Below are 135351 nucleotides of genomic sequence, written 5' to 3'. Positions count from 1 at the left end.
TTAAAAAGCATGGAATTGTATGGGAAACCCAGTTTTTGAAAATTTCACAAAAATCTCATGGCCTGCCAAGAAAATTTCATAACTGTTTTGTCACGAAAAACCGTGCCAACTAAACAGCACACATTCAACAGTCGAAGGGGGAATCGAAGTTCAACCAGTGAGCGCAGACGGTATATGAGATTGGAGTCAGTTCCTGCACCATAACGATTTCTGTAAAATTTCAGGATGGACATGGGTTCTGGATTAATCCCAGGATCGGTATGAATTTTGAATCAGTATTTTTCAATGCATCCCTTGGAACTAAATGTCACCTGGAATTTGCGTTGCCTAACATTTCCTATAGCTTTTACACTTAAACATGTCTAAAGATTGCTTTGCTATGAGTGTACTAAGCCTTATAGTTTTAACATGTATTTTGAAGATGCCTAACAGTCTTTAAAGTTGTTAAAACTTTAAAACGTTCTGAAAGCGATTATAAGACTGTCTGTAAAAACTATGATAGGAGCCACATAGATTTAACATGTCTTTTAAAGATGCTTAACAGTCTTCAAAGTTGTTAAGCCGTTAAAACGTTCTGAAGGCGATTATAAGACTGTCTTATAAGACTAAAAACATGCCTGGCTTTAACCATCCAGTAAACATATTCTTAAGCATGTTTTAAGACTCGTTATTTGAGGCTGGGACATCAAGATCAACTGATCTTATTAAATGCTCATTAATTCTTGGATGAAGGGAACTTGGAACAAACTATACAGGCTGTATCTGAGATACGCTATTAACGCAAATCGTGAAGCAGCGGTTTTCAGCCATTATACATTTAAGTGTCTTTTCCTTTTGCCTTCAGAAACTCACGATTGTGTAAATTTGCACATACTAGGATCCACGTATTGTTAATCTGCACAAGTGCTTACTAAAGCTCTGTGCTGTTTAAAACTATCTTAGCCATACATACATAACTCTACAAATCGACTGAGCTTGTGATCAAGAAAGTCCTCCAAAGCCAATCGAATTCATTGCAATGCATAATATTGTTGATTTGTGTATCCAAAATGTGTTGAAGCCATGTTGATGTGTAGATAAACCAATTTATAATTTACAAGGCAAATTAAAAAAAATGGCAATTTTCCAAAAGTTTTATTATGCCCGTATTTCCCGTCATGTTTATTGTGCCACAGCCTTGTATAAGCTTTTTGTGCAAATTGAGGGAGTTTCAATGTAAACTATATTTTTAAAATAATTTATTTTTTTTACTAAAAAGTTGCTTATTATTGAGGCTAAAATTGAGTGCAACAGTGAAATTTTCTTGGCATGGATTTCTGCGCATACGCGAGCGATTTCAGAATCAGAAAAAAAACATGAGGACAACATCATAGTTCTCAAATAATTATCAACCATTATTATGACTTCATACTCATTACTTCCGACGCAAGAACATATCCATAGCAATAAGCTGTAATTTTGATAATTTATTTCCGCCTCACATCTTAAGGGTCTAGAAATGGTTTTAACAAGTAGTCTTAACAGAGTAGATGGGCCCTATCAGTTTTATTATAGTCTTATTAGGTCATACAAGACATTCAAATGAAAAAGGTAGGCTTAATGGAATAACCGTAACAACAACGTTAAAACTATGATAAGATTTAAAATGTTACTTGGGCAGTGTGATCCGTTCCGGTGGCTTAATTTAATGCTGAAGACTCTTTCCAGTATAGTTTATGTGAAAATTAAAAAAAATGGTAAAAGAATCATAAATGTGTCTTTCCCAAGAATAAACAATTTCTATTGTTTTTCGCGCTTGACTTATATTTAGAGCCACAGGTTCGCCCAAATGATACTTGTGGAAAGAAGAGAAAACAATTTCAAAATACCGCATGCTGTAATTTGCTGCAAATGTGTTGTGCACAGGGAATAGTTGGTGATTTTGTTAGACATTTGTCAGCTGACTGATTGTCCTTTTTTCCTCTCAAAATAAGTCAGTTTCATAACATCAACCATACAACACCCCTGTACTCGTACGAAACTCCTGCCAGAGCCACCAATTGATTGGCGATGGTAAAGACAAACTCGTCAACATGTACCACAAACTTGTGCAAAATCATACGTCACTTTGCCGCTGGGGAATAGTTTTCTATCCAAGATTTTCAGTATCAAAACTCTTCTTTCAACGTGAACTGTTCAAAATAAAAGAAATGCTCACTGTTACCAATTAGCAATAGTCCGGATGACCTATCGAGAGCCTCTGCAAATGCCCCAAGGTAGTTGTAGCTCTTGTATTTGCACTATTGCGAGGTATTATGATTTACTTTTTTTTTTTATTTTACCCATAATCATAGCCATAACACTTGAACTACACGCCTTAGTAAGCTTCAACCGAGGCGCTACAATAGAGCAAATGGGGAAAAATATTACCTTTTGCTCAACCTGGCTCAACTTGGGGTTTCTGTACGTTTTAAAAACAGCAAACCATTGTCCAAAGTCGTTCCTTTTTATGCTACCTCCCCCCCTCCTTCTCCCCTCTCCTGTCCTACGGAAGCGCCCACCTGTTATGCAACGTTCCTGCGAGCAAAGAGCCTGTGCCGGCGGGGCGATCTTGATCGAAGCGGAATAAATTCTAATTCCAAGCGATTATTCGAACGGCCCATTAAATTGAACCCAGTCCCATTCCCCGGCAATAGATCATCATTGAGCGGCAAACGAAACCACAACGGCACCGCACACTTAAATGCCGTTTAATAGCTTCGCCTTACCTACCGTGAGGAGAGCGAGAAAACGGATTTTATCACACCAACTCCCCCCCCACCGAAACCCGTACGGTGGCAAACGGGCCAACTTTGGCCGTCTACTGCTCGCTACCGTGCGCACAACCACTGAAATTGCCCCCATTTTTCCCCCTCTTGAAACATACTCTCCTTCCCACCCCCACCCCCACCGTACCCACCAACGCAGGCGACAATTGCAACACACACACACACACACACACGGTCTCACGGTTTACAGGTGTGCAAAGATTGGGTCGCCTGGCATTGGCATTTAAATTGCCGCCATCGGTTTAGCTCCCAGGGGGGGGGGGGGGGGGAGTTTCGCCCTTCTTCGCCCTGCTGCCGGCTCCCACAAGCGGCTGGCCGCTGGCCACGAAAAGCTGCTGCCAGCAAAAGCGGCGCGAAAGGCATTCGGCAAACAGCTACCCACGAGCACGCGAAAGCGCGAAACAAAGCGTGACAAATTTTCCACCGCCCCCCGGTGGCGCGAGTAGAGGGCAGAGGGCCCGCCAAGGTGTGGCGAAAGTATTTGAGCAAAAGGAGGGGGGGGGGAGGGGGGGGGTACGCGGAAAATACCACCCTCTTACGGTGGGTATTTTTATTGTTGCGCGGGCGGGCTACGGCGTGGCAACTTTCCCACCGTGGCGCCGACGGGTGGATATTAGATGGGCTGAGCGCTGGGCAAGGAGGGGAGGGAGGAGATGAAAGTATAATTTTGTAGAATATTTTTGCCCCGGCCCGCTCAGGGTGGACGAGCAGCAAACGAAGCTAGAGAGAAAAATTAAAACCCCTCAAAGATAAGCAACCGAAAAAGGACATTAAAATACAATCCGTTCGCTGCCCAAAACGGGGTTGATGGTCGATAAAGCAGCCAATTGCCAAATGAGATAATTGTGGGTAAACAAGGGCGAGGAAATGGACTCTCAGCGGGGAGGTTTTGTGTTTTTTTTTTCTTCCTGCTTTTGATTTCATTTTCCTTTTCGGCCGTGGATTGCATCAAACCGTTTGGGGCGACAAATTAGAGGTGATGAAATGAGGGAAAATCCAATTTAAAGCACCCACCGAATGTACCATCCACCCAAACGGGGAGTGAGCTTTTCTTTTCGTGATGGTAAGGGGAGGGTTGAGATTTTGTGGCAAAGAGAGAACGAGAAAGAGAGCGAGAGAGAGCACACGAGAACCACAAATTATCGCAAAATTGAACACACAGCAAAGGGGTAGCAGGTAGCAATGGGAACCGCAATGTCTCTCTCTCTCTCTCTCTCTCTCTATCTTTCTGACTTTTCTACCGGCACACGTACAGCAGGACAATGATTACGGCAACGCGTCTAGGGTGGAAAATGTACGACTAATTGCTCCGGGATGCCCGGGAGTGCGGGAAAACTCCACCAACCACCCAGGGGCGGCGCCCGAAAATGTCTGCCCTTATTTGCACCTTATTATCCATTAAACTCTTTGCGCTTCGTGTGTGTGTGAGAGAGTTTGTATGTGACTGCGGTTGGTTTCTTTTCCCGCACATTCAAACCCCCGTTCCCGTCTCGAAAAATGTCTCGCAAAAGGGGGGGGGAAAAACGCACTTCCCCACTCGCCATATTACACGAAACGGCACAAATGCCCTCAGCATAATGTTAGATGCTGAACCCCGTTTAGCAGCGGGTTTTTCATTTGTCATCGTTGTCGCCATCTTTTACTTCTTCCCCATGCACTTCCCTTCCTCACCAGTCGCGCACAGCCCGGGCAGGGTTTGCTCCTGGGAGTGGGTTTTCATCCACTGCTCACTGCTATTCCCTGGCGGCCAGTTGTCCTCTTCTCCGTTCACTAGCCCTTTCCCGCCTCCACACGACCCCCCCCCCCTCGCCACCCCGCTGCATAAAAACCACTCATCGGAAAGCAACGTTTATGCTGATGGTTTTGCCCGCGGGTGCGAATAGTGCCGCACATGGGAGGAAAACTGCATTTCATCATTTTCCCCCCCGTCAGCCTGGGTACGGGACTTGTTTCTGTTCTCAGCTATGTGTGTGTGTGATGCAACCGCAATACAAAAAAAAACTGTGGAACCGGGTAATAATCATCATTACCATTAGGTTTCGGGAGGGTCCTTGGAAAAAAAGACCGTGGGTCCGTGAAAGGAATTGTGCAGAGAAATAGTGTGCCACGCAGCGCGTGTGCCTTCCCCGCGGGCGAGCAGTATCTTTAATTATGTGGCAAGATTTAAATTTAAAAACGGCTTTAAAAAAAAAAAAGCTTGTGTGTTGTGTGAGAGTGAAAAAACAGCGCAAATACTAAACGCTTGAAAGTATGCAATGCAGCAATTTTTTAATGTAATCAACACATGCAAGCTATACATGCAGGCGCAAATTTGGACTAACTTGTTCACTTAGCTCGGCTAAAGTGGTACGCAATGACATTTCCTGTGCTGAGAGGACTGCTCCGAAATAATTGGCTTCCAAGCCCAATTCAAATCATTCTGGTGACCAATTTCGAAACTAAACCCATACTGTTCCTGGAACTGACACTGAGCCCATGCCGGTTCTGGAACCGTTACTGAAATCATGCTAGTCCCGGAGCTGATGCTCAACTCATTCCGGTCCTGGAATCGATGATGAACCCATACGGGTCCTGGAACTGATACTGAACTCATATCGGTCTTGGAATCTGGAACCGAACCTATACCAGTCCCGGAACTAATATTGAACCTACCCCGGTCCTGGAACTGATACTGAATCCATATCGGTTTCGGAACCTGGAACCAAACCTATACCAGTCCCGTAACTAATATTGAACCTACCAAGGTCCTGGAACTGGTACTGAATCCATATCGGTTTCGGAACCTGGAACCGAACCTATACCAGTCCCGGAACTAATAATGAACCTACACCGATCCTGGAACTGATACTGAACCCATACCGGTCTCGGAACCTGGAACCGAACCTACACCAGTCCCGGAACTAATAATGAACCTACACCGGTCCTGGAGCGGATCGTAAATCCATACCAATTCTGGAATCCAAGATGAACCTATACCGGTCCTGAAATAGATCATGAACCCATACCGATTCTGGAATCGATCATAAACACATACCAGTCCTGGAACCGAGCACGTACCCAGACCGGTCCTAGAACTACTAATGAAACCATATCGGTCCCGGGACTTATAATGAACCCATACCGGTCCTGGAATCGATCAAGAAACCATAATGGTCCTAAAATTGAAGATGAAACTACACAGGTCCTGGAACCGAGCATGAACCCATGCCAATACTGGAATCGATCAAGTACCCATATCAGTCCTGAAATCGAGGATGAACCTGCACAAGTCCTGGGATCTATCATGAACCCATACTGGTCGTGGAATGGATCCTCAACTTCCACCAGTCCTGGAATCCTTGATGAACCCATACGGATTCCGGAATCGATCATAAACACATACCATGCCTGGAACCGAGCACGTATCCATACCGGTCCTAGAACTAATAATAAAACCATACCGGCTCCGGAACTTATTATACCGATCCGTGAACCGATCAAGAAATCATACCGGCCCTGATATTGAAGATGGAATCGATCAAGAAACTATACCAGCCCTTAAATTGAAGAAGAACCTACACAGGTCCTGGAGCATGAACCCATACCGATTCTGGAATCGATCATAAACACATACCAGTCCTGGAATCGATCAAGTACTCATACCAGTCCTGAAATCGGAGATGAACCTACACAAGTCCTGGAACCGAGTATGAGCCCATACCTGCCCTGGAATCGATCATTAACCTACACCGGTCTCGGAACCGAGCATGAACCCATACCGGTCCTAGAATTGATCATGAACCCATACCGGTCCTACAACTAATAATGACCCCCTACTAATCCAGGAACCTCAGCATGAGCCTATATCAGGTCTAAAATAGCAGCTCTATTTGGGCGACAAAAGTACATTGCATATTTTAAGGCGCTTGCTAAAATAACCCTTAAGCAGAATAATAGTCGAATTGGAATTTTATTGCTTACATTACGTTGTTTTGTTTCACGCTTTATTTAAGCAACCGATTAAAACACATTTCACCCGGCACATATTATTTCCCCGCCCCGCGACGTTTCGTATTTGCCCTTCTTGCTACGGTTCCCTTGTTGGTGAGCTTTTTTTTTTTTTCATTTCACACTATCAAACAGCACGACATGCATGAAATCCTGTGTGGCGTATAATTATAGTGCGCAATGTAATGTAATGCCGTTATCGCACTGTTGACGCTTCACAGTTGGTTTTCACCCGCTGGGCAGGGATTTATTTAATTCGTTCTTCCCTCCCCCCCCCCCCTCCCCAGACCCGAACTAACGGACGCTTCGATGGAAGCGTTTTAAAAATTGCCCCGCATTTGATTGATTTGAGTTTTCATAAGAATTTGTTTTTGCTTGTTGGAAATTGTGTTCTCATTGAGAAGTTAGGCAAAACCCAATTCGATGACACTCTCAGTTGGAATTTGGACACGTTAGAGGCTACAGAAGAGTCAATTGTTAGCAATTAGCACCTAAAAGTAAGGTTAGTTTAAAGTTGATCTGTTATTTTATGGCTTTTTATTAAAATTGTCAATAAATTATCAGTGTGAACATCTCAATCAAAATCAAATAATAACGCAAAACATCAAGAAAGGTTCGAGCGAACGCGCTGCTAATACATATAGTAGTTTTGATGCGCCTTTACGGTATGCAATACTCATAACAAAACTATCGCATTCAACAACCAAACGCACCAACAGCGATACAATTGCATACTGTAAGGCGCTAACAGCATATAGGACCCCAGCTGAATGGTTTTGGTTTTCAATTTTACAACGCTCTGGCCTGTTTTCACTGCCGCATCTAGATAACATTTAATTTGAGCGTGTGCATTGAACCCTCTTCCCGCGCTGGGCGGTGATTGTCACCCGTTTTTTTTGGTTCACACAACCAATTCACGGTCGGACAGTGTGGCACGATAAATTACAGTGTACGATACGGGATGTCGCGCACCGTCACATTTACAGTAACGTTCGCGATCCGTCCGGCTGTTGGGGCCCTTGTTCGGCACGGGCATTGTTCCGTGCGTAATGCTAGCAGTGGTGCACGATACACGGACCGGCTTTGATGGCCCAACGCCTAGCACATTTGATCATCGTGCATTCGGTGCATGCAGCCCACAGCCGGAGCATGTCGCCGAGCAAACAACGCTACATCGCAAGTAACATCTACCGAGGTACCGAGGCGAATTCCAGCACGAGCTGAGAGTGTTTAATCGATCGATTGTTTACCGAACCGAGGGCGTTTGACAAGCGCAAAGCGGTCTCCCGGCCCTGGCTGCTCACTTGCCAATGACAACTTTTCTTTCCCTTCGCTTGTCGTGTTTTTTTTCTACATCAACAGCATTACGGATACGGAAGGCAAAAGGTTCGAGCCCTCGGAAAACCACTCGCAATGGCTGCTAATTTGTTTTAGGACATCGTTGGGTTGGGATGCGCCAACAAAATAAAACCCAAATGACTGGCGTCGATTAATGCATCGATACATGGTGTTGGAGGAGTGAAGTTAAAAAAAAAAAACAACCACCATCACCACTCAGCACACGGGTGGACGTGTCCGGTGTGCAGCTTTTGGCGACACACCATTACCCCGCGGCCCGCCCAATACTGCCCGGCACGTGCTCCGGCCCGCTGAAACGGACCAGGCGCCTCCATCGCCACCAACACGCCCGATACGTGCCACGGCACAAACGGGACAAAGATGGATGCTCTTTTGCTCGTGTTCACATTGTCTGCTACCGCTGCCCGCTTCCCATTCGTTGCCAGCACGAAGCGGCACGGCACAAAACGAATCGCAAACGGCCGGAGCCGTAGCCCGCTGACGGGCGCGTATTGTTATTTAAAATAATGGAAATGTTCGCGGCGTGGTAATGATCTTATTTTACGCTCGAGTTTTACATGCCCCGGGCACTGCCTCCTGCCACCGTTCGGGCCGCATTCCGCACAAGCGCGGCTGGACCGCGCTTCGGTATTGTTTTATTTTCCTCTTTTTTTTTTGGCGGGGCGCAGGTTCTTCCTTTTGTTTTCCCTCCGGCGGGGGGCTCGCTACCGATGTTTGGCTTTCCAACTGCTCTTAATGTGCGCGGCGAGTGAAGGAGGAGGAAAAATGGGAGGGTATGTGTGTGGGTGTGTGTGTGTGTGTGTTGAAGGGCGCGCACACTGTACGCTCAACGGCTTACTCGCGAGGCGAAATTTGCTAAAGGGACATCATAATAGCGACGAGGCGAACTGGTTCCTTCACCCCCCCCCCCCCCCCCTGCGTTCACTGCTCCTGCCTGGTGCGGGGTGGTTGCGGCCAGTAAAATGACACACGTGAAACACACGTCGGGCGGGGCGTCGGTGCAAGGGTCATGCCGGTCCCCGGGGCTCGAGTGCTGTCCCGACCCGCCCGCTAATGAGATTCCAGCGCTCAGTTTCACAGAGCCGAAAAGAGGGCCAAGCCGTGTGGTGATTAGGTGGGAAGGTGGAAGGCGAAGCGGGAAGCATCAGCACAGGGTCTAGGGCGGTCAGGAGTGCTTTCGGTTCGCTCACGGCATCACGGCGTGGCTGGCGTGGATGGCGTTTTTCGACGCTCAAGAGAGTTGGCCGGGGGTAAAAAAGGGGGAAAGAGTGGGTGCCCGGCTGCCGGCTTTTCCCACCCAGCTGCAACCGCCGGTAGGAAAACATTATACGACTTAATTTCCCCACCGAACCGAAAGCGAATGCCAAAGCGACAGCATAGAAGAAGAAGAAAAAAATACGTTAAACAACACCAGAACGGCACATGCACGGATCGGTGCCGTGACCAGGATACCGATGCGCAAGCACACCGCTAGCGCGTCCCGCATCGCTGTGGACGCGCTTTCCGCGGATTGGTAAAAACGGTCCGAAACCACTTTGCCACTTCGAGAGCGTGGAGCGAGCCAGCCAGACAGACAGACAGAGCGTGTGTCAGTTTGCGTGGCTTGCGTTTATACGGAGCAAATTGAACAACGGTGCACCGCTCGCCATGCACGCTGGGCACCGCCATTCCGCACCGGGAAAGCATTATTTAACCAACCAAGCCCGCCAGCGCGCGCGTTGTTCCGTCCGGAGCCGCAGAGACCAGGAAACCAGACAAGCAGACGGCGTTTTTCGGGAAACACACACGCTCATACACATTGCACAGCGTTAATCTAGCGTTAAGATTTCGGGCCGCTTACGCTAGCTAGCCCACTTTGCGGGTTTTGCGCCATCCTCGCCCATCCAGGTGCTAACATTGAGCGCGTGGATTTGGTTTGCCTTTGATGCATCAAGCATTCGCGGTGGTTCAATCGGTGCGAACAGTGCGAACCTAATTGAGCGCAAAGCAATGCAATGAAAATGCTTGTTTTTTTTTCGTTCGTTGCTGTGGGAAAGCGATATAACCGCAAAGAAAAATAGCAAATTTAGAATTGTCACCGCAAGTGGAAATGCTGCTTTAATTAGTAGTGGACAAGGAGCTCGAAAGCTATTCAAGCGGATTTTTTAAAGGTTCGATGACGTTTAAAAAGAGTATTGGAAGCATTCTAGTGTAACACCAATTTGCATACTCACTAGGCGCTCTGCAAATGATCCCTGTTTATTTTAGCGTCGTTGCAAAACTTTTCGTCATTAGCCGACAATTTATTTGCAAATGTTTAAACTATTTTTCAACGTGTATATAATTTTCCACACAAAACACCCGCAATCTGCAATCCATCGCAATGGCGCTGTACTACTGAGCTAACTTTATAGCAATAAAAAAAAAAATAAAACAGCCCTCTTTTCTTCACTGTAAGCGTTCTATCTCATTAATTTATTTCACCGAAGCATTCACCAGGAAACGAACGATAGAGCGAGACAAGCGAGCGGCCCAGCCCTGACAGGCCTCATACGTTACGGCATCAAATTGAATCTTTCCCCCTTCCCTGTGCTCCCAGTGGAAAACTTTTGCTACGGCAAACGTGCAGTACACACAGCCTAACTTTCGGGCGCCGTCTCAGCACTCAGCGGCACTAGTCGTCTGGCGAAGCGCAGATAACAAGCATCCGGACCGGTAGTTGGTGTGTCTGTTTTCTTGTTTCCCGACCCTCGCCGCCTCCCCCTGCACTACGCGCTCCCGGGTAGTTAATTTTGTGCTTCCGCGTGCTGCCCAGCGCAGGAACCAGCGTTGGTAGCGCTGTGGTGCGGTTTTTGCGCTAAAGTGGCAGCAACTGATAATGATGCGTTTCGGTTTGGTTGGGTTCGGTGTGCATCGCGGCACTGCCGTACTCGTGCTCGTTGTGCTTGGTGTCTTTCCCCCACCCCCAGCTTTGGTGCAACTCTGCCCCGGCAAGCCGTGGCTTTCTTTCATTGTTATCTAAGAAACTGCTTTTCGCTTTTTCTTTGTGTGCGCTTCGGGCGTGTGTGTGTGTGCTACGGCTTTCTTTCATTGCTTTCGCTTACCTGTGCAGCGTTATGCTACGATCACCACCACCTGTGGACCATTGTATGGGAGAGAAAGAGAGAGAGAGAGAGAGAGAGAGAGAGAGAGAGAGAGAGAAAGAGAGAGAGAGAGGACGATGATTCATTCGCCTTGGTGCGCGCGAAAGTATTCCATGTTCAACTTCGGCCTTCTACCGTCAGGCCGGGAGAGGGGGGAGGGGGGGTTTCCACTGCCCTGACTGTGGAAATCTACCTGCAAAGTGCGTCGCTCTAGCGTGCAGCTTAAAATATGTTTTTATTAGCAAAACCTTATTGCTTAACTTAAAAAAGCTGCCTAAGTAAGACACATTGCATACATGCAGGCGAGCATTGATTTTACAAAACTAATCCATTACTTGTTTGGCGTGCGCTTCTTCGTACTGCTGTACAAACCAGCCGTTCCCAATTTACATTCATCCACCTTCAGCAGAGTGGAAGCGAGTGGAGGAAGAAGAAAAGAAAAACAACAAACGTCCACAAGAGGCGTGCAAGTGAAATCCGTTTACCCTCTTCAGCGAGCGTCTTGGTGTGATTACAAGACCTTCATCATACTATCGTACTACCAAGCAAAAACCTACCACCACCCTTCACCCCATCTCACCGACCAATTACACTTAAGCTTCGTCTGCTTCTTGCGCCCCCCCCCTCTCTCTCTCTCTCTCTCGCTCTCCCAACCCAGTGCTTGTTTGTGTCAGCACCAGTGCCATGTTGTTTTTGAAACGAATCAATTAAAAGCTTACCAACGGCTTCATTCATCATCGTCTGGTTCCGGTTCGTCGCTTAGCCCCGTGTGCGCCTCGCCACCGTTTGCCACAAGGCGGTGTAGTGTTGTTTTTTTTTGTTGCCTTCTCTTCACATTGTTATTCTTCCATGTCTAGCAGCTTAGCGGCAACAGAAAGAGTGGAAGAAAGAGGCATCCCCTTTCCATTGCGGGTGAAAGGTTACATTGTGGTCCGGCCGGCGCAATGCCTGCCAACTGAGCGTCCGGGCACGTCGGAAGAAAATGGTGAAACATTGCTTTTTAATTAAAATTCACCGAAATCATCCCGGCGCGATGGGGGCGGAGGACTGTCTAGGGAAGTGGCTGGAAGTGTTTGATTTTCATACGGCTCAACGCGCCGCTTGATTGTGGACCCCCGGGAGATGGCTGTACCGAGGGTCTAGTTGCGCTACGGGAAATGCTTTCCCTCTTGTACGGCTTGCGCCTTCCGCATCTGAACTTAGTAAAAGCTGTTAAAGAGTCGTGTAGAGTGGGCAGTCTGAAATTATAGAAATACATTCAAAAAAACATTCCCCCCCAGCATGCTTTTAAGCGGAGCTTTGCTACACGGAATGCATACATTTAGGCGCGTTTGAACTGCACGACCCATTTTCGGATGCCAAAATCGTTTGCTAGTTGGCCTGTGTTAACTTTCCGGTTTATCAATTTTTATTGTATCTTAGGATCATCTTCGGTTTCACCTGCTCCGTCACCACGCAAACCACCCGCTCTACACCCTGCCCGGGTTATCTGGCTGCTCAGAACTCTGCCCATTTCGGTTACTCTGTTGGGTTACTTTCTTCAACGTCACTGACTACTTACGATCGAGTTTTAAATTCTTAATACTTTCGTTAATTGCTCATCGGCCCCACCTGTACGCACGTCACGATGATACACACTCACGCGCACACTCACTCAAACATTCAAACAACCTCACGTACACACACACACACACACACATAGTTTCGCTTTTGACGCTTTTTTCGTTGTTTTGCTGAGCAGCAGTGGTACTGCCATTGATGTTTAATCTTTTTTTTTCTTTCCGGTTACAGCCTGCCCCTTTCATACATCTTTCCAAACATACACACACAAACAAACACACATGCTCACACAGAAAAAAATGGGGCTCACCAACACCATTCCCTTGCCCTTGCTGATAACCTGACTCAGTTAAAACACAAAGTTTGAATAAATACAATTTTATTTGCTAACTTGTTTTTTAATGTTCCGATGTATTATCGAGTTTTCTTTCTGCTCTTTCGTTCTCTCTCTTCCTTTATCTCTCTCTCTTTCTCTTTCTCTCTTTTTCTATTTCTTTCGTTCTCTTTCTATTTTTTCTTTTAACTTCAATTGGTTTTTTTCTCATTCTCATTCCATACTTCTCCTTTCATTAGTTTCTGTTCTCACTCTCTACTTCCTCATTTCTTTGCTCGTTTTTTTTCTCTATCTCGTTTGGGATGCTGGGATGGAATGGATTTTCTAAATTTTAGTTTTGTTTTTTTTTCTCATTTCAGTATCATTGTTGCCCTACGCAAGCTGCTGTGTCGACTGGAAGCTTCCTTCCATATTCAAATCTACTCAACAATACGGTCCTACCGAACACGGCCACTGTGTAGCAGTGTTTTAGTTTCTGATTCGCTCGCTGCGTGGTTGCCATGAAGTGTCCATGGCGTCTAGTGGGTGTACCATTAGGATTCTTGTTAGTTTGATTTGTTTTCTGCTTTCAGATCAGACATGCTAAAAACATCGAAACATCGTCTCCGACTTACTCCGCGTGACACCTTTGCTCGTGTACTCACGTGTACCTGTGCAGATACACCGCATGTTGCAGCATCGGACCGATCTGCACGGGCTACTATTTTTCAACATAAATAAAACGACCCTTCCATATGCTTGCTTCGTGTGTCTAGCATAGTTTTAAGCGCTCCGCTTCTAATTCGTTTGTTTCTCTTATTTACAACTCTTGAAGTGTTTTGTTTTCGGGTAGTATTTTGACTTGTTTTGATTTATCGATGAACTTGTTTTGTTTGAGTTTTGCTCGTGTTTTTTTTTTTTTTTTTTTGCAAAGATACAGCTTTTACATTTTACACGTCACGCGTCATTTATTATGTTCCTGTTTCATTCCCTTCCTTAGCTGCCCGCTCCGTTTCATTGACATTAAGCGAATGGGGCAGTAACATTTCACTTGCAGCGGGCCCTAAACACGTTCAATCTTGCGCGGCTATCACGTGCTTTAGACTATACAGTTGTGATTCCTCGCGCTTAGGAGTTGTGTATTTGTTTTTTTTTATTTTATGTTCTTTTTTTCAATTTACCTGTTTCACGTTCACACCTTCTTTTAATCGCTCTCGAAAACCAATGCACCAAGGTAAGGCTGTCACACTGTCAACTGCCGACGAAGAAAAAAAACAAACAATCTACTGAAGCAATTAAGCAAACAGACGATTTTATGTTTCATTAAAAAATCCACCAAAAAACCTTCGCCTTTTGTTGCGCCTCCACTTTCTTGCTGCCTGACGGTGCATTGTTGAATGACATTGCAGCGGTTCTTCAATTTTAGGTTCTCTTCTCTTGCAAGTAACTATACATCCAATGAAACAACTCTATCATAATGCCCTGTTTTTTTTCCTCACTTATTTCAGCACATCCAAAAGAAAGAGAAAAAATAATAAAACTGCAATCAATCCTTCCACCAACTAGCTAGCACCAAAATTTCTTTCGCTTACAATCTAATGATTTTCCCAATTAGCAACATTCTGTAGCGCACACGCTATCTTAAATCAACATTATAACGATTTCATGCATGCAGTAATTGAGTATTTTAAATTGAGTAAAAAAAAACCCCCCTTATATAGTATAAATTAACATGAACACTTTGTTATATATTCTTAACTACAAAATGAAAAAAAAAAATAAACATCGCGCAGGGTGCGCCTAGCAGTAGCTTCAATAAAATAACGCACAGTGCTGCCTACATTTAGGCGCGAACGTAAAATACGCAACAAGAGAAGCTAGTGCCATAAAACAAAAATGTTTCAATTAAGATCATTATTTCCATTTCACTTCACCCTTACCCTTAAGCTTTGGTGCGAAAAAGCAAACAGTTTTCATTTGTTTTGTTTTGTTTTTTGTATAACCATCCTTATAAAGAATAAAGCATGGAAATGAACACTCACGCGCTCATTCATTCTAAGCTCAACCGACAGTGAGCTTTCACGGGAAAGCATCAGCCACCAAAACAGGCAAACAAAAGTACGAATAACACGTGTTTACAACTCAATAAAAAGCATACATAGCTGCGTCACAAACACACTGCGCACTGCAGCAAACGGTTCTGCTTTGCACGACAGCACTGTGGATTGTTTTGTTAGAAGCATTAATGATCCTTCCTTCCATAGCTGATTCCACATCAAACCAAAAAAAAACACACACACACACACATACACACTTTCAATAGCAATCAATTGTGGATGGTTATAGAAAATGGAGAGGGAGAAAAAAGCCCTGCTGGTACGTGAAAATTGTTCCCAGCAGCGTCCAAACGGTTGCGTTGAGAGAAAATTAGAAAAAAAAAAACGAAAACAACGCTCTTGGTGATGCTTTCCGTATGAAAGATAAAGAAAAATAAATAAATATCAAATTACTATGGTATAAACAAAAAAACAACGGACTAACTACACCCGAAGCATCTTGTACAGCGCTCGCGGAATTCAGCATAAAAACATAAACGAACCTCAAACTGTCCGAGGCAGCTAGAAAAAAAAAAGATGTAGACACGAAACCGATGCGCCTCTATTTCAATCAGCTCGCCTCAGAGTGGTTCATATTTGTTGCTTCGTGCCACACTATACACCCTAAAAAAACCCCCCGGACCAGTGCTTGGCAAACCGGGAAGACAACATCCTCCCACTGCCACAAACCGCTCATGGAAGGGGGAGAGAGCGCATTATCTCGCATTTATTCTTCACACACAGCACGATTGCTCGCATAACTTAGTGTGAGTGTGTGTTTGGCCAAGCAGAAGAAGCTCCAATGTAGATAGAATAATTAAAAAAAACATTAAACTGAAAAAGCCAATACAAAAGAATGACAAAAAAGCGAAATAATGGAAACTGCCTGGCAGGATTGCTTTCAGGTGAAAAACATTCCAACCACTTCGTTACTACCACCACCACACAAAAGCCGGGCGTCACTGAAGTGCCACCGAGCGCAGCACTGCCAGATAATAGAGCCGCTTCTGCGACGTTGCATTTGCTTCATCATTTGCCGTTTCCTATCGTTAATCCTTTATGTCAATCAGCCCGGTTTCAAATCGGTTCGATGTACGAAAAGGATGATCCCGGCAAAAGGAGAGCGCAACTTTACTCACCGTGGGAGGGGTTTTTTGTCCCTTGCACTGCGGGACACAACTGTCGTAAAGCCAAGTTAAACAGCAAACAGCGAGCCGAAACGAAACGAAAAGCAAATAACATCGTCTCCTTTCACCCGCTGTTTCTGACACTTCACATTCCTCACTGCAGCCGTTCCTTCATTTGTGGATGTGTGTGTGTGTGTTTTTTTTGCCTACATTTTTTTCTCCTGTGTTTTCCCTTTCCTTTCCCCGAGGTTGAACCAGTCATAATTTTCCTAAGTGATTATTTATAAAGAAAACCCGATTTCAGCCTCGTGCAATCGAACCTACCAACGGTATGTGTTTTTTTTTTTTTTGCAGTTTCATGCACAACACGGTAAAGCTCAATAATCTTGTCTCTACAAAATATTTACAAACATCTCTGTATTGGCTTTTACGGGTTTTCGTTTTTGCCAATTTACCTCCTCATTTGATTTTTGTTCTGCCGCTTTATCCGACCTTCAGCGTGATGGGGTGAAATGGGGTGTTTGGTCAGCACGCTGCTTTCATGTTACAGGGTTTTCCAGGAGTTCTCATAGCTGTGGGAGACTTTATTGACTCTTTCTTCTGCGAAATGAACCTAATGTAAAGGGGAATTGGACTCTATAGCATCCTTGTTGGACAATTCCGATAGGAATTTCCATAAAGGGTGCCATAGAGTCCAATTTCCAACATATGAAGTTCACTTCCCATAAGAAAGAATCAAGGAAGTGTCCCACAGCTATGATAACCCCTGGAAAACCCTGTAATATATGTATGTTTTCCTTTGTTTTTGCCCCCTGTTTGCTATCAGCAGCACGACAAACGTGGTGATTGAAATCAAACAACTGTGTTTACTGCAGTGTGTGTGTGTGTGTGTGTGATGCAACAGAGTAAACAGGCCAATCAGCCAATAATTGAGCCGAGTTGGTACGGGCTGGGCAAAAAAATAAGGGAAACTCGTCTATTAAAATCCAATATCGCACTCCCGATTGCATAGCTGCAGGCGCTTGAAAAGGATCGCGCGCTTCGCTATAATTTCGTTGCCGTTACGCCTAAATGTATGCAAAACGCCCGTCACGCAGCGTTAAAGGAAGCTGTATAAGGCCGATTATTCCATCTTTTGTCATAGCCATGGAAATTTTTTGCTTGAGCTGAGTAGTGAAACATAATAAATAAATCTACCGAGACAACACTTTGATATTTAAAACGAACAAGATAAAATGTAAAATTATGTAACCCGGCATCCTCTTCGCTTGCGCTCTCTTTTGAGGGTGTTTCTTTCATTTAGCCTAATCGTTTTTGGTATGAATCTACGCCGGTTGCAGATGGGCGCTTAAATTTGAAGGCGCCGGAGTGCGCCAAATCCAGTCTCACACTTGTGTGCTCTGCCCGTTAAAATCGTTCCACTTGCCCTGGGAGCTTTTTGATACTGCTCACGAGTACTAATTTTTTTTTTTGCATACCCTACGTCAACTCCTTTTCCATCCATGCACTCCCTCGGCAACGCTTATCCACAAGTAACATTAGCTATGCTGTTTGATTATTACTAGTTCGTTTGTTTTCTTTGCTCGCTTCCACGCGCGCTTCGTTTCTGCTTTGCGGGCTGTGAGTGATTTGCCGCTTGGTTTGTGGGGTGTAGAAAAAAGAGAGGGAGAGCACCTTCCCTCCCCCCCCCCCGCCCCCTCCCACCGTCCTTGGGTCCACCCTGCAACCTACCGCTTCAGCCGTAATTGACCAGATCGAGCGTTGCGAGGGAAGCGTTGACGGGCAGCCGTACCGTGCCCGGCCCGTTTCAACTGTCGGTCAGGAACAGCTTCTTGTGCTCGTCCGGTCCGCCCCCGTTCATAGTCGTGGTGGTGCCGAGCACCGCACCGGAGATGAACGACGGATGCCCATCGAGCAGGGCGACCCCACCACCGCCGCCTCCACCACCGCCGCCCACGACGGCGCCCATCGCGCCGGCCACGCCGTCCCGGCCGTGCTCGTCGTTCGGGATGGAAAAGTGCCGGTAGGAGATGAACTCGGGCTGGTGCGGCTGCTGCTGGCGCTTGGCCGCCTCCAGCCGCTGCTTCTTGATCTTCAGCCAGCCGAGCACGGAGACGAGCACGATGAACACGACGATGCCGAGACAGCAGCCCACGATCAGCCCGAGCCGGCGCGTCAGTATCGAGTGGATGATGCTGCGCCCGGACATGCCGTCCGCCTCGGCCAGCGGGTTCGGCCCGATCGCGTCAAGCGTGCGCACCTCGGTGCAGCGCGACGTCGGCGTGTCCATCATCAGCGACAGCAGCGTGTTCGACAGGGACGCGTCCAGATCGCCCGCCGCGTACCCGCTGTGCACGGCCGAGCCACTGTTCAGGATCTGGTTCTGCAGCTGGTTCGACTGGTTCAGCAGGCTGTTGATGTCGCTGTGGTACGTCAGCCAGCTGCCGAGCCCGAGCACGCAGATCAGGTAGCGCGTGTTGGACGACAGCCGATTCAGCTTGGCCGAGTTGGAGGACCGGTTCATCGTCTTACCGCGTATCTGTGGGAGAGGATAAAGGCACAGGATTGTTTCTTATTTCCTTAATTTATTTTCATTTGATTTGATTTAAGAATAAATGAAGAAAAATAATTCTATAAGTCGTTTGATTTTTATGGCAACTTCGAATAACAATTTCTTTTAAATAACTTATCTAAACCAGCTATAATGGACAATTATTTTCTTAGAATTTTTGGGATTGAATTTCATTATCCTGCTTGCACGCATAACCTTAAGGATTGTTGCTTATTTCCTTAATTTATTTTCATTTGATTTGATCAAAGAAGAAGTTAAGAAAAATGATTGTATAAATCGTTTGATTTTTATGGCAAACAAAAGGAAAATTAATCATTTTTGAATTTAGTTTTAGCTGGCGATTTTGAAGGGAACAAAAACGAACATGTATAATAGCCTAATTGTTCGTTTGTTTAATGTACAGCATGTAGGATGGCCTACATGTAGGCGTTTAATTTTTTTTATGGCAACTCTAATGTCCCATCCAATTCGAATTCTAATCGCAACTTTATTATTTTCGATTGCATAACTTCAGGAGTAAGTGTGTTTTGTTATGGCAAATTATGGCAGACACGCAAAACGTTTATTTGCTGTAGAAGTAATGAGTAAGGGACTATAAACACAGAAGCAATCTAGTGAATTTTAACGCTAGCCTTTTTGGCAGCACCCCGTTTACAGGCACATTAAGCCCCTACAGGCAACGCCGGTTGCATAGCGAAAGGCGCGCTTTACTTTTCAAACTCAAAATTCAAACGAGAGCGATTACGAATTCTCAACCACGCAGGGCACGAAAACGAAAGGAAAACAACGAAAAAAAAAAAACAAGCCAATGTTTTTCAATTTGAACTTTCCACTCAACCTACGGTGATGATAATTATTCCCTACAATCCAACCGCTCGAAAACTGCCCCAAATGAGCACCATAAGCAGTCAGGGCACGCGGGACACATCAAGAGCACTCCGAGAAGCGCTGCTACGGAACTACTCTACCGGCTTCTTCCGTCAAACTTTGCTCGCTCGGCACTTGAGCAAAATCAAAGCAAACTCTTTCTCATACCCCCTCCCCTTCCCTCCCACCCTCCCTCCATCCCATCCCCTGCTACTTACGTCCTCGACCGTGTCCAGCGAGTGGTAGATGATGTGGTACCCGTGCAGCCCGGAGTGCTCCCGGCTCTGCCACGACACCAGCACCGAGTACGGCTGGATGTCCTGGATGGCGATCTTCAGGATGAGCGGCACGTCGCAAAACTCCTGCGGTTCCATCGTCAGCAGCAGCTTGCCCTGCACCTCGGCCGGCTGCTCGCACCGCACGTTGTCGTAACCGCGGGCCCACTTCCGGTGGTCGCTCAGCCACTCCCACAGCTCCTGCGTATCGCACGAGCAGACGAGCGGATTATCTGCAAACATACACACACACACATGCACAAAGAAAGAGAGAGAGAGTGAGAAGAGACGATGATTACGGAAAGAGCTTTCCTGGATGCTTCCATTAAGCGGTGTGGGTAAAAAGAATGGCTGTGCGAAATGTTTCCAGCGCACGAGCGGGCAGCAGCTTTCCGATCGGCAGTAAAAGTGTCATTGGCGGTGCAAGGGAGGTTGGTACAAACTTTCTCCAACTTTTGGAGCCAGCGTCTTGGGGGTTGATTGCACCACCGGAGCCCCGGCCCCGGTTCCGCGCCCCAAAGCTAATGAACGGCTCATAATCGTAATCGTTAGCAGAAATCGAAAAATCAAAATGTCCAACAGCATTAGCGTCAGCTGGGCAGCCCGGTTCCTGCTCTTCTGGTGCGTGGTGCGAACACTCGCAACTCGCAAAACTTTGCGCCCCACCCCCGGGGCAGCCAAGCGGGCAGCGGTGGATGAAGTGGACGATAAATATTTATGATAAACCATCAATTCATTTATCTTGCCTCGCTCCGATCGCTGCCGATTTCTGCAAGCAGTGCCACTGAGGGAGGGGTGGGGGGGGGAGGTTACGGGGAAAGATGGAGTGTGCGTTTAAACAAGGCCGAAAGCAAATCGACGACCGAACACCACCACCCCTTAGCAGCGCGGGCGGAGAAAACTATTTCGACAAGCTTTTGTTGTGGTTTTTTCCCCACAGTGGCACAACAACAGGTCCAATGACCAGATTGGTGAAGGGCGGGGGAGTGGGGGGACTTTCCGACTAAAGATACTTCTTCTTCCTGTTCTGGGAAGAAGAAAATCAATCTAAGTGTGTGTGTGTGCTGTGGGAAAGGGTACGGAAAAAGAGCAAAACTTTTTCCTTTTGCAATAACACGTTTTGCCTTGGCCCGATTGTACATTGACTTGTTGCGTCACACACACACACACACACACCCACACGCACACACACACACCCGTGCTTAAGTGCGGTCGGGGAGATGGGGAAGAGGAGACTCGCTGGGGCAAATCGAGACGAATCGATTTACTAAGCATCCGATGAAGGCAAGTGGTGACTGCGTCAGAGACCCACGGCCCAGAAGTGCATCAGCAAAAGGAGAAAGTTTTCCCTCCCACCCCCCCTTCCTCTTCTGCATCCTCCCTTCCCCCTCGCAACCGTGCCCACCAGGAAGATGATTCTCGATCAGGGGGAGGGGGGGGGGGCTGCTCGATACGGTTTGCAATCGGTTGGACAGGTCACGCTGGGTCGGCGCTCAGGGCGTGCTGTGCCGTTGGCAAGTGGTTGTGACGTACACTATCACACACACACACACACACACACACACACACACACACACACACACACACACACACACACACACACACACACACACACACACACACACACACACACACACACCACTATATCCAAAGGAGCTAGGCGTCCGTTTTCAGTGGTTTTAACCTGATCTTTAGTTACTGGTTTAGTTGCACGCAGCATGATGAGCGCTAGGGAACTGTTCCATCACAGTAAAGTCCCGCGGCTAGCGGTTGTGTGTAATCAAACGTGGCTTCGGGGGAAAGGGATGTGGAGATTCTTTGATACTGCAATTGTAAGGTTTCATCCATCGATTGCATTGCATCGCTTAACGTACTGCATACTGCGTTGACATCCAGTTTTTTTACATTTAATACACTGCCTACTGTAAGTATATGGGAAGTTTTTTTTTAATTTTCCAAACATTTGTAAAAAATAGATAAAAATCACAAGTGCGCAGGATACTATTTAACATCCTTGTGTATTTTTTTAAATTTTAAAATCCATTTTAAATGACTTAATACAAAAAGAACGAAATTAAGTTTGTTACATTTCTACAAATACACTTTGAAAAATTTGTTTTTTTTCTAATAACTAATGCAATTAGAAATTCTCTACAAAGACTAGTATAGAAAATTAGGTGAATTAGTATTATTGAAAAAAATTAACTGATTTCAAAAAGTATTTTCATACATTTTGATATGGTTCAATTAGTTTTATATATTTTAAATTTATACCTGTAATTATTTTTTTTAATAGCATTTTGCACTAGTGATACATTTATTGTTTTAATCTATTTCTTCCAGATTTTACGCCAATCGAGAAAAAACGACTGTCCATATAGTTATGGTAGGCAGTGTAAAATTTTGTTTGAATTGGATTGATAACTGGCTCCGGTTATATTTTAAGCCAGAAAAGCTGCAATGACAGCATTCGTTATCCAAATTGTACTCAGCTGACAATTACGTTCCTCCCTATTGCATTTCCCATCAGTTGCAGAGGAACAACGATGCATTTTAACATCATTTCAGTTTTCTTGTTCCTATTTAAAATGGATTTTACAGGGTTTTTCCGGGTCGATTTACAAATGTTAATTTAAAACATTTTTCATCAATTGCGAGACGTTTTTCAACGGCTGTTCAATGGTCTATTGGCATCATAATAATGTTTCAGTTCTTCCACATGATTTTCAGCACGTCTAATGCTAGATTAAGTTTAACAGTTCTTTGTGGTGTGCTGAAAGTCATGTGTAAAATATGAATTTTTTTTATGATGCCTCTACACCATTTGACAGCTGTTGAAAAACATCTTGCACGTTAATCGACATCGATATGTGTTTTTTTAAAGAAAAAATATAAATTAATAAATAGTTAAATAAATAAATTTCTTTTCCATCATAATAACTTTCTTTTCCATAGAAAATTATTATAACAATTGTAATTCACCACGTGCAAAAAGTTATTCCACATCGATCTGACATTTCATTTCCATCATAATAGTTTATAATTTCTTCAGCATGATTTTCAACACGACTCAAGCTGGATTGAGTTCGACAGTTCTTTGTTATGTGATGAAAATCATGTGTTGAAACTGAAATTTCATTTTGAAGTAAATACACCATTTGGCAGCTGTTGAAAAACATCTTGGATGCGGTGAATAATTATGTGCACATTCGAAAGTGACTTGGAAAACCCTGTAATACATTTTCAATTATCAAATCAAACCGCGGGCAAAAAGTAATACCAGATGGTTCGGCGAAAAAACAATGGCAGTAACCCGTTGAAGTGTTGAAAATCATGCTGAAAAAATTAAAAAGCATTGTGATGGAAATGAAATGCCAGATCAATGTAGAATAACTTTCTTGCAAGCAGGTTAATAACAATGTTTACATTCGAAAGTGACTTGGAAAACCCTGTACAATTTTCAACGCGATGAAAAACAATGTTTACATTTGAAAGTGACTTGGAAACCCCTGTAAAAGTTCTCAGTTTCAGCCTCCAAATTTTTATCATGCATAAGCAAACCTGATCAAACTTGTGGCGAATCAGCGTCGGTTTACATTTGTTTTTAGGCTTATCTAATTTCTGCCGCCAACTGTCAAACTCCATATAAAAAAATGCTTATCGTAAAACTTTCCAATAATAGAAATGCTGTTCAGGTTTTCTGTTGTACTTTATCCATTTTCTTATTAGCTAATTGGCTAAATAGCTATTTTCAAATTATTTCCTGATGCTGTCATCCGTCGCATCCAGGCCAGGCGTGATATTTGCCAAATAAAGTCAAATCTAACACAGCCAGGACCAGCCTAAAAAGCAAAAATTATTCCATTAAAAACTCGTTATTAAGGTGGTTTTGAGCCGTTTTAGCACATACTCATCAGTTTTGCAGGATTCCAATTGGTTTGAGCAACTGGATTCGAATGTCCCACAGAAGGAATTTTCACGTTCACGTTTGTCATAAAGTTATACTTTTTTCATATGAATTATCGGTTTTCAGTATGAACTTGTTTTACGGACGGAAGTCGTTCCGTCAGTCTACTCTTATCTGCTGCACTGCTCGTCACAAAACCGCATCATCAAACCCTCATTGAAGCTCCTGTACGAAGGCTCAGTGCAAAAAGCTAAACCATGAACAGTGCCTTTGCAGCGTTGCAAGTGAGAAGTTCGGCACAATCCCCGCAACAAGTCAACCCTTACCTTCAAGCCGCAGCTGCTGCAGATGAGTTTCGAGCGGCTTGAGCGCCCGCAGCGGCACGTACTCGAAGTAGTTCTTGCGCAGATCGAGCCGGGTCAGGGCGCGCAGCGTCCGGAACGCGTCCGACGCCACCGTGATCAGCCGGTTGCCGTTCAGGTACAGCTCCTGCAGCGCCCCCAGATGGCGCAGCGCGTTCTTGTGGATGCGCTCGAGCTGGTTGGCGGACGCGTCGAGCACGCGCAGCTTCTGCAGGTCCTGCGCAAACTCGTCCAGCTCGCGGATGCTGTTGGTGGACAGGTTGAGCGTCTCGAGCAGCCGCAGCCCCTGCAGCCGCTCCTTCGGCAGCAGCTCCAGCTCGTTCACGCTCAGATCGAGCAGCTGCAGGCTGGCGAGGGCCACGAACGCGCCGGGCGAGATGCGGTTGATGCGGTTGTGCGCCAGGTGCAGCCGCTGCACCGCCGGGTACAGCTCGAAGTCTTTGCTGGTCACGATCGACAGGTTGGTGCGGCTGATGACGAGCTCGCGCAGATGCGGGAAGCGCTGCTGGTCGGCGTCGGCCGAGATGCGCTGCAGCGGGTTGCCGGTAAGGTTGAGCCAGGCCAGCCGGGCCAGCGACGCCTCCGAGAGGGCCAGGTTGGGGATGCGCCCGAACCGGTTCGCCGACAGATCGACGCGCTGCAGGCTGACCGAGTGCTTGAAGAAGTTCTCCGGCAGCGCCAGCAGCAGGTTGCCGCTGAGATCGAGCGTGTCGAGATGGGGCAGCGTGTCGGCGGTGAACCCGCCCAGCGTCGTGATGCTGTTCGCGTGCAGGTCGAGCGTGCGCAGGTTCGGCAGCCCGCTCAGCTTGTAGAAATCGATCGCCGTCAGCTGGTTGCGGGACAGCGTCAGCACCTCGAGCGTGGACACGTTCAGCAGGGCGAGGTGCGGGAAGTCCGCCAGCCGGTTGCCGTGCAGCCGCAGCTCCTTGAACACGTGCAGCCCGGCGAAGGAGCCGCGGCGCAGCACGCGCAGCTCGTTCTCGCTCAGATCCAGCCGGACGAGGTTCACGTTGCGCTGGAGCAGGGCGGTGGGCAGGTCACCGATGGCGCAGCGCGCCAACTCCAGCACCTGCAGCGAGACCAGCCGATCGAGCAGCCCCTCGCGCACGGCCGTAAAGTTGTTCGCGGCGAGGCGCAGCGTACGCACCGGGCTCGCGTCGAGATGGCGCAGCTCGCCCGCCGGCAGCCGGTTCTCCTCCAGCGTCAGCTCGGCCAGATTGAGCAGCCCGCGGAAGGCGCCCGGCTCGAGCCGCGTCAGGTTGCAGCCGCGCAGGTTCACGCTCGCCACCGGCAGGCCCGGCTGCAGTGCGTCCGCACCGAGCGTCTGCAGGTTGTTGTAGCTGAGGTCGAGCGTGCGGAGGCCGTGCAGCGCCCCGAACACGTTGGCCCGCAGCGCCCCGAGCAGGTTGTGCGCGAGCAGCAGCTCCTCCAGCTCGGCCAGCCGGCGGAACAGCTCCGGCTGCAGGTCGCTCAGCCGGTTGCGCGACAGATCGAGCAGCTTGAGCCGCCCGAGCGCATCGAACGTGCCGGGCTCGAGCGCGATCAGCGAGTTGTTGCGCAGGTACAGCTTCTCCAGGTGGACCGTCTCGGCGAACAGGGCGCGGTCGAGCGAGCGCAGCTGGTTGTGCTCCAGCCACACCATCTGCACGCTCGTCTGGCCGCGAAACGCTTGCGCGTGCAGATGGCGCAGCGCGTTGCCACTGAGCTGGATCGAGAGCAGCGCCGACTCGGCCGGCTGGCCGGCCAGCTCGCCGTCCAGCACCGCCGGCTCGCCCTTCGTGCTGATCAGCTTCCCGTGCGTCGTCACCGCCATCAGCGGCGAGTGGGCGGGCGTGTGCGGCCCGGGCCCACCGGCAAACACCGCGTCCAGCTCCTCCAGCGCGTTGTCCTGCAGGTTGACGTACTGCAGCTGCGGGCAGCCGCTGAGCGCGCCGCGCTCCACCACCCGCAGCTCGTTGTTCTGCAGATGCAGCTCCATCAGGTCGGCGGCGGGCGCGAACAGCGCCGCCCGGATCTGCCGCAACCGATTGCCATTGAGGCGCAGCTCGCGCAGCTTCCCCTGCCGCTGGAACAGCCGCTCGTCCAGCTCGAGCAGCGCGTTCCCGTCGAGCGCTAGCGAGGTCAGCTCGGGCGTCGGCTCGAAAAAGCGCACCGGTATCTTTTCGAGCAGATTGTGGCTGAGGAACAGCTGCTCGAGGCTAGCGAGCGAGGCGAGCGCCTCCCCGTCCAGCCGCTGCAGCGCGTTGTGCTCCATGTACAGCACCTTCACGCCGGTCGAGTTGGCGAAGCAGTCGTCCGTCAGCTCGAGCAGGTTGTTCTCGCTGAGGAAGACCTCGCGCAGCACGGGCAGGTTGGCGAACACGCCGCTCACGTAGTGCACGTGGTTGCGGCTCAGGTCGACCGTGTGCAGCCGCCGGTTCGCCGCGAACACGTCCGGGTCGAGGTAGACGATCCGGTTGTGGCTGAGGTCGAGCGACTGCAGCTCGTGCAGCGACACGAACGCGTCCCGGTGCACCTGCTCGATGAAGTTGTTGTAGAGCGAGAGCGTCTTCAGGGCGGGAAAGGCGCCGAAGATGTCGCCGTACAGCTCGGCGAAGTTGTTCAGGCTGAGGTCGAGGAAGGAGAGCGCCCCGAACCGGGTGTAGCTGTCGTCCGGCTCGAGCGAGGCGATCTCGTTCATCGAGAGGCGCACCAGGCGGAGGTGCTCCAGCTGGCGAAGCGCCAGCGTCGGGAACTGGCGCAACCGGTTCTCGGACAGGTCGAGCTCGGCCAGCGACTCCTCCAGCCCGGCCAGCGCGTTCGTGGGGACGCGCTCGATCTGGTTGCTTTTCAGGTTGAGCTTCACCAGGTGGAGCCCATGGAAGGCGTAGTCCTCCAGCGTGCCGATCTCGTTCGCGTCCAGATCGAGCACCATCAGCTTCTTCAGACCGACGATCGCTTTCGAGGGCACCTGGGGGTGTGATGCATTTTAAAAGCGTAAGAATCAGTCCGAAACGTTAAAATCATGTTAAAATGACAGTTAATGAAGGCGGACTGCATACCTTCAGGCGGATTGCTTCACAAACTGCATAAATTCAACGACGCCCCCCTGAAAGGTATGCAATTTGCTCCACAAACACCAGGCTTTTGGCATCCCTTACCCCTCGGCACACCTACCTGCGTCAGCTTCCCGTTGATAATGCTCAGGCTCTCGAGATGGGACCGCAGGGGCAGCAAACTGTTCGGCTTGAGCTGCTGCAGGCTCGAGTGGGAGAACTGCAGGTGCCGGATGCTCACGTTACCGGCGGGCGCCGAGTCCAAGCCGAGCCCTACACCACCACCACTGCCGCCGGCAGTGGAGAATGCCGCCCCCTGGAACAGATCCACCGTCAGCGTCTTCACCGACCGGTCAAAGTCGTACACCGAGAGCGACTGGATGGGCGACGAGATGACCTGCAGGGTCGAGCGGAGGGCCGCCAGCGTGATGCCGGGACACTCGAGAAAGATGCCTAAATGAGGAGGGAGGAGGAGGAGGAGCGTTGGGGTGGCGGATAATGAAACGAAACCGACGGGAATGATAAGAACGTACTGCATTAAGTGAAATTTTTCGGGCCTTAAGAACCCGTTCCATGCCGGGCCGATGTAAACTAGCCGAAGGGAAAGAGGAACTCAGATAATGATACGGGGGGGGGGGGGGAGGGAGGGGAGCAGGCAACGGGGAAGCCATTATACCGCCTTGCCACAGCTGGCGATTATGTGCGATTATGGCGAAGGGTTTCGGTTTTATCGGTACGCCTGAATCTATGCAACCAGCACCACACGCACCACGGGTCTGTTAGGCGCGCCTGCAAGGTATGCAAGCGGTACGACATGGAGGATGGAACGGGAAATTGAGTAATAAAAAACACACACACACACACACTACACGCACACAACCAAGCTGCTATGTTACCAAGCGTGTGAGATCTTTCCCTTGCCCTCGCCAGGTTCTCGCCGAAATGAAATTATTACGTGACGGTATGTGCAAACGCACACCAGGGGAAAAGGGGGCAGCCGTGCCCGGGCTCGTGTTACGCAACCGGGACGATAGCAAAACGCAGGCAAGCGCCTCGAGCGGCAAGATTTCAGCAAACGTTTTGCGCACGAAGGCATCGGCCCCGGCAAATCAGTCAGGGATGAACTATGACATACAGCAGACCGCATGTCCGGGAGGATGGAGCGTGCGAAGAGGGACTGGAAGGAGCAAGGAAGGAGGGGTAAAACATCAACATCACACACCCATTACCGGGCGAGTTTTGTTCGCCACACACTCATAATCTCCGGTCCTCTTGCGTGCGATGAAGCGATTGCGATTGGGCTTGGGAAGCGGTAGCGGCAAGATGGAGCGGGATTTTCCGGTCAACACACAACCGAATGTGGTAGATACGATACGTGTCGGTGTGTGTGTGTGTTTGAGAGTGTTGCTTTTTGAAAATTGAAACAAGCAACGAACGAATAATCCTGGAATTGTTGTGCTTCCTGCTGCAGGAATCGTGTTGAACTAGCTCTCGGGTTTGCTTGTCCCGCTCCTGTTCTCTCCGTCCTGCAACGGAATAACGAGCCACAACGGGTCGAGAAGGGAAGCTTTCGCCCAAGGCGAAGAGTAATTTGCTCGCGTCAATGTTCATCTTGTATCTTCGTTCGCTTGTCCACAGACGCCGGCTCCAGCGGGGGCTGACGCATCGATCATAGCCAGGTTTTTCGGTCCTCGAGCTGTCCTGAAATAACAAGACTAGCTTGCCATCGATTCAGGCTGAGGGTTGCCGATTGACAAGGGAGGGGAAGGGAGGGTGATAGAGGAGTGCGAAAGGATTTTGCAGAATTTTCCGAATGCTTCCTCTAGCCAACCCTGACGCGAGCGAGACAAACCCGATGGTTTTGCGGTGCTGGTTGCATAATTTTAGGGGAATTTCAAACTGCTCGAATTTTTTCTTCAATTTATGTTAATACATTTTTGCATAAAACCAAACAAGCCATGAGGATTGGAGTACTTACCATCTTCAAATTTGTAGCACGGGCAGGCGGAATTTTCCGCAAAGCTCGGACACTCGATATCGTTCACCGCGTACATCGGTGCGGGGCCCGCCTGCCCGCGGCCCTTGCCGGGCGTGTCGGCCGCCCCGGTCCGGTACCGTGTCGTGCCGGAGCCGCCCCCGCCCGTACCGGAGCGCAGCTGCAGCTCCTCCATCTGGCCGCTGTCGACGAGCTGGACGAGCAGCACGAAGGCCACCGCCACCATCCGGCACCGAGCGACCGCCCGCACACGCATCGCTTTGTAAACAGTGTACACACACACACACACACTCACGCGTTGGCTGACGGCAGTAGGTCGGCCCGTTCCTCACCGCTAACCGTGCACAAATGAACCGGGTGGATAGGCAGGCGGGTGGCGGAACTACGATTGCCGGGCATTCCGGGCCAACTGCTTGCTTGGTGGGGGGGGCGAGGGCGCGCGAGAGGGAATTGTGTGAGGAAAGGGAACGCACCACTGAGACACAGCACACAAACTCACGCACACACACACACAAAGTACGACACTGGACACTACTGCAACGGGCAACGGTTGAAAGCTCGTGACGGCATTAAATCTAAACACATTTTTCTTTTGCAGGCTTCACACGATTTCTACGATCTGCAAAGAGAAGGAAAGAGGAAAAATGGCTTTCAATTAATCAGTCGAGCAGTTGATGTTTTTTTTTAAGGTAGGCGCCCCCAAAAGTATGCAATACAGTTGCGAAACCGCTTTAACTGGCATCAAATTGCATATCTGCAGGCGTAGCACAATAGTCGAGCAGTGTGTACACTTTTTACACTACAATTGTCTACATTTAGGCGCAAAACTACACGAAAAGACAAACAACGCCTAAAACTATGCAAAATAAATCTTTTTTATTACTTCCCAGCGATAAAACATGCATTTAAATGCTGCTAGATGATTAATTTTTGAAGTTCTTTTACGTTTTGCTTACTGCACCAGGTCGAAATTGTGCTTCAATTATTACGATCGTAGGATGGCATTCAGCATTCAACAACCATACTATCCAACAGCTCTGCATCCGACCATTCTGCCTGTCATCAGTGTTGAGTGTTGCGTTTGTCGATGCAGCCACCATGAATTCCGACAAATTAGTTCCTCCCGTCTGGCGGTAGGTGATAAAAAGCTAAAGCCACTTGCACCATTTGAAGCGCCCTGGTCCTTCCTCCCCTCCCCATTCCAGCAACCGTACCAGCCTCATCATCATCGTGATCGCATGGGAAACAGCACGCCACATTACACCGGCAAACCGACGTTCGTTCTGGCGTTCTCGTCAAACCTGCCCCACCGTGACAAGGGGGCAGAGCTATGACCGACCGATTTTCCGCACCGTTGCGTGTTGCGCTTCCGCTGCAAACCGGCGAACGGGCGACCCGACCCGAATGCCACCGCTCCATTACCTTTTGCTGGTTTATGCTGCTGCATTTTCTTACCACCGCTGGGAAAGTCTACGCGCCCTCGTGTGTGTACCGTTGTGCACTGTAGCTATTGTTTTATGTCAACGGAAAATAATGATTTTTCCTGCTTTCTTTTTCGATTTAGTTTTTATGTTGAAAGTACAGCAAAAACTATATGCAACGCAAGAGTTTTTACATTGTGCGTTGCTTGCCGTACGGTTCCGTGCGACGCCAACTATCACCGGACCCGCCGGGTGACGGTGTCTTAAAGCACACAGCCACCCGGGCACGCTGGTCGCTCCTAGGTTTCAGAAGTTTTGCTCGCGAAAACAATTTTCATTTTAATGCATCTTTTATGCACTCACTCGTCGAAAGTTCGTTCCAATTTGCTGCCGTTTAAAAAACGCTCCGCCCGGTCGTTCGCTTTCGACGCTCTCCCTCCCGGTAAGCGTTAATTTAAATGCAAGGGGCAACAGCAAAACAGGCAGCAAAAAAAAGAAAGGAAAAGTCACTCACAAAAAACCAGTTGCGAAACAACAAGCATTCCTGCTTCCTGACCCGAACCGAACGCGGACGACGAATTTCCTTCCGTGTTCTTTTTGGTGTGTAGCTATCTGAGCGGGCTTTTTCCCCTGCCTTCTTCTTTCTTAACTGACCATCTCTGCCCATCCGTGCCGCTGTGTGTGTTTGTGGGGGTGTGTTGGTGCGTGTTTAATGAAGACGAGCTGCTAACTTTATTTTCACCTTTTGCCGCTCACCGGTTACTCTTCATCAAAGCAAACGAAAAAAACAAAAAAGGTAGGCAACAAGTGAACGGCCACGTGTTAATTTCTGGCCGTGCAGAGGCGCGTGGAAAGCAGACGAGGTTGGCGCGGTCGGCAAAGCAGTTATCCCAAGCAGCCGAAGAAAACAACGCTTATTGCCCAGCGGACATTGATGGAACGAAGCAAAAAAAAAAACAGCGAGGAAAAAATTAAGATCCGGATGAAAGACAAGCTTCATGCTTGATACAACCAGTAAACTTCAATTTGAGCTCGTCCAAACAGCAACAAAAACATTGCTGAAAGACGGATAGAACTTTAAGGGAAACAAAAACATATTTTCAGCAGCGCAATGAAGTGCGATGTTTTTCTTTTGCTAAGTTTCTTACTAAACTTGTGTGGGACTTTTCTGCAAGCTTACCTCCTAAAGGTATGCAATTGCAAGACATTAAGCAAAATTTTGGGCCAATCGCGCCTAAAGTTAGGCAATTCTCACTTCAAATGGTTTAGCGGATGATTTTGAACCGAAATGTATTTTTTTATTTTAAATAAAATTAATTTAAATAAAAACAATGGCCTGGCAGTGGGTAAAAATGTGATTGATGCAGCAAAAAAAGCTCAAACACAGAAAGTATTGGAGGAATTTGCTTTTTTTTCATGCACCACGGTTGTTAGCAGACGAACAAAATCTTTATCCCACCAGCAGCATACATCACTAGATCTATATTTTGAAGGATTCCTTCTCAAGTGGGTTTAAATCAAAATTAAATCGCTGTACATTGTTTCCATCCCCATATAAAGTTTTCCGTTTAACACCTGTCTAGCGGTTTAACACATTGCATACTGTCGGGCGTTTAAATTCCAATATTGTGCGCTGGACCAGTTAAACACTGTTTGCTCGCACGTTGCTTCTGCGAATTATAATACCTTCTTCATTCATTCGTACTATCAGCTTACTGCACCTGCTAGCCAGCACCGGGTCGGCAGCGCGTGGTAACAAAGTTTTCAAACAATTATGCCAATTTCAATGAATGACATCCGCTGCACGCGGCAACTCCCCATTCTCGCCTTTGGGCGTTTTAATTCTCTTCTAGGCTGCATTATGGTGTTCTTTTTTTGCTCTCTCTCTCTCTCTCTCTCTCTCTCTCTCTCTCTCTCTCTCTCTCTCTTTTCTCTGTCACCTCCCATCACTGCTTCTTCCCGCCTGCTCCCACGCAAGAAATAAAAGCATCCGCGTAATTGAAGCGAGCAGCGGAACGGGCACACAAGTTCGCTCAACTTTTCGCTAACCTGCGACGGACCGGACGGGCGAACTGACTGAAGAAGAAGAAGAAGAAGCATAGGAAGAAAAAACAACGCACACACACACACACAGAATAGAAGGTAAGTCAACGCGCGTCGGGTCGTGTGGGTTGCGGGCCACTAAATTAGGGCAGGCCCTTCGGGATGAAGGAGCTGGCCTGGTTCATCGCTGCGCGCGGCTAGCAAGAACGCTTGATTGGTGTGCTGTTTGCTTTGCATGGGTAGTTGTGTATGTATGTATGTGTGTGTGTGTGTGTCATGGCAAACGGGAGCTGCACGGGTTTCATTTTGATATATTTTTACTCTATTCCCTGGTGCTTTTTTTATTCTTGCCTTGTTAAGGTACCCCGCGCTGCACGCCCGGTGCTTTTGTGCGGCAATTCAATGGCAAGAGCTGCGATCACGGGTGATGCCCCTGATGAGATCCTGTCTCCGGCACGAGCCCGAGACCTTTCAAACGCTCCCCAAAGTGGGCGTCCCCGTGCACTCTCTCTCTCTCTCTCTCTTTCTGCTTCGCCCACTCTATCGTTACATTTATTGCGAAGTGAACCACTCGACTGTTGCCAATGAACAAAACCCTGCACACTGTGAAGCCAAATCAGACACAAGCGAAAGTGAACGAAATCAACCGAAGCCCCAGTTTTGCGTATGTATGGGTAGAGTTTACTGCTACGTTACGGGGCAAGGAAAGAAATTTGTGCCCGTCCCAGCACCATCCCACCATCCCGTGAGGGTTTTTTTTTTTTTTTTTTTGAACGCACTTGCAGCTGATTTCTCTTTGCAGGCTCCGGGCGCGCAACGGTGCCCTCCCTGCGAACAGGGTCACCAGGGCTCAGCGATGGAGTATCGATTTTTGCTCCGCCAAATGCTTCACCCTGCTTGCCAGTGGGATACACTACACTTGGAAAGATAGCACGGCGGCGGCGGCAACAGCCTGTCGCGCCTGTCGTTCATCATGGCCCAGGGAAGTGTTTGCCAGCGCACACGCAGCGAAAAAGATACCGCCACTGCATTGCTTCGATGGCATTTCGAGGACCTTTCACTACCGCACGTTACTGCTTTATGCGCTACCGCTTTTCACATCCGTACCGACCGCCACATTCATCTCGCCCGTGTCGGCTCTACCGCTGGCCAGCAAATCTTTGCCCGCCGAGTCGGTAAATAAATAAACAGCACCTTCCGCACACATTACTGCATCCTGGTCACGGCACCAGCCGAGCAAAAACCCACATTTCATCAAATATGCATATCATTTCCAGCAGCAGCAGCGAGCGCACACAAAACTTATCACGCATCCCTCCCACTCCCCTGCAGGCTCCAGCTCCAACAATGAGCTAGAAGATACAACAAGGGAGCAAAACAGGGGGAGAGAGAGAGAGAGAGGTAGAGCGAAAAGTCACACGCTAGCAAGACGGCACGGAAAATGAAGCCATCTTCTGCGCGCGCGAGCAAAGGAAACCCCCGCCACGCCCAAGGGGAAGCAGAGGCCCAACCGGCTCCAGCAACAGGAAAGGACGCACTTAAGACGTTGTAAATTTTAATAAAACCCATTTGTCTAGCAAAACACGCACCCCTTCCCTCGTTTTGTAACGGGTCCGGCTCCGGAAAGGCTTTTCGCTTGGCCCCTTTTCCAGCGCGAACCCACGCTCAAGGCAGCGGTGATGGTCGCGCCACGTCCGTTTTCAAGAAATTTTGTGTGTTTTTTTTTTGGGCTTTACAATTTTCGACCAAGTGAGCTTCGGTTGCTTCGGCGAGCTTTGTAACGAATGACACACTGCACAGCAACATGGCGGACGGAGCGCCGGCATGGGATGGTCCACCGGGAGCGATATTTTAGCGTGCCGCGCTGGTCGCACCATTCTGACCGTCGCTTTAGTTTGATTTGTTTTTGTTCCCTTTACCATTTCCTTGCCTGATGATTGTAGTGCGATGCGTGAAGCCTAACTTTTAGGCGTCATCTAACTGCAGCACTCGAACATTACTGTGTGACGTCACGAGCTTCGTTTTACAACACCGGGTTGGTTTCTATGTGCTAAAATGAAAAGGGAATGCTTCTTTTTTCCAGGGCGAAACTAATAAAAAGTAACTTCAGAGCGCAAAAGCTTCGAACATGATCGAAAAACGCTTCAAAACTAGTCGCTAGGATATATTTTATTGCACATCAAACGTTTTAAAAATAAACTGTATCATAAAACAGCAAACAGAGAGTGAATAAAACACAAATTCTGAACGACCCGTTGCTCTCTCTCTCTCTTTCTCTTCCCTTTTTTTTCGTTTTTTGTACAAAGCAAAGTTGGCCCTGTTGAAAGGATGGTACAAAAATAACCATTCTCCTCCCTGCCCCTTCAGCCCCATGCACGTCCTCTCATTAGATCAATAGAAACTCATTAAAGAAAGCATTCTTATCTGAGTTGTGGGCGACAAGCAAAGGAAAGCAAACATTTTAAGCAGTGCAGTAGCGCAACCCAGCACTCGAATTCGTCCTTCTGCCTTCTTCCCCTTTCACAGCCACTGTGTGTGTGTGTGTGTGCGGGGGAATGCGAACGAAATTCGATTTGCCTGAGCCCTTTTTTGGCACGAGGCACGATTTCGGCAAAACAGATTACCGGTGGGTTTGGCGAAACAAAGACGCGCGGTTTCTCGGGCCCACGTTCCCCCACTGCCAATAACGCTCTTTGTTCCTGGTCCCACTTAGTGTGGGTGTGTGTGTGTGTGTTTGTGTGAGTGGCACTCTAGCGCAAAGTGCCGGCCGCAAATCATTAATTAATGTAATTGATGATAATCCGAAACCGAAATCCGCCGGCAAGGGTCCGAAAGCCCCACCGCATTAGTAAATGCGTTCCCTTTTTTTTTGTGTCGTTGTCTTCACTTCAACCCTTAGTCCCCTTAGTAGCAAGAGTACGGGACGGGGAACCAATGCTGGCCTTCGGTAGGTGCCTACCGCAACTGAGCCCCCTTTTGCAGCCTTCGGTCCATCAATCTTTACCATCCGGCAGCGGCAAACTGAAGCCCAATCGCCCATCGCCAACACCGAGCGCTAATCAGGGCGAGCGAATTTATTCACTCAACTTTTACCTTCACTGTTTGTTTGTATCTCTATTTTTCTTACTTGCTTTTGTTGCTTTAATAGGGTTGCGGAGGGGGAAAAACCCTCCACCAGTAAATGGGACGGGGAGCAACGGTGACAGCGGCAACAAACGAATTCCCGATGATGCTGCTAATCTATCACACCGATCCCTCGAGGAGTAAAGCAAAGCAAAATAAAAAACAAGACAGCAAACTTTGGAACCCAACCTGTCCAAAACTGTCACCCTCTCGCCGGGAATGGTAACGTTTGCTGGCACACGCGCCACACAATCAATCAACGGATGCGACCCACTTTGGGCGGAATGAAGTGATCCGCAGCTGGTGCACGGGAGCTCGCTTTCACCGCGATGCGAGTTGCGAATGGCAGCGAACCGAAGGATGGAAAAGGCGTTTTTTGTGTTACTACAATCACTTGACACTGTTGCCTGCTTTACTGTGCTCACTCATCGACATTTGAATAGACGATGGTGCTTGAGAGGCAAATGTTTGAACAACAATTACAAATTCATGATAATGTATGCTTCGTGTGTAACAGCAGTCCATCATTATTTCATTACTGCCTCGCGCAGTGTGGATTACTGAAGAGCTACTTTAAAGCTGGAATGCACAAGGTAGGTAGCTTAGCAAATTCATCTTGTCTTGAAACAATCTTTCAAATACAAAATTTGTACAACAAAAATAGCCCAAACCACTCGTAACGGACGTTCCAGTAGCAATTCATTCTGATTGAAAATTTGCTGCACGCCTGAAAGGTATACTCTTTGCATCACACCATACTATTTGTAAGCGTTTTATTAGGCGGCGCTCTGGCACCGATCGAACACGACATCCGACTCGTGCAAACCCATCCCAAGGAACATTTGTTCTAGATTTGTAATCATGAACTGCACGAATGGTGCTCAAAATAGTAAAAATTCTAGATTTTTGCGTGATAAACCGCGTTGAAAGCGTTAAAGTTTCGTTTGTGCGTGTATGCGACCTTCTTCTACTGGAGGATTTCATGCGGCGTTAGTTCGTGAAAATTCGGTGGTTTTCGGTATTATTTATTGAAGATGTATTGCGTGGCGCGCGCAGGGGCCTTTGCTATATTAAAAATAAAATAAAACTCAAGATAACCTTACTTGCTATAAATTTTAAAACAGACATAAACATTCAGTGCGTGGTCAGGAGCGTACAAATTGATGTTAAGAAGAAGCTTGGAAGCATCATTTTCGCCTTTTATTAACTTTGCTACAAAAACGGCTCGTACTACCTCCCTACGTGTCTCGCCAAAGTCCAAAGCACAGAGAAGAAAGTAACGAAAAAGCCACATCTCAGTCGATTTTAAAGGGCTTGTTCTAAAAGTCCCTTAGACTGGTGCAGTTTTAGGGGAAGTTTAAGGTGCCAGTTTAAGGGAAATAGAGCGAAAGCCCGATTTTCGAGCCCGACAATGTCAATTGAGATGTAATCATTAGGAGGAGCACTGTCAGATACAAACAAACAAACACAGACAAACATCAAGTCGAATATGGCTGTTGATTCTGTCTGTTATGTTCGATACCCGCCTGTGCTGAGAGTACCTTGGCTGTCAAACACAGTGGATAGAATTCAATTCGGGACATTTTCAAGTTTGTTTACGTACTTTGTCTCCTTTTCTTCTTAAAATTGCGTGCAAAATATTTAAAATAGCCATCAATAATGATTGCAATGCTGCACCTGCAATTGTAACACGAAATGTACAATTTTGAAAGGTATAAAACTATTAAATGTACATAATGCGTCTGTGTGCGCTGTATATGTTTTGGCAGGCAAGTTTGTTTACATTTTTCAATATGAAATTTGAATGATTTTTATATTATTATTGATTTGAATTACTAGTAAATTATTCGTTGAAGCTTCCCCCTGTGGATGGATATTCATTTCATTTTCATTCAGTTCATTTAAACTATGAAAATGTTTCATAGTAGTGATGAGAAAAATGAAGTTTTTGTCGGAATCGATTCCGGCTACCTCCGCAGTTTTCTGGAATCGATTCCGAAAAGTAGGTCCGGAATTAGTTTTCCGGAATCGGCTCCAGAATCGGAATCGACTCCGGAATTGACTCCGGAATCGACTCCAGAATCGGAATCGGCTCCGGAATCGGAATCAGTTCCGCAATCGACTCCGGAGTCGATTCCGGAATCGAAGTCTGCTCTCGAATCTGAAATGGCTCATAAATTACCTACCAAACGGAGTCAGTTTCGGCATCGCCATAAAAATAGGCGTTTGGGTCCAATCATACTACGTATTGAAAACCGCTAAAATCCAAATTTACTTGTAAAATCCATTCTCATGGAAATTCCCGCACTGATTACGCTCCGGAACCAACTCCGGAATCAGCTCCGGAACCGGCACCGGAATCAGTTCCAGAATCGGCTTCGGAGCCAACTCCGGAATCGGCTCCGAAATCGGCATCGATTCCAGCATCGGAATCGGCTCCGTAATTGATTCCGACCACGGAATCGGAATCGAGTAGGTCCGATTCCGAGCTCCCACCACTACTTCATAGGCGTATTGCAGTGCATCATGACACGTCTATAAGACATCGCACATGTGGCAGAGCGCCTTTCGAACAAAGTCGTGTTTGTTTGTCTTGTTCGATTGGTGGCAGAGTCGTGCCTTATTATTTTTAACGATCCAAGATAATTTTAGTGATAAATAAAGAATTTAATTATTGTTTCTCCAACGAAACGAAATAATATAAATTGAACTAGTGTTCAGTTTTAAAAAAGAATACGCTCAGTTTCTCCATGTTTCTACTACAACCGCCATTACACTGTACTTTGTAATCATGTGGCTTTCCTTCAGACAATAAAGCGAGGAATTGAAAAAAAATGTCCAACCAACAAGCGTGTAAGCGTGTAAGCGTATTATCATGTATTTTGCAAGGGTATAGAATGCATTCTTCAACACAGCACGACTGATACTTGTTGCGTCAAACTCATCTCTATCGACAATGCTGAAAATTCTTCGTAATTAATCAAACACTTGCCCTCCCAAAACTATGCAACTCGCATCGCTTACAAGCCTCTCCTTACAAACAAGCGACAGCTGCACAGCCTGTAAATGGATATTGAACCTTGAAGCGGGTCTTCATTAGAAGGCACTAGAGCGGAAGAAAGGTTTGCCCTTTCATATTCTCAAGCTCCGATCCAGCTTACGCCAAGCAAACTACCTCCGCCTGCTAGATGCTATAAGGTAGCCTTACCCTTGAACGAACAGTTAAGGCTAGATGAAGAAGAAAGAAGAAAGCAAAAAACACAGCAAAAATAAAGAAAATCGAACAAATAAAAGCGAAACCATTGCAAGCATTGCGTTAAACACACCAGCACAAACGCGAATAGGCATGCGAATAAAAAGAGGAAGAAAGCGCGCTCCCGAATCTACCCCCCCCCCCCTCCCCTCTCCCGCACCACACTTTTGCACCAACAGCCCCCGGTTCGGTTGAATGGATCGTGCAAGCAGCATCCAATCCCCGTTGCCGATGGCGCTCTATCCTTGCTTTCTTGCCGCCCCTCCTTTAATCCGTGGGGTTAGCGCATCAGCTACAACCACTAATGAAAAATCCTGGCCCGCTGCTTCTCACCCGTGCGATGAGCGGGGATGAGAGGGAGAGGGGGAGCTGGACGGCACGAGTCACCTTTTCCATACCTGGATTGAACGGTGAGAAATGCTGCCTCCCCCGATTCGATAGATAATCGCATGCTGCAAAAGGTATGCGCCTCATTGCACATCCCAATCCACACCTACAAACACACACACACACATACAGGATTTTCCCAGAAGCAATAGAAGAACGAATGGAATGGAAATTATCCCATCCCAGGGAAACAGGAAAAATTTATAAACGGATCCGGAACGGAGAGCGATCCAATGGCAGTGTGACCATCGCTTCGTTCCCCGTGCTACGATTGGAAGGGTATAAAACTTCATCACCGTATATTTGCAAGCCAACTTCAAAAGGATGAGCTGGGCATGCCGAACGGGCATGCTGGAAAAGAACAAACGGAATGAATAAAAAGGCAGCAGCGGTGGCGGAGGCGGCCGGGCTACCATCGACCGTGTTTCATGCTGGCGAGAGCGAGCTGCTGATTATTCAACGCCTTTTTTCGCCCCCGTTCCCGGTGCGTGTGAAGAGAAAAAAGAGAGGAAGAAAAAAAACACACAAACACACACAGAGCACGAGCGAACGAGCGAAAGAATTCCAACGCTCGGGGGGGTGGTTCACCGCTTCACCCCGCAAGCGCTACCGTAAAGCGATACTGCATCTCTACAAGTGGCAAGGGACAGAGGAGGAGGGAATGGGGATGGAAGAGGTGTATGAGGTGAACCAGCGCGGGGAAAGCAGAACGACAACCACCCGCTAGATGCTGGACAAATGGAACCTGGATAAATAAATTATGTTTTCATTTTCCTTCCTTTGACAAACGGTACCTGGCTGGCGGAAGCTGTGGGCCGGCAGACGGGAGCGGGGTAGGAGTTAACCGGGGCGGTGAAACAAAGCACCGATGAAGCTTGAAGCACCCAGGCATTACACCCCCCCACCCCCCCACCCCCCTGGGAGAACAAAGCACCACAACAGAAGCGTTCCGGGAAGCACGGGGAGACATTTCGAAACACACAATCCTGGTCACGGCACCACGGCGGCGTAATGAACAGTGCACTGCCGGTCGCCGGTGGGCGATAGAATTACTCATATTTCTTTCGCTTCGGATCTCGGGTTCGATGAAGATTTTTCTTCTTTCCAATCAAGTTCGTTCCCTCCGGTTGTACCACACACACACACACACACACGCACACAAACAAAAAGAAATGTCCGCAGCCTGAGTTTAAGGGGTGGAAAGCGAGCACGACTGCTAGGGCTGGAGTGTTATATTGAAATATTTCAACAACCGCCGTTGCTGCGCCAATGCCGGAATACCGAACCGAAAGAGGAATGTGGCAGGTGAGGCGGTGAAGCCCTTTTTTTTTGCAAGAGCCTTAATCTTACGATTGCATAGCGATTGCAGCGAGCACGTAAATTGAACTCCGGTCCTCGGTCGGACCTTTTTCCGCAAAGCCAGCGCAGCAACGTCCCCCAAGGTCCGGGCGGGTGCGATTATCTACTCAAAAGCCCGCCTCACTGCAAATAAATTGGTCAAAACCCCGGGCATACGGGCATCGGGGACGCACGGCGGTGAACCCCACCGCAGCAGCAGCAAAACTCTCACACCAAGATGTATCCTTCCCGACAGGCGGCCAAACTCGCCGGAATGCAACGACTGCTGAGACGCTGTAGAGCACGCTACCCGGACTGCATCCTTTGGCGCGTGCCAGGCGACATTCCAGTCCCGAGGGGAGTATGTAAGTGTGTGTGTGTTTGTATGTTGCTCTGTTGCGCTGTTTGCGGTTTGCTTCAATAAATTGTACCCGGTCGACATTTATCAAACCCCGGCGCCCCGCGGCCCCAAGAGGGGGGGGGGGGTTCGCAAACGGCAGCAAAAGCTATTTTCCATTTCCTCGAGCCCGACCCACTGGCCATTTCTCTTCCTCTCTTTTCCCCACTCCGCGCCTCACACGTGGCATCGGCAGCGCGCTGCAGTAATGCAGCCGAGCCAAGCCGAACGAAACTTCTTTCTTCCTTTACCCAGCGCGCACAGCGCAGTGTGGGTGGTGGTTTTGGCAAAACAAAAGCACACCACTCTTCAAGACGTTTGATCCTTGCAGTAACGCGCTTTAATGAGTGTGTGTGTGTGTGCTGCCTTTAATGGTCATAAAACGGTTGTGTTTGTGTTCGGGTCTAGGCAACAGCAGCAGCTAGTGCGCCTGCTGAAACGAACCAGTGTTAAGGACACTGTTGTGCCCGCGCCCGTGACGCTGGCTGACGGGTAATGGGTTTGCTGTCATTTAAAGCACACAACTCACACGCATACCACAATGTAAGCGAGCGGTTTCATCTTTTCTACGGGAAGTTGGAATTTGAAAGACAATATTTTAAAGGATTTTTTCCACCAAATAATAAACAAACGCACACACACAGAGCTACCCTTGGGGGGGGGGGGGGGGGGGGGGGGGGGGGTGAGCTGAGATTTTTCCCACCAAACCATGGAGCGGTGGAATTTATAATCTCACGCGAGTTTCGGGGGGAGAGTGAAACTCCCGAATCTCATTACGCGGCTGCGGTGAGGTGAAGCAAATGTGTTATGCCGCAACCTTATGCCACACAAATTACCACACCGGTGCCCCACCCTTTCCAGCCTGTTATGCCTGTTGCGGCTGGGGCGAGTCTCATCCACACTTTATCTGTTTTTTTTAGTGATTTTTCTTCGGCTGGAGGGGTTTCTCGCTTAAGCAACAGAAAATCCCTAAGACATCTTTATTTATTTCCCCTTTAAGACGAACATTTTAAGACACTTTTGCTTGTCCCTGAGCAAATGGTGGAATTGGTTTTTTGTTTTTTTTTTTGTTTTGCTCAGTTCTACTTTTTAACTGTGTTAGCTGGTTCTATTTTCTGCTGTTGCTTCTTTTTTTTTGCTCTCATTGCTCATTTCGTTTCGTACTTGCCCCAGCTTAATTTGTATTGTACTGTTCGCACCATTTTTCCTACTTTCGTTTTCCTTCTCTCTCTCTCTCTCTCTCTCTCTCTCTCTCTCTCTCTCTCTCTCTCTCTCTCTCTCTCTCTCTCTCTCTCTCTCTCTCTCTCTGTGTAGCTCCAAAATTAACGTCCTCTTTGCTGTTCATTTCCGCGAGCCAAAAAGAAGCCAGTAAAAGGCAAAGAGAGTGTGTGTGTGTGTGTTATAATGTCTCCGAGCAAAAACTCTGCCGTGTGCGTCTGCCGTATTTTCGAAAGATGTTTTCCACTCCCTTCCCGTCGTCCCAGTTATTTTCTTTTCAAATTCTTTTTCCTCCTTCGTTCTTTTACCCTTAATGAGAACTTTTCATTTCAAGTAGCACACACACACACACACACACACACACTGGTGAGGAGGAAGAGACGCTTTAGGCGTCTCCGGACGCCCAAGGTTGCTGGCGAACGTTAATATCGGGCGCCCTCGCTTCCCCACAACCAAACCGGCCGCGAGTGGTGGAATGCTATTACGAATGAAAATTTAATCCTCATTTAATGAAACGTGCTACACGCGCGTGTGTGTGTGTGTGTGTGAGCGTGTTCGCAGAAGCTTCCCGCACGTACACAGCGAGCCGCGAACGTATCAGCCCTTTTTCGTTTCTTGTTTTTTTCCGCGCCCGAAACGCGGGATTGTGATGCACGACACGGACAAATGACACCAATTCCAATTTGCTCGCTCGGTGCTCGCGATCTCGCCCGGTGATGAAGGGGAGAGGAGGGGGGGGGGAGGAGGAGGAGAAGTAGATATGCGAGCGAAGGATTTGTAAAAGATGGGACGGAAGCGCGAATGCAGCCATTTTGGGAGGCTAAATATAGCAACGGGCGCAGTTGCGTGTATTTGTAGCCTGCTGCAGCGATTACCGGCGCATTAGGAAACTAATCGACCCGAGCGGATGATCCGGTTGTTTCGTGTTTTATTCTCGCACACACACACACACACACACACACAAATACTGTGTGCACTGTATTAGCGTTTTTATTTTATGTTTTTTTAGCCTGTTTTAAGGATGCATGTCAGCTGGTTACTGCAATAAAGGGTAAAATAAACAACATATTGCATAACTTCAGGCGCCGCGTTACATACGTTCGCCTCCAAGTATGCAATGCGCATTACAAAGCTAAGCTTCTACGGTTCACTGTGCTCTTTTATTGCGCCGTTCGGTAGCGACAAAACGTGCCAGCTCGATACGCATTGCCTCGCAACTAGTCAAACCATTGTCCCTGAACGAGCTAATAAGCTACTCGCTTACGTCCTTAAATGTGTCTTTTTTTTTTTGTTCTTTGCCTGATTTTCATCACACCCGGCACAGCAAAGCAAAGGCGTCTCGGGAAAGCACCTTCTAGCTGTCGTGCGGCCGCTATCACCCAAATCTCTCAGCAAGTCAGCACGACCTTGCCTTCATCTTCAAGACCCCATCTACCCTTTGCACGGGAATGAAATGGGATACTCGGGCAGGGCCCGAGCACCGTACTCGATCGCCTACACGGTTCCATTGGCAGCGTGCCGATGCTTGCCACCCGGGAACCGGCCTTTCCCCGCACGACTAATTTAATTCGCCCGAACCAACAAAACCCCCAAAAATACAGCTCCAGTCGACATGGGCCTTTTGCCCAGCATCCGGATCCAATCAGCTCGCAAAACAATGCCCAATTGCTCACTCTCAATGGCTGGAAGGGCAACAACAACAACAAAACACACCAACGAAAGCAAAACTCACACATTCACAAGCGCCACAGTCAAGCAACAGCAAAAAATGGAGAAAAGGACCTTTCTGCTAAAAAAAAAAAACTAGACAAAACAGAAAATTCGGCTCCATTTCAAGATTTCCGTGCTGCCGTGGCGTGAGAGAGGCGAGTGGTGGAGGAAGCCGTCATCCAACCCCCAACCAAAAAAAAAAAAAAAGGGACAATCGAAAGAGCAGCCCAATATTCGTTTACATCGGTTCCAGCCACGTCATCCGGTCGAGGGTTTTAACGGGTTCCGCTCGCAAGCCGTACAACTGTCACCCAAAATCCAAAACAACACACACACACACACCAGAGGACGAGACTGGAGGGAGACGGGAGGGAGCAAAAACAAAGGTAGAAAAAAATACCCCTCCCACACTGGACAGGACGCAAAAGTTGCGTCAAATAACTGCCGGAACTGGTGTTTCGGGCTTTGGATAGTTTTCACCATCGCTTCGAACACAAGAAAAGCTGTCAGGTTCGAAAATTCACACCCACAAACACACACTGCACGGCCGTGAAGGGTCGAGCCTGACACCTCCAGCCCTTCCGGAAGAAAAAAAGGACACGCGAGCATGTTTTGTTTTTTTTTTGTTTTTTGCCTTCGAGTGGAAGTTTATTTGGAGGTGCTGCCCTGTCTGCCCATGTCCTGTGCTTTCTAGGCTCTAGGTCACCCCACCCACCCTTGCGCTTTGTTTGCTGCCCAGTTTGTACACTTCATTTCATTTTCTCGGGCGAGCTCCATCGCCCACACACACACACACACATTCCTTTCCGGTGCGTCCGATACGTGCTTTGTTTAGTAAATGCTTCATTGAAAATCGGTCAAGAAAATGGGGTTCGGGTTTAGGTTTGGGTCTCAGAGGGGGGTGGGGAAGGGGGGGGGGGGGTTTCACATTTCTGTAATGTGTATGACACCTTTTGCTGCCCCCCCCCCCCCTGGAACGGTTCGTTTGATTTCGTTTCGGTAGAGGCGGGGATAGAGTGTTCTTTTGTATATATTTGTCTTAAAAATGCAAAAAACACACACACACACACACACAGCAAACAAGCAGCAAGCTTTCCGGTTTTATGTTCACCCTTCATTAGGTTCAATTTTCGAACACGGGTTTTTCGTGTTTTTGGGATTTTTTGTTTATTCCTTTTTTTAATTCAATCCAAGCCGAAAACATCCAATAACGGAACCTTTTTCTTGTGCTCAAAAGAATCGCATTCAGTTCCGTTCATTCCAAACAAGTCCCAAACATTGCTGCTCGCTTAATCCGTCCAGCGTGTGAGCGGAAAGCATGTAGCCAGCGCCACTACGTGGAAATTGCACCGATTGACCGGCTCGCCACGTGCGCTGCTGTGCGTGTAGCATACCTTGCAGGCGCACACAAAAAAAAAAGAAACCCCTTTATCTATGCAATCTGTACAGCGTGCTTAGCATTAAAATTGATTTCTGTTTCTACTCCCAACAATTGATTATCAATCTGACCAGCACAAAAGGCGCGATAACGCCGAACCTGGTGTCCCATTTTCGAAACCCCCCCCCCCCGTTTTGCTTCGTTCGATGGGTTTCTTTTGTGCCGCATCGCTCCCGGGTCGGGCACGCGGAATTGCAAAGCAGCACGACAGCCGGCCCCAGGGCCATTTTCCCACTTTACGACCGATTATCGGATCGGGTTCGCCATCTTATCGCTGGTGGGGCGATGAGCCCGTTGCTCGGCGAGCGCGCTCAATTACCCTCAATTGCTGCCACGGAGTTGAGGGGGGGGGGGAGGGGGGGAAGGAACAGGAGGGGGGGGGGGGGCAGAATAAACCCTTTTTGTTTGTTTGCATTTCACCATGTTCAGCGTCGTCGGAATTCATCGGCAGGAATAAATTGGTGCGCACACAAACAAACAAAACAACACGAAACTCGAAACAACAGCACCAAACAATGGCTCTCGCTTACAAAACACTTTCTCGGGAACAGTTTCAAAAACCTCCCCCCAAAAACGCACTCCTCTTCCGCCCGAACTACGGGCGATAATTTCCTGTTCCGAGTGGCGGAGCATGGAGCATGGAGGTGAAACGGAGATTGAAGAGGGAAGAGATTGACGCTTTGTGTGTGTGTGTGTGTGTGCGGACACAGCCAACCACCGGACACGACCTTTTCCGGATGGTCTTTTCCAATCATAATCATCATCATCATCTTCATCATCGCCGTCGTCGTCCTCGACAACGCCGTCGTCCTGACAAAGTCGTCGTAAAACCAAATGGCCACGTTTACGGACATTGACAACAACGGTCGGGATGGGCGTGAGGGATTGAGCGAAGGGATAATAATCACACCAACATGCTTCGCCCGAAACCACCTCACGCGCACCGCAACCGGACGAAGCGCTCGGCCGTTGCTAGCTGAGCATCAACCGGCGTCCGTCCGTCCGGACGGGGCGCGACGAGTGTGAGGAGGTGAAATCGGAGCATTACCGGTCCGAGGTTACTCTTGCAAAACCTCCCCCCCTCCCCCCCACCCGCTGGGCGGACGTACAAGACAAGACAGAGGCCATGGAGCCGAAACCTTTGCGAAACCGAGGCTGTCAGCGCTGTGGCGGCTTCTGCAGTAAATGACTCATTTCCGCTTTTTCTTTCCCTTTTGAGATACTGTCACACACACACACGCACACACACACACATTTGCTTCATAGCGGATGCAGGACGGAACGGAGTAATGCAGCGAAAGCCCGAACGAAACTTGTCCATTATCAAACCGAAACCCGCATCCCTGCTCGACACATTTTTGGCAGTCGTTCGACGTTTGCTGAGAGGGGGGCATGGGGCCACAGACCGTTTGTCACGGTGGGGCCGAACGATGACGCTTTATGGTCAAACTGTCAACATGTTTTTAATTATTATAGATTTATTTCGTCGATTAGGGCTGAAACAATGCTGCGACGGGCTCGGTTGGATTGCGCTTACGCAGGGGATTTTTTAATTATCGAAGGGAAATTTGCAATCCCCGGTGCCGTGACCGGGATACAACGGAAAGGTTGTTAAAAGTGATACATGTTTGCTAACCGTTGGTTATTGTAAGGCACTTTCAAGCAAGCAGAAACTATAACCAAAATCATAATGTTTCACAACACTCGTTTGCGCCTGTAACGGGCTGTTTCCTGGGAAATCCTTTCCGGAGGAACTTTGGCTTTCCCCCACACCAGCCGCCCGGCTCACTTTGGGCAGTATAATTGGACACGAACCACCGAGCACGTTGTTTCGCTTGCCGGGGCGTATCTCCCCGGGGAAGAATAGGCAGAGAAATGGGGAGCTGGGCAAAGCCGGGACCTAATAAAACGGAACGGATGCTCTGGCACGTGACCGTTGCCTAACGATCCCTCAGCCACTCGGGCTCGGGCCTTTCTGACGGATTGGGCGGCGTTTAGTATACCTACTTCGGGCCACCAATGCAACACGGGATTAAAGCTACGACTTCGTCTTAACTTTCCGGCCAGGGACGCCAAGCAGCAAACCGGAATGTAACAGTGCTGCCCCGGAAAGTGCTTCCCTGCTCTGCCCGCAATTGGTTGGCAATTAGCTCGCTGGCCACTCTTAAAAAGTGGGCCAATCGACGGGAGAAAGCCCCACTAGCCCAATGATGCCGGACGGTGATAATGTCTGCGTATCCAAATTAAAACCCTGGCTTCCTGGTAGGTAGGCCGCTCGTCGCGGGGAAATCCAAACGTACTGCCGCAGTAAATCGCTTCCAGGGCCGTGCAAGCAGCAAAGCAACACAAACGAAGAAACGGGACCAACCCTGAAAAACACCGAACGACACCGGTCGCGCCGGTTTGACCTCGGTGTCTCCCGCAGCGGGAGCCATTTAGCCCCTTTTTTTTGGCATTGGTTCTAGCGCTTCGGTATCGGAACAGAAATACCGCTGCAAATTGCTGGCCGCTTGCCCATTCGGGAAGGGACAGGTTACGGGTCGCGTTTATGTGTGTGTGTGTGTGTGTGTGTGTGTGTGGTTGTTTCCACTGCCAGCTAAACCTCAGCGGCTAAGGCTCATCCTCAGAGCGGGCAAGGACGCGTTAACGCGCCTGGATGTATGCCAACAGCGGGCTGAGCTTTTTTTTTTCTTTTCGTTTTGAAGGTAGGCCACCGTTTTCCGGCACGACCGGAAGAACGACATCTTGCACTCGCCCGTTTAGCCCCAGACTAACACACACACACACACACAAGGCTGCACCACATGTATGCTTGCAACTGTTGAAACTGGCTTTCCTCGATCTCGTGAGCGGCGCTTTGTGGCGAAATGTTCGATATATTTAGCTTCACAAATAGCTCATTGCTTGTTTTCTTTTGTATTTTCGAAATTCATTTACTGAGAGGAAGATGTCACAAAATGTTCAGCTACAATTGCATACATGTAGGTGCTTCCACTCGCGAATGTATTCACTTTCGAGCCCAATCAACAAACCGCCTGCGTGTATGCAATTCGTACTACTTAATCGGTTGCTGCTGTATAAATTACACCGCGAGCGAGTTAAAATCAACAGCTACACAGCCCAAACTACACCAAAGCATCTCTAATTATTCCACAACATTTAGGGCTGTCGCGGCTCGAAACCAAACAAAAGCGTTAATATCAAAACTGCTTAGCACAATCCGTAATCAAGAAAGCGGCAGAAGCGACCGTTTCTTACCAGTCCGTGTTTGCGCAGTCCCGAGCCCGAGCTATTTTGCTCATGTTTTTCCCACCCGCTCACCCGCAAGCCGTGTTCCAGTTTCAGCCGCCCACCACCAACAAAAAGGAAACGGTTTCGTAACACACAATACGTTACAAATCGACACGTAATCGAAAAACAGTTTCCAAAACCGCTCCGCCTTACAAGCCCCGGCTTGAGTAAATAAACAGTAGCAGCTGAAAATTGAGTCGCTTCATGCCGTGAACTTTAGCGATCCGCTTTTCCTGCCACCACCTTCTTCCCTTTGCACCCACCCTTCCCCCCCCCCCCATTCACCCCGAGCGCGTAGTATGCTGGAATCGCTAGCCCCGATTCTCGCTGGGGCGTATTTATTTCCTGCTCGCTTTGTGCCGTTCACCGAAGCTTTTGCCTCGCTCGCGGGCAAAGTACGAGAGCGCACCGCGTGCGGCAGCAGGTTCGGTACGGGCAGGCCGACACGGGAAGCAGAAAAGCCCGCGTTCATACCCGATTATCGCTTGTACCTTTTTATTCTTCCGTTTTTTTTTTGTTTTTTTTTTTTGTACGTCAATTGTGAACTCGAGTTACAGTGGAGTGTTTTGTTCTCCCATTCTTTCCGTCCGTTTGACGCTTTGTCGATGCTGGTAAATCGATTGACATCGTTTTAAAATGCCCATTCTCTTACGGTGACCTAGAGCGCTAGGTTCAATTGACTTTTCTGTTCGCCGCGCCTAAAGGTATGCAATGTAACAACCGCAATGGTTAAAGCGGCAGAGAGCAAGTTATTATATTAGCAAAGATTCTATTATACAATCGAAATGAAAAATAAATCATCACATTCGAAAGATTCTTGTACATAAAAGCCCGCTGCATTACTAGATTGCATACCTTTAGGCGCTCTAAAATTCATCCATGTTTACAGGTTACCGGTTTGCTATTTTCATACCTCATTTCCCATGTACGATTGCAATATTTCAACGTGTGATCACATCCGTATTGTTATTCGATGCAAGCAAACGCAGTACAGCCGTGTCGCGGCAATGGCGTCGGGCCGTAAATGTTACATTTCAGGAAACAAAGTAAAGATAAAACTCAAGATTTGTGGTCCTTTTTGTATGTATGTGTGTGTGCTTCACCACTAATAACTCAAAATATGACATTAAACTGTGTGACGACGCAATTTCGGCGACCGTTCCGTGGATCGAACGAAACCTGCCCGAGCAAGAAATGACCAACCGCAGCAAATAAAAAAATAAAACAAAAAAGCTAAAGAAGGTGTGCAAGATATCCTTCCCAGCGCAAACAACCATTCCTTCGGCGCAGGCATAAATCCTGCACCAAAGCAGGAAGAAAAGCAAACAACCAGTTTCACACGAAAACACAAACACACACACACACACACTCAGGCGAGCAGAAATCGGGAACTTCTTTTTCCGGCCGCCTGCCAAATATCCATCATCGCTGAACCCGAAGAAAGGGGCAGCGCATTAAACGGCCATTACGGTTGATGTATAACATCGTTTGCGGCGGCTCGGTGGCTTGCTGTCCGCGTCGCAATGGTAAAATAAATTCATCGTCCGGAAAAAAATAAACACACACACACACACACGCCGCGCGCACAGCCCAATCGTCCGAAAGAAAGCTGGAGGAGAAGCCATCAAGGGAACATGGGATGCACAACAACACCGCACAAAACGCACCGGACGCGGCAACACAAAACAACGTTTTGCCGAATCGGAGGCTGAAACCGTAACAAGACAGACAGCGTCCTTGCCGACATGCGTTTATGTGTGTGTGTGTGTGTGTGTAGTAGGTTCGGTTTTTATGGCCCTTTCACGTCATCAAACACTAACTGTCTCCTTGGAGAGGTTTTTTTTTTCCTTCATCTTTTCTGTGGCTTTCTTTCGCTTCCGAAAACTGCTCGACTAGCCGGTGCTCGACCACATAATTTGCGCCGTCCGAAACGTGACAAATGTGGCAGGGTGACGGCAGCGAACGAGCAGCGGAAGTCCGGCTGCCAAATTATCTATTCCGAACGCATTCTGTCTGCGATCGAAGCGGTTCGGGTAAACAGTGCTTGCACAGACAGCACAAACAAAAAAAACAAAAACTAGATATTAAAAACAAAACTAAAGTAAAAGGGTGGGATAGCCTAGGAAGTGGAATAGCCTAAGATGTGGGACAGCCAGCAAATCGACCCAAAGAAATGGCCTGTAAATTGTTTAGTGGAACAACAAAAAAATGGAACAATACGCTTGCCTGCTTAAGAACGCGCCTAAAAGTATGCAATGGATGCCGATTGGTTTGGATTATGTATGCAATTTCTTATTTCCTATCGTTATCGTTGGTAATCTAGCCAAGTTATACTTAAATAATACCGATTTTTATTAAAAATAACGTCACACAAAAATTGCTTACGTTTTTCATCAAAAACCAAAGCTAAGAATGTAAAATGAGCTTGACGGCATCGTCCATCTATGGATGAAAGTTTTATTTACGAACACACCAAATCTTGGCGCTTTCAACACACAAATCCACAATTTCAGGCGTATTGAGTACAAATCGAGCAGATATGGAAAAAAAAAATCGAGCAAATGTCACTTGGGAACTGCCGGCAAGGCTACTGCTCGAATTGTGTCAATTGTATTGGCTAAAAACGCCTAAAAGTAGGCAACAATAGTTTTTTAGGTCCTTAGATTAGCCATAAAAAGCTAAATTTGTCTGTTATGCATAGCAGAGTGAACGATACAAAAGCGATTTCCCAAGAAGTGATTTTAATGAAGCTTAGAAAACATTACTTATTTAATACCTCACTTTTAGAATGCAACAAAAAAAGCGCTAACAAAACAAATCGCAAAACTCAAATGAATGCTTTTCCCAGGCACTGAATCATTTGGCTTTTTATGTCTTTCTCCTGCTGAAATCTGAAACACTACGGCAATAGTGGACGGTAATAATAGTGTGACGAGCATGAAAATATCTCTCAACCATGTTCGCCCCAGCAAGAAAGTGTCCTACAGGAAACATGTAATGAAGCAATAAAAAGGGGCCAGCAAAAACTGACGGACAACCACCCGAAACCGGAAACTGGTGAACAACGAAAAAAAAATCAACCAACGAAAAGCAACTGTCCTCAGCATCGCAGCATTGCAACTGATGAACGGGAACAGGCTGGCAAGGAGAAGATAAAAAAAAACGAGCAGTTTTCCCCCGACGAAACGCAAATGGCGCAAAAAGGGATGGGGATACATAAAAAAATGAATTATGTAGCGTACTGACAATCGCATCTCGTCAAACGGTGCCCGGCCCGGATCGAACTAGTGCGGGCCGGCGGGAAGGCAAACGGAAGGTCAGATGACCCCCCCCCTCCCCCGCTTCCTTATGCCTGTCTCGCTCCCAGCTCGCTGGTTTTTTTTTTGTTTTCCCCCGGCACCCAGGAAATCGGTGGCCATGGACAACTCGAGCCGAAACAATTCCATCCATCACCGGGCATCGCATCGCAAATCTGTCTTGGCAACCGTGTTTTGACGCACAAGGGGGCCTTGGGGCATGAGGATTCCGCGAAGCAGATCAATTTTTCGATGCACAGAAAATGTTATCATCAAGCAAATAAAAACACCAATCAGCCGGGAGACACTGCCGGGAGGGTGGGCAGCGTGCAGCAGCATAAAAATAAAAGCTACGGTGGAATATAAATGCAAAAATCGAAAACAATTCTCGCTGAAAGTGGTGGAAAAAGTTGATCGGGAAAGAGAAGGAAGAAAACGTTAATTTATCACGAACACAGCAATAAAGGCAGAACAGAACAGATACAATGCAAAAAATTTACATCATGAAAACGGGAAAAAAGGTTAAGCACAAGAAAATAATAAAGTGAAGGGGAAAAAAGAACAACACTAGAAAAAGGACACTTAAGACGAAGAAGATATCGCCTGCACAACAACAGTAAAACACGAGAAAAAAAATAGTGAAAGAGAGAGAGAGAGAAAAAGCAAGGGAGAGAGAGAAAAGGGAAAAAGAATGACAACAACAAAAAAAGATTACGATAGCAAAGCGTATAAACAATAAAACATCATTGATTGAATTTCTATCTTATTATTCGGTTCGATTGCTCGATCCGAATTCCATCGAACCCTCTGTCGGTTTTTTTTTTTTTTTTTGCTTGCTTTTCTCACCACCCCGAAAATGGAAAACGGGGAAAATAAATGTCAACCCTCCCACGGTTCGCGTGCATCACACACACACACACACACACACCTAAAATGAATGTCATTTTCTGTCAACTTCTAGCGCACAGCACCGAGGAGCCGTGGTGCCGAATCCTTCCAAATGCCCGCGTCACGGTTTTGACGGTGGGGTTTGAAGAGAGGGGAAGGAGTGCAGGGGGCGGTTACCCTTTTGCTTATCTTTCAGTTTTGTGTGTGTGTGTGTGTGTTTTTTTTTATTTTGATATTGTATTGTTGCTGCTGCTGGTTCTCCGTTTGTTGGTCTGTTTATAAGTGGAGCAGCTCACGAAAAGCTCACTCCCCTTTCACCACCCGCCCACCCCCTTTCGCGTGAGTGCTTTTCTTGGTCCGCTCGTGCCAATAGATGGATTTCTTTTGTTTTGCTTCTTTCTTCGCCTTCCCCCCCCCCGCCCCTCCACTTTTTTTTTTGGGCCGGGGGTTTGCTGCTGCTGTTCATCATCCAACCCCTTATCTGTCCCCGAAAACAAAACAAAAAAAAACGCGCCGTATCGTTTCGATGGGTTTCCTCCGAGTTAAGTGTACACAACAAGCGGACAACACGAAGGGGATGGGTAGAAAGAGAAATAGGGAGAGTGGAAGAGAGCGAAAAAAAAACAACACACTTTAGCTTAAATTATACCGAAGGGGCTTTGAGGCTTTTGAATATTCATCAAGTTCAATTCGCTCGAAGCGCCTCGCTGCCAAGGACGGTGCTGCTCGTGCGGAATCACCCTTTCCTTGCCTCCATCGTGCAAACCCCCCCCCCCCCTCCCCCTTTTTCCATGCCCTCGCTTGCCACCGTCAACAAAAACCTGTCCCCGCTTCCGTCCCATTCGCAGCTTGCGTTGATAGTCTAGCAACGTTTTCTCTCCGGGACCTCCGGGCTCTTCGGGGCCGGGAAAACGGGAACCAGCAGGGCACTGTTTCTGACAGCCGATAAGTCAAGGTTAATGGCAACGCCGACACGGGGCGGGGGCTTTTAATTCACCGCCGCACCGTGATTGTTCCCGACTGCCGCCGCCGCCACCGACGACGACGCAGTGGCTCAGACACTGCTAAGAATCAGATTACGAATAATCAGCGTTCGTGATGTAACGTAATCCACTGCTTAATTTTTGCGCGCCCCCCCCCCCCCCCCCACTCGAGCGCCACTCCTAATCAATTATCACCTCGGCGTATGGCCGGTTGGAGCCGGTGGTTTGCGTGAAATTTTAAGATTTAATTTCGCAACTGAGTTCAATAGCCAGTTAAACCACCGTAAATCACTTTTATCTTAGTGCTTAGTGGACTTTAAGCTTGTTTCGAGCAGATTGTGCTCGAAATGTACTCGAAAATTGCTCGAACAATGCTTCGCTACTATTTTAAACAGTAAATACTAGTGCAAGATCTAGTTAAGACACCCTTTCAAAACGAAATGTCTCTCAAACATTAAGCAAACCAAAAGAGCAAACTCAAGAGCGCAATAGACATTGCAACATTTGCTTCCATTTTTTGCCACTTCAAACGATACGGGCCGGGCCGCTCTTAAGTGAGGAAACCGACCAAACAAACTGCGTTAAGGAGCGTGGTCGGCTGGCAAAACAAAACACACGACAGAAAGCAACACACACAAAAAAAACCCCAAGAATAGACACGAAACAGTACACCATATTGGCGGCACCGTACACGGGGCACCGAAAGTGTCATTTAAATAAGTCTCATCTCCTTTCGAACCGGTGTCGCTGCCTGTCTGTCCACTGCACGGGCGTCCTAAACGAATCAGTCAGTGGGTAGGCAAAGGTATTAAAAAAAACAACGAATCTGCACACCAAAACCCCATAGCGAGCAAGGCTTGCCCCGATGGCGAAACATTAAATTTATCCTCGTTAGCTTTAATCCTGCACTCGAGCGGTTTTCACTTTCCCTGCACCGGCCACATTCGGCTGTCGGCTGTCGGCTGTCGGCTGTACTGTGAGCAAACTGGGAGGATGGAAATGATGAGAAAGTGACAAGATAAATCAGTATTCCGGTTCGGTTTCGCCCGGAGGACGGATGAACTGAGTGGCGTTGGTGTGGCTGGGCATCCAGTGTGTTCGTAATAAAAAATTTGCATATCTTTTTGCTTTTCTCTCTCTCTCTCTCTCTCTCTCTCTCTCTCTCTCTCACTCTCTCTCTCTCTCTCTCTCTCTCTGCGTCCTGTTAAATTGCTTCACCTCACGTACCCGTCACGTATCCGTCGTGGTGCTCAGTGGACGTGACTTCGACCCTTTTTGACACCTCGCTCTTTTAATTGCTTCCCCTAGCCGCCTACCGCCTGCCCACACTGCCCAAAAAGTGCTCACCTGGATGGTGCGGGAAGGGCCGCACAAATTTCAATTAATTATCGCCTTCACGTGTCGTGCAGCAGAACCCTCCACCCAACCACAGTATCCCGCCAGAGGTTTACACCAGCCCGGGACGGGAAATTGAGCGGAAGCTCGAACTTTAGCGCAGCGAACACATTTCCCCCTCTCAAAAAAGTCTGCTAATGCAATCCTAACACATCATTTCCCGCCGGAGTCGCACCGGACGTGACATGCACTGGGGGGACCGTCGTGATGACGAATCCGACAGGTTGCGCCGCAAGTGTGAAGTTGGAAAGTAGTAGGAAGAAAAAACAATGCACTGAGAATATTCTTTAGACATTTGTGTGCCAAACCGTTTTCTAGCACGGAAGTAATCAAGCACCTAACGGTAGATTAAAATCACAGCTATTATTACATTTTGTACATAGTATTCGAGTTTTTCAGCATTTATTTTCATTTTCGAGCAGTTTTCGAGCAGTTTATAAAAATCTGAAATCATTACAAAATATGTTTAAAGTGTTGTTTTGCCCGTTTAACGTGCCCAAAACTACTCGAGCAGTTAGTCGAGCACTTTTCGAGCAGTTAGTCGAAACATCAAAAACATATTTTAAAACATATGAGACCACTTTAGAAATTCCAATTTCCTTCAGCTTGTTTTCCACAAGCTCACCGCAATTGAAAAGAGTGTGTGTGTGTGTGTGTGTGTGTGTGTGTGTGTGTGTGTGTGTGTGTGTGTGTGTGTGTGTGTGTGTGTGTGTGTGTGTGTGTATGTGTTTGAATATTTATTTTACCGTGTTTTTTCCCAACTCCGGCCACAAGCTTCACCGTAAAAGACTTTTCGTCCTTCGCACGGTTAACTTCCTGCCACTGCTGGGTCGTAAACTCAATCACTCAATGTGTTTATGTGTTTGTGTTTGTATGTGTGTGTTTCAGTCGCAGGTTTGGAAACACTGCTAAAGCAGCCCTTCCCCCGCCGGTGCTCTAAATTGCGTTGACCTGAAGCTGTCGTCACCCGAAAGTGAAACGCCTGGAAACTCAAACTGCAAAAGCGGATGGCTCAAACCTCAAACCAACCCCACAAAGTACCTTTTCTTTCCATTTTTTGTTTGCTTCGTTTGTTTTTTTCCGTCGACAATATCCCGTCTAGTCGGATGACGCCGGTTCCAGGTCCCGCCACCACCGGCGGCACAACCGTCCCAAGCGGGTACATCTGTCAAAAAGCTGTCATATTTCAAACCCCACCGTTCTATATGTATGTGTCCGTGTGCGTGTGTGTGTGATTGGTGGTGCTGAAGCTGTCATAACGTGTGGCAGGAATGTGAACACGTACTCTTCACCCGCACCCCCGTCACAGGGCCGAGCAAAAGGGCCGAATCGTTTCACCAATGAAGGAAATTGCTCTCCCGACCTTTTGCAACTCTCCCCCCCCCCTCCCTTCCCCCCCTCCTCACCACACACAATTTTGAAAATGTTTAACTAAACTTTTTTTGTTCAACACTGAATGAGGGGGGAGAAAAAGAGAAAAAAAAACAAAAAACGCATCGGCCGACTGCAGCAAGCATCCAAACACACAGCAGTCGCCCCCCTGCTGCCCACCCACAGAACATCCGCTCGACCTGCGGTTTCTTTGGACTGCGGGGGGGGGGGGGGCGGCAATTTTCGGGCAACCACGGGAAGGCCGTTAGGGGAAGGCCAGCTGGAAAAGTGCAGACACGTCACACGAGTTGAGCGTTAAATCGAATCATTCTGCCCTCTGTGTGTGTGTATGTGTGTGTGTGTGTGAAAAGGAAAGAGAAATGAGAAGAATACAACAACAACAAAAAAAACAACCAGGAGGTTGAATGTGCGCCGGGCACAATCTTTCATCACATTTATTGACAGTTTTAGCCAACCGTCCACTGTGCCGTGTGCATCGTGCTTTTCATCATGAAAATGTTGAATGTGTCTGTTTGTGTGTGTGTGAGAGAGAGAGAGGGGGGAGGGGGGCAAAATTATGAGTGCAACATGACCGGAGGGAATGGAAGCAACATAAACTTCTCGGGCCCAGAGTCGTCCACCGGATGACTTGTGCCAGGAGAGCGGAAAGCGGCAACGAGGATCTTGCAAATCAACAAATTGGGAACGACCCTGGGTCGGGGAAGTGCAGCAGCATGGAACGGAAAGTGTGAAAACGCAAGATATGAAAGCATAAAATTGCCCCCGAGCCCGGATAAATCCCGCCAGCCGTGCCACAATGGTCGATTGCAGCGGATAAAACCGTCAAATTTGCCGGCTTCGGTAGGGTCTGAAGTACCACCAAAACTATGCATTTTAGCCGTTTGGTATGGAAAATCAGGTTCAAGCGTACCACACCAAACCTACCAAGTAGAGGTGAAAAAATAAATTCCGAAACTAAATGAACGTTAGAGGAGATTATTTGGAGTACTTTTACCCTAATTTCCAGATGAATCTTGACAATTCAACAAAACAAAATCAAACATTAGCCGGCATTGCGAATAAATGAACACATTTTAACAGTCGTTTAAAGTTCATTTTGGTTTAACCGAGTTCATTTGTTGTTCATTCTTGTTAAAATAAACGATCGTCAAAACAGTTAACGACTGCTCGAAATGGCATATAGGCAAACACGGGGAACAAATTCGAGCAGTACAATTAAACGACTGTAAATTTGTATCGCATACGCTCTTGACAGTCGTTTGTTTAACGATGGCATAGGATCAGTCGTTAAAATTAACAAATGAACTCCATGCGTTCGCGAAGCCAAATTCTAGCAATTTCAAACGACTCTGGTTAATTTTTAACGACTGTTAATTTTAAACCATTACTTTCGCGATGCCAGCTATTAGGACAAGAAACTGCAAACATTATCAATCTTGTTTTTTTAATCAAATCCTTTCCAACCTTTTTTTTTTTAAATTTGCATTAGTTTGTTTTGGCACCTTTTTTAGCAGATTTTTGCGAAGTATGCAGCAGCTCTTTTAGCATAGCTCAACCAGTTAAGCCATTTAAACCCCTTTTTTCATTGCCTCGCATCACTCCAGTCGGGCTGCATGTGCACTGTACGGCAGTCCAGCAGCCTGAAACTCCTAAGCTGACTTGAAGGTGTTTTCGTCCCGAAACTCCCGAACCGGCGCTGCCTGCGAAAAGCGAAAAGAAAAGACACTAAAAAGCTGACTAAGTAATTTCGACAAAAAGGGCAAAACTGCAACAAACACGCGGGATGGTTGAGCAGCCCTGAACAACCCATAGCCGGCATCGCGAATAAATGAACTCTTTTTAACAGTCGTTTAAAGTTCATTTTGGTTTAACCGAGTTCATTTGTTGTTCATTCCTGTTAAAATAAACGACCGTCAAAACAGTTAACGACTGCTCGATATCGCATATAGGCAAACACGGGGAAAAAATTCGAGCAGTATAATTAAACGACTGTTAATTTGTATCGCATACGCTCTTGACAGTCGTTTGTTTAACGACGGCATAGGACCAGTCGTTAAAATTAACAAATGAACTCAATGCGTTCGCGATGCCATATTCTAGCAATTTTTAACGACTCTGGTTAATTTTTAACGACTGTTAATTTTAAACCAATTCTTTCGCGATACCAGCTCATATGTGGGTATGTGTGTGTGTGAGTGGGGTTTTTTTTCTATTTCTTGTATTAGAAGATGTTGCAAAACCTCACACTCGTCACAAACGCTTTGCTTAAGTGGCCGAAATGTTCCACTCGGCCCGGTGCCGAACACGGTGTGCCACGGTGTGTCGTCTAACAAGATCTTTAGATTGTTTTCCCCCACACCACCCCACCCCACCGACACACAAACCCTCCCTCCTCCCGCCCGAGAGTGACCGAATGGGGAGTGTTCACCACTTCGTTTAGAGCATTTGCTGGTACGTGTTGTTTTCTGGCTGCCGACTCCACACTGTCCACGCTCAGCTTGTTTTTCTTGAGCTCCATGGCGCACACACACACACATGTTCCAAATTGACAATTGCAAGTGGCAGTGCTAGTAGAATACCAAAAAAAAGGAGGGATTGGACGACAGTAGGTGGGAAAAGAGTGAGAGAGAAAAGTAAAAGAAAGCAAGGCATAATAATAAAGTGCAAAAGTTGCCCAAAACTTCATCCTTGCGACACACCCTCCCCTGCTCTATTGTTCCTTAACATACACATGCACACACTGCTGCAATTGAGTTAACGAACAAAATACGGACGACAGCAGACACACGTTTTTTTTGGGGGTTTTTCTTGGTTTCGTCGGGCAGTCACGAGGGGCCAGACAAAACACGAGGCCGTGGCAAACGGCACAGGACGGCAGGCAAACGGGGCAAAAGTTATGGTGTGCCCGGGCGACGACAATTTAAAGCGACTCGGGCTCGGGGTTTGGAACGATGCAGCGGGAGGTCAATGTTTCGCCTGCCAAGTATGCAATCCATTTGCATTCGGTTCGGTTACGGCTTGCAGGGAGGGACGGGCATGCAGACGTCCCCAAAAGCCAATGCAACGCGCCCGCTGTGCCAGCTCTCCACCGTTTCGGGACGGTGCTGCTTTCGGTCCGTTACTGGCACAGCGTTGTCGAACAAGCCAAACCAATCGAGAAGCTTCAAACACCGTATAGTTAACGGGCGAAGCCGTCCCATCCCTTCTCTGACTTCTCTGAGAGCACGGTTGCCACCCAAGCTTCCAGATTTTGGCGCAATAAACATAAACAAATATATTAAAACTAGCACCACGCTCCAGTGACGTCTCTCAATCTTTCCCTGGTCACACTTCTTCTGCTGAGGGCCGACACACACACACCGACACACACACATCCAGTGGGTTTAATCCATCCCCTCCCAAAGCTGGGCCAAAACTTTGCCGTCTCGGCGTTCGCGCACTGGAGAAATTGGATAAATCAGTCACATGCACATGCACACAGGGACAGCCTCAACAAAGGACTTTGACCACGCGTGGCGTTTGCATCGTGTGACGGAGAAGTTTTTCATCCCCCGCTTCTCAGGCTGGTGGCCCCTGGTGGTACGGGGGAGCCCTGCAGCAGCATCAAAAGTCCGAAGATCCTTCCCCGGTCGATGCTACTGCCGCCAGGGACACAGACAACAGAGGCAGTCCGTCACATGCTGGTGTTATTGTTTTTCTCCTCCCTGCAAATCTCACCCGCAGCATCGCAGGAATGCTCATGTATTCTGTATGCATCGCTCCACCTGCTCCCGATCTCGTTATGGAGATGTGTTTCCCTCCTACCACCCCCACCCCCCCCCCCCCCTGAAACCATAGTTTCGGCGAAGATGGCAGGCCCCGAACGTTGCGACACAGACGCTTCCTCGCAGCTTGAGAGGCAATCAGATTAGTCTCCAGCTCTGTTCGCTCTCTCCCTTTCTCTCTTTCTCTCTCTCTTTCGGCCCCCAAGTCCCCCATCCCCCCTGCCATCCGCTGCCCCCGAAAATCCGTGCCTGTCCCAAAAGCGTCCACAGGAAGCAAATTTGCATACCACAATTGATTGCGACTGGTACGTACGGAAGCCTCCGGCACGGCTTGCTTTTGCCTCCTTGTTGTCCTTAAGACACACACACACACACCCACGCACAAAAGCCAACGGACGACACATGCCAAAGTCGTCAACGAAAGGCCCCGATCTTTTTGCTGTGCTTTGCCCGGTTTCAGTGTGTGTGTGTGTGTGTAGTTGAAGTGTTTAGTGTTAATGCTGCCGAGAGGGGGCCACCCCCTCCGGGACCAAAAAGTCACCAACCTTTCCAACGGTATTGATGGCCGTGGTGCATCTTTCTCACAATTATCCCGGGCGTGTGTGTCTGTGTGTCTGTTGGGTTTGGGACAAGATGTCTCATATGGGTCCATGTCTGGTCCCTCTAGAAGGAGCAGAAAGTAGGCAAAAAACTGGATGTTTGATTTATGAACTGCTGACGTGACCGGTGACGTCCCTCCTGTGGGACCTACACACACACAGGACACTCTTGGACAGTTCGTACACCATGAAGCATGAAATCAAATTCCTAACAATCTTCCACACTCCAACCGCCCACCCCGTTCTGAGACGTCCCACTACTCCGGACAAACATCTTTTGCCTGACTGCGGCCTACGACTCCTACTCTTTTCGCTTCTACTCCTCCTCCACTTCCCGGGCCACACAATAACTGCTCCAGGAGGTCCAGGGTGGATTGGTGATAAATGATAGAATTTATAATGGACCTTTGGGTTCTTCACCCCCCCCTCATCCTATCCCGCACTGCAACCTGGATAGTGATGGGTTAAGTCCGGCAAAAAACTGGCGTCGACTCCGATCCGATTCGGAAAATTTCGGAGCCAACTCCGCAAGGAAGGTCCACCTAGCATTTTTCGGAACCGTTTAGAATCGTCTGGAGTCGTCTGGAGTCGTCCGGAGTCGTCCAAAGACATCCGGAGTTAACCAGAGTCATCCTGAGTCATGCGGAGTTCTCCGTAGTCGACCGGAGTCAGAGTCGTCTGGAGTCCTCCGGAGTTATCCAGAGTCTTCCAGAATTATCCAGAGTCGTCCAGAGTTGGAGACATCCAGAGTCTTCCAAAGTAATCCGGAGTCATCCGAAGTCCTCCAGAGTCCTCCGGAGTTATCCAGAGTTGTCCAGAGTTGGAGTCATCCGTAGTCTTCCGAAGTTATCCGGAGTCGTCTACAGTCATCCAGAGTCTTCCAAAGTAACCCGGAGTCTTTCGAAGTCTTCCAGAGTCCTCCGGAGTTATCCGGAGTCGTCCGGAGTTGGAGTCATCCGTAGTCTTTCGAAGTCACCCGGAGTCGTCTACAGTCATCCAGAGTCTTCCAAAGTAATCCGGAGTCTTCCAAAGTCTTCCAGAGCCCTCCGGAGTTATCCGGAGTCGTCCGGAGTTGGAGTCATCCGTAGTCTTGCGAAGTCACCCGGAGTCGTCTACAGTCATCCAGAGACTTCCAAAGTATTCCGGAGTCTTCCAAAGTCTTCCAGAGTCCTCCGGAGTTGGAGTCATCCGTAGTCTTTCGAAGTTATCCAGAGTCTTCCAAAGTTATCCGGAGTCATCCGAAGTCTTCCAGAGTCCTCCGAAGTTGGAGTCATCCGTAGTCTTTCGAAGTTATCCAGAGTCGTCTAGTGTTATCCAGAATCTTCCAGAGTGATCCGGAGTCATCTGAAGTCTTCTAGAGTCATCCGGAGTTATCTAGAGTCGTCCAGAGTTATCCAGAGTCGTCCAGAGTTGGAGTCATCCGTAATCTTCCGAAGTCATCCGGAGTCGTCTACAGTCATCCAGAGTCTTCCAAAGTCTTCCAAAGTTCCGGGCTTCCGAAGTCTTCCAAAGTCCTCCGGAGTTATCCAGAGTCCTCCGGAGGTGGAGTCATCCGTAGTCATCCGAAGTCACCCGGAGTCGTCTACAGTCATCCAGAGTCTTCCAAAGTCTTCCAGAGTCCACCGAAGTTCTCCAGAGTCATCCGGAGTTCGAGTCTTCAGTAGTTTTCTAAAGTCATCCGGAGTAATCCGGAGTCATCCAGAGTTGTCCGGAGTCGGAGTAGTCCGGAGACGTCCGGTGTCGTCTCCAAATCCAGCCGAACCCGTATGACTCTGGACAACTCTGGACGGCTTCGGATGAGTGATTCCGATTTTGCCAGAGTCAGAATCGAACTAACAATAGCCGGAGTTGAATCAGAGTCGTGGGTGCGCTCCAGAGAGCACACCACTAGCCCTGGGCGGTCAGCAATTCCTTTCCTGGTAACCCAAGCACGCGCACCGATCAGTTGGAACCGATCAATGAATTTGCACCTCCCCATGTCACCCCCCTCCGCCCCCGCACTTGGGATGCGATCACGTGCAGTTTGACGTTTCGATTGCTCTGGGACAAACACACCCACTGTCACCCTGCCCACAAAACCAGTGTCGTCAAACCAGTGTCGAAAGAAGGAGCGAAGGACGCACAGGTAATTCTGCCGTGCCGTTGCGTGCCTGGGTTGCAGGATCAGGCTTCTGGCTGTGGGACAGGCACGTGACACTGCCGAGGGTTTTATTTCTCTTTCCCTTTCTGTCATCTCTCTCTCTCTCTCTCTTTCTCTTCAGGGTAGATAAATAAAATCGATTCGGTTGAGGAATTTAAGTGGTTTTCGATTTCGCGATAAATCAAATCTGCAGCCCCTCCTCGCCGTCCCATTTGCGCCGCCCACCCACCGTACCATCGGTCACCCCGCTCGAAACCTAATTCACTTCATCGAAGGTGGGAGGAAAATCACGACCCAACAGCAACATCAAACATGCACCACATTGGCCTGCGCGCCGCACGCCGAAGACGAGAACGGCAAACAAACCTTCCCGCAACCTCGCCCGCAGTGGCATGTGGGCTGCTGCTTCAGCAAAACCTCTCTCTCTCACACACACACACAGCCACAGCAGAAGCGCAGAGAAAGATGGTGCCACTGGGGAGAGGAGATTTTTTCGATTTTCGGGAGTAATTGCTTCAATATTGGGTGTAATCGCATCAGCAGCGTCCCTTCTTTTTCCCCCTTCTTTCTCGTTTTTCATTCGCTCCCGTTCAAAAACCAGCCTCCTCTTTGCCGTCCCTCTTCCTTCCACGCAAACAAAAAATGCCCAACCGAAAACCGGCTCCCCTCGCCCGCTACCCACCTCCGTTGCACCGGGGGTGAAAATTGTATCTCAAGTAATGAAATTAGATGATGCTCACGATACGGTCTGACATCTGGGCCCTCCCGAGTTCGGTGGTTGTAAAAGAGATAGAGTGAGAGAAAGAGAAAGATGGAGAGAATTTTTGTTTCCACTTTTCTGCACACTTCACTGCTTCTCGCGCGAGCCCTCGTGGAACGTGAAAATTGCGTACAAATCACCAGGCGCCCGCTTTGCGACGCCTCGCCAAAACCACCGCGGCATCGGCCGTCGCCGAGCCCAGTTACCGAGCCCGATCGGGAACGTGCGTTAGTTGGCCACCCTGCCCCCCCCCCCCCCCTTCCACCTCCCTTCATCTTCATTCCGTGCGGAGACACTACTGCAGGATGCTAATGCTCGTAAGCAGTTACCAATCTTGTTTACAGATTACTCGCTTTAAGTGCATCCAAGTTGTCAGCCACTGTGTGTGTGTGTGTGTGTCACTCTCAAGCTAAAGATCGTCGATTATCGGACTCACATAAAAGCGAAATGGCGGGGGGGGGGGGGTGTACCATCGAGAGGATTAGATGGAGCTTTCCAGCAATATAACGAGGCTGCCTCGTGTGTGTGTGTTGAAGCGTTTGGCCCAATGCACACGTCGCTTGCCGTAAAACTCCGTGTAACGAACCCAGGCAGAGTACAGTGGGTGCTGGAGGGTGGTGGGGGGGGGGGGGGGGGGGGTGCAGGTTTCCCCGTCGAGCAAGGAGAAGGTGTGGTAAAAGCGAACGTTGTACCACGGGCTCAGCGCCGACCCCGCCAGCACCTTGCGAAACGAACGCGTGCAGCTTCGCTGCTCTACATCTCGCTTTCTGTTCTCCTCCACTGTGCATAGGAAAGCTCAGACACCCTTAAGCACTCCACCAAGATCCTCCGAAACTCCTCCCACACCCCTCACAAACACACACACATACGCACGTGACAACATCTTTCGCTCAGCTCGTTTGTCGTAATTGAAGCTCGAAAACAAATATATCGTATTTATCCTTGCTAACAGGATCAAGAAAGTTAGTCCTTCCACTTTTTGCACCACACTGCCACTGAATTGCCGAACACGCTGTACGGGAGCATGTACAGCCAGCCTAACTGCCCCCTTCCCATTTTTCCCCCCATGTCGGCCCCCGAACCGTAATCATCCGAACCGTTGTGGGGCGTGTGTGAGTGTTTAGTCTTGAAATTTCTTTCCCCGCCCAGCACAGGGTGTGTGTGTGTGCCGCAGTTCCTGCCTGTGACAGGGTGTGTGTGTGTGGGTGCGTTGTGCATTTGTGCCTGGGTACGGTTGGTGATGCTTTTCGACCCGCAAATCCATTTATTGCGCACTAACACCTCCCCGTGACCGGGGTTTTTCTTAAAGCTGGGCTGGAAACAAAGCGCACCGTCTTTAATGCTGATCCTGCCTCTGCCCTGAGCCCACGCAAGGCATAAGGGTAGGTAGGGTGAGAGAGGGAGAGAGAGAGAGAGCGAGAGAATGGTTTGTGTGGGGGAACGGTAGTCGCTGTCTTGAACCGCTTAATCCAACAAACTTCTTTCCCGTCGCTCGTTGAGCCATCGCCATATGTAATCGCTGCACCTCCGCTGTTTTAATGCTTGACAGAATTTTCAGCCCTGCCTTCCCTTCCGAAAACTCGCCTAATTTACCTACGCTCCTGTCCCTCTACCTCCTTTGTTTTTTTTTTTCTTGGGGGGGACCAGTTAATCCACCTTTGCCGTACCGCCACCCAACTTGGCGCTGGCAATTTGCACGTCCCGCGTCACGGTGAAGATGAAACAACGTCACACTCCCAAACACACACACACACGTATTAGCATTGGATTTAGTCGGATCAATGAAGGTAGTACTCACGCGCGCTTTAGTGCCCTCCCCCCCCCCGCCCCCTCCCCACTCACCCCGCACCGATAAGCAGCCCTTTTCGCCCCGCTCCGTTAATCGGCCGATGCGAAGCCAGCCGGAGTACGAAATTTGATCGCTGCTCGGTGCCTTGTTGGTACGTACTTGGTTTGATTGTTGCTCGCGTACGGTGTCGAGTAGTGTTCCTGCAACAACAACAAAAAAAATGGATCAGAAAAGAAGAAGCAGATTAAGGGTAAGCGTTCGGTAATTATGCAAACAACCAAGTACGGAAACACGCCCGCAAACTGCCACCACATGTAGACACAGTCGCACTGGGTGGATTTGATGGTGTTTGGGTAGTGGGTTTGCTTAAGTGTGATTTTTGTTTATTTTTTCTGCTGTACCACGTTTTGTAAGCGAATTGCAACAGAGTGATCGAGCTGATACGTCTTTACGCTGAACTGTTTTACACGAAATAATATTCAATTAAATATACATACTAGTCGATTTTCGACACGATTAGAAATGAAGAGCGCCTAAATGTATGCATTGCATCACTAGAAACCAGTACTGTAAAATGTCATGAGCATCACGGGATGTTCACCAACGAAACTCGATGCTCATTTCTGATACTCTCACTGACAAGCTGAGCTTAATGTCGGCGCAATTACAATCATGACGTTTTCTGGCTGTGCTGCCAAATGCCACTGTTTCAGTTACGAACTATCATGACTGAAACGAAGCTCAAGTCAGATCACGTACACAGCTGAGATGATCAGAGGTGAGACTCAAACAGTTGGTGGTCCAATCACATGCTTGGTGACATTTTGTTTAGCACCCTACTCTTGGTCAGTCACTAGGCCAGTAGATCTCGTGACGCTGACATGATTTTGTTTCAGCCGGAATTTGTCATGATTATGTCAGTGATATTTTGCAGAACTAATCATAGTAAAAAAAAAGTCATGACACAGTGACTGACCAAGCGTTGGTCGCAAAAATGTCCCAAAGCATGCATTGATCACACTGAGTATCACCTCTGATTATCACTATTGAGTACGTGACGCTCACATGGATTTTGTTTCAGTCAGATTTTTTCTTATGACATTGACAGTGACATTTTGCAGCACTGCAAGAAACAATGCAAACAAGCAATTGAATTTCTGAATAAACTTCCATCGATCCCGCTAAACTTTGCATGGGTTTCGAATAGTATCTCCTGCTCAAAATCTTATTGAACGTTTGTTAATCTTCAAAATTTAATAATACATAACAAAACTTCTTTATTCATCGTCCAAATGGTGAGTTAGTGGATTTTTGTTATTTTTGTCACAAAGAAATGTGAAAAAAAACTTATTTTTAGCTAACCAAAATGTGTGCTGATAGCTGTTCGTCTAGTGTTATAATTATAAGTACAAAACCTAGGAGGGAAAAACTGCTTGTCCCCACAAGCTGCTTATATCCCGCAATGCAATCGACAGCGATTTGCGAGGGCGCGCGAGGGCTCGCACGCCATACAAGTTCACAGCCTCAGAGCCCTCGCATTAAAGAGCTTGCGAGCCTAGGCAGTTTTTTCGACCCTGGTTTTAGCAGTTATAATTATAGCACCGCGAGATCATGTTTAACAGCGCCATTTTTAGCACACAAAACACCTCAATTTTGACAGATTATTTTGCAAAAATTCACAAAAATTTAAATAGTAATCTTTTCGACACATAACACTGCAAAAAAAAATATTTTTAAATAAAAAATAAAGAATATTTAAAATACTCAAAGATTTCGAGCAGATGATACTACTCACCACCCTCGCAATGTTTGACGGGTAAAGGCGCTGGGGCTATGAAGTTGTATGAAGTGCGAAGCCTCATGCGAGCTCGCAGACTGCTCGAATTTGTTTTATGGGTTGAAAGAATTATAGAGGCGCTCATTTAGATCGGACACTGGGATCCTCAATTTAATTTCACTGACTTATGTGAACGCCTGCAGGTATGTAACACTATGTTGTACAGCAAATAATTTGTTTACATTAGTGTGAAACAACAAATGTAAACAAATTATGTATGAAAACTATTGAGAAGTTCATCAGGAGTGAGTATTAGTTTTATAAATCATACAAATTGATTGAATTTAATAATAATAAGCATTGATTTGCTAAAACGAATAAGAAAAAGAAGAAGAAACCTTGAACCAAAATGAAGTAAGAATTGAAACATTGGACAGTGGAAGCAAAGCACTAAAAGCAATGCACAAATCTATCCTGAGCACCAGTTGAAAACGCCTAAATGTATGCAAATTACTAAATCGTAGTAGATCGTCAACAAAACACTGTAACAATAAATCTATTTTTTTTGCCATACGCCCTAATACATGCAAAATCATGAATTCTACAGGTTTAGTAAAGCAATAACGAAAAGACTGATTTATTTATAAAACATTTAATATTATCCACCCTTAGAAGCTGAAAACACACGATGAAACTTTAACACAACAGGTTTAAAAAACGTGCTTATTAATACAAATTGCATACATTCAGGTGCATTATGCCGAAAAATAATAACAACGGTTACTGTAAGATATCGACAGCAGGCAGAATATTAGCCCAGAGCTAGACAGCTACACGCTCCCAACTTTGCCGCGAGTTTATCGACGTGGCGAAGTTTCGAAATGAAACAGAAAAAGTCGATTATCCCAGCAAACGCATCGTGGCAGAAATTAACTGTCGGTTGGAGGGGGGCGAAAGTTCCTCCACGCAACTACGAAAATACAAAGTTACTACTTTTCCGTCCCTCGCCGGAGCAATCTTCCCTAGAGCAGTACCCGCAGTATTTGTGTTCGACAGTTTATTTTATAAAACCTTCTGGATCCGCCAGCTCTTGGCTGCGATTTTTATCACGCTGCGAAGAGTTTCGCTGCTAGTTGCTTTTTTATTTTTCGCAGTCTATCTCCACCATTCGTTCATCTATTTCTCTTTGCTTTGTTTTTCTTGTTGTTCTGTCGTCATCATCATGCGTTGTGTGCTGTTTCACCACTCGAACGACGAAATTAAAATTCCCCGTCATCCGTGAGTCAGCCCTTTCCCCCTTTCCGAGGGATGTAAAACGTGTCCTGTGACGCAGCAGGGAAAGTGGCAAGCATAACGCCGCCGAACCGGTTACGCTGAGCAATATTGAGAAAGTACAGCCGAGCAGGCGTGCGTCTCCCTAAACAGTAGTTGAATATCGATTATTGTGTTACCGTGGTCCGACGCCCCACCGCCAAGCGAAATAAACGCCCCACTTCTTCAAAAAAAAAAACAAAAAAAAATTAAAAAAAAAAAACAAACAAACACGAGCAAAACAGATTGAAGAAATAATTGACTAAAAAATGTCTGCGCGCGGGAAAGTAAGGGAGCGCACAACTTTCATGCACATCTCGCTGACGGGTTGAAATTAGTGGAATTTGTTTTGAAAATTAAATTCTGTTTCCAGCGCTAGTCGCAGGCAGAGCGTTTGCCGCGCCACGGATGAGGCAACGCCCTACCCTACACGCCGCGCCAGAAGCCGTCCGAAGAAGTCGAACGGCGAAATGATTAGTTACGTTCGATCAATTCCGGCAACTCACGGTGGCTTCATTTGTTACGATTAAAGTTTCGTAACGACATTCCCCGGGCCGGTTGGGGAGGGGGGGGGGGGGGGGGTAGACTGCCGAAAAACAACAAGCAAACAAAAAGTCTTCCAGCAGAAACCTATAGAGCGATGGGATGAACTAAGGGAGGACGGTGGAAAGCCGGTACAGCAATTAGTAAATGAGCGTAAACAGTTCATTAAGCGTTTGGGAGGGGTTGTTTTTTTTAATTTTTAATTTTTTGTAAATGCTTCAGATTGCGTTGCAAATTTTTAAAGGATTTTTCCCCCAAATACACAACCATTTGCTAGACTCGCTTTGATTAATGCTTATTAGTTTGCGGTAGAAAAAAAACATTTCTGTTTTTACTGGGTGCCAAATTTTTCAGCCTGAAAGTAGGCAAACTAATGGTCCCTCGTAGAATAAAAAATTATAAGTTAACCTACCATAACGTCCAGCCCTAGACGAATCATATGATCCTGGTCACGGCACCAGTGACTGTCAATATTTACAAAACTTTCTTTTTACCTTTTATTCGTGGTGTCTTGTAAATTGTTTGTCCACTAACTGGGTCCTTCACGATTCTAGTCAGTTTTTTTTTTGTATGCAGTTTGACAGTTGGGGGCTGCAATCATGTAAACAATCCATACAAAACCACACAAAAAACTAGCCTGCAATTTTCAGTCTAGATTATTCTAGCCACAAAGCTAGAATTAGATTCGAGTACCTGCTCGAAAACACGGTGTTGTTTACATTTACCCCAAGGTGCATTAAAGAGATCACGTGGTGGAATCTAGAATCAAAGTGTATGTAGTCCAGAATGTCTCATAGCATGTTTTTATAACCAAATAGGAACATCACTTTTCTGACAGAAAGGATGAAAACTTTTGCTCAAACGAGCTTTCTGGAGGCTTGACGAATACTCAAAACTCTCTTAAAATCTTCATTCAGAAGCAGAAGCGATAAAAATCAGCCTTCTAAATTCATACACCTTGCGATAAGCCCACCTGTATATTATACCCACTTAGATAGCTGCTCGAAAACTGCTATACAATGCAAACTGCTGACATTTCAGCCTACGAACTTAAAACGGAAAGGGCCCGAATGTCAGTAAATGTACCTTTATTTCATTTACTCGTTCTAGTGCCCCAATAACGTTCGCATATTGCATTTCTGACCAGTCTCTACCCCGATCTGAGACAGTAAAGGATTTAGGCGTCTTGCTTGACAACAAACTTTGTATCGACAAACATGATGACTAGGAAATGTTACCAAATGTTTGCGACGCTTAAAAGAATATATAGCAGTAGATCACAGGAACGTTTAGTAAAAGATCCCTTAGTATTTATAGCGATGTATGTAGTAGTGATGGGAAAAATAAAGATTTCGTCGGAATCGATTCCGACTAGCTACGAAGTTTTCTGGCATCGATTCCGGATAGTAGGTCCGGAATCAGTTTCCGGAATCGATTTTGGAATCGGCTTCGGAATCGCTTCCGGAATCGCTTCCGGAATCGGTTCCGGAATTGGTTCCGGAATCGGCTCCGGTATCGGAATTGGCTCCAGAATTGGTTCCGGAATCGACTCCGGAATCGGCTCCAGAATCGGCTCCAGAATCAAAATTGGCTTCGGAATTGGCTCCGGAATCAAAATCGACTCCGACATCTGAATTGACTCCGAAATCAGAATTGGCTCCAAAACGGAGTCGGTTTCGGCATCTTCGTAGAAATAGGCGTTTGGGTCCAATGATGCTACGTGTTGATAGCGGCAAAGAATCAAAATCTACTTGTAAAAGATCTATTCACATGGAGATTCCCGAACTTATTTCGCTTCCCACACTTCTTTTTTCAATTCAAAAACTAATTCTCATTCCAAAGCTAACTCCATTTCTGGAGTCAAGCCTGATTACGTTACCGGAGTAAATTGCGATTACCAGGTCGATTCCAATTCCGGAAACGATTCTGATTTCGGAGCCGATTCTGATCCTGGAATCGATTCCGGAGTTAAAACCGGAGCCGATTCCGGATTCAACTCCGGGTTCGGTTCCGGAACCAACTCCGGAATCGATTCTGGATTCAACTCCGGATTCGGTTCCGGAACCAACTCCGGAATCGATTCCGGATTCAACTCCGGATTCGGTTCCGGAACCAACTCCGGAATCGGCTCCAGAACCAACTCTGGAATCGGTTCCGGATTCAACTCTTGATTCGGTTCCGGAACCAACTCCGGAATCGGCTCCAGAACCAACGCTGGAATCGGTTCCGGAATCGAAATCGATTCCAGTATCGGAATCGGTTCCGGAATTGATTCCGAACACGGAATCGGAATCGGGTATGTCCGATTCCGAGCTCCCACTACTAGTATGTAGGCCACGGAGGCCAGATGCTTTATCCAGAAATCAATAAATATTGCTTTTTTCTTCATTTCCGGAGGAACGAAGATGCATTTTAAAATCGTTTTGTTTTCTTTCATCTTTTTCGTATATAGTTTATTACTTTTAATACGTTTAAAAGCATCAAACCAAACGGATTCTGACCTTTCCTGAAACAACGTTGAAAATCTGGAACCAGACTGTTGGCATCATTTCAGCCGCCAACTATCAAACTCCAAGCAAGCAAAGGCTGGCTAAGATTCGGGACCTTTTCCATTAAAGTGCTCAAATCAAGGGAATAACACCGACAAACTTTTAATTATTGTAAAAATAACAGAAAACATGTCTGTATTTCAACCAGTTACCAACTACATTGCTGCAAAACCAGTCCTGCTGTACGGGAGCTCTGCAAACAATCAACAGTATTCAACATCGCCAGATAAACCTCTAACCGTCCCCGTAGCGTATGCAATGCGCTTAACAAAAACAACCGCTCAGTAAATAAGCGGGCGAAGCAAATTCGATCGATTTTCATTACACGCCCAAGCGCAACTTGCGCCTACTTGCGAGGGCCCGAATCGTAAACACGCGCGCGTGATTGACGTACCGAAGCAGCCGGCCCCGGCGGAAACTAATCAGTCTCAACGTCCAGCGCAGCGAGAGACGGGGCTGTGGAAATGAAAAAGAAAACAGCAGCAACAACAGCAACAACAGCAACTTTTCCCATCACCTGAGCAACAAACTAATCCCATCATTTCGGCAAACCCGATGTGGCCCGCTGCCCCAGCACGTGGACAAGCGGTAAACAGTGAACTTTCGGACCCGCAAACCGCTAAACCTGCCCCCCTCCCCCCCCCCCGCACACCCAACCAAAGCCTATCCGTGGCTACGGTAAAAGTGCACTCCCCGACAACGACAACAACAGACAGGCCGTGAAAAAGGCTCTGGTTCCTCATCCCAACCCCCCCCCCCCTCCCCCCCAATGCGCTTGGGAACATAAATTAGATTTTCCAGCCCACCGTGAGACCCTCGCCCCCCCCGGGTTGCATTTTGAAAGCGCGAGCCGAGTGTTGCGGCCCCGTCTGCCCGGGCCGTGTCTCGTTGTCCAAATGTTGCCATTTTATCGGGCTACTTATCGCCCGGCTGGAGTGCGAACCATTTTCCGGGCGCACCGAAAAAGACCAATATTCGGACCCCCTCCACACACACAAAGCGGGTTCGGGCATCGTATGCATCTCACCGATACCGGGAGGATTCCCTTTCTGCCAGAATCCGCATCTGCGGACGAAAATGGGACGTTTAGGAGTTGCTCCTCGATTTCGTCCCCTCTCCACGCTCCATGCTCCGGACGCTCCTTTGTGGACGGGGAAGATATGGTACCGACTCTGCCATACACCACACACACACACACACGTACAGATGAACGTACGTGGCTGATGCTCGTCATCGAAATTAATCAGCAGGACAGCACGAAACCGGTGCCACCGCAAGTCCTTCGTGTCCTGCTTCGTGTCCGGTGTCGTCGCGCGGCGCTGCAGCATATAGCCGTGTCCTGTGCACAGCACACTGCACGTACACGAACCATTTGCCTGGCCTATTCGGCTGCCCCCCCCCCCCCCCCCCCCCTTCACCGCCAGCACCGGTCCCGGTGACGCGCTCGTTGGCCCCACAGCGTCAAAAGTCAAAAACAAACTCCTGGCCTGCGAAAACAGAGCCGAAACCGAACAGCCGAAATTGGCAATGGCAAGCGCCCAGCTTTTGGGTGCAATGGCGAAGAGGGGAGGAGGGGGAGGGGTGGTGGTTGGACAGGAGGAAGCAGAGAAGTGGCGAGAAAAGCAAAAACACGTAGCAGAGAGTGCCGTTGCCTGTTTTGTCGAGCTTTCAGTTTGGCTTCGGTCTTGGCCTTTTTTTTTGTATTTTTTGTTCCTTTCTGTGCGGTAAACCGCTACCATTTTTCGGGAAGCCAATTTCGTCTCGAGCGAGTGTCTACTGTGTCATCGTGCCGTGGACAGGGGGGGGAAGCGGGAAGCGGGCACATGGTGGGGCTAAAATCGAATCCTTCGTGAAGAATAAATTCTCAACACATGGAGTAGACTGTCACCATCACTTGCACCACTGGCTCGAAATCATATGAGTGTTTGTGTGTGTGTGTGTGTGTGTGTGTGTGTATGTGTGTGTGTGTGTGTGTGTGTGTGTGTGTGTGTGTGTGTGTGTGTGTGGCTGTGTAATTGGGGGAAGTGGAACTGAAATAATAAAATCATCCTTGCCGGTTTTTGAGGCAGGGAGCGGCGTCCGGGCGTGGTAAGCTTTATGCTAATAATCTGAAACGATAACGTTTGGCAAAACCGCTTCCAACCAGCAAGCGATCGACGGCGACATGTTTTTGCATCGAATGGTGGCAAATTGCGATAGGGAGAGAGAAAAAGAGAGAAATAGAGAGAGAAAAAGACCTCCTGGCTGACATTCGAATGAAGGTGTCTCCCCGTCAAGGATGCGTGCTGCAGCGAAAAGGAGAACAAAAACACCACACAAACAAAACCTAACCGACAGAAAGTGCAAAGCTTCAAGCAAAGGAAGCATGCGCACAAATTCGAACGATTATTTGTACAAACAATGCTGCTCGAACGTTTAGGCGCATCTTTTTCTTTCTACTGAGTAAAGAAACAAACTAACTTAGTACTATAAAATATGCGATCTTCTTGCTAAACGGCTCGCTGTCTGTACGCTTGTTGCTGTCTTTTATCAGTTGTGTTTTTTTAATTTAATTATCAACTTTATTTTTCTTATGTTTATGTTTACATTTTTTGTTCATATCCTGCCAAACATTAGCTGGTATCGCGAAAGAATTGGTTTAAAATTAACAGTCGTTAAAAATTAACCAGAGTCGTTAAAAATTGCTAGAATATGGCATCGCGAACGCATTGAGTTCATTTGTTAATTTTAACGACTGGTCCTATGCCGTCGTTAAACAAACGACTGTCAAGAGCGTATGCGATACAAATTAACAGTCGTTTAATTATACTGCTCGAATTTTTTCCCCGTGTTTACCTATATGCGATATCGAGCAGTCGTTAACTGTTTTGACGGTCGTTTATTTTAACAGGAATGAACAACAAATGAACTCGGTTAAACCAAAATGAACTTTAAACGACTGTTAAAAAGAGTTCATTTATTCGCGATGCCGGCTATTGTGAGGGTTTCGAGTAGTATCGTTTTGTTTGAAATCTTTTGAATTTTTCTATGATCTTTATGTTTTATTCATCTTTTGTGTTGCTCGTTGAAATAATCACTGAATGTATTTTTGTGCGTTTTTTTTAATACATATAGGGTAAACGTACCTATAGTGGTGCTAGTACCAATAGTGGTGGTATTGCACTAAAATGCGTCTCATACGATAAATTAACAGTAGTTAAGTTATTTATGATAGTGTGAAATGTTCTCTAGCCTTTTACGAAGGATTTAAAAATGAAATGGGGCCATTCCGTTTCTTAGTGACCGAAAAATCCATTATTTTGTGAAAGGTATCAACATTTTTCCAAAATCCTTAGGATTTCATAACGATACTCATATTCTTGTTACCGTTCTAAATGACCACATAACAACGCAATTATTAGTTTTTTAGCATAATTGTTATCAAATGATATTGTTTTATTCAAATTCATTCGCTTTTGACCATATTTACGTATTTTTAAATGTTTTTTTACGATAGTGCCATTATAGGTACACCAAACAGGCATGTTCCTATAGTGGTCCTAGTTCTAAAATCAATAAAAACAGCTAATTTTAGATTTTTTTTTCGACGACATTTTTGACATGTCGTACTGTTTTCATTAAAATAAGCAACAAAAATTAGTTTTCTGTAAGTAATTTGTGAAACAAAGGCCAAAATTCGCTTATCTGGCTGAGTGAAAAATCGACTTCAAATCGAGCAAACTCTTCTGAGTATACGTTGACGACAGGTGTTATTCAGTACTTCAGTCAATATTTTCATCAACCAAATTCATACATTTTTTACGATCAAATTACGAAAGATATCATTATTATGGCAGTAATCCATGCTATTCATACGAAAACAGCCTCAAAACTAAGTTATATTGATATTATACACTGTTTTGAGGCATCTTTGTTTACCACCACTATAGGAACACAATACGACGACTATAGGAACCATACCACCATTATAGGTACAACGAAGCAATCACAAAAATATGTATTTTTTCGTAGATTCGATGTGTTTTATGGTAAAAATGGTTTTGATTGCGAAGATAAAACATATTCCAACTGTTATGTGTTGAAATATCCAGAAATTGTCGTTTCTGACACTTAAAATCCATTAAAATACATCTGTACCACCACAAATTGCACCACTATTGGTACATTTACCCTATTACACTACATTGCAAGCCTTTAGCAAGCCACCCAAATAGTCAAAATTAGCTTAAGCAGCTCTTTTTGGCAAGCTAAAGATCGCTGATCGAATTCACCTTTTTTGCAGTAGTTACAGGGTTTTCCAGGAGTGCTCATAGCTGTGGGACACTTTATTGACTCTAGAACCCTTGATGGACAAATCCAGCAGGAAAAAAAGTCGTTACAAATTCATTTCTGATAAATCGTGTTCATTTGTTGCTCACTTCTGTTTGATTAAACTATCGTCAAATCAGCGAATGACTGCTCGATGTCGCATAAAGGCAAGTAATTGGGTAAGGAAATCGAGCAGTACAATACCGCGGATTGTTGGATAGTTGGAATATCGACGTCAAATTTGAGTACATTTTGTTTTGAATGTAATTTGAAGCTGTTAACATTTTGATTAAATTTCTTTACTCGAATGGAGCCAAAATAGGATTTGAACTGCCTGGAACCGGTGCAATATACCTAATACCACCAAAAGCACATTTTGCATACTTTCGGGGCGCTTTTAGCATCGTAGTCGAGCCGCAACAAAAAATGGCGCTCTTACGCGATACGTGTCGGCAATCTGTTTAATCTTCCAAACTCATTGTGTATGATTCTCATTAGCGTAAGCCTCGGTTCGCGGTAAAGCTCGTTACTTACCCCGTTCCCATTGCATTCGCCACCTTACCGACACAATTCATAACATCAAACCCACACACCACGAAGCAAAGTAACACTTTTGCCAACCGCCAAACCGATATGTACACACCCCGATTGAGCGTCTCGACCGAAGCCGCGGAGGCTTACACTATGCGGTTTCTTCAACTGTAAACAAATCACTCTCTTCCTGCTTTCCCTAAAGTAAAGCCGCCACCATCCGACCGGGGAGTGGAAATTTTCACACCCCAAATCCAACCACCTGACGAGTGCCGATGCGGTCCGCGGCACGAAAGAACCACTTCGGAAGGTTCGGCTCCGGCGTTGCGGGAAAACAATTAGCTATCATTTGATTTGAGCTAGCAGCGGCAGCAGCACGTTTTGCACACCAAATCCCAACAAAAGAGTGTGTACACTTTGCCCCTTTCTTTGGAAACCGAACCCCCCCCCCCCCCCCTCCATTTACCGATTGGGTAGGCAAATTTATGCTGCTTGAGTTTGGAAGAAGGCTGCCCGATACGGTCCACTTGCTGCTGCCATTTAAATATTGCACTCGCCCGGTTTCGAGTGCTGCACGTCCAGCTGGGCGGCCACTTGATGCGAGGTCCTGCAGCTGCAGCCGGCAGCAGCCCGATGGCAAAGAAAGGCCCCACTTTAAGAAGGGTTTTGCCCCGTTGTCGGGGAGGTTATGTTTATGAATTGCAATACATTATTCGCTTGCCCGCCGCCGAGCGAGCAAACTTATCGTGCCATTGTACTGTTGCCGTACATTGGCCTGCCTGGCCACTGCAACCGACCTACAATTTATATATATACCGAGCTTCGAGGCTGAACAAACTGAAGCTGCTGCGGTTGCACTGTTTTTCCCACCACGAAGCGACACATACACTTAACCGGACACTTAAAGTCCCCCGGATGCTGTACTCCTGATTTGATTTTGCCTTCCCCACACACACACACACACACACACACTCGGTTTGCAAAACAATCGATCCGGCGAGCGTTTCGTCTTGAGCGCCTGAAAGGTAGGCAAACGGCCGCACAGCAAGCGCTTCCGTTGCGATGCGAAAGCGAGCAAAACTCACTCGAGCAAATGATATTGCCGTAGGGGCACACCGTGGCGGTGGTGGTGGTGGTGGTGGTGGTGGTGGTCGCCTTTTGTCGCTCAACTTTTTCCACCAGCCGTGGGGGGATATCGGGGAGGTGTTGAAAAGCAAAAGTCATTGATTCGGTGAAGCGAACAACTTTCTGCGATGGCTTTTCTTTGGCTGCCTACTTTCGGGCGTTGTTCTTGTGTGTCTTTTTTTTTTTTTTTGTTTCCTTGCTTTTTCCTGCTGTCGCCCGGTTGGTCATTTAGGAAGGCAAAACTCGGTTAGAGACTCTTTTTTTGTTTTTTTTTTGCTTTTTTTTTTGTTGGTTTGGGTTTTGTGTGTTCAGGACAGCCCTCGAGGCAAGCGTACCAGAGTCAGGTGCTCATTCATGACAAAATTTCCCCTCACGGTTCAGTGTGCAGAGCAGGGGTCCGAAAAAAGTTGGTCCTTCGAGCCGGATCTCTAAGCCACGTGTAGGTTTGTGTGTGCGGAGTCGATTTTAGACATTTCTTTTTTTTGCCCCCCTGTCTGCACCATTCACCTGTGACGACGATCATCGATGCTTCGTTTCCGGAGCAGCAGTTAGAAGCAGTAATGTACTCCACGTGCTTTTTTTATTCATAAATATTGGAATTTGTCACAAGAGCAAGAGAGAGAGCGAGAAAGAGTGGATAAAATCGAAGCAAAACCGAGCAGCATATGGCATGCAGTGTCCGGTCGGAAAATGATCGCCGTTCATTGCTTGGCAGTTGATTAGCTGCTGGAGTGGAAAGAGAACTTTGCTCAACTTTTTACCCTCCGCCCCAATCCAGTACCGTCCCACTGCTCTGCCCGGTACGCTCTAGAACACATTCAAACTCCCCCACGCAAAGGACCACACGATTCATTGAGAGGAGGTCATGCACTCTCTTGCTCGCTCTCACACCCACACACACACACATACACGCGGCCGATCGAAAAATGGATTCCCTCCCCTATCCCCACCTGAGCCCCGCTGTCCCCGCGCTCCTCCCGTTGAGTGGCAGTGAACAAAAACCCATCATTAACCGAAACGGCCTTTCCAATTTTCCTGAAAGGCCCCACCGCGGGCTGGCCAAAGTTGGGCTGTATTTCTTTCTAGCCCACCGCCCCCCCCCCCCCGCCCTCTTTATCCCATCCTTTAAAAGGTAAAATTTTCTCTCACCCAACCCGCACACGCACGCACACACTCGTACAATAAACGCGCGAAGCGTCGGGCGCAGGCAGTTTAAGCCGCGCCTGCCGCTGACGCGGATGAACTTTTTCACTTTTTTCGTTTTTCCCAACACTTCTGCCCTTTTGAATATGAGCCATTTTATTCATCTTTGTACGCTTTTATTATGTCCGCGCTTACCTGCGCTGAGGGGGGGAGGGGTTTGAGGGGTGCAACAACTTCTCCGGCAGTCATAAATAAGCTTCCCGTTCATTTATTTAGAACCGATTGCTTTCGGGATGGGGCGGGGGGCGAAAGTGCGGTGGCATGTAAAGGCGTGTATGATTTTTCCTGAGTTGGTTTACTCTTCTTCTTCTTCTTCTTCTTTTTCCACCCAGAGAGTTTCATCGTGGCCTCCGCGCAGCGCCCAATTTCAATAAATTTGGACCATCCACGAGCATGGAAAACGACAGGGAGAAAGAAACAAAAACCCCTCAAGCGCGTAACTGCTTCTTTCTTTTTTCTTCTTCACTTTCTTTCACTACATTTCACACTCCCTACCGTACCTGTCAAAGGTTCTACTCCACTCCGTGCGTGGGTTTATATTTTTGTGTGAAATTATTACCTTTTTCCCAAATACGCTTCTCCACTTTGCGGTGCGCGTGAGGAAAGCGAAAAGCATGCTTTACCTTTCAGAACTGCCGAGCTGCTCGTGCACCATATTCCAACCGAAATCTAGCACTGTAAAAGCAAAACCAAATGGTTTAAATTTGAGCAGTGCTATAATTTTTCGCCCCCCCCCCCCCCCCCCCCCCTCCCGTCCCGACCCGAAAGCTGCGTTTGCGGTGGTTTATTAGCAAACTTGTGCGGGGCCACTTTCGATCGATACATCGAAAACAAAACCCAAGCCCCATGCTCCCACTCCTGGCGGCACAATTTATTGCACTCGCACTCGAAATCAATTTCGATAGATTCCCCCCCCCCCCCCCCCAACACGCGTGCTGCCAAACGAGCACATAAACAAATCCGCTATACAGTGACACTCGTCGCGTCGTACGCGCCCGCTGAACCGCGGCTTTTGACATTTGACATTCGCTTCCATGCCTTTTTGTACGGCCACAAAAAAAAGAAAATAGTGTTGCTTAGGTTGGAGCTATTTTTTCTACTGGGTTTGTTTGCACCTCTATCACGCTATCACGCACACGAGAACGAGAAGCGTAAGTAACGGCGAAACTATAGCGCATAAAGGGAAACCCAAAACAAAACCAAACAAATAGCAAGGAGAGAAAAAAAAAACGGATCCATTACGCTGGCAGAATTGTGCTCATTCAATTTTAATTGTTATATTTGCACATTTTTTTTTATGTACGCAATACTAGGCGCGGTCTATTGCAAATGCTTAGAGGGCGTCCGAAAATGCTGCCCCGATTAATTAAAAACCATTCTGCACTGGCAGCGAGCGAGCGAGCGAATCGGATGCACCACTCAACCAATAGCTAGCAACAAAACGCACTCGATGGGGGCATTCAAAAAAAAAAAAAAACAAAAAAGCACACACATTCCGCAGCAAATAAATTCCTGAATTGCAGTGCAAAAAAAAAATGCTGTGAAACTGTGTCAACTGTGCTCCGTTTAAATAAGAAAAAAAAAAGACGAACTCACCGGTGCGGCTTTCGGCTCGCTGCGCCGGTCAAACAGCAAGCCGTTAAACGTTAAATAAAGCAGCAGGTCCCAAATTGAAACCCGAGCCGGGATCGATGGCTGGCGATGCATACTGCATCAACGGCGCCAGCAAAACAAATAGAAGAAGTAACAGCAACAGCAGCAGCAAAAAAAACTCGCCCCAAAACGGATATATTTGTGTTGCTGGTTTTGTTTTGCCCCCCCCCCCCCCCCCCCCTGTGCAACACTACTAACACGCAGGGCGGACAGAGGCTGAGGAAGCGTCCTTCCATGCGTCCCGTGCCATAAAAAAAAACGAAACCTGCCACCTGTCCGCCCGCCCCGGGAGTTGACAAATCAAATTAAAGCTAGCCGGTCTGCGCGCCCGAAAGGTAGGCAACACCGCATCGCACCGCAAACAGCGCCCGAAAAGGTATCGGTGCGGCGCCGCGACGAGCTAACTTACTGTTGATTTAATTCGCTCCGTACACGCACACATTCGTCATCCTCACTTATTACCCCCGGCGTGCGTGTGTGTGTGTGTGTGTGTTTGATTCACCGAAGATGCTCTTCCCGGTCCGGTGCTGGAACGTGCTGGAGAGCTTATTTTCGGTGTGCAAACTAGATTCCGCTCCGTGTGCGCTTTGTATCCGATTTCCGAACAATCTTCCCCCTTTCACCGGTCACTCTCCCCCCCCCCCCCCCCCCCGTGCATTGGTCGGTAAAGGATACGGTTACAGATTACGGACTAACCGGATGAGAGTTAATTAGCAGGTAAAGGGGGCAGCGACGGGGGGGGGGGGGGCAAAAGCAAAGCAGTCGTATCTTCCTACCCGCCCTGTGAAGCTGGCCGCTGGCCTTCTGCTGGGTCCTGGCTGGGAGGGAAAACGGGGGAGCCAGAACGGAGCCCGAGCATGTACCGACGCGAACCAAACCGGGCAAACTTTAAAACGAGCTGCTGCTTCGAATTAACATAATTTAAAAGTACGACACGGGCACGATACTTTCGCAGCGCACCGTTTCTGCTTGCCGTTGCGGAAGGGCTCGCAAACCGTGCCGTCCGATGAAATGCCGTAAATGATGTTCCGCATTTGCCTTGCTGAGGTGAGCAGGCTTCAATTTCTACAACGGGTCTTTCGTACTGCTTCCCAATCCGAGGGGATGGTATTGGAGCATTATTTGATGTGATTTTCTGCTGCTAAAGCCTTTTCAAGTGAATCACTTTGATATTCAACTGACATTTTATGACGATATTTTTGCGCTCAGCTTCGTTTAGTGTTTTCAAGAAAATCGTATTGTTCAAAAGCAGGATTGTCTCATCAGGTGATCTTTCCTTTTTCCATCGCTTGAGATGAAGTAAAACGCTTGAGATGTTTATTAGAAAGAAAGATATTTTTTTCAATTCTAGTTGGTCTCATCAAATTAATTCCATTGCTTTTTCGACTGAATTACTTACATATATTTTTTGAATTAGTTTTGCTTTACAGGGTTTCCCACGATTTATTGGTTGGTTCCCATCAATTTTTGGTGGGTTCCCATATTTCTTTGGTGCGTTCCCACGATTTTTCGGCTGTTTCCCAGAATGTTTTGGTCCAATTGTGTTGATATCCAATCGGAAAATACCAATAAAATATGGGAACCCACCAAAAATTGATGGGAACCAACCAATAAATCGTGGGAACGCACCAACAAATCATGGGAACTGACCAATAAATTGTGGGAAAACCTGTATCGTACTATCTATTTCCTTTTGCCATGCCAATTGAATATTTTGCTACTAAAAGATTTTTTTTTTTCAATTCTAGTTTTGCATAATCAGACTTTTGTCTACTTTCTTTTGTCTTTTTAAGCGATTTACTTGTTTCTTGTGACATTTAGTTGTTTGTTTTTATTTTAGTTTTGCTTCATCAGATGATCTATTTCCTTTTGCCTTGCCAATTGTATCCTTTGGCACGTTAGATTATGTTTTTTCGAGGACCGTTTTGTTTCATCAGGTGATCTTCTTCCTGTTACCATGTCCACTGAACGCTTAGAAATGTTTAAAGTTTTTTTTAAATAATTGTAGTGATAGTTTCATCAAGTGAGCTGCTGTTTTATATGAAGTTTGAAAATGTGAAATGGTGAAATGTGAACAAACTCCGTATCGTCGCAGGTTTGATCAGATTAGCTCATCAAGGATTATTATTACAGTGGAGCGCCGTTTATCCTCGCCTCGCCCGGATCTGCGAATAACACGGATATTGAGTGAAATGATGTATTTTATCACCAATTCCCGATCAATTTTTGGAAAAATTTTCTCATTTCTGATAAAAATAATCCAGTTTTTATTAACTGCATGGTTTTCCTATAAGAATATTTCAAATTTGTTTGAATTATCATGTCTTATGTTATGACAATGTGCTCTTTTAACCGCTTTTTCAAATATCCTGCTCATAACGCAATGTCGCCATTGTATTGAACTGTCGTTTCTCAACAGCACGGATATACGGACAGCCGGATAAAACGGACCCGGATAAATGGCGCTCTACTGTATTATTATTATTTTTTGCTAAAGCATATGATTTGGTTAAAACTGGTTCTAAACCGTTTGTTTATTAATGTTTTACAAGCATTAAACCCCATTCAAACAGAAAAGAAGGAAATAAAAAGGTTTCTAAAATGCACCTTTGTTCCTCCGCATATGATGCAATCCAATATGGCGGACCGTAATTGTCACATAGATACAACACGGGTAATGAATACTGTGTTTCATTGACAGGCTGAAAATGGCAACTTGCTGGCATTAAAATATAGAAGGGGCCAATTACAATTTTGCTGCCCTTTTGCCATTATCCAATGAATCTCTAGAATTTAGCACATGCATAGGTCCATCACAACGTTTTCGATCATACTACTGGCATGTTCAGCGGGTTGTTGATTTGCTCGGAAGCGGACATGGTCGGCGATACTATTGAGCTGTCATTCTTAGATGTCCTAAAACTACCAAACAGTCATTCCTCAAGCTTTTTAGTACATGAAATAGTTAAAACAAACAATTTTTTTCGAGAACGGAATGTGACACCTCATTTGTATCGCCCAACATGTCAACAATTCAATATCTCACTGAAAGAGTCAATGATATGCTCGAACGAATCGCAACAGCTCGCAGAACATGTCAATAATATCATCGGAAACCCTGTATATGGAGCTGCTTGAAACTTGAAACGTCATGTAAAACAGTACCTGCAAGGCATACAAAAGCTAGGCAAAAAAAGCAATATACCATACTTCACGATTGCCCGAATGGGATGTTCCAATTTCGAATACTGACTTCAACGCATAACGCTTTCTTTTACAGTTTTCACACGCTGTAGAGATCTTCTTTTTGCATTCTCCTGTGAACACAATTGAAACCGTTTTGCTTTAGGAGGGTTTTAGAAATAGTTTACTATGATCCTACCCCCTTTACCTTTAGTGCCCATAGAGCACAACTCATGCCCAACATTTCCAACCCAAGTCGAGCCCACAATTGACTCCATTTGCCCACTGGGCATGGGACTACCGGCTGTCCTACAAATCGGTTACAATTTCATTCTCCCCCCGCAAACCGAACAGAGTATTTCAAACCAAACGCAAGGGAAGTTGCCTGCGTCCCGCTATTCTGTCGGAAGCGGATCGAAGCTGCCCACGGCATGTCAGCGATGTTGAGAGACGTTCTCGCGAGCAGCAAGGGACGCAAGGGGCGATGGGGAGGGGCTAAAACACAAACCATCCGACAGCATCATCCCATCATGCCGGTGTTCGACACGCCGAAACTCCAACGCCCTGACACTGACAGGTATCGGTGCATGGGGCAAAACACATTTTCCACCCGATTTAACGGCCGCGGTGCGTCCGCAGCAGTCCTACCCCCCCGGGCCCCAATAACCGCAGTCGAGCGCGGGCACGCGAATCGATCCCAATAACTGAATAGCGACAAAACGCACAGCCGGCAGCTCGGGCAATGGTTTCCTGGCGAATATTAGCCCTAGCTCTTTCGCTCTCTCTCTCTCTCTCTCTCTCTCTCTCTCTCTCTCTCTCTCTCTCTCTCTCTCTCTCTCTCGGCACGGCACGGCAACGAAATTGGCAAAGTGTCCGTATTTTCCGAAACTATTTAACCGATTCGAGCTGGAGAGGGAGCCTGGGGGGGGGGGGGGGGAGACCGGGTGATCCCTTTCGCATCTCGCAATCGCGTAAGCCACGGCTGTTTGTTTGATAAACATGATTAACGATGATGTGCGTGGTTAAGAACAAAGTGCTACGGTTACGGGCCGCCCATTAATGAGCAGCGAGCAAATACCGCCCGTGTCCTCCCTCCCCCCCCCCCCCCCACAGCCCTGGCAGGTACGGTAATCGATATCGGAAAATTGCACCACCGGGCGCTCGCGGGAAGCGGTGTGCCGTGTAAAAGCTGTTTTTCGGTTTTGGCATTACGAGGCTAATAATAATTACCGCGCAAATGGTTGGCCCCTCAGCTGGGTGAGCAGCGTATCTGGAGGCTGATAAAATAAATTAGACTTCATCCGATTCATGCTAAACCCACACACACACACACACCCCAATTCAACTGTTTAGCTAATCGTACCGAGACTAATAGGTCTGCCCGAACCGTTTGCCCCCACTGCTTTAGTTCATAAAAATTAAAGCAAACAACAAAAAACGTTCCTGGTACTCGGGCGAATTGGAAACTGGTCAGTCCAGCGTCTGACAGCTCATCCACGAGCGCGTACCAATGCCGATGCCTGGACGTTCGTTGCTCGCCCATCAAAAAGTAATATCCCAAAGTTTGTTGTGTGTGTGAGTGTGTTTTTTTTTATCGTTTGCTTTTGTTTCGCCTCCTTCCCCATTCGGAAGATTACTCCTGACAGGCTGCGGCGGAAGAGGGAGCGAACTGATAGGATCTGACGCGATGCCCGGGGCACTTGAAGCTTGCTCGAGGGATTTGCTGGAACCGATTCGCCCGCCGGACGGTACGGCTACGGCTACGTTAGGGCAGCTCTCGCGCGAAGCAGCAGGGGGGAGATTAGTAGCGGGTCGAAAATAAAGTCCTGGAAATAGTTACTTCATTTCGCCGACATAATCACCAACTTTGCGGAACGGTGGACGGTGGGTCCACTGGCCGATGGCTTCCCGATTGCTGACGGCAATTACTCACGCTGGCAGTTGGCGGGAAGTGCGCGCATTAGGGCTATCAAATGTTCCACTGCTTGGTGGTACAATTCTAGCTGCTCTAAATCTCTCTTCCCGGGGGTGTATACACAGTTGGCGTGTACAGCTGGAACTGCTGGAATCGAAGGTTATGGATGTCCCAACGGCAATAGTTTACAGTTTTTAATGCTACACACTGTCGAAAGTTGCTGCAAAAACTATGCATTCATCTGTTTATGGAGCTCCTGTGAGAGCTGTTGCAAATTTGATACAAGAACGTGAACTTCCTTTAGCTCCAACTCCAATTTTCTGCGAAATTCTTGTCTTCTACCAGTGTTTGACAATCATACACTTGTCTGCCTCTGATTGATTGGTTTCATCCATCGTTTGCTAGAAATTCCTAACGGAGCTGATCAATTCACCGTCTGAAACAATGTCAGGTCTGTTGTTAGGCCCAAACACCTCAATGCCCAGACAAACATCCAATTTATTTGAACACACTATTCTCAACCTCTTTCTGGAAGAATATGTGGTCCTGTGAATGTAATTCTATTCTTAAAATCGATTCAAGAGTTATCATGTTCTACCCCACAGATACGTATCCATTGCTCAATTTCAGGGGAAAAGCTTACGAATTGTTACATGTACATCCAATTCCAAGGACCAACAAGCGCGACTTTTGATAAAAGATGGTTTCCAGGTGTTTGAGTTCAATGACTGACGTTTCCAATGTGTTATTAGGATTTTTTTCTCTCAACGTGATGCTTTACAGTACGTTGGAATGCTCAAACACCTGCAAGATGACATCCAGAATTGCTGATGACTCGGTGCTCCTTGTGCATCTCCAAGCATTCTGAGGTATATACATTACAAATTGAAGACTTCATTCAATTCTAGGACATTAGATCAGCACCGACGATTCTTCTCAAAATCCCATTAGGATTTACTAAAATCTAGCTCCAATCACAACACCCCATAATACCTACCTTTGCGTTACCTCGCTAACGCGACGCAAAAACGCTGCTAAAGCGATAATCCTAGATGAAAGCCCTGCCCTCACTTCCGCTTTTCCAGTGTTGCACTGCTCCCGCAGCCACAACAAAGGCTTCCAACCGCGTACCGGTACCGCACACCCATGTCACGGGGTGTTAATTATCTACGAAACAACACCTTTATTAACTTCAGCGCTCCATTGAAGCGACGTCAAGCCGGGGGGGGATGCTGCATGACTGCCGCATCCATGCGGTGAAAAGGTTGTAGCGCGGCGGTGCCATTCTTCTGCGGTTTGGTAATTTGTACGACTAATTTTCGTGCCACGGTTACGGTGTGCCTGCTCCCCCGATAGGCCACCGAACTGCAAGTGTGCACTGATGGACGGAACCGGGTCAAAAAACAGCGTGACATGCAACCGTGTGCCTCCCGCCGGTTCGTTATTAATCCGGCTGCAGCTTCTTCGGTGACGGATGGAGGTGCGCAACAAACACAGCAAAGAGAAGTATGAGAGAGAGAGAGAGAGAGAGAGAGAGAGAGAGAAAAACACACAATCCCAATCCCCGTTTGGGAAAACACAGCGGCACCGCGTGTACACCGTAAACAATGTGTGTACAACAAATAAACAAACCGATCGGCACGCACGGGGCATCCCTCTCGGCCCGCTTTACCCCTTTTGGAAAAGCAGGGAAAAAGGGGGCGAGGTGTTATTTATGCGCGAGCGTCGCACCTTTTTAAAGAACCCAGCAGCGACACGCTTTGGTCCGAACGTCAACCCGAAGATAAACACCGAGTCTTTGGGGTGTAAGACGCTAACGGCTCGCCCATTAATAGCGCGCGCACGCACGCCGGCTCAAGCATCGCCCAGTGTGCGGTGCGTTTAAGGAGCGTTTTAAGGCCGTTTTCCCCCTCGCAGCATTTTCCATAAGAGTGTCTGCCTGCCATCGCGCGCTTTGATTTAGCTGTTCAATAATGCTCCATAAATTCAGCATCCGCGCTCCGCGCCGATGGGGACGTGCTAGGTGAGCAACACCAGCAACCATCACGGCAGGCATCACGCGGAAACGATTTCCGGCATCCGGCCACGGTTGCGAGCGATTAACCTACACTCCCCACTGGGGAACGATTTCCACTTCCACGGCACAGTGTTTACCCGCGGGAATGGGAGAAAATTATGAAAATGGTTTCGTGAAAACCCACTGTGCTGATCATTGTGCAATGCACGCGTGTCGACGCCATCGTCGATGCCACACTTGTAATGCGAGCGGCAAGGATCGCGCCGGTACTGCGCGGTAATTACAGTAAGCAATGGCGGAAAACAATTACTTTTGTATCGTTGTTTTCTTTCCTGTTTACATTGCTCGGGATGCGCTACAGCGCAGGGTTGGATTAGCCCGTTTTTCAGGCAGCTCCGAAGACGATGTAGCCCACAGAGCGCACGTTTTTATTGTTATATTTTTGCTAGTTAGTACTTCGTTGAACACAGTTTGATTTGTGAGAATATGTCAAATCTTTGCAACAACAAAAAAAACAACAACTTCTTTGCTTACTAAACGAGAAACAATAATGCTTTTGAAGCCTCTTTAACTCCTATCCTGTTGAGACATGATGATGATAAGTCCCACCTCTTAACCCAATACAGGGTTGCGATTGGTGTAAAGAAATAAAATTCGGACTTTGGATAGTACCCAGAGGAACACACCGAATCATACACCTCTCTAAGACGACCAACATTGTTTCCTCAAGGAAAAAAAACGGGTCCGACTCCATGGAATACAATGGGAACCATCCAATGGATCAGGTGCACCACTTATCAGGACACAACTGGGAAATGCATATGATCAGTTCCACTGATAGCAACGGGTTGTATCAGAGCACTACCTGCCGAAGCAGGAATACCTTATGTATCTAGAATTAGATCTTACATTCATCAATGTGTGAATCAATGTTGTGACGTCCCAGATCGTGTGCAGACTGTCAATTCCCCCAAGAAGAATCCAAATGTCCATTGCTACACATGCGTCTTCGAGATCTAAATGACGTCTTTTTTATATATTTTAATCAATCTTATATTAATTTGAATATTTCTTCTTATCATCATCATCAAGATCGTGATGACCAATCCAGTTATACGTTACACAGTGTCATAAGAACATCTACACACGTTTCACGAGTACACAGTTTGCTTAATATAGTTGATACATTTATGTTTGAAATCCGATATTCTTCATTTCTACGAGTAATCTGTTGTACCATTGAATACCCTTTGAAGAACAAAGAGTTTTGTCCGTTCTACCAGATAGCCTAGCGACAGGTCTTTTAATATTAAAAAAACGAATATCTCTACTGACATCCCCTAAAGAATATCTAGCATAAAAGCGGACGGCGTACGTCAACCACATTATCCTCATAAATCGGTTTTGGAACCTCTAAACCCTTTTGATTTGATTTCCCTTGTTGCCAAGAATATAAAGTGTGGGGAAATCAGTGATTTATAGGGCTAAACTATCCCAAAAAGTCGAGATATGACACAGAATGTATCTTTGTTTTGTTTTGAACACTTTAAACAAATTCAGTCTTTTTTGTCTATGATGATCAGGAAGCGTTTCAATGTATCATATTAGTTTTCCAAGGTTTGCAACAACTGGACACTTTTAAAAGTATATTGGGACAGTTTAGGTCACAATGTGTTTTTTTTATAATAACTGATCATCATCGTTTATATCATATCATTTATCATATTATTTATTAAAAAAGATAACAATGTTAAATTCTGGCTTTTAACTGGTTTTTGGTATCTTCACCGATCGTTGAAATGTTTAACGTGTTCCCACAACGATCAAACCTGCTCGATTGTTCACCCCTCGAGCACGAAGCATTCGCATAGCCGACCTGAGAAGCCGACAGACCCTGTATAACGCAAACCCACAGGTTTGGAGTTCAACTCTCTCATCCGAACCGAAATAAAAACCCCAACAAAATATCAAAATAAGTACAAAAGTGAAGGAGAAATAAAGAAGAACAAAGTCTCAGGCTCTCGTTATCAGCATCGACGATATAAAAAAAATGTATCCAATTAATATCCCTCCACAGCAGTATGCTCTTTCGACTACAAGAAAAACGAAGTCAATGTACGATAAGCGCGTTTGAATTAAGATCAATAATCTACGAAAGATGCCGTAGGGACGAGGAACAAACAAACGGGGACGAGCATTATTAAAACACCCCGCGGGGTCTCCCCAGTCAACGCGCTAAACCGGTAAAGCATTCCAGCACGTCGTTGCGCTCTCCCCTCTCCTATCAGAAGATCGCCTTGTTTACACTACACAGTGGGGCTAATTTATTTCTTTTTATTACGAATTACAGCCCCACCCCAAAAACTAAAATAAAAAAAACACATACACACACACCCCAACATCCCCCCAAAGACGCCCAGGGTGCTGGCTTCTTATCGGTGCTCAATAAAGTGGCCCTCGCCGACGGAATAAATTTCAATTCCACAGCGCAAACACGCGCGCCGCTGAAATGTTTATGGTGCGCTAGTAGAGAGAGAGAGAAAACGGGGAAGAAAAAAGCTATGAAGCAGCCTGCCGACACTAAACGGCTGTTTTTGCTGTGTTGGACAAGACGAAAAATTAAACACTTCACCACACACACGCGATTGCTCATCGTCGTAGCGCTTCGCCAAAGCGCTCCCGGAAGGTTGCAAAACCGCCACCGTCGCTATCGCCGGCTCGCACTGTGTACCGCCCTCGAAATCACGGCCTCATTAAATTATGTGCGACCACACTGCAGCGGCTCGCCGTTTGGATTTTTTTTTGTTGTTGTTGTCGCGGGCACGTGCCTTCCCCTCCTCGCTCATTTGGTGGGCTCATTATGCGCGAAACCGAGAATGGTACTTATGTTGCATTATGATACCAAGCTCCAATGCGGCCCACGTTTGTGTGTGTGTGTTTGGAGCAGGAAACGCTGTTTAGTCGCTTTGTTTAATTCATTATTTATCCCGGGAGGTTTGTACGAAGTTGGGAGAACTAAGCGGCCGGTACATACGCATACACACAAGTGCTGAATAATATCACGTACCACACTCCCGCACGGTCGTGTGTTGCAGGCGGTTGGAGAAGAAGATGAGAGAAAAAACCCACCCACACATACAAGGGATCCAGAAGAAGAAATGGGCGCATAATAGTCATGCATAATAAAAACTTCATTAAACGCGGCGTGCACGCACACCGAACGCACCCGTTTTGCTGCATTTTAGCTTCATTTTTTGTTAATAACCTTTCCCTCTCTCTCTCAATCTCTCTCTCTCTATCTCGGATAAGGGTAGCCTTTGGTCCAGTTGGAAGCCCGGTGCAGACACAATGTTTCATTGTGCGGCCAGCAATGATCGGCAGGAAAGTGTCTTTCTGCAGACCCCGAATCCCGGAAGAAGTACCGTACGGGACCGCTACCGTTTATGTACCTGGGAATGTGTTTCTGTACCGGCGATTCTGCCAGCGACAGTTAATTACTGCTGAGAAGGGATGCACTAACGGCCAACGGTGTAAATGAAAACATCACATATTCATTTGTAATTGGATGCAGTTTTAAGGTATTCGAGCATTTTGGGACACTCTAGCACTAAGATTTATTTAAGAAGACTCCCTTTCTGTCATTTCAGTGGCACTCGTGATGCAGAAAAGTATTGAACTGGCTTAATATGGCACTCAATGGAGATCTTTAATGCTCAATACACATCAACATAGCTCCGTACGTTCGTTTTAGCTCTTCACACTAACATGTAAGTCCACACGCTCACTCTGGAGGCACACTCAAATGTAGCTCTAATACTTCTATAACCCTCTACATGCTCTATGTGGCTCCAAACACTCAAATGGTGAAATGTAGATACACATCAGATAAAATCTACATGCTCAATATAGATCCATACACACTAATGTGGCTCCATACATGGTCAAATTGTAGCTCAATATACCTCTACATACTAAATGGATCTCCACACAGTCAAACGTAGCTCCACAATCTTAATATATCTGCAATGTACTCAAATGTAGCTTAGTACGTAAAATGTAGGTGATAATTAGTTAAGCTTCTCATGCTCCACATGGCGCGAGACCCTCAAATGTAAGTCTACAAACTGAATTTAGCTCCGTAGATAAAATGTAAGTAGATCTCATATGCGAAATATAGCTCCAGGTCCTCAAATATAGCTCCACAAACATAATGCATCTCCGTAGGTAAAATGTAAGCATATCTCAGTTTAGTTCTACATGCGAAATAAGACTCCAAACCCTCAAATGTAGCTCCACAAAGTTGATGCAGCTCCGTAGATCATAAGCAGGAACATCTAAGGCTAAAATTCTCATACTCCTTATAGCTTCACACCCTCAAATGTAGCTTCACAAACTTAATGTAGCATCACAGGTAAGATGTATGTACTTATGGGTTAAGCTCTACATGCGAAATATGACTTCAGACCCTCAAATGTAGCTCCGCAAACTAAATTTAGCTGCGTAGGTAAAATACAAGTACTTCTCAGCTATGTTCTACGTGCGAAATATGACTGAAATGAATGAAATATAAAAGAAAAAAGGTGCAATTATAGCTCTGGTAGAACAATGTAGCTATGTATGAGTTATACACGCTCACTCCGCCTCCAAATAGAACGCTCAAACTAGTTCAGTGCTCTTACTGTATCCTTAGTATCCTAATGTAATAATGTAAATTTATTTATCCATCTGCAAATAATCTCATCGTGTGTGAAATTCGTTAGAAAACATTATGGATCATTAAAAAAAGTTCAAGAAAAGACCTCTCTGTGGCAGAGGCACGTCAATGCAAGGCCCAAGATTTCCTAACCTTCTGAAAACTTTCAAGAACATCAAGTATTCTCCACAACATATCTATAAACTCTGTCAAAAAAATTTGTGTGCGTGGTGTGCGACCCGCAATAGCTAAACAGAAAATCAATTACCCTTCCAAAATTGGACGAGGGCATTAAAAATTCAGCTTTGTCAATGCTGCATGGAAAACAGCCGACCCCCCCAGAGGGGAGCATATTATTTAAATGAAGTAATTATTTACGCCAACATGCTGCAGTGGCGGCTGGCCGAAAGCATATTCGGCATGCGGCTAATTACAATAAATTAGGTAATTCGTTTCGGGCAAACGGTCGTGTGCGTGCGCGCCTAATAATGTATTACTCCCCCCTGTATGATCCATCCTGTTTGGGATAGGAAGCAGGCCTGCCGGTCCGATTTTCAAGTTCCCACTTTTAATTTATTTTCCAACTCTTTACTCTATTGCTCTTCACTTTTGCTAATGATTGTTTTCTTTCACTCCAGCGCGCGAGGGGCTGGAATGCGCTGCCCGTTGGACGGGCAGACAGCATTCCAATTGCGTCACGACGTGCGCGTGCGGTCGCATCCGGTGTGCAGCAGCGCCTGATCTCCTCCCCCACACGGGAGGCAGCTGGGCAGGGGTTATGCCCGAAACTCCCGGAAGCCGTGGCCTACATTCTTCCATAGCAAAAACTCCCTCGGGGGGGGGGGGGAGCGGAGCTGGCAAAAAAAAACGGGAACGAAGGAGGATTATATTCTTCCGCACCCGCATATCGCGTAAGTGGAAAACGTCTTAATCAAGCACGCTTCCGAGCGAGACAGACAGGCGGACACCGGGGCGCAGCAACGCGCGGGTTGGAGCGAACGGTTGAGAAGGGTGGTGGGAGGGGGGAGGGGGGTGTAGAATGTTCGCAGCACAATCAGATAAATCAGCCCACCCTGCCAGCGCTCGTGGCGTACTCGCGGTACCGTGGAATGAAGATGCGCCGCATCCGTATGCACCACCATACGCTGCACACCAGCAGACACACACACACCCACACACACACTCGGTGCATTTATTGTCGTGTCGTGCAAGATTGTACGCGCGAGATAATGGAAAAATGGAAGCATAGAGCGCGCAGGATGCGAGTGGTTGAGGGTTCATATTAAAAAAAATAAAACCCTCTCAGACCTCTCAGAAGACAACGACAACGGACCTGGTGACGTGTGGAATGCGTGAGTCGCATAATCGGCTTATTCATTGCAATTTTGCTACCGACCCGGCTCCCTCCAGGGTCTCTTCTCCCACACAACAACAAAACACCATTCCGTCTGCCAACTTCTGGTGGATGTCAAACTCGCATCAAGTCCATTTTTGTCAACCCCAACTATTACAATCGCTCATCCTCAGGCAGCAGGCGAGTTCGAAGGGAGTTCGTGTACATTATTGCCCATTTCGCCACAATCGAGCACGCGATGAATATCTGTGAAGCTAACTCCACAGTACGCAGCCCAAACGCGCCTGAGACACTGCGTGCCGTGGAGCACGCGACCGAGCTGGAGGAGTTGATGGATTATAAATAAAGCGATCCAACTGCTCCAGGGAACCAATGATTCCCAGCTGCTGCTTAATGGTAAACGACTTCATCGTCCAACAAGAAGTCGAAAAAAACTGTATACACACTGCACACACACACAGTTAGGTTACTTTGATTTAGTGCCGTTACGCATCCCCATCTCCGAGCAGACTCCCGGAAACACAAACAACTTGGTGAGAGGCACGGCACGGCGGCTAATTTATATACACCACTGCACTTCAGTCAAAGTGCAGTCCGGATGTAGTCTGCTGCTGGAAGATCGGGTTGGACGTACGTGCTGTTCTTCACTGTTCCAGACGAACTCTCCGGTGTGAAGAAAAGGCGGCAGGCCGCTAGAGCTAGATCAGCAAGACAAGGTTCCTGGGATCTCCAAAAAATTATTGACTCTGCAGCTTCGACTTCGAACGCGTAGCGCTAATGTTCCGATAACGAATGCGATCCGAACCTGGAGACGCTAACGACCCAAGCGACGTACACTCGCGATGATATGCCGCAACATCCGCAAGCGTTCGATTGTTTTTTTTTTTTGTTCTTGCTCCCTCTCTCCGAGGTCTCGATTGCTACGAAATAAATGGGATGCTCCAAACTGTGGGCAACGCACTGATAGACCTCATCAGCACCTCGTTTACGTCGTGCGCTGGAAGTCGTGCGCATCTCTCACAGCCCCCTTGTGTGCTCTGCCGCAGTAGCGGGAGTGTGTAAATGAGTCGATCGATTTTTGACAGTTGCTCGTTCGAAACTGCTCAAGAGCACTTGTGAGGAAGTGAGCGCGCGGCGCCTGGGGTTTACATGATTACGCGTCCAGCAACATAGCACCCGGTAGCGTAGCACTGGGTGTGTATATATTTGTTGGTTTTCGGTTGTCGGTACAGCCCTTTTCTGCACTACTTCAGCTTCTGTTCCACTCGTACCACGTCGTACCCCACACACACAGAGCAGAGGCCTACGGGATGTGTTTTTCGGTTCTCTTTCCCCGCGACCCTTCCCCCACCAGATCAGTGTGCATTCAAGTGCTCCGGCAGTTCCGGCCACTTGAACCGTAAACTCGTCGAAAAACCCATTCCGTGTACGCGCAGTTGACGAGAAGACGACCGTCTGCGGCACACGAACTACCGCCTGTTCTCCAGGGGCCCTCCTGCCGGGGATGCTCTACGCGGGGAACTCCCGTTTCGGATATTCATCGCAGACCCACCGGCTCCCGTTCAACTCTCAAGAGCCCCTGAACCTCGGAACACGGGCCCAATAACCTGCAGCCGAGCTCGCTCTTTTGGAGCTCGCTCGAGCGTAACCGGGCACCGAAAGGCCCCGCCACTTCGGCAGAAGTACCTTCCGGTGGGCGTTTGCGAATGACCCACACACACACACACACACATACAGGCATAGAGGAGGAAGCCAGCTGAAATTAACTACCAGCCTGGGACCACGCGGTACCGGCGTATACCGAGCATCCTCCCGGTACGGGCATACCACGGTGAACTATTATACACAAGGCGGGCACAAACACACACACACACTCAAACACACAATCCAATCGAGCGATTCGCGAACAAATTTTGCTACTTCTTTTCCCATTTTTTTTTTGGGGGTTGCAACTCCACAAACAACCGCCATGTGTACTTCAAAAAGACCGGAACCGGTCATGTGTGTGTGTGTGGATCGCTGCCGGAAGAACCACTGCGTTCATACAAACATACACATACACACACACACACATACATACAGACAGAGGACCAGAGAGTGGTTGCAAAGGGTCTGCAAAGAATTGGCGAAACCCCTGTGCGGTATCAATCCAAAAACCCCGGACCGATGACGGACGACAATTGACGTTACGCCGACTGAAACTCCCAGGGTATCTTCAGTTTTTTTTTGTTTCTCTCTCTCTCTCTCTCTCTCTCTCTCTCTCTCTCTCTCCTTTCTATCTCCCTTTCATCCTCTTCAATTGATGCTCTGGTCCACTGGACGGACGAACGGGGACGCGAAACAGCTCGGGCGAAACCCAAAGGAAGACAAATCGACACAGCGTCCGTTCAATGGGCACTAAATTAACTCCAACGTGTGTGTAAGAGGATGTGCGCCTTAGTGAAGGCAGCAGAAGTACGAGGATGAGACTCCCCAAAACCCGTGTATCGTATGTCATATCAATTTGTCCTCCCAGTGTTTGTTTCCTGTGGCGGGGCGAAAGGTTTCCCTTTTTTTGCTTCCACTTTCGCTTCCCTCTTCCAAAACCGACTCCGACACGAAGATCCTGATCGATGTGTTCCGCCGGCTTCCGCAGCCTTGCAAGCGGGCAGCCCTGGTAGCCGATAAAGGCACATGGGCGCCATCACACACACACACACGAGAGGGCGATTAATTTTTATTTATCCCCTGATTGGTGTAATATATTTTTATCGCGTGCCTTCGAGTGAGTGTGTGTTTATGTGTGTGTGTGTGTCTGTGTGGTTGGAAGAGATTTGCGAAGAGGTCCTACTGCTCGTACGCTCTCTTCATCTCCACTCTCGGTCACGGAGAGCACTTCAGATCCCGTCGGCGTACACAGATCCGGCCCCTCGCTACATGCCACGTAACGCACGCACGCAATCATTGCCACGAGGGATAACCTTTTTCGCAGGTCCCTCGACCTCCCTCTCTCTCTCTCTCTCTCTCTCTCTCTCTCTCTCGCTCTTAACCGTTCCCGTAACCGCAATACGCGGCGTAAGTGCTAATACCACTATCGATTGCCTCTGTACCAGGATATTGAGGCTCGAGTCGAGTCCTCGCAACGAGTTGGGGATTCAGCGCGTTCCGTTCAAGCTCTTCTCTCTCTCTCTTACACACTCGCACACGCACACATTCTCTTTTGCTCTCCTTCAGTGCACGGACTACAATTCAAATGATTGGATTTGGAGTGGTGGATGTGTTCTTTTATCTGCTTTCGAAGCCTTCGAACACGGCCGATGCGATGCGGGACGGCAGCGGCCGTTGCTCCCTTGCCTTTCGACTCAATTCAATAAAATGTACACGGCCCAATTGTGAACCTGGTCGTCCGGGTCTTGTCTACACGTTACATCACACATAGAACACAGACACACAGACACAAACACACACACATACATAGACATACTTTCGCAATTGTGGAGCTGCACAGTCCAGAGAGATCCGGCTGGACGACCGGGCCCGGGTGACCAACTTCTGGTTGGTGTTTTTATTTTCAGAAATCGGAGGAGCATTTCTGAGAGTGTGGCTTTGGGGGGGGGGGGGAAGGAATAGATTCAGCTGCGTTTTATAGGGGTGCCGAAGACCGCCTGCCGGTGCTTGGAGACTGTTGGGTGAATGGTCGAGAGATCGTCATTAGAGTTGGGCGAATGTTTTCAAAAACTGGAGCACAGACTTTGGACTGACTTCCGAACTGTTTAAGGTACCAGATTCGCACCGTGGAATGAAAATTAGTATCATTGAACTATATTCGAAGTGTATTTTATAACGGGTAACTTCTATGAACCGATTCTACTAGCTCGATGCAAGGTCTAGGGCCTAAGAAAGAATCTTTCCCAGAGTTTCCAGGTTTTTGGACAGTTTGGAAATGGTTCGGACGAGTCTAATAATTCTAAACAAACAGTTCCAGACGATTCCATAACATTCTAGCCGATCGCAAACGATTCCGGACATAAATTTAGTCAGATCGGGACTGGAACGTTACGTTACATGCGGCCCCCCTTCAATAGAACCCCATCACTAGTCGTCACTCATCCGTTCGAAACGTCGTGCTCTCTAGTGTGTGGATATTATGTGTTGTTTTTTTTATTTTCTTTTTTTTCTCGTGTATATGCAATTAATCCCAGCAAGCAGAAACGACCCATCAAACGGACGTAAAGTTGGCTTGCGTCAGTGAGATGAACACGGACTCCGAAAGTCAGCCCGTCCGTCCGCCCGCAACCAGAACCAATACACGACGGACGAGCGGCAGCGATGGACGGTTTTGATTCCACTTTATTGCTAGTTAACTTTTTTTTTTTTCATTTTATGTCCGACTCTGCTTTTTCACATGCACAACCACGGCGCACGAGGAGGCACTTCGCAATCGAGACGAGATTTTCATGAGTCTACGCCGTTCCAGGGCCACAAAATCGCACTCGAAAGTGCGATAAAACCTACCGGGGAGGGCCGCATCAGTTCGCTGGAAGAAGGTGATGATCGGTGAGTACCCCGGCACGGTGCGATACTTGACTTGACAGCTCGTAAGGCTGTCCTACCTACCTACCACCCCAGAAAGAATGCTCCCAAAACGTGTGCCCCGTGTTTGCATGGTCTGGGGGCAGTTTTGGGTCGCATGCTGGTGAAATGCTTTAGCGGACGAGAGTGTCTTCGCCCACGACCGAACACCACCGGGTTTCGTCAGTGGCGGGTTGGTAATCGCAATATTGACATTCCCGTGGACCTCGCATCGGGCGCTTAATTCATCTCGACCGTCCGTGACCTCCGTGGCCGGGATGGTGGGGGAGACGGTGCAGGATGCGATGGGTTTATATCTTATCCGCAACGGCAATTGCGTACATTTGTCCTCCCTGTCCTCCCCGATGGATCGAGCTTCGGGGTTGAACCGTTTCGACATGTTTACATGATGTCCTCGACATCTTGCACCCTCGGCGACCGTCGGCGGCGAAGAATACTTAATGAAACGTGCGCTACCCCGCTTTGGCGTGTTCCGTCGCTCCTCGGGACCTCGGCCCCATTCTTCGAACGCACTGTCGAACGCGCTAGGCATCACTCAGCCAACGTTCCGATATCTGATTACGCTCCGGTTCGCACGATAGAGCAGGAAGCGCGCGGTAGATGTGTCGGACGGTTGGCTTCTTCTGGAGACAAACTGTCACCAGCCAAACTCTACAGAGAAAAAGACACACACACACACACACACCGAGAGAAGCGTCAAAATGTCGAGATGTCCACGCTCGCCAATGTCGTGAACTCTCCGGACAGACATTGACTTCGACAGACAGCTGCCCGGCACTCCGCCCGCCCGTCACCCACGTCTGCGCATACACCATTATCTTCCACGTCATTTGCGGCGGTCAGCCGTGCGTGCCAAGGCGGGCGAGCTCCCAGCCACCCCTCGCTCGCTCGCTCGCTCGCTCGCTTTGTTTTATTTTCGCTCGGTGCCGTTTGCTCGCCCACTCCCCGGGGCGGATAATTAGCGTAAGTGCGCCGAGCGCTCCATCTCCCTTCATTATCATTCATTTGCCCCCTATTCCTCAGGGAAGGGTGGAGACCGTGGCAGTGGCACCGTTGCGGACCTTTCGCCTTCCGCCGTCGGCCGTCGGAATTTGTTTTCCGTGTCCGAAAAATGTCGCTGCAGTCGGGCAGGCAGGAAGCAGGACCACGCAAACGGGGGCTTATATCCCATCGTTCATCCCTTTCGCAAAGTGATGGATCTTTGTCGTCCGGGTTGCGGCGATGGGCACTCGCATTGCGTCCGGTCGATCAATTACAAACTCGAGCTGCTTTGTGCTCGCTGTCTCGTCTCGCACACGGACGGCACGGTGAGTCCGCACATCGTGCGGAGTCAAAATGTTCTTCGGCAATTGATTTCAAAAAACTGTCGGAAGATAGGTTTTGGGTTGCCGCGCTTCCGTAGGTACGTTCGGATGACTCGGGTGTGTGCAATAAATCTTTGGGCCGAGCCGCTGGTGAGGTCCAATGGTTTTTCCACCACCAACGAGTTGTCAAATTGAAGATTACAGCTGATGTATTTCGTGAACTTTATGCGTCGAGGACGCTGGTAGGTATTTGAAAAGTTTACTTGACAGGTCGTCCCTGTTACAAGTTCCTGATACTTCTGTACCTTGGAGGACGTACCTCGTTCATGCAATTTGCTTACGTCTATCCCAGAAAGCGGATCTCATGGATGGAACGAACGTTTTGCACCATTCAACATTTGATTAGGTCGAGTTTAGCCAATCAACTGCGGCACTAGTCAAGTCATTTACTAATATACAGCCCATCAATATATTCCAACTCTGAAGTGCTTCCAACACTTGAGTTCAAATTCTCCAAAAGGTATCTGCAGGACCGACATGCATCACTCAATAATCCATTTTACAACACAAATGAAATTAAAATGATTGAAACAGATGCATTCCATGTTCTCTATCAACCATCTTTCTTCATTTTTCCTCTTTTTTTGTTTTGTCATGTAGCTCAATGTAAACCATCTCGTCGTGTAGCTTCTGCTGCGATTGAAGACAACAACCCTCAATTTGCCAAATAGCTTTCGCTCGCCCTCGTACATCGGTACGATACAACAGTTTCACCCATTTGCCCATCCACCGAAGCGCAACGTACATTGGCCACGCATTACTTTCGCTCGTCAGTTTACGTTTACGCCTTTTATCGGCAGCAGCAAACACTGCACAACAACAACAAAAACGCATCCAATTGGGTGCACTACATCTTAATCAGCTTCGTGCAATCGGTAAGAACATTGCACCCCATGTTTCGGCTCGGCCCGGGACTCTTACGGCGGTGGAGTGTGCTGCCGAAACGATTCGTTTCCCTTGTCTTCAGCAATGTTGCACACTCCCGTTTAATTAAATGCAGAAACCGGGTGGTGTCGGCCGCCGAAAGCATTTTTGTTTTTTGTTTCTCCCCGAGGTGTTGAAAGACACACGCTCGACGCATTGGATATTAGATTGCCGCCAACGCGACTTCCAGCGCCGGGATGGAAATAGAACCAGAATAAAGTCGCGCTTGATTAGCTGCTGCCCAGAAGCTGTATGTACGCTCGCACCTCTTCAAAGGGCTCGAAATGCAAACATCCCAAACCCAACCGCTGTCGGGGGCGGAGCAGTGACCGATTCATTTACCCAAGGGCTACAGCCTAGTGTTTGCATTACTTGTGGCATCTTCAAAGCAATCATATCGATTTCCAGCCAACCAGTAGTGTCGCCAACCCGCCAGTCTTGGAGCACTTGGGAAAACCACAACATTGTTGTTTGGGCGAATGTTTAGCACCACCAACCGCTTACAGATGTGCCTCAAGTGTGACCGGACCGCAACACTCGAACCCTGCCCGAAAAGGAGCCAGTGAAGGTGTGAACATGCCACACATTAGCGTACACCCTCGTGTTTGGTCGGGCAGCAAATCGAACGTTTTAAGTTACTTTATCGCAGCAACAGTCAGCAGGAAACAGGCAATGGGGCAGTAAATTCTGTCCGCAAAATACTTGTTAAAACAAACCCACCTGCAAGTGGTAAATGTGTCAATACAGTACCCATTGCGCAGTTTGACGCACTTCATCCGCCTTGTACTTTCGACTGCCCGCGTGGCACATGTGCATCCCATTGCCTGCATCAGTGTTGCGCCCTTGTTCGCACCAAGAACAAAGTGGCATTTTAATGGCTCTCCAGTGTGCGTTCCAGAGTTAATCGGATTGTTGTGGGGTTCCCTTTTCTCGCCCGTGGAATTTACGGTGCGCCAGTGTCAACTCCCCCCCCAAACATGCCATTACTTGCATGCAGTCAACACCCGCATTGCTCCGTGCGCCATCGAAACCATCTGGAAACCGACCGATGACGGAAGATTATTTCCCAGGTCTCTGTGTCTGTGTGTGTGTGTGTGTGTGTGTGTGTGAAGCACCAGAAAGTCAAATTGTCATGTTGTTGGCAACGCCGAAAATCGATGACTGGTGGAAGGTAGTAAAAATTTAGATAGGACAACATTGTCTAGCCATTTCAAGATTGGGCGGGACGCTGGAAAAAAAAAGCCCACAGCATCTCCATCTCAAAAGCGGGGAGCGGCGAGCGCCATCATTATCCATAAACATAACGAAACAGCGAGGATCGGGAGGCAAATTGCTAAAAAATAGCACCCCTCGCCCGTTTAGTACGCAAATACGAGCCAGGCTATAAAAGCCAACACACCACCGCCATATGTGCTGTGCGGTTATGTAAACTCGGACTCGGAAAAAGCTCGGAAGCCATCAAAAAAACATAGCCCAATTTCAGGCGCGTGCAACCCAACACGCGAGCCTGGACCCACACCCCACCAGCAAAGGTCCACCACTTACGGTCGACAGTGGGCCGCGTCGTGCCCAAAAATCCACTTCCTCGCCGGGACGAGAAGATACGCGACGGAGCGCGTACACGCACGCATAAATTTTGGATAACGGGCAACCGCTGCCGCCACCCACTCCACCCACTCCCGGCACAGGCACGTAATCTGGTGTGCAATATAAAATTTAAAAAAAAAAAAAAACAAAAAACGGAAACTCCGCGGCACGCCTGACTTATGGAGTTCGCGGCGCAGGGCCTATTAAAGTTCCCCCTCCCGGGGGCTGAGAGGGTGTGGAAGCGATGCGGTTAGAATCGATTGAGCAAATGCAGGGAAGGGGAGGGTGTAGTCTGCTATTTGAGGATAAATGTCCATCTATCCATTCGGGTCACGGAATGTCAACGATCGCGCTGCCGTGGCGTGGTTGGGGCGCGAACAGGCTGATAAATGTATGAGCGATGGCATGCGTCACCTCTGTGCGGCAGTGTAGCAAGACCTGCACTCGCTGTCATCTCAAAATGGAGCACACTTTCAACTGGCTTTAAAAAAAAACATTTTCTGCAACATTTTTGTAAGAGTAAATGAGATTTCTCTTCACATCTGATTACAACCCTTGTTTTGCTCAATTTGCTCTAAACTGTAGCTCGCATCAGCGAGGAACTATATTTGTTCGTCACTAATGAACCACAGCAGACGTAAGCTGCAAACTAGCAGTTCATCGATCAAAGCCACTCTCCATAGCTTCAATCCAATTCGGAACGGGTGAATCCCCTAACATGATGAGAAATTGACAAGAGCATAATGGGTCCACTTTAAATGTAGGCTCATTTGCTATTCATTCAAGATTGTAAGAAAACGCATGACTATATCAATTTGTTACAACGAGCATGGGGTGGATACTCCAAGACCTAGGGACACGTTTACAGACACACGTTGTACATATTAAACACCGATTGCACTAAGACAGGAATAAGAGGAAAGACTATAAATTAAACAACAGCACTACAGCAGGCCCACATTTATTGAGGAATTGAAAGCCCCAAATCGATAAATAACAACTTTGAAACGTTATTGGATGATTTGATTACACAGATTGTATCATACATCAATATTGCTTATGATACAGAGATAGTCACTTATCCTTAAATGCAATTGAGAAATAGCTAGGGGAACACATGATTCCCGATAAAGTATAAAACAACTTGAATGTGTTGGTTTAACGTGTTTGGTGTTTAGCGGTCGTGTTCTCCAGAGCGAGGGCGCTCATGGTTAACATATTGGCAGCATTTTCCAGAAATGGGGCATAATTAGGCTTAATCTATCCTTGCAATGGATACGTTTCGCCGTCAAGTTGAATATTGCTAACTATATTGGGTCTAGTTTGCAACTAAACTATCCGGATGCTAATTCCGGTTTCGAGGTGTCCATAGAAATGTTTAAAGTACGAAATGTTCTCCTGATACCACAGTCGATTCTGTGGTTCTCGACATACCAGCGACCTCAGTAGACCTCGACCTCGCGGGAAACAAACTTGAAGGACCAACTTGCATATTGTTAAACAAACATTCTCATTTTGTAAGTGTATTTTTAAGTCATCTCCGAGAGTTAGTCTGGCTATTTGTCGGCTTGAATGATTTGCTCTACCAGACTTCTAAAACAACATGCATATTTCAAAGAGAACTCGACTCTACTCGAATCACGTCAAAGCTGCGTTTCAATTCTAGTATTGCATCAACCAAGTGGAAGTATTGGAGCACAATGCTGGAGCTAAAATCTGGTTTTTGGTCTAGACCTCAACAACTAAACTTTTGAAAAAAGGTGGCATATTCCTTGCGTGTGAATTTTGAACGGAGAATCATCGAAATATGTCAAAGATAAAATGATTGCATTGAACGTTTCAAGTAGTCTGCATCAGCAAAGCACATGTACTACTGAGTCAAACACAGTTACTTCAAGAATTTTGGGTAGCAAACAACCTTCAGAAGTAACATTGTTTTCTATATTATTAGCAGTCACAACAGCTTAATGCAATTGTTACCTATTAAGGACTTCTATGAAATGGGTAAGAGATATACTCTGAAGATGAAAATGCTATGAAGCATGACAGCACGACATTAAAGTGATCCTAAGAGAAGAAATCTTCGAACTTGAAGGCTACAAAAAACACTTTTACGAGCGATCATGTTCACATAACGTTCACATATATGTTCAAAGTTCCTCAGAATTGAGAATTATTGTCGTGTGCTCTGCCAAGACGATTTGGGTAACGTTATGGCCCGCACCTCGAAAAGGCTGCCCATTCCTGCACTGTTGATTGATGTTGACCCGATCAATGTATTTGAGTTAATGCATCACCATTGAAATATTGATGTAAACCCACGACAGAATTATTCATCTACTTTCCACAGCACCCAATCATAACATGAGACCATCGCTCAAAAATCAACGCAACAATTCAACCAAGTGATCGTAAACAAAAGTAGGAAATGCTAATTAAATGAAGAGCAAGGCAGGCCCCGGCACACGAAAAGATTGAAGAATAGTACGCAAAAACTAAAACTGATATCATTAAACATTAAACACGCACACAAGCAAATAAAAAACAAATAAAAAGGTGTGATAGGCAGTTGGAAAAGCAATCAAACAAAATTAACAGCCCGATAAACCGAAACTCTCCACCCCTTGCCCCTTTTGCGGCACACAGCAAACGGGACCACGCCACAACTAAATCAAACTCCCCGGACGGCCATTTCGATAGTGGTGATGGTGTTTTTTTCTTCTTTTCATTCTTTTTTTTGTCAGGTGAAATGGGCCCATTTCTGCCGATTGGGTCACCATCCACACCTTTTGACACCTACTTGTCGGCGTCGACCTGTGTACGTGCTGTAGCCCGGGCAACTTCCCCCCGGTGCTCGAGCAATCGCAAACCATCACCATCGCCATCATTACGCGTCCCTCTGGTGGCGGTATTCACCACTCCGCTGCTGTCCTCACCCGCCAGTGCTCCAGAATTTCGTTTCGTTTTTGTGACGGTTTTGCGAGTAAAACCGAATCTTTTCGCTGTAACTCCCTGCCCAAACTGCGCCTCCGGCAGTCAGTCCTTTATTGTTATTATTTTCCATTTTCCAGGCCGGCTTCCTTTTTGCTCGGGAGTTTGTCCTCTCTTCTTCTTCCTTTGTTTGTCCTCTACGCGGAGCAGCCTCACGCGTAGATGCGCACTTTCACAAATAATCGTTAATTTTTAATGCATCATCTCGTTGCCAAAACGAGCGGCATTACGCACGTCACCATCAGGCAGGCGCCGCGGTAGTCCCGGGCGGTGCGTTTCGGGTTCTTTAATTCCTCGCCTGCTTTGTGTGGTGCCAGCACAAAACGGCGGACCGGTGAAATGCGAACACTTTTACGAGCTTATCATTACGGTGTACACGGCTGATCGGGGCAAGATTTACCGAGCAGTACAGATTGTGTAGAAAGAAGCGGAAAGGCGAGCGTTAAAGTATGCAAGACCGTTGTATGCGCTGTATTACACATTACACAGACAGCGAGCAGCTCAATGTAATAATGGTTCCAGCTGCAGCTGCCCATATGTTACCATCCGTGACCATGTTCTGGCCCTTTAGTTTGTTGCTGATTTATTTGCTCCACCAGGGGTAAGACACACACACAAAACAGCTGGCAGCAATGCAGCGAAAGTAATAACTTTGCTCTCTGCTTTCACCGTAACACCGTTCGATAGCGATTGCAACATGTGTAAATTCGAGCAACCGAACATTGCTGGCAGAAGATGAGGAAAAAAAATCTACTCCCACATGCCCTTTTTCCACGTCAAACATGTCCTGCTGCATTAATGTCCATGTCCACCTTGGGGGAGGAGGCTACAAACACATGCCTTTCGAAGGATGCTCGTACGACTAGTGGAGCTGAGTGAAAGTGGCAACTAGTGGATGGACTCTCGCTTGTTGATGCGAGCGCATTGCCGCAACGAAACAATAACACAGCCCTCGGACTTCGTAGAGCATCGCGCGCTTAAAGAACGAAAAACAACGCAAATGAAAACTTTGCAAATGCTACGCATCATTGCATCAACGAGATTGGAGCAATGGCGAAGAAACTAACCCTTCTTTTTCCACGTGCACCACGTACACGGTTGGCAAGGGGGGGCGGGCGTAAGGGTATTAATGCACCTACACACACACACACACACACATACACACATACACATATACACACACACACACACACACACACACACACACACATACACACACTGTACGTACGTACGTGACTGGGCCGCTTGGGCTGCAGTGGAGCAGTTGCCTTTGCCCGCGAATTTTTAGATGTAAAGACTGGGCCGGCACGGTACGATGGCTCTGGAAGAGGGGACGTCATGCACGAGCAAGACCGAAAGCGCAAAGAGCGGTTTACTTTTCGCAAAGAGCATTAGTGGTTCCTAAGGCAGCATCGAACACACATCGTACATCGTCGGGAGAGCGAGTTGACATAAGCTGTTCTAGTTTCTTTCTCCTTTTATTTTCGAGAACCATCGCTAGCCTCTGAACTTGCTGACAATGTGCTGACAGTGCTGAGAAATGGAGGCAAAACAGCCATCAAAAGCATCACGGATGGAATTGCGAACGGCTGCACAGTTGGAAGGGAGCAATTAATGCTCTTTTAGGGCCTGTTCTTTATACTTCAGACTTTCTAAGCCGATTGGTGGGCGAAATTCTAATCCCATCAGGTGAGACATATTGCAGAATTGTCGCGAACTGTGCTCCAATAGTTTTAAGCACGTTCAGCACTGAACATCTCGTACCGCTTCACCCAAAACCGCAGATGCTCTCTACGTAATCTTCAGGGTACAAACATGAATATCCAAGAGGAATCAATCTTACTACCTGCTGTTTTTTTTTAGTCCACTCTGAAACTTACGTTGTATTCCCGTGAGTTCCTACCTAAAACCAATCTCAAACCCAAAAATTGGAATCTACTACCAAAAAGGCCTTTTGTGGTTGCTCCAAACTGTCACCATTTAGTCGCTAATGCCGCATTAAACGACGGTCGAACTTATCGCGCCATCCAAAGTGGCCGTCAAAATATGTATATACACCAAGCTCGTAAAAGGCAAGATAGAGAGAGAGAGAGAGAGAGAGAGAGAGAGAGAGAAAGAGAGAGAGAGAGAGAGAGAGAGAGAGAGAGAGAGTCCCGAGTAGGGAGTAACGACGGCAATGGGCAGCATTTTGTACCAATAAAAACAAAAAAAAGATCTAACAATCCCTTCTCTTGGAATATCCACCGAACTCAACGCGGAAAGGCTGGGCAAATGCTCACCGACGGCTAATGGATGTAGGATTCGTTTTTTTTTTTTTTTGTTCGGGATGAGGTTTGTTTGTGGAAAAAAAGCTGACTCCCTACGGCGAACGCAGTGAGGTAGCTTAACTCGATACGGATCGATTTGATCCCATTTTGCTCATCTGCGTGATCTGCGTGCTCATCTCGCAGCAAAGCACATTAGCGTCAGTACGCGGTAGGCCTGGGTCCGCGGCCGTCAGGCTAGAACATTGCAAAGCGATGCCGTTTTCCTACGTCCGGCTCGCAATAGAGCTGCAGCATCTCGATCTCAAACTCTGGGGTCGTACAGCTAAATAGCGCCAAGCAATGGGTGCTGCGGAATAGTTTTCCCAAGATGCCATGCCACTCACGGCTCAACCGCCATAAATCTTCCAGGTTTGAGTGTTTTCAGCGACTGGGGAGTGGGGGGGGGGGGGCAGGAATTTTATAGCATCATATGTGACATAACTGCAGGATCGTCAATGCTATTCCGCCCTTTTTGTAAAGAATTGGAAAGAATCATTGGGAAAGTTTGAATCCTCGAGATCGAGGGTTTACGACGCTCGATTGAAACTTAACGAAAACTGATAACTGGTTAGGCAACAGCTGATTGGCTGCGTAAACCCTGGGCAACAGTGTACTCCACTATCACGGGGGGAGCATGAGTTGGACATAAAATTGTTCCACCAAGTGGACGCTAAATCAGCTCAACATCGCAGCTCTTACTTCACCATCCGCAAACCGCCACCCTGCCAACCGTACATCAAACTATTAGCCAGACGAATAGTTTATCTCACTCAGTACCCAGCTTGGTTACTTGGTTTTAGACTCAGTTTGAAACTGAAATGCGTTTGGTGTAGCACAAGTTTTATTTTTCCTTCATAAAATCAACCAGTTCCTTCAAATCTTCTTTCAAGCGGTGCCGTCTTAGTTTGACAACTTTTCGGAAATGCAATTCCCACGAAAAAAAAAAAGAAAACCCCCTAGCATCGTGTTCGTAGAATGGTCCCACCCTTCCTGCACGAATAAACGACACCCAAGAGCACACACACACACACGCACACAACTCACGTACCGAAACGTTCGCCCTTCGGAACGGAGCAGACAAAGCTGGCCGACCGTTTCCTCCGGCATCCGTCTCCGGCAGAGCAGTGGGGAGCAGCAGCAGCAGCAACGACAACGCCAACCAAAAACGAAATAGACGTTTTATGTCGATCGCTCTCCCCGGGACGGCAACGGCACTGCGGCCCGGCCACGCAGGCGGGTGAACCCGCGGGGGCTGATTGACAAAAATAAATCCACTTGCACCGCAATTAGCCTCGCGCCACTGTGAACACGCTGACAAGTCTGTCAAGATCGATCTCGGGCTTACCCCTCCCTTCCTACCACTTTCCCGCATGCACTGGAGCAAATCACACACATACACACACATATGTCCCTTCATGCCTGCAGGAAGAGGCAGCCTGGCGATGGTGGGCCCCGGGAATGTGGCGCAAATGCATTCGCCGAAAACGGCACCGTGACCCCTTAATGATGTCGTCCGTCCCCTACACTCCCGCGTCCACCCCACCCAGGCAAACCCGGCCCCACAAACATGTCTCAAACAAAACGAAGGGGCACAACAAAAAAAAACAAAAACCGGGAGGACCAAAACGGCGCACAAAGAACCCGCCCTTGTGCATGTGGTGCGTCTTCTGCCAGTGGAACGTTGGGTTTGTGCGTGTGTGTGTGTGTGTGTTGTTTTGTCCCCGAACTTCTCCATCTCCGCTGTTTGCTCGTCATCTTCCGCTCGCTTCGCCTTCCACTGTGGTGGAATTTTCTTTCATCTGTCGCAAGCAAAACACACAGTGCGGGCGCGATTCTTCGTCGCGTGTTTCCTTTCTCGAGCGCGCAAAAATAAATAAAAAAAACCCGGGGAAAATCCTGCCTGACAGCTTAACCCATTGCCCCAGGCTTTTGTTATCCGTTGCCGCGCGCGTGTGTGTGTGTGTCGGAATATGCATGTTTTCCCGACATTGAATCAACAGCGCTGCAGTGCACGGGATTTCCGGTCGATGGTTTTGCAGCAGGTGACGGCAGTGGGCCGTTGTGCTCGGGTCGGAACCCGATCGAATGCGGGGGGAAATGGGAATGGACAGTGATCGAACCGGTGCCCCGCGGCGTATATTATTACTGCAAACATATTTTTGCGGAATCGTTGCAATCGTTGCTTTCTCCTCGCAGTTGAAGGTCGCACTGACTTGCAATATTTACGCCGTCGCTTGGGAATGGAGCTTCAGTTTCCCGAGCGGAAGGGGGTGTTCTAGTGAACCTGCTGAGTTCAATCATCCAATATCACCGTAGCAAACTGTGTTCGTAGCATCTTTTCTACAATTCTGTTACTGTCCTAGCTGGTTATTCGGGAATATCTCTTTTTTTTTCCTAAACTCAGTATGAGTCAGCACTCCCGGATGCCTGCAGAAGGAAGTACATACTGTACAAGCAGTAACTGTTTGCATGTTTTGCTATTGTCCAAGAGAGCTCAGTATTTTCTTCCCAATAAATGAAACATTCATACACTTTCTGAGAATTTAAAGAGAGCAATGTTCTAAAAAAAAAAACTAAAATTGTAATTCAATTCTAAGATCCATACATAAAATATGTTAGAGTCTTTGTGAATTCAGAGCATTCTTGATATTCTGGAGCTAAGATATCACAATATCTTTTGTTGGAGCAGTGTTGGACATCAGGTACATCAGGCACATCGCAAGTACATCATTATGTTTCCTGCTGTTTGGAGCAGCAAACATCATTTCCTTATTCGATTAGTATGTCCAAACGAATCTCCTTACGTTTATGAGTTCTTGGAGTTGGAGTCTTAAGTCCTGATATCTTCGTGATTGGTGTCATTGCAAAACAAAAACAAAACCAAAATCCCCAATATTGGGAAGTTATCTCAAAATCTTTTCAAACATTGGGAGTTTGATTGGAGTTGTTGGAGGACTAACCTGCATATAGTTATAGACATATAGCATATAGACACCCTGTCCACCAATATCCACCACAGGGACAACTCTTTTTTGTTTTAGTTCCAATCCTTTTAAGAAAACTTCAGCGAGCAATCCTCCATTGCAAGTACATCATTATATTTCCTGCTGTTTGGAGCAACAATCATCATTTCCTTATTCAATTAGTATATCCAAATGAATCTCCTTACGTTTATGAGTTCGTGGAGGTGGAGTCTCAAGTCCTGATATCTTCATGATTGGTGTCATTGCAAAACAAAAACAAAACCAAAATCCCCAATATTGGGAAGTTATCTCAAAATCTTTTCAAACATTGGGATTGGATTTGATTGGAGTTGTTCGAGGACTAACCTGCATATAGTTGACACCCTGTCCACCAATATCCACCACAGGGACAACTCTTTTTTGTTTTAGTCCCAATCCTTTTAAGAAAACTTCAGCAATCCTTTGAATATCACTGTTTGTTTTAAGGGCGGCCGAAAATCTGTTTCGAGCTGTTAGATCCTGCCGGATTGGCTGTACTTTCAGCGCGTCCTCTTCAAATCTTTCAAACAACTTCCCCCATTTTGAAGTCCCTTAAAACTTCCACCGGCAGCACGGAAAACAAATCGTACCCATTAAAGACCTCCCTCCCCAAAAGAAGCCTCCCAGCCTGCGAGGGAAGCCCCGAGAAAAAAGGGAACTTCCGAATAATCCTTTACAATCATTTAGTACAGTTTACTCCCGCCCGTGTTTGGGCCCTCCCTCCACTCCGTGGGCAGCAGTGTGAGAGTACTTCGTCGCCTTTTTTTGCCTTCTTTGCTAGCTGCCCAGCTTTAAACGTCTTCCCTTTTGCTGCCATTTTTCGTGGCTACGTGTCGATTTTCCCAGCACCATTTCCCTTCGGCGCACTAATCCGGGACGCATCGGGGGATTATCGCACCCGGCGGCAGCGAAGGAAATGGGGGAAAACCCTCCGCACTCCGCATTTATTTATTTACTCTCAGCTACACAACCGGTACAGCGGGTTGGGGGGGGGGGGGAGTTCAGCCGCGAGTTTTGTTTGATGGTTCACGATGATCGTCACGGATGCACAAGCTGTGTGTGTGTGTGTTTGCCCTTGCACCCTTCGTGTGTAAAAAAGTTGTTTCCTTCCACGCTGTTTGTTGTTTCTTCCCGTCCGTCTGGTTGCTGGTTTGCGCCTCTTGCAACGTTTATTGGGCGCTCTTCCCGTGGGTTCATTTAACTTGCCAACGTTTCAGTTGCTGCAACAGTACTACAGCGAGGACCGCGGAGAGGGTGAATAGAAGAGCAGTAGCGAAAGAAAAAAAAACGGAAGCAAACTCGAGAAAATTAACTACACGCTGGCCTTTTTTTCTTCAAACTTTTGCTCTCATTTTTTTTCTCGAAATAACAAACACACACACACAACTTCTCCAACTGATGAAGCCATAGCGATCCTTCCTGTCTCTTTGCCTAATTCGCCCTCAGCCCGAGCACCCGAGACGAAGCGGAAGGAAAAGGGGCGAAGATCATGGAACAAAAAAAAAACACACACACACACAGTTCCTCCGCCGCCGCGCAGAGATCCTAGCGGACGGCGCGTTCCAGGAGGGCAATTAAAACCGTATGGCGTTGGGTCGCGCGCCTCCGTGAAACGTGAAACCCTATCGGCGGCCCAACTGGTGCCCATATGGTTGGGGTCCCGCCGCACAGGAAGCCGGAAATTGTGGCGTGCAGCCGCGGGAAGGAACAGAGAAGAAGAAAACACGCAAAACGGTAAAACTGAGACACGAATAATGAAACCAAAATTAACCAGCACAACAAATTGGCCAGCAGCGCACCGGTCCCTGAGATTACCTGCCTCTCCCTCCCAGATTCGATGTCACTAATCAAATAAAATCGAACGGCAAAGACATTCGCGCGAGCTAATGCCACGCCTAATGCTAATCGGATTTCGGCGGCATTCAGCTGCAAAATTGTCAGCCCCCGGCCGCTGTTGCCCTCGTGCCCTCGTGAATTAGACACGATGCGATGCGTAATTGATGCGGCTTAAATCACCTTCCTCCACCTGCACGCTAACACACACTAATCAATTGCACAAATCTCGCCCAAAACCGTTGACCTGCTCGATTGCCTGCCCGAGCGCAATATGTAGGCTCTAATCTGGCAAAGGAAAACTGGATTAGCAGAGCGTGCTGGGGGAGGTCACGACCTGCTGATATGGCGCCAGTGTCCGATCGTTTGTAATTGAGCGAGGTCAATCTTGGTCTGGTTCTAGCAGGAGTTGTTTACACCAGCAGTCGGCAAACTGATGTGGTCCAAATTTTGTAAATTATACAGAGAGCTTGGCAAAAGCGAGATATCCAAATGACCAAAGATTTGTATGTCCGATTTATTAAAACTAAGTGTAAAAATAGTAGTACAGCTGGATCTCAGTTGCTCCTGAAAGTACACAGCAATCAAAATGGTCGTGTATATGCAGCATGTCTTAATATACCAGCATGTAACGGCTTCCTAATATACAAGAAGACAAACGATAACCAAATGCATTACCTTGGACCTTGGAGATTTCCGAAAGAGATAGTATTTGCTATCAACAGGATCATAAGGCTTCAATCATTCAGGAATTAGGCGTAAGAAGAATTGGCCTTATTTCCTAAGCTATCTGACTAACGAGAACTCCTAAAACCCACCCGTAATAATGTTGTCCGCCTATCCATATTCACGATAATCAAAGTAGGAAGAGTATGACGGCATAACATTCCGTCTAAAAGAAATTCAAGATTTTGTTTTTCATGCAGAGAGAACGGCTTCGGCCGTTTTGCTTAAACATTCAGTAACGCGCATACAAATAGATTCTTCCCGTTTCTTCAAAATCAGTCCAATCCATCCGCGGGCCAGAGTAAACGACGGCTGCGGGACCTTGCCGACCGTTGGTTTACACCGAGGCGTCACCATTGCATGCACGGAGACTAATTGGACGAGAATCGACGTTTGCACTGAGCAGGAGAATGAGCTAATTATTGAGCGACATCTGTATAGTGACCTCCATTTTTTTTTCCCCAGTTACAATAAGAAGAACCGAAATAGCAGACAAGGCGAGACACATACTACCACACTACTCTGCCACTTACCTTTTGCACTGTTTGCTGGCTGAAGGCGAACGGCCCCGTACGGCAGCAGAACAACAGCAGGCAAACAAAAGCACGATTGTCCGAGTCCGCTGCTCGGGCGGGGGCAATGGTATCGTTTTCGTTATTGAGCAGGTAGATCGAGCGATCCGCTCTTGGCGCGAGGACGCGCACTATTTCTGCAGGCTGTCGAGGCACTATTTTTGGCGCGGGCTTTTGAGCTTTCGGTTTGCACTATTTTACACTTTGCATGCATTCGCGCGCACAAACACACACATACACACTCGCGCACCAGTGGAGTGGAGAGCCACTAATGCCTGGTAGCACGCTGCCTGTCTCGGCACGCACTGCGGTCAGTTCAGTCGGTGCGGCGGCCAAACAATCCTTCGGCACGTACCGGCCGCTCTCGCCGTGCTGCAGGAAACATCGAAAGAGAACGCTAAAGACACCCAGCCAGCCATTCGGCAAGCAGGGGACGATCCCGGGGAGGGTTGATAGAAGTGTTGATTGATAGGGCTGGCTTGAAACGAAGCGTGCTGCGGTTAGTGCGAGAAGGCGAGACACCCAAGACACCCACCCGGTCAAAACCCACAACAAAAAACGAACGAAAGAAGGAACCTCAACAACTTATCCTCAAGGGAGATAAGCCGCGGTCAACGTTGTTGGGCCGGCAAGGTGGAAGATCCACTTGACAGCCGCGTACTTGCATTGCGCATTGCTGGACCTACTGGAGAACTCCAAAACCCCAAAGACTACAAGTACAACAGTGGCGGAACGGGAGGACTAGAATTTTCCGTAAAACAATAGCATGCCAGTGAAAAGTGGGCAGCAACAGAAGAACGAAAAAAAAACAACGAGACACCTGCACAAGGATCCTGATCTCGGACAAGAAGAAAGTGAAACGAAAGAAGTAAAAAATCGAGGCTGGAACGGGTCGGAAGTCCCCCTTCCTGTGGTGAGTGGCATCGACCGGTAATCGAATTCGTTTCACTGTCACTTTGTGCCACGGTTCACAGTCCAAGGTCTGTGTCCTGAGCTTTTTCCCTACTGTGTGTGCGTGTGTGTGCTCCGGGTGGCCCAAAAGGGGAGAAGTTTCCGATCAGTTCGGAGCGGATGGACAGGACATAGATAGAAGGAAAAATTATCTCCAAACTACTGCTCGAAGCAGTTCTACCAGATCCGGAGCATAGCCCAAGTACCCCGGTCGTAGTTATCTGACTCTACTGCCGTGCCGCTTGCCGTGATTATAGGTGACTAAATCGTTCGCGGAACAGTAAAGTTCGCAAGGACCCCTAAGGTACTCGGCAAACGACACCAACGAACAAGAGAGAGAGAAAAAAACCCCGCGCGTCAAGAATTTCGATCGAATCGATTCTTCACTATTCACCGTCGAACCACATCAGGACCTACTCTGAAGGAGGCGTTCGATAAAGCTCAACTTCCCATCCGACCACCGATTCGCGGAATGTGCTTTAAAGCTCGCACGAGCACAAACGGCTGGACAACGAGGATGAGGGGTTTTTTTTCCCCATTCTTCCCGCATTCGCTCTCCATTCGCCTGGCTTTTAATCTCCAAAGGCGCACTTCCAATTTGGAATCCCGTACTATGCCACGTTTTTTTTTTTTGGAGAGTGGGAGGGGGAAAATGGGACTGCTGCTAAAAGGAGTCTTTGGCAGGATGATGCCCTCGTACGTCCAGGCACGTCCATCGGTACCCGGTAAAACCGGTGTCTCATTGTTATACCTCCTTATCTTGCAACATGAAAGCCTTCATTGACTGCCGCTTGCTGGACGAAACTACCGACGAAAGGTACCGGACGGAGTCGACACAGCAACGGCACAGAGCAGCAAAAAAAAACACCAAGGGCAATGGAGGATCTACTACGGGCCGCCGAGCAACAGGGAGGATCCGTTTTTATTACGTCCGAAAGCCCCAACACGCCCCAACGGGATAACACAATAAGGATAATAACGTCCTTAGACTGTCGGAATCGGTTTTAGTTTTTTTTGGTTTGCGGGACGATGCTACAGGTCCGGTGCCTTCCTGTGCTAACGGCTAACGGTGTTCTGAATAGGGGGTACGGATGTACCAAAGGGAGTTTCCACAATAGCAAGGAACTCTCTGCCCTCTATTATCTACTTCAGGCGTTCACATAAACTCGTACACACACACACACACTCGTACGACGCACTCGTACACTATTACCAGTAATTAGATTGCGAATTGAAACCGGATGATGGTCAGCCTGATTGACTGTGTAAGGTCCCTTTTGGACGGGGGGGGGTGGGATGTTCCAGGCTGTTCGGTGTACCGGACGACCACCCCCCTTTGCAGGTCAGCTGAGTCAACGAGTCCTCGGCTGAAAACTCGGGGCAGTCCTTTTTGGAGTAATCGGAGCTTCCTCCCCACTCCGAAAAACGTAATCGTGGGCCTACTTTTCCGTCAAAGGTAGAGTTCCTGCAATATCTCTGGGCAAGGCTCCACATGCTCTGAGCAGGGACCCTATCCGTTTCTTTAAAGTGAGTGTGAATTTGTTCGCCAAATGCATACACCAGCAAATAACTGTTACGTCCACCGCTTTCTTCTCTTCATCAACCAACCCCCCCTCCCCCTCTTCTCCTACACACACACACTACCTAAAAACCTAAAACCAAAACCAAAATTACCCCAATCACACACTCGGCACCTTTCCGGCGGGGACACTCAGCAGCTTCCGTTTTTGTTTTTTTTTTTTGTTTTTTTTTTGCGCTACGACGAGAGTAGGCACTACGGCACTACGACGCGTTTCGCGTGCCACGTTTCGACACGTTCGACCGGAAAAACGAACCTTCACACACTCGCACGCACGCACGCACGCACAAACGCACACACCACTCTCGGGAAGCGGGTGTGTATCGAGCCGCACCGGACGGAAGCTTACGGAATACTAGCGCTACTGGCGTGCGACTGATTCGCCGAGCCAGCTCGAATCCCGCGCGCCGTACCCGTTCCGCCTCTGCTGCTGCTGCTGCTGTGTGTGGTGTGTTCGGGTTTTCTCACCGCGAGCGAGCGAGCGAGCGAGCGTGAGCTGTGAGAAGCGACGGACGGTTGAGAGCAGGCAGCGAGCGACAGCACGCAAGGGTGTGCTTTACTCGGCGAACGCACCGGATACGCCGTACGTTACGCACAAGTGGTGTGTTATTGGAGCACACAAGGGTCGTGCACAGGGTAAAACCGGTATAACTCCCTGAGGGCGCTGAGGATGTGAGAGAGCGTGAGCACTGGTGGCACTTTTTCGGCGAGCAATCTTACGCGAGGGACACCACACTGCATCCCTTCTCATCAAGCAAGTGGGACGGTGAGATGTGTGTGTGTGTGTGTGTGTGTGTGTGTGTGTTTTTGTTTCTCTCCTATCCATATTTTGGTACCTTTTATCGAAAGGGAAGAAATAAACTATTAATGTTGAGTTTGTAGGGGCTGTTTAATGTACAAAAAAGTGTTTACACATTCTCGGGATCGAGAATTGAACTCGCAACAACCACGGTACTACGCCTCCAACTATTATGCACGGCTATTTGTATCGGAAGGATCTGATAGTTTGGCATCAAAATATAAATACCAGTCGTATTACCTAACGCCTTTGCCGTCCACATCTTTAAACTAATTGAGCGGGTGGAGCTATGGAAAGAATCAATTGTCTTGTCCTGTACATTTGATAGGGTATCCTTTGTCCTATCGGATGATTTAATTAGAAATTAGCTATTTGCTTTCTTGTAAATCTCTTTTTATTATATTTTTTTTTGTAAAATGTATAATAGTTGAATCATAGTTTGTAGTTCTAGAATCTCTGTTCATCCTTTACTATGAACTTATACTTACATTTATTTCCCCGTTGCTTGTTTATATCCCTTTTCCCACTTTCTGTTCCATTGTAGTGCTTATTTGCTTTTGGTGTTATCGCAGTGTTCAGTGTTTATCCTTCCCTAATTTTCGTCATATTTCTGATGACTTTTAGAACATTAACCTGCAACGCTACAATGATGACATAAAAGTATTCCAATTTGACCAATCAATATGTAAACAAAACTAAGGTCTCAAACCTTGAAACTAGAGTGTTGCTCTGAGCCTCTGAACTTTTCCCAACTTTCACACTACGGCTCACACACACTCTCCAAAGAAACGCCGCTAAGCGATATGCTAATTCAGTAATTTTATCCCTTAATCCCGGCTAGACAGCATCACGTACCGAGCACTGACATTAAAAAAATCTCACACACACACACACACTCACACACACACACAACCATCTCTAGGCCTTGTCCCATGAGCGCCCGATAAACCGTCCCGAAAAGCACCAAAGGCATCTTGGGAATCAAATTTCCGGCATTACAATTTTCGTCCGCCCCAAACTCAACCCCAGACAGTGCCACTGCCTCGATAATTGCATCGTTGCGCGCCACCCTCCCTCTCCCTTCTCCCCCCCCCCCCTTTTCCCGTGCAAGCCGAAAAAAGAATGCCCACCCGTGCGTGCACGCGTGCACGGTTGGGTTGCAGCCGGCGTGCTGATGTTTCGCTCGTTGCACTTCCTTCAACGTCGGAACGCTGTTGCGGAGCGGTGCGGGTTGCTGTCATTCTGTTCTGCCTTTTTTTTTTTTACGTCGCGTTTTGCGGTCCTCTTTTTGTGCTATTCCCTACACACGGTGTAGGTACAGCCTTCGCTGTGAGCGGTGAGCAGCATTCACCGATGTGAGAAACTGTGTGGTCGGCTTTCGTGCTGCCGAGCCCAGCACCTACCGAGCGGCGTACCGAGCGGGACCAGCCCGACCGTTCGGTCCGCGATCGGTCGGACTCGCGCTGCCTTCGGGGCCATATCGCACTGCGAGATGTGCTGGATTGGATGCTGTCCGCCACCAGCGAAGGGACATTCAGGGCCATGCGAGGGACAGATTGTAGCGTTCGTATGGCTCTGCGTGTGAATGTTTTGATTTTGCTCCCCCAAGGTGTGAGCAGTGGTCGGGCGAGTGGTTCGGGAAAATGTCTCACGACTCACGATCGTGCAGCTTCTCACTGCACACCAAAAAAAAAAAAACTGTGGGATGGGGAACGGCAAGAGGTGAGGGCAAGCAAATGCCAGATCACCTTTATCGTGCGGATAGTGTTGTAGCATGAAAAATTACACCTTCCCCTTGGTCGGAAAATACCGCAACCGTTTTCCCCCAGCAGGAGCACACGGGCTGAGTGATTTGTGTCTGTCAAGCTCGGCTGCAACGCTCGGGGTGCGCGCGGGAAAATTGGTCGTGAAAAACACGAACCACGGCTGTTTCCTGCTGCTTTGCATCCATTCTCACCCACTTGCCACCGGTGCACCGTCCGGAAGTACATAAAAGGGAAGGGCAAACGAAACCAAGCACGCGAGAAAACAAAATGAGAAGACAGAGAGATAGACAGAGAGGAAGAAGAAAGATAAAGGACAGAGGAATGGGTAAATATTCGAAAGAAAACAAAAAAAAACCAATCGTAGAACGAACCGAGCGAACAAGCGGAAAGAAAAAGTACAAACGAAAACATCGGGAAACACGTGTTTTCGTAGCTCTTTTTTTTGTTTTGTTTCGGGTTCTCTCCACCCCTAACTGCTGCTACTTCAAGATATTAGTTTTTCTACCCTGCTCACGCCAGCCCATCTTCACTCCCTGTGTCGCACTTCAAACACTTTTCCTGTCATCGAAGTCGTTAGGAAACGCGTCGAAGAAGGAGAAACAGCAGCAGCAGCAGCAGCAGCAAAAAACGCATAATGCATTATCGCATTAAACGCACATCCACATCATTGCCGCTCGTGTTACGCTCTCTCACTATCTCTCTCTCTCTCTCTCTCTCTCTCTCGCTCTCTCTCTCTCTTCTTCGTGCTTTTTTTCTTCAACTACTTTTCTGTTCCCTTTCGCCTTTCCAGTCGCTTCGTTTTCGTTTGCGCCCGAATGCCCGCATGCAAGTGCGCCTGAAGGTATGCGCGCTCGCTTATCGAGCAACGAGCAACGAGCATCGAGGCTAAATGGAGGCACACAAGACAGTGCTCCCTGCGTTCTGCCAAAAACACACACACACGCACGCACGCAATATCGTGGTTGTTACGGATCGCGTCAGCGATAAAGGCGCTAACCGACGTCACGCGAATCCGGTTCGAAGGACCAAAAGTGGGGACCCGCATGCATACATCCCGCACGCGCTTAATCTCAGCCGACATCATTCGCGCCCGAGATTGAGATCAATCGCTTCCGGTTGGTGTGCGTGTGTGTGTGTGTGTGTGTGTGTGTGTGTGTGTCTATATTCGGGTGTGAAGGTGCTGGAATTACTTCCGAAACAAACGCAAAAACGCAGGTGTAGCAATCTGCGCCCGCAAGCGCATCAATCTTATCCATCTGTGTGGGTGTACGTTTTTTTGTTGTTGTTTTGTTTTGTTCTTCTGCAATCGATTCTCCTTTTCCTGCGTGTGTGTGTGTGTTTGTGTCCATATCAGCTGCCCAGTCGAAGCGATGGCTAATCTGTGTTTGCTTAACGAAATGGCAAAGTTCAATCAAAACCTCTTCCTCTCTCTCGCACCGCACGAAAACGCTCCGGTCCTGCATATTAACACATGCTTTATCTACCGGCTTTAACCGGAAGCCTCCCGCCGGAAGACAAAGGGGCGCGAACGGTCGGTGTTGTCTGCGGCACCCGGAAATGTCTCCCGCCAAACCCCCCATCAGCATCAGCGCGCAAGTGTTTCTGCGTGCATCCGGCAAGTGTCTCTTTAATTAATTACACCCGATTACCGAGGATTATCGGACTCATTTGCCACGATGACTTCGGCCGAATCGGCGGGGATGGAATGCCATTTCCGGGGGTGGTGAGGGTTGGGGATGACACATATTACCGCACGATGTGGCAGGGCAGCGAGCCGCACGGATAGGCTCAAGGCATTTATTTATCCTTCTGCCCGCACCCGCCGTCGGTGACAGATAAATCGCCCCACCGGTCGTCTGTGGGCACATGCCATTGCGTCGGCCGTTGCCATTCCCCAACCACACTGTCTAATCAATTTACAGTCATCGATATTATCCTCATCCTGCTGCCAAACCGCCCCAAACACAGTGACCTGTGTCCGGCGGGAAGACGTCGAAAGCGAAAGACATTATTGGAGGATAAGTGACGCAACACCCACACACACACACACACACACACACCTCCTGAGCGCTCACTCAGACACACTGGCCGCCCGGAGCCGTTTGCAAAAATGCATCCACAATTGACGATAATAAACCAATTAATTATATCATTTATCATTCACCTGCGCGCACATGCGAACCGAGGCGCCGGTCGTACCGTTTACCGAAAAGCTTCACCCCGATGTATCGATGTGACAAAGGCGCGAAACAATCATCATCATCATCGTCGCCGCCGCCGCCGCCGTGCCACGATCGTGGCGAGCTGGGAAAACGCAGCCTCCGCTCTGTCCAGGCCTCGCAGCTTCGAGCTTCGATCCATACACCTGGTGCTTGTTGTGTTCGAGTCGGTCGGAAATTGTATTATCACTAGCGCCCGACCGAACGGGGGACATTCCGAAACCTGGGCAGACACCCTCCCGGCGTGAGTGTGCCTTTCTGCCCAGCTTCTACTGCTTCTTCCGCACGCAATTATGCTGCCCGCACAAAAGCGGATGCGTGTGAATGCCGATTAACAAAGGGAGGTTGGTGGTGGTGGTAAATGTATGGGGGATTATTTATCACTCCAGTTCGACGGGATCCGCGCCGGGGTAGGCCACCTCGAGTCGAGTGTCGATGAATGTCACGCGCCGCGCCAGTTCGGACGATTAAACTTCAACTCGTGATGTGCGCGGTAGGCCACGCGCTCTCTCTCTCTCTCTCTCTTTCTCTCCCTCGCGGTCTCTGGCTGCGGGACAAATGGTTAAGGAAATATGGAGCAAAATGGGCATGTTAAGGATTACGCTCGACAGCTGATTGAGTAAATTACTTAACACTGACAATGATGATATACGCCTGACAGCAGATACCATGAACAGATGTTTAAATGGTGCAAAATTAAAATCATTTAATTGCATTTTGAGAAGCTTCTTCTTCTTTTTCTTTTCGGCACAACCGACTATTTTAAGATGCTAGGATATAGTGTTACAGATATTTGAGATTTACGATTGCATTGGCCTATACTGTTTCGATATGATATGTTTAAAATATCCTCTTTCGTTTAATCTTTTACTCACGCATTACATTGGCTACTTTCTACTGGTCACTTGGATGAATGAATTTCTACCCTGCATATTTCACGCGCCTGCCGCCGGGAATGGTTCGCTCATCAGTAACGAAATCCAGTAGCGATATGAATTTGGGACCAGTTCCAGGATCTGCTGGGAGCATTCTTACGTTCCAGCATATGTATGGACTCAGACTCAATTGCAGGACCACATATGGGCACAGCATTATTTCCAACATTGAAAAAGGCTCAGTATCAGTTCCACGACCCGTATGGAATCGGAAAAAAGCTCCGGGACAGGATCATGGGTGCTATAATCTATTCCTTTTGGAATGAATTGGTATGATTTGAGCATCAGTTCCGAGACCCGTATGAGTTCAGGATCAGGTCAAGAGTTTGGATGGATTCTACAAAACCTACAGGTTCGACTATCAAATTCGGAATCAGTATCAATTCTAGAGCCGGGGTTTGGTTCAGGCTCTGTTACAGCACTGGTATGAGTTCGATATCAGTTGCTAGACCCGTATTGTTTCAGTATCAGTTGTAGAATTCATATGGGTTCAGTATCAGTTTCAAGACTCGGTCGGTATAGGCTCAGAAGGTAAATTCCAGGGTTGGTATGGCCGCTACATCAGTTCCAAAACCGTTATGAGATCAGGATCAGTTCCGATACCGTTATGGGCTTGAGGTTAGTTTCAAGACTGATATAATTCTGACGTCGGTTCCAGTACCAGTGTAGATTCGGACCCAATTCTAAGACCAGTATTGGTTAGGGATGTCATGAATTCTAAGAAGTTTCAAGTTCGACTAGTGTTTGGTATCGATTCAAGGACAAAATGAATTCTGATTAAGTTTCTCTAGGTATCACGCAAACCATAGATACGTGTCACATCTCTTTTTGCAAGAACGAAGTCCAGTGAATGGTACAGAATATAGGACATGATGTAGAAATCTTTCCAAACTCACAGGGATCTGAAAGAAGGTCGGGCGGGCTCTCCTGTCAGCTCTTCATCATCGCCCTGGAAGGTGTCATTCGAAGCGCGGGACTAGACAACGACATCAGTGGATGACATCGACATCATCGGCAGGACAAAAGCGACCCTGACCAACTGGGAAGCAGTGTATTAGTAGACGGCGACAATCTCGAGATAGTAAAGGAGTTCGGCTATCCAGGGACGGTCGTTACTTCGGACAACGACATCAGCAGCGAAATCCGGAGACGCATTGTGCTGGGGAATCGTGCATACTATGGGCTTCACCGACTGCTGAGATCCAGATCTGTCTACATGGATGGAAAGTAATATAGTAATTTATTAATTTCGCACGAAGGTGTAGTTTTGAGATGGCAAAAATACCATTGTTTTAAGTATAAACTTGACTTCAAGAAATCATAGCTCATAATAAAAAAAAACATTGCAGATTTGCCAACAACGCAGATAACCATTTTGCCCCCACATGGCCGTTTTGCCCAGGCCTTCCTTGCATTCCATCCCAGTGTACCAGCGTGGACATCGTGTGGAGCAGAAGCAACGTCACGTATCGAATGGGGGAGTGTTTCAGTCGTTCCTGGACGCTGGTCGGGAATGTGAACTAACGAGGGACATCATTCGTGCAGCTCTCGGAATGTGCTAATGGACCTGCCACTTGCTCTCGTAGTCCTCGTGTAAGCGATGGGCATCGATTTCGCTTGTTTGCGGTAAAGTGTCCTCCTACAACTCCTTCCTACAACTGCCCTTGCTTACACAGCAACAAAACAAAACACATTTTTGGGTTTTTTTTTTTTTTTTGTTGTTTTCGCGTCGAATTGGACACTACCGACACTACTGTCCTGTTACGCCAAACAATTGATCCGCTAATCTTCGCTGCCAACGTCGCATCGCAATCGCACCTAGCGAAACTTTAAACGTGCACGTGAATCTGGCCCCAAACACCCGGGCTAAGAGCAGTTACAGTTAAGCCGCCCCTGCTGTGCGTGCTTTCTTCGCTTCCAACACTTGCTTGTTTTGGTCGTGTTCGTCTTGTTCGGGGCACGTCCTCGGCCAGAGGGGACCCAAAGGGGATTATTACTGGCAGCCCGTTTAATTGCAACCCCCCCAACACTTTCGACACCCATTTAACAGTGCACTTGTAATCCTAAGTAGCCCTCCCGGTCCGGTTGCGCCTCGTTGAGCACCGGAAAAACGCGTTGTTTGACGCGACGACGCTCATTTGCCTCGGTGCGTTGGTTGCCGCCGCTCGTTCAGCCGGTCACGGTGTATGGGCAGTGGTTTGGTACAAGCCATTCTGCACGACCATTTCTTTTCGCGCGGTGTTTGGCAGATGAACCAGAGATCGAAAAGATGGAGTAAAGTAGTGTAGATTAAAAAAGGAAAAAAAAACAGAAACATGCAAAACAAAAACCACAAACATTGTGTTCGGCACGAAACACGAGCCAAACAGTCGAGGGGGGGTGCGTTACCAGAAGGGGAACGGCAATTTACGGGGTCGGCAGTACAATTTTGCAGCTCTTGGACGCTCTATTGAAAATGAATTTCTGGAAAATAATATAACACTTTTGACAAACAGGGTCACAAACACGGATATAATCGTTGAGTATGATCCGGTTCGAAGGACCGTTACTGATGGATAATTTTAAATAAATATCGCTTACAATTCACAATTCCGTGGAACTTTGCTAGCTAGAGGTTATGGCACCATAACGAGAAGTTTGAAGTTTGGAGAAAACAGTTAACACTGTTATCTGATTAAATCCTTTTTTGTTGACAGAATACTTATTGGAAAAAGGGAAGGACCAACAGCACAGTTATGACGTGAGATTGTTTTGTTTTTTTTTACTTCATACCAAAATAGTGAAGGTAATCATGAACTACACTTCAATGAGAAGCAATTGCATTTCGACGAACAACTAGAATTCTCTATAAAAATCTTAAATTCTCAATTGCCTATCTACATAAATCTACATCCTGAAAAAAGCTGTTTGATGTTGTTTGCATGTTTTTCAAGCACTTCTTACCACGATTTTCCTTCCTTTTTTTAATTACCCAGTTTTCGATCCCATTTAAAATCGGTCAGGTGCTGTTGAACATCGTTCAACTGAAAGCATTAATTTGACGTCCAACTGAAATGCTTCAATGTTCGATCGTAACTAAACAAGCCTGGTACAATTGACAAATGGGGTCTAGTCTTTTGTTTTTGCGTTCATTTGCACCAATAATAAGAATTGCGTTGTCAAAAATGTATCTAGATGCTTTATCATTGATTCTTTATCAAGCATAAAATCAGCTGCAATAAAGTTTTAAAATATCTCCAATAGCACAACAGAAGAATCGAAGAAACGAACCAGGGTAATATAAACGTACGTAAATATTGGAGAAAGCAAATGTTTAGCTACGATTGAACAAAGCTCAGTCAGGCATCAGTATTTCGGTTGACAGTCAAATGTTTACTTGCAGTTGAACAATGTTCAAAAGCACCTTAACATTGTTTAGTTGGGCTCTAAAACGGTGTAACTTCAGCCTTACTTACAGCTAAGTCTCATTCAATTTTTTGTTACAAGCTATTTCTTCTTATGACTTGCTTTATTCTTTGTGCCTTAATAACTTCATATCAAGGCTGTATCTTTGATTGGCTGTTCATTACAAATAATATCGTTTCATTCACAGATGAAGTTGTCAATGTTGACAGTGCCTAAAGTTTTAAATTTACATTCCGTTTCTTCGACTTTTTCCGTTTCGTTATTATTTTTTTATTTAGTATGTTTCAATGTGCCTGAGTATCACCAATAAACAGGGTTGCCAACCCCTGGCGTTAGCAAAAACATCACCAAAGAGTGTGACGACAGCGTCGACATTATGGGGTGGAATGGAGCAAGTTTAAAAACTGGCCACGATTAGGTATTCCGCTCATATGCCTTTTACGCTCGGAACGCATCACTGTGGCCCCAATCCACGACCGCTCCTCCCCCTCCTTTCACTTACCGTTTAGCTGTCCTCACCTTCTCCCACTCCACCGCCACTGGGCGCTATCATAGCGGCATCGCTTTTGTCCTGTTTTCTTTTCCTTTTAACCGGGGGGGTTTGCTGTTTTTTTTAACCAATAGAATCGATCGGACTCCCGGTTCTACCCCGAACAGGGGATGCTCAAAAAAAAAAGAGAGCAAAGACTTTTTTATGAAGTAGAGCAAAACAATGGCCACCTCCCTCCCCACTTGTGAACCTTTTACGCTGGTGAATGGGCGCTACACTTTGCGAATTTTTAAAAAGCGAAACAAATCCACTCACGTTCACGTTGCTTTGCGTTGGAGGGGCTGCGACATTGTTGTGCAGTTCAAATCAAAGCAAATTAACCTCCGCACGAACACAAAAACCCGCCACCCCGTGGAACTACGACCCGGGTGCACGACTTTGGTTTGCCGAATTCTAGCCGGGCGTGTTCTACACCCCTGCACTTGCTTGCACAGCCCAGAGCTAGAGCGCTGTGGACGGCAGCCGGGGACAACTAATTGTGCCAACCAAATGTTTCGCGCTGGTTCCGCTCTTCAAGCGGCCAATTTTTAATACCCTCTACACCAGACATGTCAAACATGCGGCCCGCGAAGAACGTTGGTCGACTGTATGCTGGTAGTCTCTTTTCCTCTACAAAATGGCCACATATCTAGCCAATATTTGCCGATGTAGTGATCAATTTTGATATATCGTTACTACCCCAACCAGCATCAAACGGTTTTGAAGGCATTTATAAGGCATTTACGGCCTAAGTCGCCTTAGAAGGCAATAAAGATTTCAACCGAAACTTTCACGGCTGTAACGGGTACTCCTCTAAATCTTTCAAGTTTTTGATTCAATCAGAACAAATAGCTTGCCCCCATCTTAGCTTGTGTATACACCGGTTTTGCACCCTCACTTATGTAACTGCCAAATAGAGCAGTGACAACGCTTTAAGATCCGAACCGAGAAATCGTGAGTTCTTCAAATCCTGATTTTTTTTAATAGTTTTTTTCATTTTTTGTGTTTGTTCCTATTTAATATAATAGTTTCTTGCTATAATTAGTATTACAAAAAATATTGAGAAGAAATGTTAAAATGGTACCTTTTTTAAAAAAAAAATTATAACTTCACTATGTTCACCCTTCATTATCAGGATGCGAGAAATATGAATCTCCCCAAGTGCCACAAATCCACTGAACGACCACTAAACGGCTTCTAAACGACTCAAGTTCTCTACCTAAACGGAATATAGAAAGACTTCGTTTAGCAGACGGCAAACGACTCATGCATTCTAAAAATAGCAAAAAAGCTGGTGGCGCTCCCTGTTGGTGGGATACCCCAACCAGTTGAGCTTCATCGCTTGGAGGAGAGCTTTCTCATTTCCTCCGTACTATTGTATGGTTTCGCATTGAAGTTATGCATCGCTAGAACTAGAACGGCGATACGATTGTTTAAATACTAAACTCCAACGGAAACCACCAGCACTAAAGCAAGTGAGATTTGAGTAATGGTCGTTGGTGTTGATACCCACGTATCTGACCACACGACCATTGATATAGATTTTTGCTCGTAAAGTTAGAAGGCTATATAGGTCATGATAAGATGAAACTTGTCGAAACACATTGCAACAAAAGGATAGCAATATAATGATGAGTTGTAATACGCCATCTATTGATCAAACCAATGAAGCTGTGGAGCTTTCATTTTTTTTCTATGGATATTCAATTTTCCAGTCGTTTAAGCATAATGTGTAGCGCTTGGGTCATTTCTCCTTTTATTAAAGTTATCGAAATGAGTTTGATATGTTTAATGTTTAATGTTTGTTGAAGACAAAAAATTCAAAATTCAAATAAAAAGCGAAATTTTTCATTGACATATTTCAAAGGCATTTAATTACTGCTAACTGCACTGCTAATCGCCTTCAATTCGCCGGCGATTACAGGGCGATTAGAAGGCATTTAACGGTAATTTTCGGGTATGGTAGTCATTACCGTTGTCAAAATGCAGCATTTGTACTTCGTGTGTCAGTGTGTGAAGGCAATCTACGATGTTTGAATAACTGTCCAAGTAGCCTGAAACGTAGCAGATATCTGGAATAATTGAATATTAATTATTTAATTTCCGAGTAAGGCCGACCGCCACAGAAGTAAAGGATGAGTCTAAATATGTAGATAAGATTCTAGGTGCAAGAGTAAATCCTTAATGATTTTTGCCGAATGAAAGCACCCTCCAGCCACCGCCGCCGAAGTGCCGTAACGGTAAATATTTTGAACCGTAATCCGGCCCGCGTCCAAAAACGAGTTTGACACCACTGCTCTACAAACAATAATGTGCTTGGCGGGGAGACCAAACATGGGCTCAGCAGAGAGCGCAATACGGTGCACGACACACGGACACACTGCCCGCGGGGGTAGCTGCCCATTCCAGGGTTCTGACAAACCCTCATCCCAATGACATACACACACACACACTGGATGTGTGACAGTTTTCGTCGGTTCACCTTATTTTCGCTCGCTGCGCATTACACCGTCTTGGGTTTTGGGTGGAACTTTGTCTCCAAAAAAAAAAAATAAAAAAAAAAACGGTGCGACCCGGCCCGATGCTTTCGATAAGCATCTTCGTTCGGTTGGGGCAGGCTAATAGCTTTATAGATGAAAGCCACCACCAAACACGGGCGAACTCTGCGCTATTCCCTTACCGGGGCGAAATGGTCGCTTCAGGGCGGGCGAACTTTCGCACGAACCGCTTGGAGGGTTTCGTGCATTTAACAGGACGTTATGATTTTCCTTGCTTCTTTTTCTTCTTCTTCTTCTTCTTTGAGCGTTTTAAGGGCAGTCACTTGGAGCCACACAAAACTCCTAATCTACTGCCCTATTCTATTTCCTTCCCCTCCCAGCACAATTAGCCCATCCGCTAGTGACCCTGAACGATGAGAACGCCATCTTCTCGAAACTGGCGCGCCCGCACGCACCCACGACCCGGGTGCAAGTGTAAAGCGGTTCAGATTAGTGTTGCCAGAAAACTTTGGAGACCATATTTATAATGCTTCCTGGCCTTGTGTTCGCTCATTCCACTCACGATCTGCCTGCCCTTTGCCTGTCTACCTTGCCTAGACTTTCCCCCGGACGTAAAGCCAGACTTACACTAAGCAAATTTTCACCAGCACGGAACGAAACCGGCACGTGTGGTCTTTAAAAAGAATTCCAAAGTTTGTTGTTGCCTTTCCTTTTTTTATTATTTCGAGGAGCAGTTATTATTTCCAGTCCGTCCTGCTTTACCGGGTGCGGAGTATTGCAGGGCGAAACCACTCGGGTAATCCTCGCCTTGGCTTAATGTATGCGAGCCCGAAGGATACGCCCGTTGCATACATCTAGGCGGATTGCCTTTTGTGGTGCTGCACGCAGGTCAGGGTTTGTGGGGGAAGATGTTAGGACTGTTCGAAGCTCGGTCAGCAGGCAGAAAGGTTGTTTGCTAGCTGCTACACCCGGCCGGTTCAATGGCAATCGGGCGGCCTACGCTACGTCCTGCCACTGCCACATCAGCGTGCGGTGCAATTCGCAGCGAACCAGGCGCTACAACGCGCTGCTGTCAAAACTCAATTTCCTTTTTCGATTTTGACGTTTTTTTTTCTTTGCCTGTGTGCCTAATATTCCTAATGCGGTTGGTTTTGTTCTCTGCTCCACCTGTCACGGATGCTGCGGAGCGAGATTTTGCTGACAAATCGAACCGGAAATGCACACCGAGCACACACACACACACACACACACACACACACACGAACACTCACTGTTGAATGGGCACTCTGTCTGGAAGGTTGGGAAATAACGCTTTAAAACCTTGTCGTTGAGCCGTTGTGCCAAAAACCGCGTTGCTTCTTTAAAGCGAGAGTATTGGAGACTTAAGAAGCAAACCCAAGTGGCAACCGAGCGAAGGGCCTGAGGGGTGGGATAAGAGATGGCAATTATGAGCCATAAGTTTTGTTGGAAGCGCTTTCGGACGCCCTAATCCTGCAATTTCTTCCCAACTGACTGTTGGAGAATTGGGTAGTCCTGCCTTCCTTCTGGCTGTCTGTCTGTTCTACAATATTTGCCTTCTTGGTCCTCTCCTTGCCCCCCACCCCCCAGCTCGAAACCACTGCACTTCGGGTGCAGTGCCTTTTGCAACGAGAGCAGCACTCATTTGCGCACTCTGCTCGAACGTCCGCAGGCAGCTCCAGGACCGGGGCCCGAGCAAAGTCTTCGAGAACGCCTCAAGAAGAGCTTCCCATCGGGCGCAATTAGACGCCGCACAATTGGCCAACACCGCAACGGTTACCCCAATCTTCCCGCAGGCGGGTGCGGTAAAAAAACGCCCAGCCCTGAAGACTGGAAGTTGGAAAAAGCAGGATGCAATGTTCGTAAAATTCGTCAATTGCGAGCGAATGTTCACGAGCGACAGATTGTTGAGGGCTGGCTCGGAGCCTACTCCCCACTCAACGTCCACGCCTGATGGGGGACGGACGGTTGACGGTAAGGTCAGACGGCGGATGGGGCAAGTCAACCGGTCCGGACGTGTGCTTCTGCACGTGTACGTATCTCTTTTATGAGGAAGGAGCAGCACCGAACGATACCGCCCTGCTACTATCAGTCTAACCGGGCGCGCGACGTCCTTATTCCACCCTCTTCTCCGTCTCTATCCGGCTCGCCGATCGGTGTCGAACATGCGAGCTGTGCCTGTTCCGTTTGCGAACTGTGCGGAACGAAGCGTTGAGCGAAATGCGAACTCTCGTTCCGGGGACCGCCCGGACCTTCCAGCCCAACGACCTCGACGACCTTTTACACCGCCCGGCCGGCCGTTCAATAACAACTTCTACCGGAGCGGTGCCCAACCGCACCCGGTCGTTTTGAGATGCCTCCAGCCCACCGAAAAACGGACTCCACAAGTCCCACCTTCCAGCTCGAGGACCATTCAGTGTTGTATTTTTGTTATATACCATCACCACCACCCGCCAGGGCGTAACTCTCGCCTCCCGGAGCATCTTTGTCTGGTGCGCATCCTGACCTATCCAATCGCATGATGTACCGAACTAGTGTTGGGTGAACCGGGATGAATCTTTGAAATGATTCAATGAATCTGAATCTCAGAGGGGAACAGATTCGCAAATCTCGAAAGATGCAAATCACCATCAAAAGGTTCCAAAATCTCGAATGATTCACGAATCTCTAAGGATTCCCAAAATCTCAAGGGACTCATAAATCTCACAAGATTTATAGATCTTGAGCTTCTTCTCATTCTTGTTGTTGGCGTTACGACCTACGCAGTAATGCTAGGCTATACAGGCTTTCGTGACTTCTTATCAAGTACTATGCAGCCGAATGGTTTTCATCTTCTTCTTCGTTTCTTGAGGTCAATTAAACGTTGGGTACTGCAGTTCAGATTCCTAGGTCCTTCAAAACTATGCCGCTATTATGATGATAATATTACAACCTCTGCTTGAATATACACGGCATCAAAAGGCATCATATGTCTGGTTCATGTGAGGCCCCACCACGGGCATGTTGACGAGTCGGACGAGTTAAATTCAACATCCTCAAAATCATACATCTCTAAAGATTCAAGAATCTCTGGAGAATTAAAAAGTATTTATGGGTTCACGAATCTTTGGAAGTTCGATTGTAGATGCATATGAATAAATCTCGACGAACGATTCAGCAAAACACAACACTAAAGCAGTACCTGCTACCCAAAACTTTAGCATCAACGCGCAGGTAGAAGCAGCAGCAGGCAGCGACGGGAGCGAAAGATTGAGTGCAGGGACACCTGCTACGTACACATGGCACGGAGGGGAGGCTATGGTCGTACTAAACAAATACTGCGCATTTCATATCGAAACGATTGCGAAGAGCAGCTAGATTTCCGTGATGGATCCCATCTCGCATTTTTGGACGCCCAGCCGGCTTCCCAGGAAAGCCGCGTTTGCTATAAAGGTAGGAGCTGCTCTCTTTCTCTTCTTTTGCTTTGTCGTTGTTATGACCTCCCACCCCTCCCCTCCCACCTCTTCTCCTGCTCGGTCACTGCGTCACGTATCCACCGCAACCGATGCTCTACATTCAATAAATGGAAAATGGAACACACAAAAACCCCGATGAAGCGATGGGACAGCACAGGGCAGCCACGGGGGTCCAGATGGGAGAGGGGGCGAGCTACACCGATGGATTGTTGATACCCAAAGGATTGTATTCAGAACGACATGGCACACACACACACAGGGATATAAAAACGATATGCAAGATGGCGTATAGCCTTAGCGGGCCGACCGGGAGAGTGACAGAGTGAAGTCGTAATCGCGTTTTTGGGGGGAAAGGATTTGAACCATCTCGGAACGTGGATTGGATGTTCGGTATATGGGGTGTTCTTGTTTTGCAGCAGCATCAAAATTGCCAGGACTTTCGTGTGCTTGTGTATGTGTGTGTGTGTGTGTAGATTAAGTTGCTGGAGGAGATACTATGTATCCGGGAAAAGACACCGTTGAAGGTGATTGAGCAATGTACAATATGGCAGATTGTCCCCTTTGCAGGTGAATGATGCGATGAGAACCGAATGCGAACGGTTTGTTTTCTCAAGGCTATTGGAATTCAACCGGCACCAAGACGAGCTGCAGCAATACGGCTTGAAGCTGAACGAATATTAAAACATTCAAGCGCTACAATACCCGCTGCCCAAAGCCAAGAAGCGCAGTAAAGCTTGGGGTTTGCCTAACTATAGTAAGACCTTACAGTCTGGAACTTAAACTCGTTCCCAGTAAGCTTTGGGCATATCGTGCGACAACCCCTTATTACCTTGTGATCTCCCTCTTGGCTCAAACCCCTTCGTCAAACTTTTGAGGTGCAATCAATCTTTGACCCAGCGGCTGTCTGTGCCTCACCGGTGTCCAGTAGATTCGCAGTGTGCCCCCATTTTTTTTTGCGATCTCCTGCAAGTACCTATATGTGTCCCGCTATCTGCATCCACTGTCCGTCCGGTTTGACTTTGGAATAGCAACCCAACCGAGAAACAAGCAAACACACACAACAACAACAACAAAACTGCAAAGAAATATCCCATTCCACACACAGCGCGCACCACCGAACTGCGGACACCCAAGAGCGAAGAGAACTAGAAAGAGCAGCGAAAGCAGAAAAAGAGCGAAAACAGCCTGACAGAGAGGGAGCGAGATATTGTGTGCGTGTGTGTGTGTGAGGGAGAGAAAGGAGCAGCGATCTGTGTAACGATCACGCAGCACGATCCGGTACGGTCCCCTTCACCCTCATCGTCAACACCTGTGGCACAGTGGGACGGTGTAGCATCACCTGGCGGATATATACGTGTACATGGTTGGGTTTTGATTAGTACTTTATTTATTTTCTAGGATGCTTTGTGCCTACCGGAATCATCTGAATATGTTTGATGTGCCTTTGTTTACAAGTATCATCGCAGCGGAAACTATAATAAATCGTGAGGACCCGATATGGACCCGACTTGAATCACTGAAGTACTATGGAGTACTAGTACAAGCTGGTGGATCCATCGCAAGATGGTTAGCAAAAGAGTATGGGAGGCACGGTCAATACAACACTTTAATAAATTTCTATCCTCAAAATCTGCAAAAAGAAATCAAACAAAAACTCGAAACAACTTATCGCTTCCGAAATGGAATCAATATTTAGACATTAACTCATATTTCACCTGAAGGAATATTTGAATTACTTAAAGGAACTATTATCGGAAACTATCATCTGAATCAAAAGGAAAAGATTCACACAAACTCTGTATTAAACAAGATTGTTAGAGAAGTCTAAAGATTCTTTCATTTTTTGTTCAATTCGTTGACTTTTGTTAGTCAATCCTTTCATTGACAATTTATCCTTTCGAAACGTAATTACTTGCGTAAGTACTTGTAAGAGAGGTATAGATTAACAATATTACTAGCAAGACTATAAAACCAAAGCCCTTTCAGTAGCTCTGATCCGACGGACAGCTGTTTGACAAAAACCGGTATTTGTTTGAGACAGACAATGCAAATGTTTGACAAAAACGAGTTATCTAGCAGGCATCATAATACAAAATCAGCCTCTTTGGCTCATCGTGCAAGTCACTTAATTGCTCCAGGTCTACTTGTTGGGCTTATAACCTATTCCAATACACAAACAATGCTGATTTCTGCTATGTCCACTCTGTGTCCCATCGTGTGGTTGTATGGTTTCGGAAATATACTGAACATGATCTTCTGCCAAAGCCTCCAGAGATATTGGAGCTATATCAAAAAGGAGAGCTCCCCAATAGCTGGATTTGACAAGAGTGTCTTGAAGTACCACATAAAGCCTAAAAACTGATGTGCTCAGGCGAACGAATAATACGTTCGCTCTGAAACAAGACATCTATCATCAGAATGTACATCCATGTCCAGCAGGTGTCTGCTGTGGCGGTGGCGACTCTTCTGAAGTGATCGCCACATCTCTCTTCCTCACACACCTAGAGAGCGCCCAGTCTTCAGTTCAGCTTCTTCTTCCTTAGTTACTTTCCTATGAACATGCATGGTTCCAACTCCCCTCCTTTCTTCCAGCTCTATCCCCCCTCTCTCTCTCTCTCTCTGTCTCATCCATGCACACTGTACCTCACACTCTATCCTCAGCCATTCTCTTTTACCTTCTCTTTCGGCTTTGCCACCTCTTCAACACGACCCGGCTTGATTCGCGCAGCACCCGACTGTGTGAATGTGTGTGATTCGACTGTCGGGTTCCAACGGTAAGACCCGTTGGGGGATGCGAACCCAGTGACCCCAGTGCCAGTTTGGATCCGAACGCACACGGGACTGGTAGCAGCAGCAGCAGCAGCTCCAGCTACTAAGCAGCGCACACTACAATCAACCGTCCGGGTTCCTGGGGGTTTCGGCAGCTCGACGCTGCGATCAATTGTACCCACCCACCACCTCCCAGCCAGCGATCGGAGGGATCTGTTCTCCCGCGTGACTCGCGGTGCGCGCCGATCGGTTGAAGGTACCCTCCCGGATGTGCGAGTCCTCCTGGTGTCCGGAGCAAAGCTTGAAATAGAAAGCGCCAAGCGTGCGCGCGCTCTTGTGTGTGTGTGTGTTTGTGTCCAAGTGTCTGTGGCTCTGTGCA

The 135351-nt window shown here is 47.4% G+C and overlaps 2 protein-coding genes across 6 annotated transcripts in view; one reads left to right on the top strand and one right to left on the bottom strand.

The window, feature by feature from the left end:
* Positions 1-14054: 14054 nt before the first annotated feature.
* Positions 14055-117007, bottom strand: LOC120953647 (protein artichoke). Of its 4 annotated transcripts, none has more exons than XM_049611032.1 (8): positions 116675-117007; positions 114011-114527; positions 66064-66210; positions 29368-30004; positions 27511-27842; positions 24319-27304; positions 20029-20318; positions 14055-18910 (listed from the first exon to the last, which is right to left on the bottom strand). In XM_049611032.1, the coding sequence occupies exons 4-8, from the start codon at positions 29639-29641 to the stop codon at positions 18179-18181; spliced, it is 4614 nt and encodes a 1537-aa protein (XP_049466989.1). In that variant the 5' UTR covers positions 29642-30004; positions 66064-66210; positions 114011-114527; positions 116675-117007; the 3' UTR covers positions 14055-18178. The 4 variants fall into 4 exon arrangements, with proteins under 4 accessions (XP_049466989.1, XP_049466985.1, XP_049466986.1 ...); XM_049611028.1 differs by having other exon boundaries at positions 66170-66210; XM_049611029.1 differs by having other exon boundaries at positions 66170-66210; positions 114011-114421.
* Positions 117008-135003: 17996 nt separating this feature from the next.
* LOC120955450 (chitin deacetylase 1) overlaps positions 135004-135351 on the top strand; it is a 25644-nt gene continuing 25296 nt past the window's right edge. For both annotated transcript variants that reach the window (XM_040376347.2, XM_040376339.2), the window contains exon 1: positions 135004-135351. This exon is cut by the window's right edge and continues 201 nt beyond it. The gene's annotated coding sequence lies outside the window, so the exon portion shown is untranslated.

The sequence above is a fragment of the Anopheles coluzzii genome, chromosome X, assembly GCF_943734685.1.
Source record: "Anopheles coluzzii chromosome X, AcolN3, whole genome shotgun sequence".
NCBI classification, from domain to species: domain Eukaryota; kingdom Metazoa; phylum Arthropoda; class Insecta; order Diptera; family Culicidae; genus Anopheles; species Anopheles coluzzii.
The sequence above is the reverse complement of the archived record's forward strand: the minus strand, read 5'-3'. Positions and strand labels throughout refer to the sequence as shown.

Excerpts from the sequence above, each read along its gene's own strand:
- LOC120953647 (XM_049611032.1), bottom strand. The coding sequence starts at position 29,641 with ATGCGTGTGCGGGCGGTCGCTCGGTGCCGGATGGTGGCGGTGGCCTTC. Across the intron at positions 27,843-29,367 it reads GTGCTACAAATTTGAAGATG|GCATCTTTCTCGAGTGTCCC; the intron begins GTAAGTACTCCA and ends CTCCTCATTTAG. Across the intron at positions 20,319-24,318 it reads GCAGCAGCTGCGGCTTGAAG|ATAATCCGCTCGTCTGCTCG; the intron begins GTAAGGGTTGAC and ends GTATGTTTGCAG.